The following is a 101,967-nucleotide window of genomic DNA, read 5'->3' as shown; positions in this document are numbered from 1 at the left end:
ATCTGCTTTTTATTTCTTTAATGCAGTGCCTAGGAAATTTTTATTTTATTTTATTTTTTGGAAAATTGTCAATTACATGTGTGGGTTTCTCTTGGCAGTGATGTTCTAGACCGAACACTCCATGAAGCCCCTCCTCAGCTTTGTTCAAGGTTTCTGTGCACATCTTAGAGCCAGACCCGCACACAGTGACTGTTGCATAAATACCTAGAAATAGAATTTAGAGCTGTATATGATCCCTGGGAGCGCAGACACTTTTTATATATATATATATAATTTTGTTTATTTTTGGGTGTACTGAGTCTTTGTTGCTTTGTGGGCTACTCTCTAGTTGTGGTATGTGGGCTTCTCATTGCAATAGCATCTCTTTTTGCAGAGCACAGGCTCCAGGGCACTCGTGCGCTTCAGCAGTTACAGCTCTTGGGCTCTAGAGCACAGGCTGAACAGTTGAGGCACTCAGGCTTAGTTGCTCCATGGCATATAGAGCCTTCCTAGATTAGGGATGGAACCCGCGTCTCCTGCATTGGCAGATGGATTCTTTACCACGGAGCCACCAGGGAAGCCTTGAGGGCAGAAACTTTCTTATTGATCCTTGTATTCTGATTCTCAGCTTTCTTACAGGGACAAATGAAGCTTCATTCTCCTAGCTCTCCATTCTCCCAGCTTGATTCTACTATGTATAACTCCCACCAGTGGCTTCACAAGGGCCTCTGGTCAGTTTAATTCAGTTCAGTTGCTCAGTTGTGTCCGACTCTTTGCACCCCACGCCTGCAGCATGCCAGGCCTCCCTGTCCATCACCAACTCCCGGAGTTTACTCAAACTCATGTCCATTGAGTCAGTGATGCTATCCAACCATCTCATCCTCTGTCGTCCCCTTCTCCTCCCGCCTTCAATCTTTCCCAGCATCAGGGTCTTTCCAAATTGAGTCAGTTCTTTGTATCAGGTGATCAAAGTATTGGAGTTTCAGCTTCAGCATCAGTCCTTCCAGTGAATATTCAGGACTGATTTCCTTTAGGATGGACTGGTTGGATCTCCTTGCAGTCCAAGGGACTCTCAAGAGTCTTCTCCAACACCACAGTTCAAAAGCATCTGTTCTGCGTCGCTAAGCTTTCTTTATAGTCCAACTCTCACATCCATACATGACTACTGGAAAAACCATAGCTTTGACTAGACAGACCTTTGTTGGCAAAGTCATGTCTCTGCTTCTTGCTGATAGGATCATGGCTCTTCTTTATTTTTTTAAAAATAACCTTTACTTTAGTTGTATTTTTAAAAACTGTTTATTTATTTGGCTGCACCGGGTCTTAGTTGCAGCATGCAGGATTTTAATTGCATCATGTGGGATCTGCATGGTGGTGCAGGGACTCTAGTCATCCAGAATGTACAGCCTCAGTGGTTGCAGCACTCAGAGCTTAGTTGCTCCGAGGTATGTGGGATCTTAGTCCCTGGACCAGGGATAGAGCCTGCTTCTCCTGTATTGTAGGGTGGGTTCTTAACCACTGGATCACCAGGGAAGGCCCTCATGGCTCTTCTTGACCCTAATCCTGGTTCTTGGGTCACTTCAATCATACCCTGCAAAGGTTTCCTCAAGCTTGGAAAACCCAGGACGAATCCTGCTTCAGACACAACCCTGATGAGATGCACACGGTATTTTGGCGTTGGCTGAAACATGCCCGTCGTCTCTGTATGTGTCAGGTTCACAAGTTCAGTCCTCAAGACTGGTGGTTTGAATGTGGAATATTTTAGGAAGACTGGATAATAGGCAATAATTTGAAACAGATGGAGGGAATAGTAAAATATCCTAATTTCCAGTTTTCCAGCACAAACAAGCATCTGACAACCTCGTATGCTTGTGCTATTTATGAAATCAGCCTGCAACATTTTTCACTATTTCATACACTAGGAGATGGAAACCAGCTGGGCTGCTCATTGGAAGGGAGACAGATCCCTTCATTTCTCTGAGCTTCGGTTTCCTCATTTATAAAATGGAGGATAATTAAGTCTACCTCACTGGGTGGTTGTGAAGATTAAGTGAAGTAATTATATACACAGGCTCACTTAGTACAGCACATGGAATTTAATAAAAGTTCATTCCATGGTAGGGATGATTAACACCAGCCCCACTGGGATGCCTGCAGATCTGCACAGAAGTAAGTATTCATGGTGTCATATAAACAGATGAGTCTATCATAATGACATTTTATATTTGTTATTCATTTTTAACTATCAGAAAGCTAGACATACTCATCAAAAACAGCTGATGTGTACAGAGCACTCAGTGTTAGGTAGGTACTGTGTTATGCCTTTAGCACGCATCATCTTATTTCATCGTTACTATTTGTGGTAGGTCCTTATAATGGTCAAACGACAGAGCCAGAAACTCAGATTCAAGGAGGCAAAATAATGTGCTCCAGGCCCCACGACAATTAAGGGACAACATCAGAGCTCAACAGGCTCTTGGGACTTCCCTGGCGATCCAGTGGTTACGACTGTGCTTCCACTGCAGGGATCACAGGTTTGATCCCTGGTCAGGGAACTAAGATCTCGAATGGTGCAGGGCACAGCCGAAAAAAAAAAAAGAATTCAACAGGCTCTTAATGGTTTCCTTAGGTTTCTTCCTCATGTGGGTGGAATTAGGTATCCTGGTGACATGGCAGTTGTAGTCACAGAAACAGAGGGGCCTCAGTGAACTATTCCTTGTACCCATGGTTCAGGCCACCACTGGCTTCATCCTTCATTAAATATACATTGAGCTCCTCACCTGTGTCAGCCACTATGCTTGTAACACACTATAGGCTGCTATCAGCAGAGACTCATTTAACGGCACAGTGATGGTGAATGTAAGGGCTCTTAGAAAGAAAAGGAAGATGGGAATTTTGGTCACATAACCAATCACACCTTGTTAAAATTCAGGGAAAGCTGAACCTCAGGCCTCCTATCGAGTCTGAGTGCTGCTCTGACTCCAGAGCCAGGCCCTTGTGGAACATGAACGTGGCTTGGAAATTGGAATCTCATCCTGTCCCTGTAAGAATTCCAGAAATGGCTCTCTTGCCTACAACAGGAGCTCAGCTCTCTGCACCTCTGGGCTCTATTTTATTCTTGGCTGCGCTGGGTCTTCATTGCTGCACACAGACTTTTTCTACTTCGCAGTGCAAGGGCTCTTCATGGCAGTGGTTTCTCTTGTTGCAGGGCATGGGCTCCAGGGCACGTGGGCTCAGTAGTTGGGACACGTGGGCCTAGCTGCTCTACAGCATGTGGACTCTTCCCAGCTCAGGGATTGAGCCCAAGTCCTATGCACTGCAAGGTGGGTTCTTACAACACTAGACCACCAGGGAAGTCTTAGACTCTGCTGTTAAAGGGACTTAAATCCTCCATCTCTTCCTGGTTTTGTTCCTGCAAGCAATTACTCAGGTTCTTGACCACTCAGGTGGCGCAGTGGTGAAGAATCTACCCACCAATGCAGGAGACACAAGAGATGCAGGTTCGATCTCTGGGTTGGGAAGATCCCCTGGAGTAAGAAACGGCTGCCTACTCCAGTATTCTTGCCTAGAAAAATCCCACGGACAGAGGAGCCTGGTGGGCTACAGTCCACAGGGTTGCAAAAGAGTGAGCACGCACGCATGACACACTCAGCTCAAAAGGAAAACATGCCTGGCTTGGTTAGCACTGCTCTTGGTCCTCAACCTAGGGCAGACCTAAGAGGCTGGGTTGGGGTGAGCATCAGTTTGAAAGAGAACAAGTGAATGGTCAAAAACGTGTCCCTTTTTTTTTTGCTGCACTGCATGGCACATGGGATCTTAGTTCTCTGACCAGGTCATAGGTTAGGCCTGTCCTTGAGTGATAGCACCGAGTCTGCTGAGCTGTGGATGGGGGGTGGGGCGAAGGGGCCACAGAGCTGACAGTGGAGAACCTGCCCTCAAGATGCACACAGCCTGGTCTGACTGCTGCTACTAAGTTGCTTCAGTTGTGTCTGACTCTGTGCGACCCCATAAACAGCAGCCCACTAGGCTCCTCTGTCCCTGGGATTCATTCTCCAGGCACGAATACTGGAGTGGGTTGCCATTTCCTTCTCCAATGCATGAAAGTGAAAAGTGAAAGTGAAGTTGCTCAGTCATGCCCGACTCTTAGGGACCCCATGGACTGCAGCCTACCAGGCTCCTCCATCCATGGGATTTTCCAGGCAAGAGTACTGGAGTGGGTTGGCATTGCCTGCTCCGACTAGCTAACCCCAACTTGATTCGGCCGCCACCCCTCAGCACATGGCAGATGTTGCTAATTAGCCTTAGTCTTGCAGTTCCCCGGGCCTGAATCCCAGAGGAAAGATGCCTCCCAGCCCCAGTCCATGCTGTGACAGCTGGTGCACAGGTTGCTATGAACACCCAGAGGTGAAAGCCACTCACTCTGCTCAAACCACACCTCCTAGGGGAGGCCTTCCCCATCTCCAGATTCAGAAGGCCACACCCCCTACTTGCCCTCAGGCTTCCTGTCTTAGTTCTCTGCTCAATTTGTAAAGCGTCTGCCTGGAATGCAGGAGACCCGGGTTCAATCTCTGGGTTGGGAAGATTCCCTGGAGAAGGAAATGGCAACCCACTCCAGTACTCTTGCCTGGAGAATCCCATGGAGGGAGGAGCCTGGTAGGCTACAGTCCGTGGGGTCGCAGAGTCGGGCACGATTGAGCGACTTCACGACGACACGACAGTCCTTTTTCTAGCACACTACACATTTCAATACTTTATGGTCTATCTCTGTTCTCTAAAATGGAAGCACCATAAAGTCAGGGGTTTTTTGCTCTTCTGCCTTCTTCCATTTACTGATTCCTAGAATTAGGCCTGCCCCAAATTGACCCTTTATGTGAATGAAAGCCATTTCCTTCTCCAGGGGATCTTCCTGACCCAGGGGTTGAAACTGAGAAGCCCACTGTGCACAAAACTGACACTTGATGTGAATGAAAGGAAGGGCAGGGAATCCAGGCTGGGTGGTGGTTTAGCCAGTGAAGGCTTCCTGCAGGAAGTGACACAAGCTGAGTCAGGCAAGCATCTGAAATGAAAGGGGGTTTCCAGGCGTGTACACAGGCTGGGAAAGTGGCGGCGTGGTCAGCAACATTATGTGGTAGCATGGCTGGGCCTGTGGTGCTTCTGGACTGTGATGTGTGAGATGAGGGTGGACACAGACCATGGGCCATGAGGGGGCCCCAGGTGTCTTCCCTGGACAGTGGGAGACCTCTCCTGGGGCTGAGGGTCAGGTGGGCAAGGGTGGCAGAAGGCAGGGGAGGGCAGACCTAAAAGGCTGGGTTGGGGTGAGCATCATTTATAATTTGAAAGTGAACAAGGTGAATGGTCAAAAACATGTCCGTTTTTTTTTTTTTGTTTTGGCTACACTGCATGACACATGGGATCCTAGCTCCCTGACCAGGGATCGAACCTGTGCAAGCATGGTCTTAACCACTGGACCGCCAGGAAGTCGCAATTTGGATTTTTGACTAACTCTGGATTTTTGACTAGCCGTGAACTCTTATATAAGCCCAACACCTGGCCTTTGCCCACCACGCCCCCAGAGTCCTCCCGAGGCAGCCATTCCTACTGTACCCCTCTTCTACCCCTGCTCAAAACCGTCTCCCTAAATTCACCACATGTACTTCCACCCCAGGGCTCTCCTGCCCTCCGGGAGGACTTCAGTGCCTGACTCTCTCTATGTCCAGCCCACCCTCATACTCTCTTCCAAAGCCCTGGTGCAAACGTTCCTCTGCCAACAATTCTAACAGCTCCCTTCTCTCCGAAACCTGAGCCCCCAGAGCACTTGGGACGGGTTAAACCCATGGCAATTTGCAATTCTACATCCCATCCTCAGGTCAGGCCTCAGGAGTGTGTGAAGCAGAAAGCCTCAGTGAGTGAAAACTGGAAGACCTGCCCCTGTGACCCACGGTCTCTCCACCCAGCTGTGCACACAGAGGCAGGGATTAAAGGAAACAAAAGAAACAAGCGGCAGGGCTGTTTCAAGATTTATTGAAGTGGGTGAGAGGACAAGATGCCCAGCAGAGACGCCTCCAACAGGAACTCCTGGCTCTAAAAGTTACACCAGGAGCAGAGAGGGGGACATGGAGGCCACTGGAGGACCTGGTCCAGATGGAAGGAAACCAGTCTTCTGGGTCTGCTGTGCCCTGTGGCACCTGCTAGGGGGCAGGGGCAGAGCCAGCTGAAGGTCTCCAGCTGTGAATCCCAAGGTCCCAAGGTCTCAGGCCTTAGCCAGGCCCCTGACCTGGTCACATGGGGCCAAGCCCTTCCATACTGTGCTGAGGCAACAGGAGAAGAAGGTCTGGCGGTGGTCATGCAGCAACACCCCTCTTCAGTCTGCTACGCCAGTGGCTGTGATCAGACCCAGAACAACCTAAAGGAGGAAATCAGATGAGGCTGGCAGCTTGCAACGTCTGTCTCAGAAACAGAGGCCGACTTAGCCCCTTGGCAGTAACTCACCATGAGGAGGCTCCTCCAGGGAAGCTGGAACCCGGGTCACCATCCTGAGAGGCCAGCGTTCCCATCCCCGAGGTGTCCTCCAAGGCAGCACCCCCAGCATGATGGGGAGGTCAACAGGGCAGGAGGTCACGACAAGGGTTTGCTCTCCGATGTTACCTTGCCTTTCTTCAAGCCAACATCTGTGAGAATGCCCCCAAATAGTCAGGGATGCGCTGCAGCTTTTTTCACACCAAACTCAGCTCAAAAAGGAAATCCCAAAGCTCCCAGAGAAGAATCAAAAGGAACACTGTCTTTTAAAAAATGCACCTTCTGAGGGCAACCGAGCAAATGTAGGAACTGGCAGAGAGATGGCTGGAGAGCCTGCTCTCAGGAGCTCCTCCGACTCGGTCCACCCACACTGTATGTCAGAGGGGGACCGCCAAGGCCCAGCAGCCCTCCCCCCACACCTTCATTACCTGCCTGCACACCTGACTCCCAGGTGCGCACACTCACCCTGGCCTCAGATCATCCTCATGTTCCTCCCCTCCCCCCGAAGTCCCTCCTGGGGTCTATCACGTCTCAGTCCTTCCAAGGCCGGTCCACCACCTCCTCCAAACAGCTGCTCCCCTTGACAATCTTACAGCAGTCCCCGAACACCCCCCGACATCACTCATGTTCATTATGCGTAATGCAGCCTGGCTCCTTACACCCCCTAACATCTTGAAGCCTGACACGGACATGGCCTGGCTCTGGTAACAGGGGGCCATGCTGAGACATCAGTGCCCATCACAAAGGAGCCCCCAGCGCCTGAGGGGGAAGCTCGGGCTGGAAAGGAGCAGAGGTGTGGGAAAGCGCCAGCATTTGAAAGGGACAGGTGCGGACCCTCCAAACTCGGGAAATTGCTTTCCACAACTTCTCTCCCTGCATTGTCAACGACCAGAGCACGGACAGCCCATGGTCTCTTTTGAATGCAGGTGCATACGGGGCAGAGAGCACTCTGGGAAGAGAAGGCCAACACAGGGCAGAAGCACTGGGAAAATACTACAACTGGAGGTTACAGGACTCACGTGGTCTTAGGCACCACAGAGTCACCTCCAACGTAGCTGTGGTTTTTCAAATGATGGAAACAAGGTTCTGAATAGGATGCTGACTGAGACGGCGGTCAAAGGAGACTCAAGCCCAGGGGCGGAATCTCTAGCGCCCAGGTTCACGTGCTTCTGCCCACACTCCGGGGAGGAGGGCAGATACCCCATAACTCTCAGTGCCCTAATGGGACTCGAGAGGTGCCATCCTGCAGCAGCCGCTGAAGACAGTGATGCGCCAGATGTGACCCAGGCTGCCTGGGGCTGGGGTGGTGAGTGGACCTGGGGACTCGTGGATGCTGCCTTCATTCCACCTCTCAGCTCCCCTACATCTTCACCCAAAGCCCCTGGGGACACACATACGACCACTGTGTGGGAGGACCCAACACTCTATAGAGAATGGACCAGAGATCTTACCTCAAGGACAGCACGGTCTAGAATGCTCCTGACATGACAGCTTCCATGACGCCTCTGCATGCAGTGGACTTGTCTGGAACAGACCAGAAGCAAAGGGTGAGCACTCGACTTGCCCCTGCTCACAGGAGGGCAAAGGCACCAGGAAAGGGCTTAGCACTAGAGTTACCAGACAGTAAACATCCCCCAAGTGTCGGCTGTTGTTATTTCCTGAAAAGACATGCTATTTCTTCACACAAAAAACAATAGTTAACTCTGAAGAAGGAGACAGTGGATGCTCTGTGGCAGGGTGCCAATGCCGATGGATGTGTAATTGATCAGGGACAGGCAGAAAAGGATGTCATCGCCAGATTTATGGGAATGTGCCATGGCCGACTGACAGCAACTGAAGCAACACATCAAAGGAGCCTGTTTCCCAACAGCAGGAGCCAGAAGGACACACCCCAGCAATGACACTAACACACCCCAACAGACCTGAGGCCCTGGAGGCCCAAGGGGTGGGCAGAAGAGACACAGAAGTGTAGAAATCTCCCAGAACTAGGGAGCGAGGGTGCGAGACAGCCCTACTGCGTTTCCTCTGTCTGCACTACCAATAAGCAAGCCACGGGCAGCCCAGCATCACTTCCAAGTGCAGCAGCAGCAAAGGACAGAGGGCTTACTGAAAAAGGAGGCCAGTGGCAGAGGCTCAGAGCAGTCAGCCGAGTTGAGCATGAGAACCCAGTATCTGCTTCTAGTCCTGCTAAAAAGCCTTCCACATGGCCCAGAAGGGACAGACAAAGGGAGGACACCTCTGAAAGAAAAGTGACGGAGGTCTTAGGTTGTAACAGCCAGGGATGACGTGAGCCGGAGACAAATAGCCTCACTGCAGTCCTGCTTTCTGGAGGATGAAACCAGAGACAGGAGAAGGTCCCAGAGTCAGGAGGAGACAGAGAAGTGACACACGAGTACAGGTGGACATGTCAGAATCCTTTCCCTGCTCTACACATTCTGCTGCCAAAGTGACAATCTGAGGAAGGGCTCCCCAAGGCTCTCAGGACCAAGCACACAAAGAGGAACTGGGTGGTTCCTCAAAGACCCCGAGAGGGTGAAGCTGAGTGCGAGGACCAAGTCACCCTTGTCTCTCTTCTATCTCTTCCCAGACCACACGGGGACCTCATGCACCTTGTGGGGGGCAAAGCTCCAGATCTCCAGGGAACAGGACTCACCTGGGCCAGCTGTCTCTTGACAGGATGGGGACACCACTCAGGGACCCCTGTGCACTGTGCTGCTTCCTCTGCAACGATCAAGAAGCCCTGGATGAGCAACCTAGATGCCACCCGGTCACCACGTGTCCTGGAACCCAGATGGATGCCACCCGGTCACCACGTGTCCTGGAACCCAGGCAGAGCACCTGGGTTCTCGGAGACACTGGCTGCTTCACAAATGTGAGCTGTGTTCCCAACCCACGAGCCACACCTTTTATTCCCAGGACAGAAGTTCATTACTCCACATAGGACAACAGCTCATCTGCATCTGACACAGAAACGGTTTTTCAGATCATCTTTTGTGCAAACTCAGATGACTCTGTACAGAGTCTGGAAGCTGGATCCTGAATAGAAAGAGAAGGTCCAGGACAGGTTTGCGAGTGTGTGGCACCTGACAGGCCATGCCTGGCCTGGGCAGGGGGTGGGGGTTAGGGGGTGGGGGTGTGTGTGAGGAGGTAGAGGCGCCCCAGGCCTCCTGCAGGGGTGGGGTCTGGTGTCTGGTTAAGCCCGTCCAACTGCATTACTTCTGTGAGTCCTGTTATGTAAGCCCTGTCCAAGGGCATTACTGTTCTAGCTCCTGCCACCATAACCACAGGTCACGGGGAAACTCTCCCTTAGTAGACTGGGCTCCGTCTCACGCCAAGGAACCTCCAGTGGGTAAATACTGGTCAACAGGAAGAACAACTCCAAGAAAAGAAAACACAGGAAGTACCTCCACCTCTCCCCGGGCTGGCTGGCCACAAGCAGTCTTTCTCTGATTCTCCATGACATGATGGGCCACGCCACCTCACTGGGATGTGTCTGTCCTGTCCTCTCCTGCTGGGCAATTGTTCCACAGCTGCTGAGCACCAGACACCTGCCAGGCACTGAGCAGATGACACTCAGATACTGACCTTGAGATCGGAGCAGAGAGAGGCAGAAAAGACAAGAAAACCCATGATTCCCATGAAGTATGATTAGTGTCCTCACCACTCTCTAGACCACAAGCTGGACTAAGGACCTGGAAACGGGGAAGAGGGGAGGTAGACCTGGCTTTCTAGAGGGAAGCTCCTGGTGAAAATTACCCAGTGGCTCCACAACCAGCCCCAGCTTCTAAGAAACAGCCCCTGCTTTATCTTCCCTTTTTTTTTTTAAAACACATTACTGACCAGAGACTTATTATTAATACATTTTTTTTACCCAAACATTTTTGACCACCAATGTATCAATATCACTTCCATAACAAATCACTGGCACCAGACATTAGTTTCCTGAAAACATCCCCTGGTCAACAATGAGTTAAAAGCTTCTCAGCAACTAGCACTGAGCCTGGCATAGGGAGCGCTTAGTAAGCTTCACACCAGGTGCCAGGAGGCAGATCTAAAAAGGCAGTAGGAGGGAGACAGTGTGTGACAGCTCCAGAGTTCAGAAGGGACAGGAGTGAACCCTCCAAACACAGGGAAAACGCTTTCAGCAATTCCTCTCCCTGCGCTATAAATGACTAAGGCACCGGCAGCCCACGATCACTTTCGAATGCAGGGGCAGAGAAGGGCAGATGGGGAATCAGGCAGAGGAGCCCGGGTTAGCAGCCGGCTCTCCACCCAGGCAGGGGAAAGCTGCCCAGCCAGGCCCAGGACCCCAGGCACTAGCCTCACTTCCTGAAAAGGTTCCACCGCCCCCCATCAAAAGAAGCCAGGGGAGACCAACTTCTGGTTAAAAAAAAAAAAAAAAGCCTCAATTACTCATCCACCCCACAAATACCAACTGAGCACCCACTACATGCCAAGTACTGTGAGTTCAAATAAAAAGAACACAGACCAGGCCTCTGCCCTTCCGGAGTGATTGCCATTTTCCCCCTTGAAGGAAAGGAAAGCTCAGGAGAATAAAGGAACTCACCCCAGGTTCCCCGGCTAATGACGGGCTGACTCAGGATCCGAACTCAGGCCTTTCTGGCCCCCAAACCCACCCCCATCCCCCTGCACAAGAGCTTTGCAAGGCAGGTCCCAGAACCCTCAAGCCCAGGAACCACCCCCTCTGCAGTAGGGCAGGAAGGCCACAGCTCCAGCACTGCCCCAGGGGACAGCTCAGTCCCTGGACCCGGGGTGGGGGTGGTGGGGGGGGCGCGGCAGGCAGTGCGGGTCAGGGCCCTGCAGGAGGGGAGGAGGCTGCGCAGGGCCTGGCCCGGCAAAGAGAGGGGAAGGCCTTCAGTGCGAAGCAGGGGCCCAGGAAGCCAGACTCTGCTCTTCTAGAGCCCTGGGGGCGTCCTCAGTTAAAGTGGAAGTTTGAACACTTTTACCTTAGAAGTTAACCGAGGAGAAATGGGCTAATGGTCACGAAGATATTTGCCCGGCAACCGACAAGCGGCTTCAGGGGATGAAACGTTGGAGTCGGAGGTGATGGGATGTGATCGGGGGGCCTCTGGCGCAGCGCGGGTGCGGTTCACACCGGCTCCGCACGAACCTCCCTCCGAGACCTTGGGCCCACGCATCCCCGGACCCGCTTCTCGCCGTCGGTGGGCCCAAGTCTCCCCACCGGGCGAGTCCCGGGACCCGACGCTCCAAAACGGCGCTGGCCGGTGGTGCGGTGACCCGAGGCCCCTTTGTCAAGAACACGAGTGCAGAGAGGTCCACATGCAGCGGAGGGAACCGCCTCAGAACCAAGAGTGGGCCTGGGCTTGGAGCTGACCTGCACTCCCCGACCCCACGGGCCTCAGTTTACCCTCCTGTCGGGGGCAGGGGGGACGGAGAACCTTAGAGGCCTGCGGGGGTTCCGGGGCAGCAAGGTCCTGCAGTGACTCACCCGGGGCGCCAGGAATGTCGGCTGCAGGTCAAACTGGACGACGTGAGAAGATGCTGGACGGTTCCCGGCGACTCGGAGACAGGACCCACCCTCCATCTGTCGAGCGCTGGCGGAACTGCAGTTGAGAGACGAGCTAGGGCCTAGAGCGGCGAATCCCCGGATGGACCCCGCGCTAGCAGTCTCTTCGCGCCCCCTAGTGGATCGGAGTTGAAACTGACCCGCCAAATATTCAAGCATTCTTTGATCTCCCCAACCATCCATCCGACTGTTAAATGGTTAGGACGTCTGTAGTTTTGAGCTGTCTATTCTTTCTCTCTGATTTTCTGTGGCATTCACTCTTCCTATTGAATTCAGTCTTGCTGGGAACGTCAATTATGGTGTCGTGCCTTCTGACAAAGTGTGTGTGGGGCTGAAGCTGGGGAAACTATACTTTCTTCCTTAATTTTGCATCTCGAGTGTGAGAGACTGTGGATCCTAAAGAGCTTGGAGGCTAGTTGTGGGGCTATGAGTAGAATCATACTTCAACCAATTTCCAAATTAAGATGGCTTCACGGTGGAGGTGTGCCTTACTGGGTTCTGAAGGACTCAAACAGAAGAGGGAAATGGGAAGATGTTCAGAAAAGGGAGGAAGAGAAAGACTAAAAAGCTGATGTTGGGGTAAGGATAGGGAATGGATGCATGTGCTGGGACGTGAAGAAGTTAGAAACTGGATGAGGCATCTCATTGCATGATCTTTAAATATTGATGCAAGAGAAGAAACAGAAATTTTCAGTGTTGCAATGCGAGAGGGGCTCACTAGATTCCAAAGTGTAAGAAAAATTCCATGTATCTCAGTCAGCTCCTGGCTCCTGAGGGCTTAAAAAATGAGAAAAAGGACAATTGAAAGGATCTAAACAAAGTGAAAATCAATAAAACAACAAGAGCAGAAACTAAAATAGCAGAAAATGAGCATAATCATATGTAGAGCAACAGAGCCAATTTTAGCAATGAGTAAGTTGGTACAGTCAGAGCAGAAAGTAAAAAATGAGAGAACAATTTGATTTTTTGCTTGTAAAATTTTAAACTTAGGTAAAATGAGCACTTTTCTGGAAAATATTTAACAGAATTGTCTTAAGGAAAAAATAGAAAACCCAAATAATTTCATAACACTGTAAGCAATTGAATCAGTAGTTAAGTCTTCCCACAAAGAAAACATCATAACCAAGTGTCTTAATAAGTAAGTTCTACAAAGCTTTACAATATTTTACAGCCTCCTGGATAAGAGAAAAAGAGAAAACCGTTCTAAGTTCACATAATTCCCAAATTAGAAAAGGTCAATAAAAGAAAAAATAAAGTATAGGTTAATTTATTTAGGAATGTAAACATCCTAAAAATATATTGGTAAATCTCAGGTAGAACCAGGCTTGGTCAGTGATAACAGGCAGACAAAAGACCCAGCTCAGATTCGACTACCTTTCGACTCCTCTTCCTTTCACTGTTGTTACCCACCCTCCACCCACTGTATCCCTTGTTATGGCCTGCCTGCCCAGTGAGTTCACCCAGACAGGAGCAGGGTCTTGGCCAAGCATGCCAAGCAAGGTATGCATGCTCAACACCTGGGCATCTCTGCACGGTCAGTACCTCCCAACCCACCGATGAGACACCTCCCAGATGCGTGACTCTTCCCCCAGCTACAGAAAGGTGGAAGTGCCTGTCCTTTGGTCTAGAAAGTAACTGAGAATTGAGAGTTTCAAGATTGTGGAGTTAAGGATTGCATTTGTCAGAAGGTCCCTCTACTTGCAAACCTTTCTCTTATTCTAGTGGACATTCATGGGTTACACTGTCACAGGTTTAGTTATTAATATCTTCCGCTTGTCGTCATGAAGCTTGTGGGAAAATTCCCCCCAAGTGTTTCTCTTTAAAGATATTTCCAGGGACTACTCTGGTGGTCCAGTGGTTAAGACTCCAAGTTTCCTAATGCAGGGACCAAGGTTCAATCCCTGGTTGGGGAGCTAAGATCCCACATGCTGTGCAGCATGGGAGGGGCAAAAAAAGATATTCCCAAGAGTCTTCATTAGAAGGGCCCACCATTTAGGGATTAGAATGGAGATTTTTTAAATTCCCCCCTCCTTCAGGATGGTAGAAAATAGGGTGACTCTGCTGGGCCAGAGAAGGATGTGCTAGGAAAACATCAAGTGTTTTCTATGTTCAACCAAGCATCCCTAACATCTCTGCTTCTCAGCCAGAGACTATAATATGAATGGCATGTCCATGAGTTGGGCAGTGCATGACCATATGTGGCAATCCTGCCTCCCTTCGGTGGAAGGTGGATGGATGTGCACTTCAGGGCACACCCAGCATGTGTCCACCTGCTACCTCACGTGCAAGAAATGGAGTAAATGTAAAGTCGGAAGTCCACACACAGGGAGAGGGGGAGATACAGGACCGAGTGTCCTGGTAGCACTTAAGTCCCTGGTGTTTGTCACCTTGGAAGCTCAGTTCCACCTCTGCCCTTCCTCTTGTTCGATTATATAAGCTTCCCAATAATGTAATTCTTTGTTAGCATAAGTTAGGTTTCTGTCTCCAACACTCCTGGCTAAAAGCCCGTAAATGGCCAATTATTAGGGTATTCCACCAGTGGCCTGGAGCATGGGAGGTTGGCAGTTGCCTGATGCACTGTGTGTGCTTATCTCAGATGACTTTCTCATCTATGGCACTGGCCTACCTAACTGGAGACTGCAGCAAACGGCAGCATGTTGAAGTCTCGAAATAAAAGTATTGTGACAACCTTTGCTTGGGGCATTCAGATAACAGTCCATGCTCAGTGGCTTGGCCTTTTTTGTCAGTCAGTGATGTGTCTGCAGATGTTAAAAACAAAACAAAATTGCAGTGCATGCTCTGCAAGCTCCTGAAGGGATGGATGTTTCAAGTGAGTCTACTGCTGGCGGGGATGTATTGAGGACCTATCCAGAAGAGGAGTAGGCTGATGATTAGGTCTGCCTGGAACAAGACTCTTTCAGGAGTGGACACAGTGGGCTTAAGGAGGCTCTAAGGGGAGGAGAAGCCACCAGCCACTTGCTACTGGTCATCAAAACAGAACAGTCGCAGCAAAAAGGGGGCAAGGGCACTGCTCTGCCAGTGAACCTTCTATCCATTCATTCATTCGATACACATAAGTGAGTGCTTCCACTCTGTGCAGCACTGTGCTGGTGGGTGTGGCCAGCAGATGACAATTGCAGCCTGACTGGCAGGAAATTTAAAAAGGAACAACGAAGACTACCACCTAAACAATTCCCCAAACAACTGTTAAGTTAATGATTTTTTCCCATAAAAGCACTGGAAAAGCCATGCCCCTTTTCAAATGCTGCTTTTTGTTTTTCTATTTGTATAATGACTGGGACTTCCCTGGTGGCTCAGACAATAAAGCGTCTGCCTGCAATGCAGGAGACCCAGGTTCAATCCCTGGGTCGGGAAGATCCCCTGGAGAAGGAAATGGCACCCCACTCCAGTCCTCTTGCCTGGAAAATCTCATGGACAGAGGAGCCTGGTAGGCTATACAGTCCATGGGGTCACAAAGAGTCGGACACAACTGAGCGACTTCACTTTCACTTCTTTCGCTTAATGACCGGGAGGTATAGGGATGAATGAAAGAAACGCTTTGTGTCTGCCTCGTTCCAAGCTTATGGTCTAATAATCCACCAGTATCAAATTAGCTCTGTCCCACAGATGCAAGCGTGGTTTTCTTTTGGGAAGTCTAGTAATTCATCACAGTGACGTCAAAGTGTGGTCGATATCACAGAATCAGGAAGAAGGTAAGATATGATGGGTTGAGTTATGACCCCTCAAAAGGTGTTATGTTGAAGTTGTTTAACACCTGGTACCTGGCAGTGTGACCTGCCGTGGAAACAGTCTTTACAGATGTAATTAAGAGGTAAGTTAAAATGAGGTCATGTTGCAAGAGGGAGGACCATTAATCCAATACGACCGGTGTCCTTACAAGTAAGGAGAAAGGTACTCCAGGAGAATGCAGTGTGACTCCCAAGGTTGATGGGCACCACCAGAAGCTAGGGAGAAGCAAGCAAGAGTCTTGCCCAAAGTTCCAGAGGGAACATGGCCCTGCCTTCACGTTGATTCTGGACTTCTAACCTCCAGAATAGTGAGAGAGCACATTTCTGTTTTAAGCCACCCAGTTTGTGGCACTCTCTTATGGCAGCCCTGGGGAATAAATTTAATACACATAAAAAATTTTTTCTCTTCTACATCTTACCTGTGTTAGCAAGCTACTTAATCTTTCTGAGTCTCAGTTTCTCAACTCTAAAATAGATCGAATATGCAAAATGGAGCAGCTACTGTGTGAAAAAAGTTTTTTTTTTGGCTGCACCATGCAGCCTGCAGATTGTTAGTTCCTTGACCAGGGATTGAACTCAGACCACAGCAGTGAAAGCGCTGAATCGTAATCACTAGGCTACCAGGGAACTCTCTGGTGCAGCCGCTAGGGCAAAGAGTATGGTGGTTGCTCAAAATATTAAAAATGGAATTGCTGTAGGATCCAACGATTTCACTTACGGATATATCCTCGAAACAACTGAAAGCAGGCTGTTTAAGGGATGTTTGTCCACCCACGTGCATGGCAATATATTCACTCTAGCCAGAAAGTAGAAGCCACTCAGATGTCCATTGATGGATGAATGGATAAATATGATGTGGTCTATCACACAATGGAATATTATTCAGCCCTCAAAAGGAAGGAAATTCTAACAAATGCTACAACATATATGAACCTTAATGATATTATGCTAAGTGAAATAAACCAGTTATAAAAGGACAAATACTGAATGATCCCAGGCTTCCCTGGTGGCTCAGTGGTAAAGAATCCATCTGCCAATGGCAGAGACGCAAGAGATGTGGGTTTGATACCTGGTCCGGGAAGATCCCCTGCAGAAGGAAATGGCAACCCACTCCAGTATTCTTGCCTCAGAAATCCCATGGACAGAGGAACCTGACGGGCTGCAGTCCATGGGGTCCCAAAGAGTTGGCCATGACTTAGCAACTAAAGAACAACAACTGGATGATTCTACTTATGCAAGTTTCCTTGATTAGTCAAATTCGGAATCAGAAAGCAGGATGATGGTTGCCAGGGGCTGGGGAAAGTGGAGTTACTATTGGATGGCTGTAAGTTTCAGTTTGAAAGATGAGAAGAGTTCTGGGGATTGACTGCATAATGATGTGAATGTACTGGACACTACTGAGCTGAATACTTAAAAATGGCTAAGATAAATTTTGTGTTATGCTTATTTTACAATTCAAAAATTTAAGAGACTTCCCTGGTGGTCCAGAGGTTAAGAATCTGCTTTACAAGGCAGGGGACACAGGTTCAATTCCTGGTCAGGGAACTAAGATCCCACATGCCTTGGAGCAACTAAGCCATCGACCCACAGCTGGAGTCAGTGCCCCGCAAAGAAAGATCCCACATGATGCAATGAGGATCCCGTGTGCCGCAGCTGAGACTCGACGCAGCCAGATAAATATATAAATATTTTTTAAAAATTAAAATAGGTAAAATAATGCATTGAAATATGTTAGTACCATAAGTGCTTTTTTCAGTAGTTGATATCTTACATTAAATAGTAAACTAGTAATACATTTTAGCTATTACCATGGTTATCATAATTTGATTAAAAATTAATATTCATTCATAACTATAAACATTCTTAGAATTCTAAAAATAGACTATACATCATAAAACATTGTGCTTAGTCACTTCAGTCATATCTGACTCTTTCTGACACAGTGGAGTGTAACCCGCCAGGCTCCTCTGTCCGTGGGATTCTCCAGGCAAGAAAACTGGAATGGGTAGCCATACCCTCCTCCAGAGGATTTTCCTGACCCACAGATCGAACTCTCATCTCTTATGTCTCCTGCATTGGTAGGCGGATTCTTTACCACAGAGCCACCAGGGAAACCGTCAGTCAATATCATACATAATGGTGAAATCATAGAAGAATTATTCTATTTTTATCCTAGAAGTTCCAGAAAAATAGTCAGGGATGTCTGCTGCCCTTGGCCAGGATGACCCAAGGTCATAAAAGTAAAGAACTGGGGACTTCCTTTGTGATCCAGAGGCTAAGATTCTGCGCTCCCAGTGCAGGGGGCCCAGGTTCCATCCCTGGTCAGGAAACTAGATGCCCCACACCACAACTAAGAGTTCACACAACATAGCGAAGACAGAAGGTCCTGTATGCTGCAACTAAGACTCAGCACAGCCAAATAAGCACAGGCATAAATAAATAAATATTTTAAAAGAGTAAAGAATTGATATCGTCAACTAGCATGGTGAGAGAGAATGAGCCAAAGTCAAATATTGTTATCCTGGTTGCTCAAGTATTCAGGCAAGATAGTTGATGATTCTCAAGTCAGGAAAGTTTAAGTTAGTAAGCCACAAACATCTCAGTTATTTAGTTAGCAAAGGAGGCCCAAAACTGTTGTTCAGGGAAACAAGTTAAATAGCTAAGACCATCCAGAGTCATTAGTCAAGAAGGTTGTATTCAAGGACTGTCCACCGTCAAATGAAGGAAAGTCCAATGTCACCAGCCAAAGTTATCAGTCTTTCTCTTGGACTCTGGTCCCCCAGGGCCCAGCCTGCCAGTTTCTGAAGGGAGAAAGCCATCTCTTCTCCTGTTTGCTCCCATGGCAGAGGCCTGAGCTATATAAACCCTCAGTGAGCTCACACTGACCCCCTCTCCAGCATCAGTGGCCTTCAGCCCAGGACAAAAATGAACCAGAAGCAAGTCTAGTAACAGAGAGGTTTGGGAGTCAGAGAACCCACCTAGGGGACCCAGGGAAGTGGGGGTGCTGAGACCTCGGTGGGAACTGACCCTGGTGGAGAGACCCTCTGTCTCATCTCAGTCTGTCCGAGCATCCAGTGAGGGTTTGGGGCTGCTGGAGACCCCCAAACAGGCCCAGCCCTGGGCCACAGGACAGCAGAGGCCCTGGGCGGCTGGACTGGCCAAGGCTACCACTGGGCCTCAGTCCCAGCCTGCAGAAGCCCAAGCCTATTCCTCCTGAAAGACGTAGTAACAGAGCATCAGTAAGATGATGATGAGGAAGAGGAACAGAAAAATAAAAACTTCCAGTATGTTGTTCATTCTTAGTGTGGGGTTGGAGCCTGGAGCTCCTGCAGGGCTCACCAGGCCAGCTGCTGACTTCCGGCCTAGACCCTGGGCATCACTTCCTTGGTACAATCTGTTTAGTCAGCTGAGACCTCATCTCCCCACCCCAGCGCCCCCCCCAAGTCCAGGCAGCAGGAATCTCTCAGCCACTGTGAGGTCACAAACTCCAAGATGGCAGAATGTTGGCCTCCCAGTCACAGCTCTATCCTTTATAAATGCGATCAGTATTTTGAAAGTGAGACTTTTCGTATGTCATCGTAAAACATATATATTATATATATATTTTGCCTCTCTCTTTAAACTTCCTAAATGGAAATATCTTTTCCCTATCCTTGGAAAAATATCAGGCAGTCCTCATAACTTCTCTGATCCTTCTTAGGTAATAAGTATTGTGTTACTAAAAATAGCAAACATGATTTCTATTCCATTAATTTAAATGTTCATCTCATATATTCATCATGCCTTCAGTGACTGTTGATAGTTAAGACTTCTCTGCTCTCCACCGTCTGGGACCAAGCATAGGGTGGGCTGCTGTCTGCTAGGAGGGAATGGGAACCTTCTCCCTTTACTTGCCCAGATGTGTTTCTAGTCACCAGTTTCTGCTCAGTCCCCCTACCCCCCCACTCCCAGTACCTCCAGGATCAGGTGAAATGAAGAGTGAGATGGGGGAACATCTCTCCCCAGGCTGGACCTGAAATTGAGGCTGTGCATTCTCCCTCAGCCCCTGTTTCAGGGGTTCTTCAACGAGCCCCCTCCTGGTGCCCGTTGAGTGAACCCCACGTGATGTGAACAGGCCCTCTTCTTGGGGGCCCCCTCCCCCTAGCAGGCTCTGTCTAAAGTAGAACGTCTTGGGCAGCAGGTAGCCAGTCCTAGTCCAGATCCTACACCTGCTAAAGGAGACAATGTACCCTTGACTGAGGAAGGGGTTGGGCACGGGTCACCTGGGCTTTCCAACGCTAGGTGACATTAATCAAACTCCGGGGTGTTCTTGCTGGAGCTCCCAGGTATGAAGTTCACCAGAGCAAAAGGAACTTCCTCCTACTCTTCCTCTTGGGGGCAAAGGAGGAGGGAGTGTTTTAAGACATAGAGCCCATAATTCCCTCTTTTTCATGCCTAACATTGTACTTTAAAACATACATATATATATTTGTTTATGGCTGTGCTGGGCCTTCACTGCTTTGCACAGGCTTTCTCTCGTTGCAGAGAGCGGGGGCTACTCCCCAGTTGCGGTGCGTGGGCCTCTCCTTGTGCTGGTTTCCCTTGTCGCAGAGCACGGCTCTAGGGCATGTGGCTTCAGTAGTTGCTGTGCGCAGGATCAGTAGTTCTGATGCATGGGCTTAGTGGCTCGGCAGCACGTGGGATCTTCCCAGACCAGGGATTGAACCGGTCGCCCCTGCATTGCAAGGCAGATTCTTAACCACTGGACCACAAGGGAAGCCCCACTATACTGTTAATACCCTCGGATTAGAAGAGAGGCATGAGTCACAAGCAACCATTTTCCAGTTATTTCTTCCTAAATTCGACATCTAATCCAATACCCTCTTTGGAAGGCAGCTGTCATTTTATCAGGTGGAACCTTCAAAAATTACAACTGTGACTTGTTGTTATTCAGCTATTCTTTCCTGTATTTTGGTGCCTCCTTGGTACCTCGGCTGAAATATCTATTTTAATATCTTGTTACACTAACAACAAGCATCAACCACACCTTTTAGATGGCCAGCCTCCTCTAGAGACTGGGGATGCAGAAATGAACCCGCCCAGATTCCCTCCCTGGCATCACGGGCACAAAGATGCAGATTATCTAGGCTGGAATCATGGCTCTGACCTTTCCCAGCCTTCTGAAAGCAGCTTTCCTTTACTCTCCAGTTTAGAACTATGAGGCTCCTCATCTGAGTGGTGCAGGAGACCCAGCCCCTCTCAGGCGGTCCCAGGCTCGTGGGTGGGGCCTGCAGAAGGGACTTGCTGTCAGTCTCCCACTTGCTGTTTCTCTCCTCTGGCTCCAAAGGGCTGATCCAAGCCAGATGGCCTGAGACCTGGGCTGATGGACACAGCAGCCACCAGGCACATGTGGCCACAGACCACTGAAAATATCGCCAGTCCCAGTTGCAATGTGCTGTCAGCATAAAACATGCACTGATTCCGAAGACTATGTACAAAGGAAAAGAAATAGTAAATATCCTATTAATAATTTAAAAATATTGATTACATATTGAAATAATATTTTGATTATCTTGTATTAACTAAAATATATTATTAAAATTAATTTCACCTTTTAGGTACTTTAAACTTTTTATTTATTTTTTATTGAAGTATAGTTGAGTTACAATGTTGTGTTAGTTTTTGGTGTACAGCAAAGTGACTCTCTCTGTATATATATTCTTTTTAAATTATTTATTTATTTATTTATTCGGGCTTTCTCTAGTTTTGGTGAGCGGGGGCTACTCTCTAGCGGTGGTGCGCCGGCTTCTCATTGCGGTGACCTCTCTTCTTGTGAAGCATGACTCTTAGAGCACTTGGGCTTCAGCAGTTCCAGCACATGGGCTCAGTAGTTGTGGCACACGGGCTTAGTTGCCCCACCGTATGTGGTATCTTCCTGGACCAGGAATCAAACCTGTGTCCTCTGCATTGGCAAGTGGATTCTTAACCACTGGGCCACCAGAGAAGGGCCCTATATTCTTTTTCATACTCTTTTCCATGATGGTTTATCACTGGACATTGAATATAGTTCCCTGTGCTGTACAGCAGGACCTTGTAGTTTGTCCATTCTACACGTTTGGTACCTTTTTTTTTTTTAACCTTGGTGCTGGTTTAATCGCTAAGTCGTGTCCAACTCTTGCAACCCCATGGACTGTAGCCTGCCAGGCTCCTCTGTCCATGGGATTCTCCAGGCAAGGATACTGGAGTGGGTTGCCATTTCCTTCTCCAGGGGATCCTCCTGACCCAGGAATCGAACCCAGGTTTCCTGCATTGTAGTCGGATTCTTTACCAACTGAGCTATGAGAGAAGCACCTCCCCCTTTTTAATCTTTTCTTTTTTTTATTAAGTTTTATTGGAGTATATAGTTGCTTAACCTTTTTAATGTGGCTCCTGGAAAATTTAAAATTACACATTCAGCCAGCATTGTATTTCTACTGGATAGCGCTGCCTTTAGACCCTTCAAATATGGCGCACTCTCTCTGCCTCATAAATAATCCCATGGTGTCCTAAATAATCCATGGTGTCCTCACAGTGACAGAAACTCTGGACTTTTTAAAAAATACTTACATAGAGCAACTACCACGCTTGGCCATCTGCTCTGCGCTGTGTCCTCGACGTGCACTGTTTCATTTAATCCTCACAGCAACGCTATGAGAAGGGGAGCTCTGATTCTGCACATTTTCCAGAAAGGAAAACGAAGGCTGGACAAAGTTAGGTCATGGCCACACGGAGAGTAAGGGCAGGAGCAGGAGGCAGGAGGACACCAGCGCTGTGTTCTCACCCGGCTCCTTTGACTCATGTCCTACCAGCCACAGCATCCCCCTCCCCCTACCCCTCAGGAGACCCCCAGGGTTCTCATGTCTTAGAACTGCACCAGCTCCTCCCAGCTACAGAAGATGGAGTGTTTTCACCCTCAGAGACCACCCCCAGCCATCTCCCTCTTTGTTGTATCAGTCAATGCAAACATGATTAAGTCCTTCTTGATCAAAAGCAGCTTCAAGGCTAGTTTTACTTTTAGGATGACCTTTTAGCAAAGCACCTGCCTACCATGCTAGGCTTATCTCCTTGTCATTCTCACGTTCCAGTTGTAGGTCATCGAACAGTATTTTAGTCTGGCGAGGTCCAAATGAATACACAGTCAGAATTCATTCATTTGTTCAACTGAGCCAGCCACAAAACTAGGCACTCTGAATACAATGGTAAATCAGATTAAGACCCCTATTGTCCAAACTCAACACAATCCACACAAGCTCTTGCTAATAACAACAGTTCCTGTCTTAGGCTCCCTGGTAAAGAATCTGCCTGCCAAGCAGGAGACGGAAGAGATGCAGGTTAAATCCCTGGGTCGGGAAGATCCCCTGGAGGAGGAAATGGCAACCCAGTCCAGGATTCCAGCCGGGATAATCCCAGGAACAGAGGAGCCTGGCAGACTACCAGTCCATAGGCTTGCAAGAGTTGGACACGATTTAGCGACTAAACAACAACTGGTAGAAGAGTAACCATTCCTACAGATTAATGACAAATCAGTGACAACAAACAGAACACAAAGAAAAGCAGAGCAGGTGAGGAAACGTTACTGCCAAAATTCCGGGCTGCTTCTGGAAATTACCCAGTCATGCAGACGCAGAACTTGGACTCCGCTCCACAAGAGGGCGCTGCAAAACCGGTTGCGCGGGATCCAGTCCGGGCAACGCCGCTCTAGGCCGCAAGCCCCGCTTCAACTGCATTTCCGCCGTCGCTGTGCGTGTGGAGGTGGTTCTTGCCTCTTTGTCCACGGTTCGTCGTGGATCCCGCGCCATCTGCACGTATCCGGGGACATCCGCGGACACCGGTATCTTCCCGCACTGTCGGCTTTGTCTCCGCCGCTCTCCCGCGCCGTCTGGTCGTGGGGCACCCCGGGTAAGTCCTCTGCGGGGAGCGCCGGGCACGTGGTCCGCTCCCTTCCCAGCCCAAGGGGAAACAGACCCAAGCGGGGAGCACAGGCCGCAGGTCGCCTCGGAGCCCAGGGCCACTCCCCGTTCCGAGCCCGTCCCCTGAGCCTGTGGGTCTCTCGGGACTCGTCTTCTCGACAGAGGGGCCTCTGGTCGTCTGGCCTCCGGCCGGCGCCGCTTCGGAATATGGGGGTTTCCTGGCCTCACCCATCTGTGGGGAGACTTGGGCTGGCCGACGGTGAGAAGCGGGTCCGGGGATGCGTTGGCCCGAGGTCTTGCAGGGAGGTTCGTGCGGAGCCGGTGTGAACCGCACACGTGCTGCGCCAGAGCCCCCGGATCACATCCCATCACCTCCGACTCCAGCGTTTCATCCCTTGCAGCCGCTCGTCGGTGCCGGGCAGATAACCTTCGTGACCATTAGCCCATTTCCCTCGGTAACCTCTAAGGGAAAAGTGTTCAAACCTCCACTTTGAGAGCCTCCCCAGGGCCCCAGAAGGGCAGTGTCTGGCTTCCTGGGCCCCTGTTTCGCGTTGAAGGCCTTTCCTTCTCTTTGCCGGGCCAGGCCCTGCGCAGCTGAAGACGCTGCCTCGGGCGGCGCCCCCTCCCCTCCTGCAGGACCCTGACCCGCACTGCCTGCCGCGCTCCCGCCGTGTCCAGGAACTGAGCTGTCCCCTGGGGCAGTGCTGGAGCTGTGGCCTTCCTGCCCTACTGCAGAGGCGGTGGTTCCTGGGCTTGGGGGTTCTGGGACCTGCCTTGCAAAGCCCTTGTGCAAGAGGATGGGGGTGGGTTTGGGGGCCAGAAAGGCCTGAGTTCGGATCCTGAGTCAGCCCCTCATTAGCCGGGGAACCTGGGGTGAGTTCCTTTATTCTCCTGAGCTTTCCTTTCCTTCAAGGGGGAAAATGGCAATCACTCCGGAAGGGCAGAGGCCTGGTCTGTGTTCTTTTTATTTGAACTCACAGTTCTTGGTATGGAGTAGGTCCTCAGTTGATGTTTGTGGGGTGGATGAGTAATTGAGGCTTTTTTTTTTTTAACCAGAAGTTGGTCTTCCCCTGGCTTCTTCCCCTCCCTGAGGGGAGGTGGAACCTTTTCAGGAAGTGAGGCTAGTGCCTGGGGTCCTGGGCCTGGCTGTGCAGCTTTCCCCTGCCTGGGTGGAGAGCCAGCTGCTAACCCAGGCTCCTTTGCCTGATTCCCCATCTGCCCTTCTCTGCCCCTGCATTCGAAAGTGATCGTGGGCTGCTGGTGCCTTAGTCATTGATAGTGCAGGGAGAGGAATTGCTGAAGGCGTTTTCCCCGTGTTTGGAGGGTCCATCCTGTCCCTTCTGAACTCTGGAGCTGTCACACACCGTCTCCCTCCTACTGCCTTTTAGACACTTCCTGGCGGTTGATGTCAGTTGACTGCCCTCTGCCTGGCTCAGTGCTGGTTTCTGTGAGGCTTTGGGAAAGAATGTGGGTGAGTTCTGCCCCTGCAGTGGTCTTGTGACTCTGATCTCCGGTCTCAGCAGCCCTGAGACCTTGTTTGCCACTGGATTTGAAGTGATTACAGGCTGCCTGTGTCCTAGTTGTTGGAAATATGGGCCGAGGAAAAGTTGCAAGAATTTTCCTCATAATTCAGGCGATCCTTGCTTGTCCCTTCCAAACCGGACAGCCCTTTAGTTGCTGTGACAGTGGCCAAGCCTGAGGTGCACTGAGGGTGGGGGGAGTCAGGCTGTAGTGGGTTCATTGCCTCAGACCCAGATTCCCCAGCATTCACACCCCGGGTTTTCCTGCTGCTGAGCATGATGGTTTCCTGTCTGGTGGGCTGATCACCTGCTGGCCTCTTGTCTCCTGCAGGAGTGTCACGTGGCTGCGTTGGGTGAGAGGTGTCCTCGGGGAGAGCCGAGACTGAGACCCAGGTAAGTGGTGTCCTGCTCATTCTGTCCTGCTCATCCTCCCAGTTCTATGCAGACTGGGAGGGCAGAGGTGTGGGGAGTGAGCGTGCAGTTGGAGGCCCGGCCCCCCTTCTGCTGCTGAGAGCCCCCTGTGGAGGCTGCAGTAATGTTGAGAGGATGGAGGTTCACACCCAGTGACCAGCTGAGGGCTCTTCTGTGAGCCTGAGCGAGAATTCTGTATGGTGTTCAATCCTGGTGGTGTCGGAACCCAGGGGTTCTCCGCATTTCTGCCATCAGTCTTCCCTTCGGCTCTTGGCAGGGACTGGGAAATGATCCAGGGTAGATCTGCCATCTTAGACTGTGAGTCTGGTCAGTGCTCCATCTGCTGGTCTGCTCCTCATCCAGGCCACTTCTCAGGGTGCTGGCAGTAGCCTCTCTGCTTGGCTTCCTCGTTGCCCTTCTCTGCCCAGCTCCCTCACTGCCCTTCTCTGCCCCTGCATTCGAAAGTGACCGTGGGCTGCCTGTGCCCTGGTCATTGATAGTGCAGGGAGAGGAATCGCCGAAAGCCTTTCCCCGTGTTTGGAGGGTCCATCCTGTCCCTTGCAAACCCTGGCGCTTTCGCACATGCCTGTCTTTCCCCTGATTTGTGTTGCTTCCTGGCACCCAGTGCATGTGTGCACTGAGCGCCCCTCTTCCGGAGCAGCCCCTGCCTCGGGTCTATGGGCTGGCAGGGGAGGGCTCCCCTCCTAGAAGCTTTCTCTGCTTCCTCCCCACACCCCTTCCCACATCCTCAGCCCCACCCCCAGCACTAACCCCGCCTGGGAAACTTGATTTGCTGGTTGTGCCTGTTATGCTGTGATCTTGAGGGCAGTGCCTCTTTGCATTGTGTCTGATGCCCGACTATAGCAGCTGGTCATAAAGGTTGGGGCGGGGAGCGGACAAAGAGGTAGAGATGCCCTATCTGTTGCGAGGAGATCAGACTCCTCCCATTGCGGAGGGTCAGGGCACCATGCCCTCCGGCAAGCCAGTCTGCTAGGTCAGCCTCCTTTTCTTCTCCCCTGGGTGTGTTGTTTCTCTAATGAAAGGTAGACTTACTGTTACCTGTCTTTAATCCTGCTGGGGGTGATTTTCTAGTAATTGACTGGACAGAGCACAGTGTCGTTGAGGATACATATGTACTTATCCCATATACCAGATGGTGGCTCCACGGCCCTCCCTCTACAGCTATTGGCCCTCCCAGTCCATTCTAGTCGCTGCCAGTTGGCCACAGGCTGCTCTGCAAACCCTGACCTCAGCATGTTGTTTTTAACAAGACGGATGCGCAGCAGATCGATCACAGTTGCCCCGTAGGATGACGTGGGGGTTAGTCCTGTCCCAGATGACCTGCCCACCCCTTCCAGAGTCACCTTGTCCTTGTTCCTGTGACAGTGTGGCCGTTCGGGGACTACAGTGACAGCCCCCCTGTGAGGGTGCTGGAGTCCGCCAGCTGCTGTGCCAGGTGGTTCGCTGTGAGCCCCAGGCCCTGCTCTGCGTGCCCGCTCACGGCTTTTCTCTTGCAGATGGGTCTGTGTGCACAGAGGTTCCATGGGAGGCATCTTCATGCCAGCCAGCCGCTAGGCCCTGGGGCCCCAGGTAAGGTGTTTGGACCTTTCTGTGGAATTCTGTGTTTTGTAAAGTCTTCTTCATGTTTTCTGGGGCTTGGGTGATCATGTAAGGGGAAGCGGGGTGACAGTGGCCTCCTGGTGTGAGGCAGTCTCTCCCATGTACACAGGGGAGGGCCCTGAAGAAACCTGCTCGCCGGGCGCCTCCCTTCCAAGTCTTGTGATGGAGAGCATGTGGGTTTACGCACCAGAGACTCTGGTTCCACCTCTGAACCCGTTTAGCCCTATGACCTCCATCTCAGACTCTGCTTACCTGAAAAGGGAAGCTAGGATAGCAGTGATGGTTTTAAAACAGGTTTCATGGCTGTGTCCTGACCAACATCCTGATCGTTTTCAGCCAGAAAGCTGTTTTTTATGCTGGAAGTGTGTTGACTCCCCTGGCAGGGAGGTCTTGTGGGGGCTTGGCAGGGTGCTACAAAGCTGCCGGGACTCGCTGCGGCTGGGCTGGGCTGCTCCCCCGACTTGGGCATCCCCCAGGCCCCTGGCGCCAGTCTCCTGTCCTCTCTGGCTCCCCTTCTGCCCTTTTCTGCTCCTGCATCGAAAGTGATGGTGGGCTGCCCGTGCCCTGGTCATCGATACTGCAGGGAGAGGAGTCTCTGAAAGACCTTTCCCCGTGTTTGAAGGGCCCAGCCGTCCCTTCCAAACCCTGGAGCTTTCACACACTAGTTTTTTTCTCCTGCCATTCCCTTCAGAGCTTAGACCTCGGCTGGTCCCTGGACTTGCAGGGGTTCACTTTGTCTTTGAAGTTCAGGGACCTCTTGGCAAAAACCAGTCAACACATTTATACCTGGTCTTCACACTGCAATAAGTTCACGCAGTGCGAAAGAGCATGGGGTGGGGAGGAAGGGCTGTAAACCGTGGCTTCTGCTCTGTGGACTTAACAGGAGTGGAGGACAACCTGCGATGTGTTATTCAAGACAGCCCGTGACTGACGCGCTTGTTGTTGACAGAATCCCCAGCCCTGCCGTCAGCAGAGGGCTGACATCTACCTTTTGTCCTGTGCTGCAGATGTGTTCGGTGGAGGCAGAAACCCTCTACCAGTGCCCTCGCTTAATACACTCCGAAGATGCAACATGGCACCCCAGGAGGTGTGTCTAGCTCCCAGATCAAGGTGAGGTGGGGTTCCATTCACCGTTGCCCCCCGCCTTTCCCCACATTTGGTCTGAGGGCTCATGTCTAGTTCTCTCCTGTCTACATTTGTGTTTGATTCTGTTTTGCTAGAAGTTTCTATTCGCATCTCATAATGTGAAGGTAGTGAGACTATTAGATGTGAGCCACAGGGTACTCGGTAGGCATCCAACAGCCTGAGTGTTCCCTTGGCTTTCAAACCTGCCCTCTGCCCCTGACGTGCATCAGAGGCTTGTCCTGTCCAGTCCCTGGTCCTGGGGCCCCTCAGCCAGCCTTTCCATTTTTCTTGGCTGGCCAAATTAAGTGGGTCTTTGCAGAATAGGGGCTTCCCTGGTGGCTCAGGCGCTAAAAGCATCTGCCTACAATGTGGGAGACCCGGATTCGATCCCTGGGTGGGGAAGATCCCTGGAGCAGGAAATGGCAACCCATTCCAGTACTCTTGCCTGGAAAATCGCATGGACAGAGGAGCCTGATAGGCTACAGTCCATGGGGTCGCAAAGAGTCGGACACGACTGAGCCACTTAACGAATTTTAACTTTTGCAGAATAGGATGACGGTGGGAGAGCTCCTGAGGGTGGTGGTCCATCCTTTGATGTGAAGATACAGTGGGAGTTTGGTTCACAGCCCCTGATAGCACTAAAGTCTAGTCTGTCTGCCCAGATCTGGAAATGCTTGAAAGAAAATCCTTTGTTCTAAAAACCAAACCTTTGATGTGTTTTTCTTTGTTACTGCATCTATTCTGGTGATTTCTAGTTGAGCTTGGATAAATTGGAAGCTTGGGCCTAGTCGATTGGAACCCTCTCAGTGATGCTGCCTCGGGAGAAGATGGTGCTGGAGACTAAATGCTTGTATGGTTCTTCCCTCCTAGGTCAGCCTTAGATCTGGAGGTGGCTGAGGAGGTCCCAAGTTCCTGAGTCAGTGACCTTGGGGTCACCTGGGATCTGGAATGGCTGGTATTTCTCCCTGAGGTGGGAACCGAGCCAGCTGGGAACCCACCAACCCCCTGAGGGTTGGCTGGTGAGTTAATGCCTCTGGCTGGGAACCGCCCCCTGGAGGGTTGGCTGGTTTAAGTCTACGCAGATGGGAACTCCCAACCATTGGTCTTGCCTGTCCTTTCCTGAAGGTCCCTATTGTTTGTGGGCACCAATGGAGCAGAGCGTGGAGAGTGCCGTTCCCACGTGAAGAGCTGCCCGCCATCTGCCCACAGTGTCACGGGAGCCGTGTTCACTCAGCACTAGAGATCCGGGGCAAAGCTGTGGGACTGGCGGCCTGGATCCCCTTCAGCCGCTCTGACTCCTGACAGCGGTGCCCTCGGAGGGCGTAGACCGAGAAGGCTGGCCCAGTCCCTCGGTGACTTCAGTGAACAAGAGTTTTTCTGTTGAGTTGGCAGCTGTTTATGATTTTTCTCTCCACCTGCCCATTCAATAAACTGTATTCACCCACCTCACCTGTGTTTTAAATCCGCAACAAGCCACATGCCAGCGAGGCGGGGCAGCGTGAATGTGGGTCATGGGCCAGATCCTGTTTTCACCCTTTAAGTCCTTCCATCCTGCTTCTGAGGCTAGGCATGCGGGCTGTTGTTTCAGGTGTTGTGTTAGAACAGAGGTGAACCACCTCTTGCTGGTGGTTGGCTCAGGTTAGGACCCGTAAGAGTAGAGGGCTGTGACAGGAAGCAGAGTGTCAGAGGGAGACAGGCGCTGATATCACTGGAAAAGCTGCGGGGGTAGGCTCAGCATGCACCTGCTTGTGTGGCCAGCTGGCCTAGCTTGCATGGAATTGAGGGGTTTCCCAGGACATGGGACTTCGGTTGCCAAAACTAGGAAAGTCCTGGGCAAGCTGGAACAAGTTGGTCAGCTTGTCTGGGGTGTAAAGTACACAGTATTGGGACTTCCTTGTAGTCCAGCAGTTAAGAATCTGCCATCCAACAGGGGACTAGTTGGACCCCTGGCGGGGAACTAAGATCCCACATGCCTTGAGGCAATAAGTCCATATGCCAGTCAGACTGGGTGTCTGTCACTACAAACCAAAGTATTGCTGACTTTTCCTAAACTTGTGAGGTATGATGCTTCTTATTAGGGTATCCTGTGATGGGCCTGCCCCTGGCATGAAGCCCAGCAGGTGGTGTACTTCATTAGGAAGACGCCCACTTGTGCTGGCCTAGATAACCCAGGAGGCCAGAAGCAAGGGGACCCACTGAACTCCAGTCAGTGTGTCTCATCCTTCACTCAGCTTCCAGACAGTGGTCCCTTCTTAGAGGTATTTGTCAGTCTGCGTGTCTGCTGACATTAAAAATAAAGCAGCAGCCCCTGCGCACTGCAGCCAAGAAAGCCTGCATGTCGCAACAAAGACCTAGAGCAGCCAAAACTAAAAATTTAAAGCAATAGGCATGCCTCCTGCCAGCAGGAGAGGTTGTGTGTGTGAAGTGGGCCTTTTTGGTGGGATTTTCCCTGAAAATATGGGAAAGTAGGTTTGTCCAATGACCTTGGCCAGGAAAACCCATGAACGGGAATCCTTTGCTGCCAAAAGATGCAGAAGCAGAGAATGAGGTTTTCGTAATCAAAAACAGCCTATGATTAGAACAATAAACAGTAACCTGCAGGAAAAATGCTAACTTTCTTTGCTAACTAACCAAGCATTTCAGGATAACACTTGGCTTTGGTTCATTACCACTTTCTGGGGAAGTCTTCTCGTGCTATTTTAAAATTGAGGAATCTGGGGTTTGGAGAGATTTAATAGATTTTTGCTAAGAGACCAAAGAGGTGATGGAACCACACTCATAAAGCAGGTCACACTTGCCCCAAGTCTATGCTCTTTATTGTAACTGAGTATATGTTAGTAAATTTCCTAATTGTATTATAGATCAGGGTTGCATTCATAGTGTAAATCCCTTTTATTCTTGGTGGATTATTTTAGACCGGGGGTTTGTACATTATGGCCCATTGCTCAGATCTGGCCTGCTGCCTGTTTTATGTGTTGTTTTTTTTTTTTAATAAAGTTTTACTGGAACACAGCCACACGCACTCTAGCAGGCTGTTCTCTATTAACAACAGAAGTGTTGAGTAGTTACAACAGAGACAATATATTCAGCCAAGACTAAAAGATGTGCTTTCTGGCCCTTTACAGAAAAAAATATGTTGGTTCCTGTTTTTGGCTCTAAGCTTGATGTAGGCAGAGACTGCTGTGTTTTTCTTATTCTGATCCCACCTCTTCTAGCACTCAGCCCAGGGACAGAAGCCAGTGCAGGCAACTCAAAATTGAAATCATTTATTGGATAGATTTGTAGTCCATGTAGGAGCTGGGTGGTCTGTGGTCTCAGTGAGTCTTCTCCACCAATAAAGTAGTAGCTGCTACCGTTAGAACAAGGCTTTAAGCCCATTTCTGTCTGACTTGCTCCTTTAACCATGACATCAAATAACATCTACAAAGTTGCACATGTATGTTTAGTGTTGAGCAGGATGCTTTGGGCTACATGGTGGTTGAACACTGCTCATATTTTTTTGCGTCATTGAAGTTTTCTCTAGGGGACCACAGGCAAGGAGTTGGAGTTGGCTCCCCAGAGAGTCTGAGGACAGCTGAAAGAACGTGTAGGGATACGGGAAGGGGTGGAGGAAGTCAGGTGTGTCTTCAGGCGGCAGACTGAAGACATGAGGACAGGACACCCACGGGAGAAGAGGCAGCTTCGACCCCGCAAGGTCAAGGGCAGTCCGCTTGTGTCATCCACTCCTCCAGCCACAGTTACTTTTCCGTCATCAGGCTAATCAACATCAACATTGGCCCCTAAGAACACGAAGTTCTGGAGAGAAGGCAAAAAAGACGAGAAAGATCATTTTCTGAGCCGCACGGCGTCAGCTTCCTGAAAGGGAAGCCTTTACGGGAAAATACAAGTTGTCACTTGAATCAAAAACCATCAGTCTACAAGCCAAGCCCTTGGAGGCCTTAAACACTGTGCCCCACAGCTGCCTGCCCCTAGGAATTTGTTTGCAATTTCCTGATCTGACTTCTGGAAGACATCCATGAATGCCCCTTTCCTGCTTCATTATTTTACCCCCCTGGGAGAACCATGTACACACGAGTGCTGGTCGAGTTTACTCCCCTCACATAATTAATTTCTAAGGCTGCAGCCCTTAACTTGGAGGGCATATTACACAGTGATGACACAGGTAAACTAGTACTTCTGGATTCACGTCAGGAAGTGTCCTAGGCTTGTCCCTGGCTCTGCCCCGGTGTGTTTCTTCCACCAGAAGGCATAGTCAGGTTTTCTCCAGGCCCACCTGTCCAGGGTGGGAGGCCTGGTCAGGGGCCTAGTGGGGGCTCACAGCCATGGACATTCTGGGCTTTTCAGGTGGCCCCTTATCAGCTCAAGTGGTCCATCTAATCTGACCCCTTTACACCCTCATCCTGCCTTCAATGGCTAACAGGCCTTGTACATTGAAGATGCTCCATTATCATGTTTGAACTGAGTTATTGGGAACTGAGCTATTTGACTGAAGCCAAGATTCCAGATCATCAAAACGTGTCATTTATACTCCAAAATTTAAAACAAAAATTCTTTTCCTATGAGGATTCGGTTCAGGATCTACGTGAGGGTCAGGGACTCCCCCAAGTATCCATCAGCCTTAAAGAAAATATCCTGGAAGGTCTAGAGCTCCCAATTCAGACACCACTTCTCACTGACCTTGTGGATTTGGAACTCCAAGCTGTTGAGGTAGGTGTCCCTTGGCAGAGGGAGTGGGATGCCCTCCTCAAGCTTTGCTGAAAGATAAAGAGCAGAGAGCAGTGGGCTGGTCAGAGGAGACGAGGGAGATGTGAAGATGCAGAACATTGCATTTGCAGCTGGCTAAGGAGAGCGGGCTGCTTTGACATGTGGCAGGCTACTGGATGCAGGGCACATCTGTCCACTCTTCAGCCTCTGGAGCTTCTACTGGCCCCTTCAAGAGCCCCCTTTCATGCGCTATCTAAAGTGGCCTGGGCTGGGACATGCAGTGAGAGGTGTTTACATGCAAGGACTCAACCCTGAGGACCAGCATCTCCTCCACTTTATCTTCTCCAGGCCAGTTTTGCTGCTCTTATCTCTTGGTCATAAAAGCCAGATGGTGAGGCCAGTTGGAGAAGGCTCTGGCATCAGAGGAGGTGCGCTGGGTTCACAGGCTGCCACTATCCCAAGAACTACTTCCATCAGTCATCCAGCAAGTCAGCGACCTCGCCTCACCCTAGGACCCAAATATGCTAACTCCAGGACTTGCCTGGTGGTCCAGTTGTTAAGAATCTGCCTGCCAATGTAGGGGGCAAGGGTTCAATCCCTGGTCCAGGAAGATCCCCCATGCCATGAGGCAACTAATCCTATGCACCGTTGCAACTGAGCCCATGCTCTGGAGCCCACGAGCCACAACTACTGAGCCCATGCACTACAATTACTGAAGCCCATGTGCCTACAGCCTGTGCTCTGCAGCAAGAGAAGCCACTGCAATGAGAAGCCTGAGCACCATAACTGGAGAGTAGCCCCTGATCGCCACAACTAGAGGAAGCCCGTTCGCAACAATGAAGATCCAGCACAGCCAAAAATAAAAATGAAAATGTGCTAACTCCAGGTGCTCTCCACAGCGCTACCTGGAATGTTCAGCCTCCCTTGGGCTAACTCCTTGTGCTTTGGGACTCAACCCAGCCCTCTAGACTGACCTCCAAGTCATGTTCAGCGCCTCCTCATAGCTCCCGCAGTCCTCTAGTTGCCACAGCTTTCTTCTGTGGTGTCATTTATCTAACCATTGTCATTTACATGTCTGCCTTCCCAACAACGTGTGAACTCCATGAGGGCAAAGATCGTGCATCGCTAACCCCCCAGCCACCACAGAAGAGAGGCTCACCTTGTTGAATGAAAGAATGAACCATGAATCCCACAGAAAGGGTAGAATTCAGCTTTTGCATGGGCAGGCTGTAGCAGCTATTCTTACCATTGAGAGAGGGGTACACAATGTGGAGTGCATAGTAATTGAAGATGGATTCCATCAAATTCACCTGGAGCAGAGAAGGGGCCAGAGCAAAGGAATCAAGTAAGACAAGAATAAAAACAGAAATCCATGGGAAGAACATCTGACTCCCCACTCTGAAAACATCAGCCTGTTATCCCATTTACAAAATAGAGGTTGACAATGACCATCACCATGACACACAAACAGTTCCTCGCTCACAACTCCCAAATCCCAAATCTCTGAACTTCATTCTCCACAGGTGTACACAGGCACATTTTGTGACAAAACATGACTTGAACTGTCCTGGTGCTATTTAGTGGATGGTTGTTTGTTTTTATTCTACCTTATTTTAATGTTTTAAAATTTTATTGCAAAACTATGAGTGTGTTTGATTATAGAATGCTGCCCCAGATCCAGGGGGGGCATGCTCCACAGTACCTCCTAAAAATTCCCAGTTCTGAAACTCATCAGTCTCAAGGGCTTTTGAGAAGAGATTGTGTCCCTGGCATTTGTTATAGTGACATATCCTGAGTGTAATATCTGTGAGACATTTGGTCAAGGTGTCTTACTGAATTCATTGCCCCATTTCAAATTGCAGTCCCCATTAGAGCTAGATGCTATTATCATTCCCATTTTATAGTCAAAGAAACAGGCTCAGAAAGGTTAAGTGATTTGCCCAAGGTCACACAGGTAGCAAGTGGCAGAGCTGATGGGCGAGCCCAGACCCACCGTCCTCCAAAGCTCACACTCTGAACGTTCATGTCCTGCCACTCCTTTTGCCCTTCTTGGATGATTAACTTTCGGATGTGATATCCTGATTCCTGCAAGACTACAGTGCATCTTTTCTGGGATCTCGTTGCTTCTCCTGGAGCCCTCCCATGAAGCTTCTTCCCATGAAGCCCTGGTTGGAGAGGACATTCAAGAAATGCTGAAGGACAACAACTCACATTGAAGAAACCGATGTTGGAGTGCTTCAGTTCCAATTTCAGCTCACTGTGCAGAAAGAGAAGCACAGGTCACCCCACGCTGTGGCTGGTACTTTCTCCCAGGTTCCCCCACCAGTGGGGCATGTGGTACTTGTGGGCAAGGGCATTTCTGGGGGCTGGACACCCAAGGGTTCCTCTGCAATGGGCTTGTGGACTTAAGCCTTTAAGCATGCACTGTGTGGGACTTCCTGGTGATCCCGTGGTTGAGAGTCCACTTTGCAATCCAGGATTGATCCCTGGTCAGGGAACTAAGATCCCAGATGCCACAGGACGAGTAAGTCCTTGCACCACAACTACCGAGTGATGAAGATCCCACGGGCTCCACCTAAGACCTGACGCAGTCAGAGAAATAAATATGAAGCATCCATTGTGACTTAAGAAGTGACATCGTTAAAATAATGTTCGCTGAGGCTCTTTGATAACTTTAAGAAATTACGATAATGTAAATATTAACCGGAAAAAGTGGAATACAAAAAAAAAAGTAATGTATGCCTCCAATGATATAAAAATGTATAAAAAAATCTGGAAGGAACCATGAAACTATTAATGGTGATGATCTCTGTGTGGCAAAATGATGGGGGATTTTGTCTGTTTTCTTTTAATACTTTGGTAATTTCCAATTTTTCCTTGCCATGAGCATGTGTTACTTTTACAGCATGGCAATAGACAATAAAAATGGGAAAGAGAGGCATCATAAATGATGCTGGCACGTTGACTCCGTCACTATAAAAGCCAAATCTCAACCCCCCCACCTGCCATATTGAACTCCCTCCTCACAGGCTTTCCCTTGGCTGCTGACCTGGTCCCCTTGTTCAGAAATTCTAATTACCCTGGATCAATCTCTGTTTTCTGCTCACAGGGCAGGGGAGTTTTGATAATTCCTCAGTAAAATTGTGTGAGGTCCTCATGAATCCTCCTTACTTTGCTGTCTCATACTCTAAGCCCTTGGCTGTCTTCTCTGACACTGCAGAGACCCCCAAGCCATATGCACAAACTTGAATTCCAGGACCTCCAAAAGCCCCAAATACTCATTGTTAACTTTTTATTTCTGTAGTTATTTATTTTAATTTGGCCACTTGGCATATGGGATCTTAGTTCCCCAACCAGGGATCAAACCAGTGCCCCCTGCATTGGAAGCACAGCCTTAACCACTGGACTGCCAGGGAAGCCCAGCTTCTCTTTTTAAAGATCTCTTAAGGAGATGTTCATTTTAACAGGGTCAGGGCGTTCTATGAGCCAACAGCATCTAACCCTGAGACCAGGAATTCCTTCTAGGGAACCCATTGCACGTATACCTCAGCAGGGAGCAGAGCATAGAGTGGATGAAATGTGGGGCACAGGTGAAGGCTCTGAACAGAGGACACTGCTAGGACAAGTGCCTATTCATCCCCTTCTCTTCCCCAACCCATGGCCTCTTACCTCCCTGTGGTCAATGAACCAGTGATCCTGCTGGAGTTCACATTGATGGTGATGGAGATGTTGGTACTCTAGAGAAGCGAAAGAGGATGATCCAGATTCTCGGCCCATGAAGACATGCTACTGGGTCCAAGAGCGAGAGACAAATCTCCAGAAATAGATACCACAACTAGATGTGGGACATATGAGTGAAAAGCAGCTGCCTAAGGATTATGAGGAGGCAGGAGGCTGGTGGCTCCACAGATGACTTTAAAGAGAGGTGAGCTGAGGTTTCAGACATCTCCATCTTCATGGAAGCATCAGGAAGGGGGAAATAAGCCCAGACTAAAGACACAGAGCATGTGAATGGGGAGACTGTCCATCTGTAAGCAGGCCACCAAAAGTTCAGAGTCCCCAAGCCCTAGGGACATTTAAAGACACCAGTAATTAACATCTATGTTTAGTGATTAAGGTTGACCTGTTACAGATGTGGGGTTGAACCAGGTGACCGTATCTGGAGGCTCCATCAAGCCTGTCCTATCTATGATGGTTAGCTGTTCTACCTGAGTCCATTTCCTCTTTCCAGGAGGTAAGATCTTACCTGCAACACCTGAATGAATGTTTGTGGCAACATCACTGAACATCTCCACTTTGAAACCTGATTGATATCCCAGAGGCTTGTGGTAGGAAAAACGGAACACTGTTTGTGTCCCTACCAAAGGACAGAAGGCTGGCTGCTGCTTAGGCATGCTACTGCTACTGCTAAGTCACTTCAGTTGTGTCCGACTCTGTGCGACCCCGTAGACGGCAGCCCACCAGGCTCCGCCGTCCCTGGGATTCTCCAGGCAAGAATAGTGGAGTGGGTTGCCATTTCCTTCTCCAATGCATGAAAGTGAAAAGTGAAGGTGAAGTCGCTCAGTCGTGTCCGACTCTTCGTGACCCCATGGACTGCAGCCTACCAGGCTCCTCTGTCCATGGGATTTACCAGGCAAGAGTACTGGAGTGGGGTGCCAATGCTGCTTAGGCATAGACAAGGTAATTATCAGTTTGAACAGTGGCCAAGAACTATTGAAGATGAACAGGGAAGGGTCTGTGGCAGAGTCGGCTTCAAGTTTCATAAGACAACCCACTGGACTACATTTCCTAGCTTCCTTTGCAGTTAGGAATGGCCCTGTGACTGAGTTCTGGCCAAAGCAATGTGTGTCACTTCCCGACCTTATCTTGGATTTCCCAGTCTCCAGAACTATGAGAAATAAATTTCTATTGTTTAAGTCAGCTAGTCTATGATACTTTGTCGTGGGAGCCCCAGCTAAGACAGCACTTGACATATATCATATCTGGAACTCCCCTGGCAGTCCAGTGGTTAGGATTCTGCACCTCCACTGCAGGTGTGATCCCTGGTTGGTAACTAACATCCTGCATGCTGAGTGACTCGGCCGAGAAAATGAAGGAAAAAAAAAAGGCGTCATTTTCTTTTGACCCCCATGTTTTCTGGTGAAAAACATGCTGCCATTGGAAAAGTTTTTCCCTTAGGGATAAGGTGTTTTTTTTCTCTTGCTGCTTTCAAGACTTTTTCTTTACCTCTAATTTTTGGAAATTTAATTATTACATGTCTTGGCATAGATTTCTTTGGGTTTATCTAGTTTGGAATGTGCTCAGCATCTTGAATCTGCAGCTTTATCTGTCTCTTGCTGAATCTGGGAAGTTTTCAGCCATTATTTCTTTGAGTACTTTTCAGCCCCTCCCACTTTCTCCTCTCCTGAGACTGATGGCCTGAATGTTAGATCTTTTGTTCCTGAGGCACTTTTCATTTTTTTTCTTCGGTCTGTTTTTTCTCTGTAGTTCAGATTGGGTGATTTCTACTGTTCTATTCTCTAGTTCCCTTATTCTTTTCTCTCTGGAGCTTAGCAATAAGTTAAATGTTAGTCACTCAGCCATGTCTGACTCTGGGACCCCATGGACTGTAGCCCGCCAGGCTTCTCTGTCCATGGAATTCTACAGGCAAGGATTCTGGGTGGGTAGCCATTCCCTTCTCCAGGAGATCTTCCTGACCCAGGGATTGAACCCAGGTCTCCCTCTGTGCAGGCAGATTCTTCATCATCTGAGCCACCAGGAAGCTATGGTAAAACAATTATTGTCTGAAAGTTTTCTATTTTACTAGACTTCGTTTTTCTGGTTCTTTGGGTGAAGAAAGGAGGGTTTTATTTTTTGTTTATTTGTTTTTTTGGGCCCCACATACTGCCACACAGTTCTCAGATCTCAGTTCCCTGATCAGGGATTGAAACTGCAATCCCTTCATTGGAAGCAAAAAAACTAGAGGGGATTTTGATAGGGATCGTGTTGAGTCTGTGAATGAATTTGGACAATATTGCTATTTTAAAAGTTCTTTAAATGTTATGCTTTCTTTAAAAAGGTAATTTGATAATTTTTATTTATAACATTTTAAATAGGTTTATGCAGGAGACACAAGAGACGAATATTTGATCCCTGGGTTGGGCAGATCCTCTGGAGTAGGAAATGGCAACCTACTCCAGTACTCTTGCCTAGAAAATTCCATGGACAAGGGAACCTGGAGGGCTATAGTCCATGCGGTTGCAGAGGGTCTGACATGACTTAGCAACTAAACAACAACAACAACGCTTTAAATTAAATAAATTTTTAATTTAAGTAAATGTAACAATGAGGAAGCTAAAAATTTCCACCTCAGCTGGAGTGAATGACTTTTAAGGTTTCTTGCAACTCTGACAATGTTATGATTTGATTAGCTATATCAGGAAGCTTGGCTATTCAGACCAAGTGTGCAAGACCCACTCACAACACACCAGAAATAAATAGCCTTCAGCTACTTTAGCTGTGTAGTCTCCCAGTCCTTTAGCCAAGGGAGGGGCTTCTACCCATAGCAAACATGACCTTTTATTGCCCTGGACAGATTCAGACTTACCGCCCTGATTTGGAAGAGGGGCTTGCGGCCAGCAGACTTGGGCCACAAGTCTTCATCCAGAACGAAGGCCTGGATGTCCATCACTGGCATGAACGTCACATTTCCGGGAGTAAATGTCAGGAATGGAGCTGATTCAGGTGATGTCTCAAGCTCTAGTTCCATATTAGGATACAACCTGGCCAGCTGGAAAAATAGGGCAGATACTAGGGGAGGGTACGAGACAAACAGAGGGACCCTGAGCTGTATTAGGGAAGGCCAGATGGGCAGAACCCCCAAGACTCAAGTCTTCAAAGGCCCTAAACTGGCAGTGGAAAATCATAGGATGGTGGGAATTTTATATAATTTTACATGTATATATATAAATATATTAAGTTAAAAATATATATAGTATATCAAATGGTTAATGTAGCAATTTAGTTGATAAGAAATACAAATGGCTATAAATAAATGCATACATGTTAAAATTCAATAGTAATGGGGATATGCACACAAAATGTAGTTTCACATTATTCCATGAAAATGGCCAAAAATTTCATACATGTGACAATATCCAATTTAGGAGAAAAGACACTCAAAATAATGAGAGAAAAAATTAGCGAATATTCTCAAAATATTTGTTAGTAGGGAATTATATTTTCAGAACTCTTTTTCAGTGGATGGCTTTATGGTTGGAAAGAGCACTTTGATAATGTATCAGAATGGGTAGAAATACACAATGGGCAAGCTCCAGTAACAGTGGATGGTCACTGTACTGCCTCCTACACTGTGTTGACTAGCATGCAAGTTTGGGGCCAGAGCTGAATTGCCTGGCTCAAGAGAGGGGAGGCTGAGAACTCTTCTCCACTCTGCTCCTGCTACTTTTCAGCTCTGCTCTACATAAACAGCAAACAAATAGTGGTTGTTGGTCTAGACCCCAGTTATTAGCCTGCCCAATATGTCCCATTTGCACCCTGGAAGGATCCTGAATATTTGTCCTGGCTGAGTGTTATCTCCCATTTGATGACGACCAACCCAGCAGCAACTTAGTGGGGGCAGGTACTAGAGTTGTTCCATTTGATAGATGAAGAAACTGAGGCCCAACAAGATTGAGTTCCCAAGACAGGAAGCAGCAGATCCCAGATTCAAACACAGGCAATCTGAATCTGGATCCTGTGTCTTTATGCCTCCAGAAGTCAGAGAATGATGGAAATTTTGAAGCAAAAAAAATCTTAATAACTTACTTAATAGCTTACTTTTATCCACTATGTTAATAAGCTGTTTGTTTGGAGAAAGTTTATGCACAGCTCGTAGATGTCCACACACAATCTCAACATTTGGCCCATGTCAATGGGCTTGTCCTAAGGTCTTACCTGAGGAATAATGGCCCAGAATGAGCTGGTATGCAGCTGGATTGGGAAGTCCAAGGGAATCTGCAGCACACCAAGCAGGAAGCCACTTGAGAAGCAGGACGCCAGAGTAGTTAGAGGCGTGGACTTGGAGGTCAGGCATCGGGGCCTCAGATGCTGCTTCCGCCAGTTTTTGGCTGACTTATGGTTGATAAACTTCGTTAGGTTCTGTATCTGGAAAAGCAGGATGATCATAATAGCACTTGTACAGGGTGTGCGAGGACTGAACGAGATATTCTAAAGGTAAAGAGCTAAGTGCAGGGCCTGGAACATAGGAAGGGCTTAATAAATGTCTGTGATTGTTATTCATCACTTCTCAGGATTCTCCCCTAAAGGGCCAACAAGAGCTGGTAACCACCACAGTCTGGATTTAACGTGCTTTCAGATATGGCTTTCTCCTACCCCAAACTCTTTTTCTGGCCAGAAGTCTCTCATGGTGCTATTCTCTACCCATGCCTTGGACTTATTCGTCTTTCCCCTTGGCGAGCCCTGCCTATACCTGTCGACAGCACACCTTCCTCCATCTCTTCCCCCTTCAAGATCCTCACCCTTGGGACTCCCATGGTGGTCCAGAGGCTAAGACTCTATGCTCCCAATACAGGAGGCTCAAGTATGATTCCTGATCAGGGAACTAGACCCCAAATGCCACAACTAAAAATCCCGCATGCTGCAACTGATATCTGGGGCAGCTAAGTAATCAAATATTAAAAAGAAAGATTCCCACTGTTCATTTGGGCTGCTGGGAGTTGGTGATGGGCAGGGAGGCCTGGCGTGCTGTGGTTCATGGGGTCACAAAGAATCAGACATGACTGAGCGGCTGAACTGATACTGATTGTTGTTGTTCAGTCACTAAATTGTCCGATTCTTTGGGACTCCATGGACTACAGCACTTCAGGCTTCCTTGTCCTTCACTATCTCCTGCAGTTTGCTCAAACTCATGTCCATTAAGCTGGTGATGCTATCCAACCATCTCATCCTCTGTTGCCCTCTTCTCCTGCCCTCAATCTTTCCCAGCATCAGGGTCTTTTCCAGTGAGTCAGCTCTTTGCATCAGGTGGCCAAACTATTGGAGCTTCAGCTTCAGCATCAGTCCTTCCAGTGAATATTCAGGGTTGATTTCCTTTAGGGTTGACTGGTTTGATCTCCTTGCTGTCCAAGGGACTCTCGAGAGTCTTCGCTAGCATCAGTTCTTTGGCGCTCAGCCTTCTTTACAGTCCAACTCCATTTAGCACTTATCACACTGGTGATAAGTGCACTGCTCGACTGGGAGCTATGAGGGTGCCCTGCTCAGACCTCCCTTCACAGGCATAAGCTGTGAGCAAAGTAGCTGGTTGACAGGCCCCCACATTCCCTGCCTCACACTCAGGCCTCACACCATTCATGCTGGGACCACCCTCTCCCAGACAGCTCCCAGCCCCTGACTGGGCACAGCCCACGTGGTAGAACTGGAGAATTTTCTCAGATTTCAGGATTCGAGGGGATTGCTTAAGACGTGTCAAACTGAAAGTCACAATCAAGGCTTCATTTGCTTACTGCGAGAGAGGAAGCAAGAGAGTAAACAGGAAAGGGCACTGGCCCCGCTGTGTCCCCCTTTTCCCTGTGGCAGGACATAGGATACCATCATGGACCCAGTGGGAGCTGGTGGAGGAGACAGGGAAGGACCAGGAGGCCAAAAAGAAAAAGTACTGACTATTGAGTCAAACTGGAGAAAGCTGTCTTCAAGGCCCCCAGGAAGGGATCTCAGCTGAAGTTACCCACCCCCCACCCCCCATCCACAAATAGGCCTCTGAACGGGACGTATCAAGGCTAGGAATGCAGATTGACAGGCGAGGCACGGGCTTGAGTCCTTAAGGGTACCTCCCTCTGGAAACTAGCAAACACTGGCCATGAACCAAGTCTGGACTGGGTGAGACCTGCCAGGTAAAGCTTAATGTAATTGCCACAGGCAGACCTGAAAGATCACACATAGGATTTCACCTTGGAGCCAGACTCCTCTGACGCCCGCCTGATACACACGCCTCTAATAAGCAAGCTTGGTGCTGTGGCTCCCCTTCGGCTTAGCTGAGACTTAGAGACACAGCAGCGCTTCTGCTGCATCTGCCTGCCTTCCCTTTGCTTCACAGCTATCTCAGGTGGCTCAGATGGTAAAGTGTCTGCCTACAATGTGGGAGACCCAGGTTCGATCCCCGGATTGGGAAGATCCTCTGGAGAAGGAAATGGCAACCCACTCCAGTACTCTTGCCTGGAAAATCCCATGGACGGAGGAGCCTGGTAGGCTACAATCCATGGGGTCGCAAAGAGTCGGACACGACTGAATGACTTCACTTCAAGGGCTCGTCCCACCTGCTCCATCCTCCAATGCCCATTATCTCCCCAGGTGTTTTCCTAATACATCTCTTATAAGTCTGAGGTTGTCTTGGCATCTGCTGCTTGGAGTACCTGATACAACACACAAGAGCCTGTGTTATTTTTTGAAAATACTATCGAGACTTCACTGGCGGTCCAGTGGTTAAAACTTCGAAATCCAGGGGGTGCCGGTTCGATTCCTGGTCGGGGAACTAAGATCCTGCATGTCGCACGGTGCAGCCAAAAATAAAAATTGAAAAAAAATCATATCGCTACTATAGCTAACATACATACATGCATCAGACTCCAAGTTCTTACAGGCTGTCTCATATAATCCCTGGGGAATAGGCACACTTGGGATTCACACACACAAAGAGGGAAACTGAGGCACAGCCTGGATTCAGACCCCTATTTGGGAGGCTCCAAATGCCACATTCTTCTCCTGGCTCCCCAGAGCACTCACAGTGGATCTACTGTCCCATCTGATTTTCTCTCCGGGGACCCCCAGCCTCTTCCCTCCCCTACTCACATGCTTATTTTGGATGGTGAATTTCATCTGCCCGGCCTGATGGTAAACCCTGCTGGCCGTGTTGAAGACATATTCGGAGACGGCAAAGTAGATCATGTGGTCGTTTTTCTGGGGCAGCGTGATGGGTGGAGCATCGAAGGGGACTGAGGAGTTCCAGTTTCTGCCGAAGAATTCACCCTGCAGACAGAAGGACACATTGGCCACCAGGGTTCCTACCAGAGAAAATGTCAGGCCCGGGAGGCGGCTGGGCTGGCGATTCCTCTCTAGACTGTAGGGCTGGTGTCTTGGAAGATTCATCTGGCCCCACAGTATGAAGGCCCTAGCAGCTACCTGAAATTCACCTGTTGTAGACTGTTTTCTTTGGGTGGGAGCTGTGTCCTGTGTTCTTCCAGGCCCAGGATGCAGGAGAGGGAGCACTGCCCAGGGAAAAGTATGGACTCTGGAGCTTAACTGTTTGGTTTTGGATCCTGGCCTGCCACTTACTTGCTCTGGGATCTTGGGTAAGTCTCCGACTTCTTTGTGCCTCAACTCCCTCACCTGAAAAATGGAGATGATGTGGGACTTCCCTGGTGGTCCAGTGGTGAGGAATCCGCCTTGCAATGCAAGGGATGAGGGTTCGATCCCTGGTTGGAGAACGAACACCCCACATGCCATGGGGGCAACTAAGCCCATTCGCCATAACTACGGAGCCTGCGCTCTGGAGTGCTCATGCTCTGACTAGAGAGCCTGTGTGCCGCAGGGATAGACCCTACACGCTGCAGCAAAGATCCCATGTCCTGAAACGAAGACCAACACCGCCAAAAACATTAATTAAAAAAATTTAAAAAGTGGGGGTGCTAATGGTTTCTACTTCATAGAGGCGGTATGAAATTTACGTGCATTAACATTTGTACGGGCTGCCCTGGTGGCTCAGAGGTTAAAGTGTCTGCCTGGAATGCGGGAGACCTGGGTTCAATCCTTGGGTCAGTAAGATCCCCTGGAGAAGGAAATGGCAACCCACTCCAGTACTCTTGCCTGGAGAATCCCATGGAGGGAGGAGCCTGGTGGGCTACAGTCCATGAGGTCGCAAAGAGTCAGACATGACTGAGCAACTTCACTTTCACTTTTCACTTTCACTTTCACTAACATTTGTACAAATACTTAAAATAGCACTTGGCTCATAGTGAGAGGAGCTTCCCGAGGTGGCGCTAGTGGTAAAGAATCTGCCTGCCGAGGCAGGAGACATAGGTTTGCTCCGGAAGATCCTCCAGAGGTGGGCATGGGAACTCATTCCAGTATTCTTGCCTGGAAAATCCCATGGACAGAGGAACCTGGCGGACTACAGTCCATAGCGTTGTGAAGAGTCGGACATGACTGAAGCGACTTAGCATGCACACTCAGAGTAAAAAGCATGTAAAGAAAGTGTGAAGTTGCTCAGTCGTGTCCGACTCTTTGCCCCATGGACTGTAGCCTACCAGGCTCCTCTGTCTGTGGGATTCTCCAGGCAAAAATACTGGAGTGGGTTGCCATTTCCTTCTCCAGGGGATCTTCCCAACCTAGGGATCGAATCCAGGTCTCCCAAATTGCAGGCAGACACTTTACCGTCTGAGCCACCAGGGAAGCCCTGTAAGTGTTAGGTGTTAGTTAAATAAATAAAACTGGAGAGGGGTGACACTCCAGGACCTGTCTCAACAAGGGTTGTGGGAAAGACCAGAATGAAGACAGAGTGTATTCTTTTCCTACTGCTGCTGTAACAAATGACCATAATCTTAGTGGTTTAAAACAGCAGAGACTGTAGTCCTTCACGTTTCTGGAGGTTAGAAGTTAAAACTCAAGATGTTGGCAAGTCTGCCTTCTTGAGGCTTCTGGGGTGTATCTGCTTCCTTTTCTACCCTGTAGAGGCCACCTGCATTCCTTAGCTTCTGGACCCTCCCTTTCATCACTCTGACCTTTAGTTCCAAGCTCTTGTTTCTGTTGTCACATTGCCTCCTGTCCTTTATCACCTACCCCCTTATAAGGGGCTTCCCTGGTGGCTCGGATGGTAAAGCATCTGCCTGCAATGCAGGAGACGCAGGTTCGATCCCTGGGTCGGGAAGATCCCCTGGAGAAGGAAATGGCAACCCACTCCGGCACTCTTGCCTGGAAATCCCCACAGTCAGAGGAGCCTGGGGGCACAAAGAGTCGAACTCGACTGAGTGACTAAGCACAGCACATGATGACAGCAACGTGAAAGTGAAGTGAAGTCACTCAGTCGTGTCCGACTCTTTGTGACCCGGTGGACTGTAGCTCACCAGGATCCTCCGTCCATGGGATTCTCCAGGCAAGAATACTGGAGTGGGGTGCCATTTCCTTCTCCAGGGGATCTTCCTGACCCACAGATCAAACCCAGGTCTCCTGTATTGCAGGCAGACGCTTTAACCTCTGAGCCACAGCTAGCCTACTAATCCAGGATAATCTTGTCATTTCAAGATCCTTCATTTAATTAAACATTTTACCGTATATTTCAAAATCCCATTTGCCATACACAGTAAAATGTTCAGATTCTGAGGACTGGGACACGGACGTCTAAGGGAGACATTTTTCAGTCTACTAAGGGAGTAAGGCAGGTAGTGATAATACTGTACCCTTACACATACTACATGCCAGGCACTTGGCTATGCACATTATACACATCTCACGTAATTCCTGTAGTCACTTTATGATATAGGCTATTATTATTCAAATTCCATGGAGGCTCAGAAAAGTTAAGTAATTCTCCCAAGATTCTTCAGCACATAAGTGCTAGGGTCTTCTGGATTCCAGACAGATTTACTATGCTGGTTCAGAGACCTCATCTTGGGTTTTGTTCTGCCGTGTGTGCTGTGTATCACATCTTCCCACTGTGGGCACTGGTCAGGGACATGGACTGACAAGCAGATGGTCTGGAGGAGAGGAGAAGCCAACTCTGAGAGGGAGAACTGGATTTCTGCCAGTCCCCGGCTCCAAGGCCCTTTCTCTACAGCCCCTTACCTTGAAGGGTGTATCCAGGCCTTGGAAGGTCACCTGGGGAGCTCCTACTAAACGGTAGTCAATGCCGGCAATCTGGTCAATCATTGAGGTGACTATGAGCAGGAAAGAGACAGTATTATGAACAAGGGAGCCAAACACAGTTGTTCAAGTTGTGCATTGTGCAAATCTACGGAGCTCTTTTCCCATATAGTCTTTGGAGAGTGAAAATGGGGTTGGTGCTGATCAATGGTAACTTCAGTCACAAAGAGAGTGAGTGCTTCATAACCTCATTCATTCAATATTTATTGAGTACTTGCTATATACCAGGCACAATGAATGCAAGAGGCTGATGAAACAGGTTAGTAGGAGAGTCAAAGTCTCTGTTCTTCTGGAGCTGGCAATCCAGAAGGGAAAAAAAGAGAAGTATTTGAGCAAATAGATATAAAGTCACAACTCTTCTAGGTAGCATAAAGTCACAGGATGATGCTAGCCATATAAAGGGGGTGAAACGGGGGATATAGAGTCAGAGGAGGTTTTGCTTGGGCCGAGATCTGAAGGAGGAATAGGTGTCAATTGGTTGGCAGGGCAGGCAGAAGGGGGGACTCAGGGAAGGATGTTCCTGGCAAAGGGAACGACACATGCAAAGATCTTGTAGAAGTATGGGACATGGTGTATTAGTGGAATCACAGGGACCCATGTGGCAGCCAAGTTGCCCAGAGCAAGATGAAGCTGGCAGTCAGGCCTGCCCATGGGATGCTGTATCACCCACTGCAGGGTTGATGTTCTGATAGTCAGGGGAGTCTTTGATGGCTTTAAGAAGAAGGGAGGATCTGACCTGATGTATGATTGTACAAGGTCCTTTGGATGCCGGATGGGCAAGGCTCAGGGGTGCATGGGAATCTCAGAGCACCCCTGTTTTGTTCAAGCAGCCAGTACAGAGTCAGCATGTGATTCTCCCATGTATTTGTAATCCTTTGCTCACTGGTGCACCCAGCAGGTTGCTGAGTCCCCACCCTCAATCACCTTATGCCCCCGTCTCCAGACAGCAGACCCTCATATGTCCAACCATGTAGGATGGAGAAATACTCGATGGGGAAAATTCTCCCAGGGTTCTTGGGAGATGATGGTGATGGTTCCAGGGGTAATGTGTGCCACGGCACCTGACAGCACCCAGAGAAGAGAAGAAGGCTGCAAACCTGGCAGAGTGCGGAGATAGGGCTCCAGGCGGGAGGCTGCTGACTCCTTGACCATTTTGCAGATCTGCCAAAGTGGACGAGACAGCCACGTGAGTCCTTCCACATCTCTCTCCCAGACCATGTCCCTGCCCACTTCCTCACTGCCACTTCAGGAACCATGGGTCATATGCCCGCCCTGTAGGCAGGTGAGTGGAGGGGAGGGAGAATATGGTGAAAATGGAGACAAGACCTCCATCAACCACAACACTTGGTCACTGCCCATTTGTGTTTGCCCAGCTTAAGTTCCTAGACTTTTCTGGAACCCTCATTAAAAGCAGATGGTGGTCAAGTCAGCACTTCCCTGAAGTCTGCTCTTGCCATGGTCTTCAATTCAATGTCTTGGTTGCTAAGTGCCCAGAAGTGCAGTATGCATTTATTAGACAGCAGAGGTTGGTGGGGGGAACTTCCTGGCGGTCTAGTGGTTAAGACTTCGCCTTCCAATGTATAGGGTGTGGTTGGGGAGCTAGGATCCCACATGCCTCCTGGTCAAAAAGCCAAAGTATAAAACAAAAAGCAATATTGTAACACATTCAATAAAGATTTTAAAAGTGGTCCACATCAAAAAATATTTTAGAAAAGAGAAAAGAGACAGAGGGATCAGAGGGACAAAACAGAAAAGCTTCTAGGTGCAGGAGGCAGCTCTTATATCAGAGGCTCCACCGCCCCATCTTCCTGCTCCTTTGCCATCTCTTCCTACTGGGATTCCTTGCCATCTGGGATTAGCGGATCTGTGAAGGGGCTCCGTGCCTGGTCTGCAGGCAGTACTCAGTAGGGCCACCAGAGGGCGCCCCAAAGCACAGCCAGGAGAACTCCGTTCCTCAGCCAGCCACCCAGCTTCCTCCTCCGTGTCAAGAATGGGAGAGACCAGAAGTTGGAAGCTTGTCACTTCCTAACGTTAGCCATATCTATACTATTTCTATGAATTTTCCCTTCTTACCTGTTAAAGTAATTAATATTTCTTTTATACTGAAAGTGAAAGTGAAGTCGCTCAGTCGTGTCCGACTCTTTGCGACCCGCTGGACTGTAGCCCAATAAGCGTCTCCATCCATGGGATTCTCCAGGCAAGAATACTGGAGTGGATTGCCATTTCCTTCTCCAAGTGGCATTTTAAAAACTATATAGTCACTTAGTCATGTTAGACTCGTGACCCCATGGACTGTAGCCCGCCAGGCTCCTCTGTCCATGGAATTCTCCAGGCAAGAATACTGGAGTGGGTTGCCATTTCCTTTTCTGGGGGATCTTTCTGATCTAGGGATCAAACCCCGGTCTCCTGCACTGCAGACAGATTCTTTACTGTCTGAACCACCAGGGAAGCCCCTAAAAACTATAGACGTTTAATAAAAAATACAGAAAACTACCACTGTTTTCAAAGGGAAACTGTTACCCTTGGCATAAACAGGATATACCTGGGGAAAAAAGTGGGAAAAGCCACTCTGCAAGGTGGGCTAGATATAGCTGCCCACAAGATAATGCCCCTTCTTTGTTAAAGGAAAGTGTTCAGCACATATTAGCCCTAAATGGAGACTTCCCCTTTGACATGAAAGAGAAAAGGGACCGCATAGGGAATCCCTTGTTCATTTTATCATTCTGCATAATTTAAATGATTATGGGGGAGCTGTCCCCACTTTGGGAACCACTGTTTGATGCAAACTCCAAGTCAGCCTGTGTCCGGTGCACCTGGCCTGGCTTCTCCTGAAGCAGAGGGTACGGGCAGCGCTCCCGGGCAGCCAGCCCTTCCAGGCCTGCATCCATCCACCCCCAGCCCCTCTCTCTGCAGAGCCACCTGGGGCTTTGCACTCACAGCCCCATGGAGGCCGGTCAGTGACCGCATCCTTGGAAACTGTTCTTGTGCTTAGCCTTTCTGACACCTGCCCCGCTTCCCACTGGACACATGGCTCCCGGATTTTTCTGGCCCATGTTTCCTGTGTTGGTAGGGCAGAGACCACCCTTGCCTCTGGCCTCAACATGCTGCACAGGGCTACAGGAGCATACATGTCTATGAAAATAAGCTTGCCCTCCCCCTTTTTTAAGCTTGCCCCCTTTACCTAGCTGCTCTTCTGTACTAGGCACTGGTCAGTGCCTGTAGCTATGATGTCGTATGGTCCTCACAATAGCCCTCCAAGGTAGGTGCTACGATTCTTTCTATTATTTTTTTGGCTGCACCTCACGGCATGCAGAACTTCCCCAATTAGGGAAGGAACCTGCAGCCCCGCCCCCTGCAGTGGAAGTGGGGAATCTTAATCACCGGCCCACCAGGGAAGCCCTATTTCTATTTTATAGATAAAAATCCTAAGGTCCAGAGAAGTTAGGCCAGTTAACCAAGGCATCACAGCCAGCAAAGTGGCAGAGCTGGGATTTAAACCCAAAGTATCTGCTTACAGAGTTCATGCGCTCAACAGTCCTCACTGTTGAAGGAGGTGAAACCCAGTTGGGAAATGACTCTGGAACAGTAATAACGTGAGTCCTCTGAACACACCCAGTGTACCTCTATCTAATCAAATCCTCAGAGCTCCCTTCAAAATAGGGGTTATTGTCTCCATTTAACCAATGAGGAAACTGAGACTCCAGGGGGGGTCCCTCAATTTGCCCGAAGATACACAGAGGGGAAATGGAAGAGGTACCTCTTTGCCTCTAAGACCAAGCCTTTTTGTAGAGGTGAGAGATACCAAGGGCTGACCTCACTGCTGTTTTCAATGTGGTGCATTTTATCGGATCAGGATAGGGAACATTATTTGAGAAATATTTTCCTCTATTTGAGATAAGAAAGATATCCTAGGTTTTCTCCCTGAAACTCTTAGATTTATTTTGGCATTTAAATCCTTAGACCACAATAAATAAATAAATAAATCCTTAGACCAAAAAATAAAAATAAAAATAAAAAAATAAATCCTTAGACCACCTGGAGTTGATTTTTGTATATGGTGTGAGGAAAGGATTTAAAGTCACTTCTCCATATCTAACATTATTTATAACAAAGATATCACTCTATCAGTTCCAAATGCCAATTTAGCATGTGTGGTTATACAAATCTGGGAAAGCCTTGACATTTTCCTTTACATCATGAATGAAGAAGCTTTTGCTAAGCAAATTCCAATGACAACATATTTAAGAGCCAAGACTGTGTCTACACACCAAACGTGTACATGCCGATGATCTGCGTGTTAACTACAAATCTGCTCATCCTTTTGTTTACCTTTTGTTCCAAGATGTTTTTGACATTGTTTTCAATTCTTTCATGGAAGAGGTTCAGGATCCAGCTGGAGAAAAGAGGAAATCAGGTCAGAGCCCACTTTATGATTAGCTGAGACTCCTAAGAGAGGGCTAGTGCTGGCACTAGTGGTAAAGAAACTGCCTGCCAAGGCGGGAGACACAGATGTGGGTTGGATTCTTGGGTCGGGAAGATCCCCTGGAGGAGGGCACCGGCAATCCACTCCAGTATTGTTGCCTGGCGAATTCCATGGACAGAGGAGCCTGACCAACGACAAGTCCAGGGAGCCCTAAGGAGCTGGACACAACTGAGTGACTAACACTTTCACTTTCACTTCCCGAGAGAAGGGTTACCCATGGATCTGAGCTTTCCCATGTGCTATTCCAAGAAGGGACCTAGCCAGATGAATTTGATCCAAGGGATGGTGACCATAGTATGCTGCTAAATCAGAAATATAGGTGAGAGTAGGCTAGTTAGGGGTGTGGTATTAACTATGCACATCAACATCGCCAATATTCTTTTCCTTCCACAAAATCCACTCATTTCCTATTTCCAGTCCTGGTGGTTCAGTGGGACTAACCCTACTCCTAACCCCTAGGTCTAGAGGTGGGCCCTAGACCCTGGCTCAGCCAGTAAGAGTCCAAAATGATTGATCCAAGGAATGGTCTTGTCACCCCACATTGACCAACAAGAACTTGGTCAAAGTTCTTATTGGCCAATGCTTTACCTGGAGCCCTATGGAAAAGGTTGCTCCTGCTTGCTGAGATGGTGGGCTCTAACTGACAAGGAAACCTGGCTTCCTGAGACTATCTCTGCCACTCTAAGAGTGGAGGACCCTGTCTGAGACTGAGCAGACCTAGACCCAGGAGACAGAGAGATTCCTGGCAATATCAAACACCTGAAGCCAATCGCAGCTTTGGCTTCCTCCATGGACTTTTGGGGCTTCCCTGGTGGTTCAGTGGTAAAGAACTTGCCTGCCAATACGGGAGATGTGCGTTCAGTTCCTGGGTGGGGAAGATCCCCTGCAGGAGGAAATGGCAACCTGCTCCAGTATTCTTGCCTGGGAAATCCCATGGCCAAAGGAGCTCGGTGGGCTACAGTCTAGGGGGTTGCAAAATCCTCTAACATGACTTAGTGACTGAGCATGCACAGACTTTTTAGGTATATGTGAGCCAGTCAAGTCCATTCTCAATGCTTAAACACCTGAGTTGAATTTCTGTAACTTGCAACTTAAAGGAGGCTGGCGAATTTGTATGTCAAAAATTTTAAAGATTTCTTGGGGAGAAGAAACGGTGGACCGAGAAGAATAAGAATGGATATGAATAATCTGCTTAGAAAACATGAAATATGTGGCTCTTAAGGATGCACAACATTATTCACAATATAGCACTCACTAAAACTGAGACACTGTTACCTTTCAGATTGGCAAAAAGCTTAATCTCTGATGATCTGCCCGTGATGGCGATTGTACTTTCTTACCTTGCTAATGGATGTGAAAACTAGCAAGTCCCTTGGAGGGCAGTTTGTTGGTAAATATTAAAATTACAAAATGCACATACCAATTTAAGAATAAATCCTAGAGTTTATTTGACCAGGTATAAAATGATATTATTCCCCAAGGTTATTCTTCTAGCATTATTTATAGTAACAAATGACAGGAAGAAACCCTCACTCCCAAACTAAAAATGTATTTATAGAGGACTAACTATATATGTTTTGAAAAGTTAAAGTGTTAGTTGCTCAGTCGTGTCTGACTCTTTGCAACCTCATGGGCTGTAGCCTACTAGGCTCCTCTGTCCATGGAATTCTCCAGGCAAGAAGCTCCCCTGCCAACTCCATTCTGCTCTTCTCTGTGTCCTGGAGGGCTGATGTCTAGAGATTCATCTCCCAAACTCTCTTGCTCTCTGGCTGCTGGTTGTTTTGGCTAATCGGAGGCACAGGCAGGAAGGAGAGAGGAGATGGGGTGCTTATACCAGGTGCCTCCCTGTTGGACACTACAGTCCGGTCCCCTGTCCCCTCCTCTGAGATTTCAGTTCTTTCCGGCTCTGGTAACTCCCTTGCCCCCTTGCCTCCCTTGCTGAACACTCCTTCATCCTGCCCACACTCGAGTTAATATTCCCTCTTGTTTGCCACTGACTCTTGTCAGTTAAGCCTTTCGAGTTGCCCTCTGTGTCCTGTTGGGATCAGTGATGAAGTGCCAACCCAAACACAGTGAGAGGCTGTCACCCCACAGACCACCACCGTTCATTCCATATTCACTGAGCAGACCCTCCAGGGAAATCACTTTGAAATGCGGGCTTACCTTGAAAGACAGTCTTGCCCAGGCATTGGCAAACTGTTTCTTAAAGGGCCAGACTGTCAATACTTTTGGCACTGCATGCCAAATGGTCTCTGCCAACTACTCAACACTGCTGTTGTCAGACTAAAGCAGTCCTGGACGAATGGGCATGGCTGTGTTCCAGTGAAACTTTGCTTACTGGTGGCTGTGACTTCCCTAGTAGTCTAGGGGCTAAGACCCCATGTTCCCAATGCAGGGGGCCCAGGTTCAATCCCTGGTCAGGGAACTAGATCCCATGAATCGCAACTAAGAAGTTGCTTGCCACAACTAAAGATCCCACGTGCAACAAAGATCAGTGATCCCACATGCAGAACTAAGACCTGGTGCAGCTAAATATACAAATGAATATTTAAAAATAGATAAATTTAAGCAATGGTTGGCAGGTGGATTTGGCCCCTAGGCCTTACTTAGTTCATTGACCTCTGATCTTGATGGATCCTCAGTATTGCTCTTATGTCCCATCAGAGGCATCCCTTGGGTGAGCTGGATGCTGAGGCAGCTCTGACAATCTCCAGCAGGTGTGTTTGGGGGTCACTTACCTTATGTGTCCAGAAATTTCAATGCTGACATGGCCGATGGAGTTGTGGCAGTGGGTCACGGAGACAGTGGGTCGCCCAGACTGGTCCTTGTCCAAGTTCAGAGAAACCAAGATGGACATGCCATCCACACTCAGATCAAATGTGCCATGTAAGGTGCTGGGTGGGAGAAATGAGAAGCAAAGGGTATAGAGTCAGTCACCTCCCAGAAGATGAGCCAAGCTTATGCAGAACCAGGTTTGTCTCTCAATCCCCACCAACTAGTTGTGGGTCCTGAGTCTCAATTTTTAAACTTCCCAGGTGGGGTAGTAGTAAAGAATCTGCTTGTCAATGCAGGAGACATAAGAGTCTTGGGTTCCATCTCTGGGTCAGGAAGATCCTCTGTAGAAAGAAATGGCAACCCATTCCAATATTCTTGCCTGGAGAATCCCCATGGACAGAGGAGCCTGGTGGGCTGCAGTCCATAGGGTTGCAGAGTTCGGACACGAGCGGTTTAGCATACACACATAGCTGGTGTCGAGTATTTGCTGTGTGCCGGGCACACTGCTAAATGCCTTATAACTGTTATTTTATATAAGCTGCAACTGCACCTATGAGGTGGATTATTATTGACCCCATTTTACAGATAATGAAACTAAGGCTTAGGGATGATCAGATCTGTGTCATTTATTGACTGGAGAGGTTTCAGCCCAGAAAGGGAATTCCACTGGGGGAGGACATTTTGTTTTGTGTTATGCAGTCTCTAAGTCGTGTCCACCTCTTTTGCAACCGCATGGAGCCCGGCAAGGCTCTTCTGTCCCTGGGGCAAGAATACTGGAGTGGGTTGCCGTTTGTTTCTCCAGGGGATCTTCCCAACCCAGGGATCAAACCTATGTCTCCTACTTGGCAAGCGGATTCTTTCCCACTGAGCCACCAGGGAAGCCCAGGAGAGGATATGACCTTGCCCAAAGTTGAGACACAGTCTAACGCCAGTACTACTCACATGAAAGACTTTTTCACCTTCCAGTTCCCACTGACAGATACATGGTTATTGGACAAGGAGGCTTTGATACCCTGTCTTGGGTGTAGACTCAGCTGGGAGTTCCGGAGTAAGAAGTGATGGATCCTCATTCTAGGGAAGGAAGACAGATCATGAGACTCAGAAAAACCAGGGGCACTTCAGTCCTCTAAATGAATCTTGAGAGTCCCCTTCAGCCTCTCACACTCTTTCAAGTTTACCAACTTAAACCAAAAAGGACAAATCATTTCATTCACATCCTTCATGGTCTGCTCAGGTTTTACCTCCTCCAGGAAGCCTTTCTTCCCCAAGCTTCCAAGACCAAAGACCTTCCTCTTGCCTCTGACACCCACCCTCACGAGCTGCCCTTGTCTATCTTACTGGATTCTCACCACCTTGAGGACCTTGTGGATGGTCTGCCCCTGCCCCCGTGCCGTCTGCCTGCCTTTCTGTAGAAAAACTTTAGTCAAAGAATACATTTAATTGGAGAAGTGAGAAAACACAGAAACAAAGGAAAATAGTCAAACCAGAACAAACAAGAATACTTTAGTCATTAAAGAAAAAACCTTTAGTTCCTGCTCAAGGGCTTTAGATAATATTCTGAGCCATGTCCTTTGAGCCATTTTGTATATAGTGAAACCCCCACTATGTGGAAGAAGTTAACCACATGATGGCCAGAAGGTAGCTATGACGTAATTCCAAGAATCAGCATCCAAGAAATGGGAACAAACCAACTCTGTAACTATAGACTAATTTTACTTAAAAAGAGTCAAAATGATGCTGATCAGACCACTGAATGGCCAATTCCAGGATGACTGGCGGAGCTGACTGTGCCGCTTCTGCATGCAGCCCGGTCCCTCCACCTACACACCCCTGAAACTCTTGCCCACTGATTGGCAGCGGGGAGTTGGCCTTTGGAACTGACTCCACCCTCTCCTTTGTTTGTGGCCTCTGAAATAGCACAAACTTTCCTTTCCACCAAACTTTCCCCTTTCAAATGGCAAGCATCTGGATCTCACTTGTGTAACACTGCGAGCTGGCTTTGCATCGTGTATCCTTCAGCTTCCCTTTTGTATTCCCACCCTAACCCACTTGGAATACAAATAAGAGCTCACTATTTAGATCCTGGGACCTGTGGGGCATACATATGAGAAATATGCTGTAGACACACTTTTCTTTTCCTATAGAGTTTAAAAAAAAAAAAACATTGTTCACTTTCCCTTACAGCCTCAATCAACTGCAGGTGAGTAGCAGTGACCCCTCTGCTCTGGTCATTTGTTGTTTTTTTTTGTTCACAGATCCATTGCTTCTTCGTCCCTTCTTCTAAACATATGTTAGCTGGGAATGATGTGTGCAAACTACATTTCCCAGAATTCTTTGCACCTGGTGTCTGGTTAGGACTGGCCAATGGGATGCTTTGGGAAGAGATGAGTGGATAGGCAAAGAGGAGAAGCCAGGATATTTTTTCTCCTCTCTGCCTCAGATTGTGTCTTGGTAGTGTTGGTTATATTTCCACATTGGGGCAGCTCCTGCAGACAGCCCGTTCCTTCATGATCTTAGCTCCTTTCTAGAGACCCTGGATCTTGTACTCTGTTGATTTTGTCTTTTGTCTTGTCTTTTTCTCTCTAGCTTTTAGGGATGTTAGTAGCTTTTCATTGCTGCTAATTTTAGGTTGTGTCATCATTCTCAAAGTGGCTTTTCAACTCTTCCAACACCTTTGTAGCAAATTCCTTATATGCAGTTCCCTCCACTGAAGTTCCTGGCGTGGGTTTTCTACTTTCCCAGCTAGTGCCTGATGGATACATTCACCCTGCCTGGGACACTCATCTTCATTACTCACTGTGGTCATTTAAGTTGGTGGTTTTTGTCAGATCAACACTTATTTGTCCACTCAACAAAAATTCATTGAGATTCTCCTGCTCTGTCAGACCTGGCTCCAGACACAAAAGCCATAGAGATTCAAAACTCAGTCCTTGCCCTTGGAGAGCTTACAGTTGGTGGTAAATCCGGATGTTAACAGACCACAGTAACTCACTGTGAACATCAACTGCAAGGGGGTGCTCTAGGGCTGTGGTAAGGAGCATCGCTCTGTAAGTGGCATGTCCTGGATATTTTCTGTCTGTGCATAAATTTAAAATGACTTCTTTTTGCCGACTGTCTCAGGGAAATTGTCTTGAGAGACTTGAGAAGGATTCCAAGAAGCAGCCTTTTCTGTCAGTGATGGACAAACGATCCCCAAGAACCTATTCTGGACACTGAGGAAGCTGGGGAAGGAGAATTCATATAATCAAAGAATGAATGAAAAAAGAGTAAGGGGTGAGGACTCTAGGGCTGAATATGAGAAAGCTGGAGGGAGTGTAAGATTAGTTACATCTCACAGGGAGGGAGAAGGGGAACCAGGGCTGTTAACCAGAGACCAGGAGGCTCCTGCTTCATTTCTTACTGGGGATATGTGTGGATGCTATCTTCAAGGGGTAGTATGCAAATAAAATGTGGACAGGGTCCAGAAAGGCTTAAAGTCCTTGATTGCAACCCCTAACAGGCTCTGAAGGGTTGATGGTACATCTCAAACAAGTCCTTGATCTGGAGAGTAGCCAGGGTTCCCTGTGTATTAGTCCCTCAGTTGTGTCCAACTCTTTGTGATCCCAGGGACTGTAGCCTCTCCCCACGGAATTCTCCAGGCAAGAATACTGGAGTGGGTTGCCATTCCCTTCTCCAGGGGATATTTCTGACCCAGGGATCAAACCCAGGTCTATCGCATTGCAGGCAGATTCTTTACCATCTGAGCCACCAGGGAAGCACCCAGGGTTCCCTGGCAGAGGAAGAATCCAGAGCTGATCTTTGTAGGGCTGACATAGGAACTGATGAATGGTTTCTAATTCAGATGATTCAAAAAACACATAGCACCTTCCAAAAGTCCCACAAGAGCTGGCCACAATCCCTTTACCTTTAGTCCAAGTGATGGCTCAATGTTTATCCCCCTTCCCCATGACCCTAGGTCCCCATTCTTCCCTTTCTGCTGCCCCCGTGGAGGAGAACAGAGACCTCACCCACTAAACACATAGTTCACACTTCCAAGCCAACCAATTCCGTAGCTTCCTGACAAATCAGGCAACTTGATGGTGGACAGGTCATTCTTCAGGGTGGCTACTCCATATTGACGGGCTGGAGGGACATAGAGTTAACACATTCAGTGGGAGGTAGCTAAGTATAACAGTTGAATGGCTGGGCTTTGGAGTCATGTGGACTGGGATGAAATGCAGGATTTATCACATACTATTGTAATCCCAAGCAATTTCCTTATACTCCCTGAGCCTCAGTTCCCCCATCTGTAAAATGGTAACAACAACAACGATGATGATGATACTAACCTGAGTCTGAGAATTAAATTAGATCATGAATGCAAAGTGCCAGGTTAGTGGCAATCATTGTTATTTATTCATCCAGATCAAGGTCGTGGAAGCAGTAGTGGGATACAGTGGGGCTTTTGAGGAATACCTAACTGCAGTTTGGTCAAACCTTAGAGTTTTTGACTATTGCCTGGGTCATGTGAACAATGCAGATGTCCGTATCCAACTTCATCCAGTCTCAGGTGGGTCTCTGGGGTCTGTATTTTAATATGTATCCCAGCAACTCTAATATGGGTGGTCCATGGACCACCCTGGGAAGAAATACTGATCTAGTCCTATCCTTGGCTTCTGTCATTCAAGATGAGGAATCTGAAGCCCCAAGGTTTCTAAGGCTGATATCCAAGGTTTCTAAGCCAGGCAGTGGCAGAACCTCAGCCTGTGACTCCTCAACCTGATGACCACACCACTTTGGTGGGCAGAAATGAGCCCCAGAGGAATCACACCCCCTCTTACCATATTCCAGGCCTTTTCCGGTGATTCTGACCATGAACCCGGGATTAGGTGTTCCTTCTCCAAACCTGGTGAACTCTGCCAGCAACAGTAGGGCGACTACCATATAGTATGGTCTGGCCATCATCCTGTCCTCAGCTCCTTCCTGGGCAGGGATGGGTCACAGTCTCTTTGTAGGAGCCTCCCTTAGTGAAGGTGATAGCAGAATCTTAGGTGCTTATAAAGCCAGCGGCGGGATGAGGAACTGAGCCAGCTAGGAGGGGCTGAGAAAGTTCAAGGCTTTGGGGCAGCCCAAGTTTCACCAGCTTGAGATGCAGGGCAAAGGTTGCTTATGAAACTTTTTGAGGTTTCTTTCTGGCTTGAGAGCAGAAGTAGTAGAACAAACTCAAGCCGCTTCCTCTTCCAATAGCTGCTGCCCAGGGCTGCCAGTGGAGCCAGCCTCCCCACACCTCTCTCCCTAGCTGAACACCCTCCATTCATTCCCTGTTATCTACAGACTGAAATCTAAACACCCAGCCTGGCAGCGAAGGCCCCCACTACTTGGCTGCGATCCGTTTTTCCAACTGGTCCTTCTACCAGCCCAGCTTGCTAAGACCACACTCTGGCTCTGCTGGAATCCACTGTTCTCCACTTGCATCGTATAATACCATCTCAAGTCAGGTCATGAAAACAACGAATGGCTTCCACAAATCTAGACCCCAGACACTTTTGGATTTTTCTTGCCCATGTTGTTTTTATTATTTTTAAAGACTATTTTTTATGTGAATTTGTTACAATATTGTTTCTGTTTTATGGTTTGGTTTCTTGGCTGCGAGGCACGTGGGATCTTAGCTCTGACCAGGGATCGAACCTGCACCCTCTGCACTGGAAGTGAAAGGCGCTCATCCGTGTCCGACTCTTTGCGGCCCATGGACTATACAGTCCATGGAATTCTCCACGCCAGAACACTGGAGTGGGTAGTCTTTCCCTTCTCCAGGGGATCCTCCCAACCCAGGGATCGAACCAGGGTCTCCCGCATTGCAAACGGATTCTTTACCAGCTGAGCCGCAAGGGAAGGCAATGTCTTAACCACTGGACCACCAGGGAGGTTGCACCTATGTTGTTTTCAAAACAACCTTCTTAAGGTATAATTCATATGCAATAAAACACACATATTTGAAGCGGACATTTCAGTGAGCTTTGACACACGTGTATATCCATGTGATCATGTCGTAATCTAGTTAAAAAATTCCCATCACTCCAAGAAGTTCTCTTGGCTCTTCTCAATCTTGTCCCACCTTCTCTGATTCCAGAGAACCACTGATCTGCTTCCTGTTGCCACTGATTCCTTCTGCCTCTTCTAAAGCTTCATAGAAATCGATTCATACAATATGTGTTCCTTTTTGACTGACTTCTTCCATATAGCATTATGTTTTTGAGATTAAGCCATATTATTTTGTGTATCAATATTTCATTCCTTTTTCTTTATTGTGGAGGAGTCCTCTGCATAGCAGCTAGAATAATCCTTTTATTGTATTTTTAATTTCTTGTAAATAAGAAATACATTCGCATGGTTCAAACATCAATCAATATAAAAAGATGTACAGGGGAAAATCTTACTCTCATGCCTCTTTTGTGTCTTTCCAGTTCCTGTCTCCTCCCCATCAAATCAACAGATGTTTCTACGGTGATAAGTGCTAGGAAATATGGAGGATGCTTTGACATCTTACCCTCTAGGGCCCAGGGGAGCACAGAAAGGAAATGAGAGATTATGTGCTCAAGCTTGATTTTAAAGTACGTGTAGGAGTTTGGTAAACAGGCACAGAGAGGGAAGTTACCCCAGGCAGGGGGCACAGCACAAGCCAAAGCATTGAAGCCTGAAAAAGCACTGCACATTCTGGAAGGCACAAAGAATTTTTGGAGAGTAAAGCGTGGGGGTGGGGATGGAGGAGAGTGCCAGACGAGGAGGCATGAGCATTGGTGGGGAATATCCTCTTAAAGGGCCATGTTATCCAGTCCTTGTATGAACATGGAATAGTTTTATTTTCCAGTAATTGATAATCCCTATGCTGTGTTAAGAGCTTCCCAGATGGCGCAAGTGGTAAAAAAAAAAAAAAAACAAAAACCGCTTGCCAATGCAGGAGACATTAGAGTTGCGGTTCAATCCCTGGGTCAGAAAGATCCCCTGGAGGAGGGTATGGCAACCCATTCCAGTATTCTTGCCTGTAGAATCCCATGGATAGAGAAGCCTGGCAGACTACCATCCATAGGGTCAAAAAGAGTCAGACATGATGGAAGCAACTTAGCATGTACAAATGCATGCTTTGTTAAATTCTCTATTTTCCCTGGAGAGGCAGCTGACTTCATGACATCTCAGTCCTGATTCTATCACTTTTAAATCATGTTTGGTTTAATAAGGCTTGGTCTGGGACTTTGCTGGCAGTCCAGTGGTTGAGACTTACCTTCCAGTGCAGGGAGTGTGGGTTCGATCCCTGGAGGGGGATCTAAGATCCCACACGCCTCACAGCCAAAACTGTGAGGCATAAAACAGAAGCAAAACATAAAACAGAAGCAATACTGTAACAAATTCATTAAGACTTTAAAAATGGTCCACATCAAAAAAATCTTAAAAAAAAAAATAGATGTGGTCCTGTCCTTGTAAAATCTCAATCTCATTGTCCACTTAATGTTTTCCCTCTACTTCTGTGCAGGCTTCCGTGGCTCTCATGGCTTGGAGCAAGCAAGTATGTATATGTGTGTGTATACATGTTTGTACACAAGCGTGTGCCTGCATATATGTCTAAGTGAGGGGTGGTCTTCTCTTTCACATACCCCTCCCTCTTCTCTGCTCTGTTTCTGTAAGGAAGAGGGAGGGGAGGCTAACTGGAGGCGTTGGGGCTCCTCTTTGCTTCTCTCAGTGGTGATGAAGGTGACCCTTCCTGAGGGTCACCACCACTGACCAAGCTCAATATCTGTCAGCTCCAGTGGAGGAACAGAGGCTCCGTAAGCTCAATCCATGTGGAACTCAATTCCAAAGAGCTGTCTAGGTAAGAACCAGTCTGTGAGAGACTCATTCTCTACCTGCAGCCCCCAAATTCATGCCTTCAACCCTATGCTTGTGGCCAGTGTTGCAAGAATTTTGCATCCCTTTGGAAGACGGGATCATCTCAGAGAGGTGGTCCATGCCTCTTCTTTGTCTGCCCAGAGCATCTTTGCCTCCCTCACCAATGTTCTAGGTCACTAAATAGGGTCCCTCAGCAAGCCCTGGACTCAGCAGATAACCAATTAGGGAAGGAGATGTCAGTCTCTGCTAGTTTCCCTCTGCTTGGACTTTAATGGACCAGTCGAGAATCCTTTCTCCTCTTTCACAGGAAGAGGTGTGGGGAGGGCATAGCTGAGAGTGGACAGGTCGTGTTTGGCTTCCGGATGGAGGTCCAGCAGCCCTTCGAGGATGGAGAAGATCTGCGTGAAGGATGCACAATGGGGTTGGACTCCAGAGTGATTTAGGGGACAGAACCTGCTGCCTGTACTAGTTTGCTAGGGCTGGCATAGCAGGGTACCAAAAGCTAATAGCTTAAACAGAGATTTATTTTCTCAGAGTCATGGAGGTCAGACATCTGAGATTGAGGTCTTGGCGGCATTACCTGCCAGAGCTGGGAGGGGTAATCAGGTACAGCCAGCCATTTCCCCCTCTTTCAGTGGTTTGCAGACAAGCTTTGGTATTTCTCGGCTTTGCAAACATATCACCCCAAATTCTGCCTTCATCTTCACATGGCATTCTCCTTGTGTGTATGTCTGTTTCCAAATATCCTTTTTTTTTAAAAAGTAAGGACACCAACATATTGCATAAGAGGTCCACCCTAATGACACGTCTTAACTAATTATCTCTGAAATGACCCTATTTCCAAATAAGGTCACATTCTGAGGTCCTGGGGGCTCGGACTTCAATATATGCATTTGCAGGCGATACTGTTCAATCCATAACAATGTCCCAACTGCTATAAGGAGTAAGGATGGCAAAGTCGTGGCGATGCTAAAAGTTGAGTCCGGGTCCTGTATGAATTGTGCCTGTGCCCATCCCCCACACAGGCACAATCCTACAAACCTTTCAGGATCCTTGTGCGGATCAAATAAGACAACATTTGGGAATGTGCAGAGTGCCCAGACCTGTTGAGTCTGGGCAGTGAGGTCATCTGCCTTGAGGCCCATCCTCTGAGATACCTTGTCTTGCTGGAAATGTGGAACCAGCAATAGAGGAAATCTTCTAATCATAGTTTTCACTTTTCCTTTGACTTGAAACTTGGGGCAGAGCCAGGAAATTGGAAGTTCACGTTTCTGAACTCAAGAGTTAAAGCTCCTCAAAAGCTGCGGGCTGAACACATGCCTTCGAGACATTTTTAAGGCGCTTTTTCCTCCAGCCCTTCCGGGCACCTGGATATGTTTCCTTTGCCATCTCATCCTGGAATTGATCTGCCCACTGCTCTCCACACAAGTTCTTCTTCTCCCCAGAACTGGGAGCTCACTATAATCCATGAGTACCCATGGGTGGCCTGGTCTTGGCATTTTTTCCTTCCCCTCAACAATGCGACAACTTGTCCTCTATTTGGGTTCATTCCTGGCCCAAATAGACCTCAATCTGCAGCAAGGACATTGTGTCTGTCTTTGGTCCTTTATCTAGGCTAAATTGCATTCACCTGTTTCTTCTAGGATGGGGGTAAATCTCTAGCTAACTTGATTAAAAACTATCTTCATAGGCAGTATCTGTACATGATAAAAAGTGGTACAAAAGGTTGAAAATAACCCTTCCTTCCCTGTTCCCAGTCCTCCATCTCCTTTCTCTAGGGGAGGGTCTTTCTTACCCTTCCAGAAGCCCTTCGTGACCACAGAAGTATACACGATAACACAAATTCTCTACACCTTGTTTTTAGCACTGACCAATAAAGTTTAGAAGATGGTTTCATATCAGCAGATACTAATCCGGCTCTTCCATTTTAATAACTGTAGAATATTCTGTTATATCAAAATTCTACAATCTGTTTAACCAGCCTCATTTTGATGGACATCTGAATTAGTTCCATTCTTGCTATGCCAAACGGTGTTGTAAATAATATCATTGTGCAAATGTATTCGTGCGCAAGTGTGAAATGTCTGTGGGAATTAATCTTAGAAGCAACAGTTTCCCTATTTTGCTTAGGTTTAATTGAGCTTCTTGAAACTGCAATGTTATATCTTGCACCAAATTTGAGAAAAATTTGGGCTTTTCTTCTTTTTTGACTGTGCCTTGCGGCTGCCAGGATCTTAATTCCCAGCCCAGGGACTGAACCTGTGTCCCCTGAAGTGGAAGCATGGAGTCCTAACTGCTGAACTGCCAGGGATTTGCAAAATTGGAGCATTTCTTAAAAAAGTGTTTTTTTTCTGGCTTATTCCTTCTTTTTTTTCCTCTTTCTGGGACTACAATTACACGTAGGTTGAGTCTTTTGATGTTGCATAAGTTCCTGAGGTTCAGTTCACTGTTTTTTCAATCACCCCCTCTACCCCCCATTCTTCAGATCAGATGCTTCCTATTGAATTTGCTGACTCTTTTATTTTTTCTACCATATTTAATTTGCTGTTAGGTCCATTCCGTTTATTTATTTTTTTAATTTTAGATATTGTTTTCAGGTCTCGAATTTCCATTTGGTTCTTTTTCAAAGTTTCTATATTTCTGCTGAGGTGTCCTATTTGTTCATGCTTCTTCAGCAGTTTTTCCTTATGTCTTGGAACATAGTTACAACAAAAACTTTAAAATCCTTGTTGGCTAATTCCAGTGGTTGGATCCTGTGGGTGTTGATTTCTTTGGATTGTCTTTGCTTTTGAGCATAGGTTGTGTATTTCTGTTTTTCACACGTTGACTGTTTTAGCATGTATCCTAGACATTGTGAGAGGTGTGAGAGCAATTGATTCTGTTAGGTTCCTCTGAAGAGTATTATTTTTTTTTTAAAGAAGGCAGTCACTTTGATTGATCTAACTGAAAACTTGGCCTCCTCTTTGTTAGACAGCAAAGAAAATCTCAGTTCAGTTATTTTAGCCATAATCGGGCTATTTAGGGGCTTCCCTGATAGCTCAGTTGGTAAAGAATCCACCTGTAATGCAGGAGACCCCGGTTCAATTCCTGGGTCGGGAAGATCCTCTGGAGAAGGGATAGGTTACCCACTCCAGTATTCTTGGGCTTCCTTTGTGGCTCAACTGGTAAAGAATCCACCCACAATACAGGAGACCTGGGTTTGATCTCTGGGTTGGGAAGATCCACCTGCAATGCAGGAGACCTGGGTTTGATCCCTGGGTTGGGAAGATCCTCTGGAGAAGAGACTGGCTACCCACTCCAGTACTCTGGCCTGGAGAATCCCATGGATTGTATAGTCCATGGGGTCGCAGAGTCAGACACAACTGAGTGACTTTCATTTTGAGCTGTTTAGAGTCTGTGTTGTTCATGCACAATTGAGGAGTTGGCTAGAGATTTAGACAGTTTATACACAGAATTTGAGGATCCTTTTGCTTTGAGAGGTTTCTTTCCTCACTTTCAACCACTATGGTTTCCCTAAACTCTTTCTTTGGGTTCTTCACACAAGCTAGAGCATGGCCTTCCCTCATATTAAAAGCCATAAAAATGGGAAGCATCAAGTGCTGAGCCCTTATTTCAAGTTTTAACTTCCCTCTAGTATCTCCCCACTGTGGTTTTCTTTCCAGGGCCTTTAGAGGGTTGTTTTTCAGATTGATCCGATGTTTAGAGTTGTTATGTAAGGGAGAGTGGTCTAGGGGACTTCCACGGTGGTCTAGTGGTTAAGAACCCACCTTCCAATCAGGAGATACAGGTTTGATCTCTGGTCAGGGAACTAAGATCCCACATGCTATGGGGCAACCAAGCCCATGAGCTGCAGCTACTGAGCCTGTGTGCTTTGGAGCCAGAACACCACAATGAAGACCCAGCACAGCCAAACATAAGTAAATAAATAAAATTTAAAAAATAAAGAAAGAGAAAGTGGTCTGGTAGGAGATACTTGACCAGTTTTAGTGATGAAGAATCTCCATTCCCTTCCTTGCACTTAATATTTAAAACTTGTTCTTGATGTTTTATTTATTTAGGCCACATGGCATGCAGGATCTTAGTTCCCTGACCAGGAATTGAACCTGTGCCCCTTGCAGTGGAAGAGCAGGGAATTCCCATATTTTTAAAAATTATTTGTAATTGTCTGCCTTCCCATCCCTCTGTAAATGTTTTGCAGGGAGGTGGGGATGGAGGCCAATTTTGTTCATCATTGTATCCACAACTCATCGTACAGAGCACATGATATAGACTCAATATATGTTTGTTGAATGTATTAATGAAAGTAGACACAGTCCTTATCCTCATGGGACAGTCTGTTGGAGAAGATAGATAATAAACAAAATAAATACGAGGTTAGAAAAGGGAAGCACAGAGTCAAATAATGTAAATAAGGATGACCAACGTTACTGTGCCCAAGCATTATGCCAAGTGTTTGACAAGCATCATTTCATTTAATCCTCACCATTGCTTATAAGGTAGGTGCATTAGTTTTCTAGAGATGCTGCAAAAATTACTGCAAACCGGATGTCACACAACAGCAGAAATTTATTCTCTTACAGTTCTGAAGACCAGAAGTCCAAAATCAAGGCGTCAATAGGAACACGTTCCCTGAAGACTCTAGGGAAGGAATCCTTCCTTGCCTTTCGTAGCTTCTGGTAGTTTCTGGCAATCCTCAATGCTCTTTGGTTGCAGCTGCATCATGATAACTTTCTGTTTATAAGATATATTTATTTTTGCTTATTTCATTCTCTATATATTCTATCTATATATGGTTGTATATATAGAGATTATATATAGAGATAAAATATAGACGGACTTCTCCTTGGATTTCCTTTTATTCCTTTCAAACTTAAAACAAGATGGGACAGTGCCCACTGAAATGCTCTTTCACCCAGCCCTGACTGTCTCCATCTTGGTCACAAGACAGATGACCACGTGCTTAGCTAAAATCATCTCTGGATTTGTCAGTCCAAGAGGAAAGTGAAGGTGGTCTTAAACCTGTGTCAACTCCATCAATCCCACAAAGACAGAGAGGGGAGCAGGGGAGAGGAGCTGCTTAGCAGTGAAGAGGGTCATATGATGTGCAGGGGACACCGGCTCTGCCACAACTCAGTGTGGGATCTGGGGAAACTATATCCCTTTAAGTGTTTGTAGTCCTTTTATAAAACCTGGATGATCGTGGTGACCTCCCAGGCTTGTGAAAGATGAAGGAGGTGGAAGTTTTAAACCCCAAAGAAAGAAACACTGGAAATCACACATTCTTATGAATATGAAGAAGAGGGATGGCATGGGATCTTAAGGGCTGCCGGACTGTGCTTTCTTGGGTTGGTTTCCCCTGAGGACTGTCATGGTTGCCAGAAAGTTATTGCTTGTATGTGTCAGCAAGGTTTGTTGTAATTCCTCCTCAAGAGGAGGGATGGAACTTTGTCCTCTCACTGACCTGCAGAACAAGGCGGTGTGGAGGTTTCGGGGACAAGTACTTCCTCTTCCTCTCAGGAGATCTGGAAGTCATCCAGGGCAGATGTGGGAACCACTGGGCCTGAGGCAGCTGCAGGACGGGAGGGCTGGAGCAGGAGTTCCCGGATGTGATTGGGCACCTGCTTTTCCAGAGAACTTCTTAGGAATTTCTGGGTCCCCTCATGGGATAGTTCACTGGGGGTGATCTTGTTTTTTTTAATTTATTAATTCATTTTTGGCTGCACTGGGTCTTCATGGTTACACAAGGGCTTTCTCTAGTTGCAGTGAGTAGGGGCTACTCTTCACTGTGGTGTGTGGGCATCTCACTGTGATGGCTTCTCTAGTTGGGCAGCACGGGCTCTTGGCATGTGAACTCAGTAGTCATGGCACACAGGCTTAGTTGCTTCATGGTGCGTGGGATCCTCCCGGACCAGGGATTGAATCCGTGTCCCCTGCATTGGAAGGCGGATTCTTAAACACTGGACCATCAGGGAAGCCACTGAGGCTGATCTTAAACAACAACAATTTTTTTTAAGCTTAGCAATGTGGGGCCAAACGCACAGACGTTCCTGGGGTAATTTTGTTGCTGTTTAGTCGCTAATTGTGTCTGACTCTTTGTGACCCCATGGACTGCAGCATGCCAGGTTTCCCTGTCTTTCACTATCTCCCGGAGTTTGCTCAAACTCATGTCCCTTGAGTTAGTGATACCACCCAACCACCTCATCCCTTCTCCTCCCACCTTCAATCTTTCCCAGCATCAGAGTCTTTTCCAGTGAGTCGATTCTTTGCATCAGGTGGCCAAAGTATTGGAGCATCAGCTTCAGCATGAGTCCTTCCCATGAATATTCAGGATTAATTTCCTTCAGGATTGACTGGTTTGATCTCCTTGTTGTCTAAGGGACTCCCAAGAGTCTTCTTCAGTACCATATTTCAAAAGTGTAAATTCACATAGTTCAGAGGGGTATAGTGGATTAAATAGTATGGACCCCAAATTCCTACTGAAACCTCAGTGTGTGACGTTATTTGGAAATGAGGTCTTTGCAGATATGATTAAGATAAGGATTGAGATGGGGCCATACTGGACTTGGTGGGCCCTAAATCCAATGAGAATGTCCTTATAAGAAGACAGGATACACAGAAAGACACATAGGGAAGAGGGCCTTGAGAAGATGGAGGCAGAGATCTAAATGATGCTGTCAGAAGCTAAGGAACACCAGGAGTACTTCTGGTGAGTGTTTCTCACCAGAAGCTGAGAAAGGTAAAGAAAGATCCTCCCTGGAGTCTTTGGAGGGATTGTAGCCCTGTTTTCAACTTGATTTTGGACTCTGGCTTCCAGAACTGTGAGAGAATAAATTTCTGTTGTTGTAAGCCACCGTATTTGTAGTAATTTGTTATAGCAGCTCTAGGAAGCTATTATAAAGGGCAACTGGATAATATTTGAGTTGAGGGCACTTAACCCATTAATTCCACTGCCAAAAAATTATTGTAAGGATATGCTTTCATATCTATGCCAACATACATGTATAAGGAGATGGTTGGGAAATGAGGGTGGAAATTTGCATACTGTAATTCAACTATGCAAGACTTTGTTTTGGTAGTTAAATATAGTGAAACAGCAATTGGGGAATTTTGGTGAAATGTATATAGAAGATCTTTGTTCTGTTTTTGTAACGTTCTATAAATTTTAAATTATTTCATAATAAATCCCTACCAAATATGAAGTTGCATATTAATTGACATTGTACTTTGAAGGAAAAGCATTTCCTTCTTATTTACTATATAGTTATGTTTATATTAGTGCAGACTCATGGATCTTTATTTTATTCCTTGGGTTATAATTCTTTAATATCATCATTTATTTTGATATTGAGTTATACCAGATTTGTCCACTGGGAGTCCATTTAAGCTGGATTGCATGTCCTTCTGACATGTCTCCATCTTTCTTAGAGCACTTCCTTACCTTCTGGGGGAAGAAGGTATTTCACACTCACCTTATACTTTGTCTGCCTCAGCCTCGAGATCCATCATTTCTCTAAGGATCTTGGTTTATTTTTATGGAAGAATAGTATTTAGAAATCAAGATCTGGACAATAAGTGTGCTTATTGCACTCAAACGATATTATATAACTCCTGATTTGATGCTAACAGAAGCACACAGACACCTATAAGTATTTTTGACACAAACTCAGATCTGAATCTGGCCAGCCTCTAAATTTTATTTTTTTAAGATTTTTTGATGATGTGAACCATTTTTAAAGTCTTTATTGAATTTGTTACAATATTGCTGCTGTTTTATGTTTTGTTCTTTTTTCTTTGGCCGTGAGGCATGTGAGATCTTAGCTGATGGACCAGGGATGGAACCTGCACCCACTTCATTGGAAGGTGAAGTCTTAACCATTGGACCACCAGGGAAGTCCCTGGGCTAAAGATATAAATATGAGAGGCTTCTGTATTTGGATGCATTGAAAACCTGCCAGGGTAAAGTGGCTAGATAGCCTCCACTGGCCTCTATAAATCTACCCTTCATCCTTCTCCACTCTGTTTGTGCCCTGGGATGTTGACCTCTGTGGATACAGAACCCATTGTTGAGGACTTTGCTTACAGGTTTCTTCTTTCTAAAGAAATGTGAGATGAAATAAAAGACCATTGGTCTTCCCAGGTGGTGCCAGTGGTAATAAATCTGCCTCCCAATGCAGGAGATGCAAGAGATGTGGCTTTAGTCCCTGGGTGGGATGATCCCCTGGAGCAGGGCATGGCAACCCACTGCAGTATTCTTGTCTGGAGAATCCCATGGACAGAGGAGTCTAGAGGGCTATGGTCCATAGGGTCACAAAGAGCTGGCCACAACTGAAGCAAGTTAGCATGCACGCAATGAACCATTGGGCTGGTAGGAGTTGAGGAAAACTTATTTTTGTTTTTTAGTTTATCGGACATTTGAACTCCAATGCTTGAACCCAACATTCTCTTGACACATAGAGCCACTGGGAGGACAGAATTGAGAAGGGTGATTATCAATAAAACAGAATCTCGAAGAGAGTAAGCATTCCAGTGGAGGGGTTTGCCTTGGAAAGGCAGAATAATCTATGTGGTTCTTGTAGGCTGTTTGATTTGGAGCAGGTCTTTATGTTAATAGGTTGACCATCCCCTTACCTGTACTATTCAGGTGGTGAAGTGAGTTAACCTTTTGTTTAGCCACTTATATCCTTGAACACTTCCTTTCAAGTTCAACCTGACCTGGTCCCCAGAAATAACGGTACATACAATCACATCAGCCTTCCAAAGGAGGCGGCTTCCATTCAGTGGAAGGCACTGAATGCAAGTTTGTATATTGCAGACAAGTGAACTTACTTACATCGTAAATGAGGGGGAAATGGAAATTTCAGAACAGACTGAGTTGAAATGCAGAGGAGGGGAGGGACCAGAGAGGAACCAAAATGAAGAGGGAGTTGAGTATGGTGAAAATGTAAAAGAAAACTCAGGCTTCAAAGTGGCCACAAGGGACCTTTCAGAGTGGCAATGCTGAATGTAGGTTGGAGAATATTTCTCTGGGTGGTGCATTATATAATCTCCTCTAAACATCCCTTAACTCTTTGGTAAGGTCTGAGATGTTTAGGAATCTTTGTTTTAGTGGATTCCCTTTGGTTAAAACTGGCAGAGGAGCGGCACTAAACATTAAAAAAATTTTTTATTGGAGAACAGTTGGTTTACAATATTGTGTTAGTTTCAGGCATACAGCAAAGTGAATCAGGTGTACATATGTTGTAGTCACATGTTCCAGGAAGCAAACTCACTCAGAAGGACAATGCAGATAGTGGAGTGCAGTTTAGGCCCAAAGCAGAGTCTCCTCTTAGCCAAGGACTCCGACCAGTTTTTGTGAAAACCTTATGTACCTTAAGTGTAGGTGCCCAAACCCACCTCCCCAAATTCCCTGAAACTAGTCTGAACAAAGGAAAAAGAAAGATAAAATCAAAGTTAACCTAAGCCTCACAGTGGACAATTGTCAATAGGTCTGTGGTCACTCCCCAATAAGCATAATAGAATGTATGATTCTATTCGGTTACACAGATAATTAGGGTATTCTTTTAGGGATGGAGAGCCCTGGGGCTCTTCCTTCCTGGGGCCTGGTTTTCCAGTTGGTATGTCGTTTCCATAGATCCTGGGCATATAGCCAAAGTCCACAGTCCGGCCCAAGATGGAGTCCTGCTTTCAAGACAGAGCCTGTTCTGTTTCCTCCTTCACATATACATACATCCCCTCTTTTTAAAGATTCTTTTCCATTCTAGGTCATTACAGAGCGCTGAGTAGAGCTCCCTGTGCTACACAGCAGGTACTTACTAGTTACCTGTTATATGCATATGTTGGTGTGCTATGTGTCAAGCCAATCTCCCAATTTATCCCTCCTCTCATTGCCCCCTGGTAACCATGAGATTGTTTCCTACATCTGTGACTCTATTTCTGTTTTATAGACAAGTTCATTTTTACCATTTTTTAGATTCCACATGTAAGTGATATCATAAAATGTTTGTCTTACTTTAAACATTATAAAGGATTGTGGGAAAATATGTTTTGTATAACATGAAAATTACCACGTTAACCATTTTCAAGTGTACAGGTCTGTGGCAGTTCTGTGCGCATTCCGTTGTAGTGCAACCGTCACTGCCATCCATCTCCAGACGTTTTCATCTTCCCAAACTGAAATTCACTACCCATCAAACACCTCCTTCCCATCCTCTGCTCCTCCCAGCCCCAGTAACCACTATTCTACTCTCTGTCTTATGAGTGTGACTTACTCTAAGTACTTCATGCAGGTGGAATTATGCAATATTTATCCTTTTGAGAATGGTTTCTTTCACTTGTCATTACTGTATTCAAGTTTCATCCTTTTATAGCATATGTCAGTGGTAATCTTTTTAAAAAAAAATATTTTTGGATGAGGACCGTTTTTAATGGTCTTTATTGAATTTGTCACAGTATTGCTGCTGTTTATGTTTTAGATTTTAGGCTGCAAGGCATGTGGGATCTTAGCTCCTCAACTAGGGATGGAACCCACATCCCTTGCTTTGGAAGGTAAAGTCTTAACCACCAGGGAATTCCCTTTTAGGGTATTCCTTTTTAGAGCTGATTAATATTCCATTGTTTGTATATACCATATTGTGTTTATGTGGCATTCATCTGTTGATGGACATTTGATGGATTCTACCTTTTGGCTATTTTGAATAATGCTGCTACAAGCATCGGTGTACAAATATCTGTGTTCCCACTTCAATTCTTTTGGTTGTATACCCATAAGTGGAATGGCTGAATGACATGGCACTTTTAATAAACCAAGAACTTATTTTATTTTTGGTTGTGCTGGGTCTTCATTGCTGAGCGAGGGTTTCCTCTAGCTGCAGCAAGTGGGGTCTTCTCCTCGCTGCATTGCGTGGGCTTCTCATTGCCGTGGGGCTTCTCTTCTTGTGGAGCACAGGGTTCAGGTGGGCGGGCTCAGTAGTTGTGGCACACGAGCTTTTTGCCCCAAGGCATTTGGAATCTTCCTGGACTAGGAAGCAAACCCATGTCCCATGCATTGGCAGGTGAATTCTTATCCACAAGACGTGACAATTCTACGTTTAAAAATCATTTCTGTTTTTTTAGGAACCAAGGAGCTGCACTTTACGTTTTGGGTTGAGGTGTGGCACCCCCAGACCCAGAGGGAGCAGGTTACACACTCAATGAAATGCAAGTTGGTTGAGTAAGTGAAAATTATCCAAAATCTTACGGAGGAAATTTTGCTTTCAAAGACATTGGCCTTTGGGCTCAGATGTATTCAAGCTAATTTTTCCAGGTGCTCAAGATGAACTCTGGTCAGTAATGCACACCAGGCTCAAAGTGCTTTTATGTGTATAACCAATTCACTTAAATAGGTTTTAAAGCAACTTACAAAAGGGATAAAATGATAGTAAGCTGAAAATAAAGAAATCAAGGATGATAGAAAATATGGTGAGAAGAGTGAGGTGAAGTTGGAAGAAAAGTCTGTGTGTAGGAGGCAGTTTCAAATCCTGAAAAATGATGCTGTGAAAGTGCTGCACTCAATATGCCAGCAAATTTGGAAAACTCAGCAGTGGCCACAGGACTGGAAAAGGTCAGTTTTCATTCCAATCCCAAAGAAAGGCAATGCCAAAGAATGCTCAAACCACCGCACAATTGCACTCATCTCACACACTAGTAAAGTAATGCTTAAAATTCTCCAAGCCAGGCTTCAGCAATACATGAACCGTGAACTTCCAGATGTTCAACCTGGTTTTAAAAAGGCAAAGGAACCAGAGATCAAATTGCCAACATCCGATGGATCATTGAAAAAGCAAGGGAGTTCCAAAAAACGTCTATTTCTGCTTTATCGACTATGCCTTTGACTGTGTGGATCACAACAAACTGTGGAAAATTTTGAAAGAGATGTGAATACCAGACCACCTGACCTGCCTCCTGAGAAATCTGTATGCAGGTCAGGAAGCAACAGTTAGAACTGGATATGGAACAATAGACTGGTTCCAAATAGGAAAAGGAGTACATCAAGGCTGTATACTGTCACCCTATTTATGTAATTTATATGCAGAGTACATCATGAGAAACGCTGGGCTGGAAGAAGCACAAGCTGGAATCAAGATTGCTGGGAGAAATATCAATAACCTCAGATATGCAGATGACACCACCCTTATGGCAAAAAGTGAAGAAGAACTAAAGAGCCTCTTGGTGAAAGTGAAAGAGGAGAGTGAAAATTTGGCTTAAAGCTCAACATTCAGAAAACTAAGATCATGGCATCCGGTCCCATCACTTCATGGGAAATAGATGGGGAAACAGTGGAAACAGTGGCTGACTTTATTTTTCTGGGCTCCAAAATCACTGCAGATGGTGATTGCAGCCATGAAATTAAAAGATGCTTACTCCTTGGAAGGAAAGTTATGACCAACTTAGACAGCATATTGAAAAGCAGAGACATTACTTTGCCAACAAATGTCCGTCTAGTCAAGGCTATGGTTTTTCCAGTAGTCATGTATGGGTGTGAGAGTTGGTCTATAAAGAAAGCTGAGTGCCAAAGAATTGATGCTTTTGAACTGTGGTGTTGGAGAAGACTCTTGAGAGTCCCTTGGATTTTGAGGAGATCCAACCAGTCCATCCTAAACGAGATCAGTCCTGAGTGTTCATTGGAGGGACTGTAAGCTGAAACTCCAATACTTTGGCCACCTGATGCAAAGAGCTGATTCACTGGAAAAGACCCTGATGCAGGGAAAGATTGAGGGCAGGAGGAGAAGGGGACAACAGAGGATGAGATGGTTGGATGGCATCACCGACTCAATGGGCATGAGTTTGAGTAAACTCTGGGAGTTGGTGATGGACAGGGAGGCCTGGTGTGCTGCAATTCATGGGGTTGCAGAGTCGGACACAACTGAGTGAACTGAACTGAGGAGGTTATTAGAGGTAGACTCTGAGTTTCCCTGCAGCCAAAGCAAAGTGGCAAAACAAGACTTACATATGGCATAGAAAAAGTACCAATTGCTCATAAGAAGCAAAGCATTTATTCCTGGCTGCAGACTTGAGGGACTTTTCCCCCTGGCACTTACACAGGGGACATAGTTGGCACAGAGCTAGTGTCTTTCATTGCATCACTACTAGACTGAAGATTTTTCCATATGTTTCTTTTAAAAAAATTATTTATTTTTAATTGAAGGATAATTGCTTTACAGTATTGTGTTGGTTTCTGCCAAACGTCAACATGAATCAGCCACACATAGTATCAGTTCAGTTCAGTTCAGTCGCTCAGTCGTGTCTGACTCTTTGCGATGCCATGAATCGCAGCACGCCAGGCCTCCCTGTCCATCACCAACTCCCGGAGTTCACCCACACTCACGTCCACTGAGTCAGTGATGCCATCCAGCCATCTCATCCTCTGTCGTCCTCTTTTCCTCCTGCCCCCAATCCCTCCCAGCATCAGTCTTTTCCAATGAGTCAACTCTTCGCATGAGGTGGCCAAAGTACTGGAGTTTCAGCTTTAGCATCATTCCTTCCAAAGAAATCCCAGGGCTGATCTCCTTCAGAATGGACTGGTTGGATCTCCTTGCAGCCCAAGGGACTCTCAAGAGTCTTCTCCAACACCACAGTTCAAAAGCATCAATTCTTCGGCGCTCAGCCTTCTTCACAGTCCAACTCTCACATCCATACATGACCGCTGGAAAAACCATAGCCTTGACTAGACGGACCTTTGTTGGCAAAGTAATGTCTCTGCTTTTGAATATGCTGTCTAGGTTGGTTGGTCATAACTTTCCTTCCAAGGAGTAAGCGTCTTTTAATTTTATGGCTTCCAGAGAGCTTCTTTGTATTAATTATTGTGTCCAATTCTGGCAACCATCTTCATTTCACAGATGGATCCACTTAGTCTTAGAAAATATGTATCTGCCTGTGATCACACAGCTAGTAAATGGCAGAGATTTGAAATCAAATTCCCTGATCCCTGAATTGACCTTTTTTCCAACTCTATTCTTGCTATCCAAATCTGACTTGCAATCTTGGTGGTACTGAAGATGGCTTTAGACCTGGGGTTGCCAGTTCATAGGGTCACAAAGAGTTGGACATGACTGAAGTGACTTAGCATGCATGCATGCTTTCGCATGACAGCAGTAGAATTGAATAGTTGTGAAGATATGGTCCACAGTACTGAAAATATACATTATCCGCCACGGTACTGAAAATATACATTAACTGCCCTTTCCAAAAAAAAGGTTGTCAACCTCCACTTCAGATGATTCTTAAATGCATATTTTAAGTTTTGACAGGCAGAGAATTATTTTAATCCTGTTTAGAAAAAATATAACCAGCGTGCAAAAACTGTGGATTCATGAATATTATTGTTTAGGAGGAAACTGAGTTTAGAGAGCATACTAATGTAAAGGACTTCCCTTGTGCTACAGTGGATAGGAATCTGCCTGCCAATGCAGGAGACGTGGGTTCAATTCCTGGTCTGGGGTTCAATTCCTGGTCTGGGAAGATTCTGCAGAGCAACTAAACCCATGTACCTCAAACTATTGAAGCCCATGCGTCTAGAGCCAGTGCTCCACAATAAGAGAAACCACCCCAATGAGAAGTCTTCACACTGCAGTGAAGAGTGGCCCCTCTCGCTGCCACTAGAGAAAGCCTTGCAGCAATGAAGACCTAGAGCCACCAAAAGTAAAATAATAATAATAGTAAAGTGGACCTAATGAACTAGTACATAATGGTATAAATGATCTTTGGCTCAGTAAAAAGTGTGAAGGTGGGGAAGGAGGGGCTGATATTTGAGGACCACCAGGCTATGCAGGTGCTGAGCAATAACGGTGGATGCTGAGCACTAGCAGAAAGCTTCGGGCCAACCCCTCTGCCTGGAATGGTGGCTGCTGCTCTTCTCAGACAACTGTGATAGTTAATAATGGGCTGTTATGCCTGGTGCTTTCCATTTCTCAAAGGATTTTCACATCAATTATCTCAAATGGATATCATTATTTCCACTTAGTGAATTCATCCATTAATTCCTTAACAAGGATTTATTGAGCATCTATCATGTACCAGGTGGTATTTTAGAGGCTGGGGATATAGTCAGGAACAAAATGGGCAGAGCTGCTACCCTATGGGCCTTAAATTTTAGTAGGGGTGAGTATCAGGATTTTGGCAGCAAGGAATCAAAATCCATCATGCCCTCTGGCTTGGGTAATAAGAAAATTTATCACCCGTTATAACAAGAGGGGCAGTGTTCAGTTGGGCTGCAGGTGCAGTGTGTTCATGGTTCTGCTCTGCTTCCCTGTGATTCTCTTGAACTTGCTCATCTCCGTGTGTTAACCATCTTCTGGTTGGTCTCAAGTTTGCTTTGGTGTATCCAGACAGGACAGCACCCACAGGAAAAACAGAAACACCGTTTCTTTCTCTTATCTTTTTCTTAGGAATGAAAAACTACCAGAAGGCCCCTCAAGAGACTTCCTCATGTGTCTCACTGTCATCATATTATTTAAATTTAGATTGGACTGCATATTACAAACACTGATTTAAAGAAATGTTAAAATTAAAATGGAGACTGGACTTAAGAATTCCCTGAGTAGGCAAAACCATTTAAGCATGCAAGCAAAAAAATAAATCTAGCTTATTTCGTGAACGCAAGTGAAACTTAAGTTAGATTATTTCTTGCAAATGCCTCTGACAATCATCATAACAGAAACTTAAGTCATCTTCCTGAAAATGGTATGAGATAATTGCTTTCTAAAAGTTCAGATCAGGAGACTTCCCTGGTGGTTCAGTGGTTAAGAATCCATCTTCCAAAAAAAAAAAAAAGAATCCATCTTCCAATGCAGGGGATGCAGGTTTGATCTCTGGTCGAGGAATATAAGATCCCACATGCCACAGGGCAACGAAGCCCGCGTGTTGCAACTACTGAGCTTGCAGACTCTATAACCTGTGCTCCACAACAAGAGAGACCCACACACCGCAACAGAGACCCAATGCAGCGAAAATACATTCTAAAAAGGTAAATAAATGAAAATGCAGAAAAAGAATGCAATGCAGTATTATTAATTATAGTTATTGTGCTGTACATCATATCCCCCTGACTTACCTACTTTATAACTGGAATTTTGTACATTCAACTCTCCTCACCTGTTTTGCCCACTCCTCACCCCCCTCTCTGGCAATCACCAAATCGGTTCTCTGTATCTGTAAGCTTATTTTGTTTCTTCTTTCTTTAGATTCCACAAATAAGCAAGATCATACAGTATTTGTCTTTCTCTGTCTTACTTACTTCACTTACCAGAATGCCCTCAAGGTCCATCCGTGTTGTCACAGCTGGCAAGGTGTCCTTTTTTATAGCTGAATGTCACGCCACACTTCCTTTATCCATACATCCACTGACGGACATTCAGATTGTTTTCATACCTTGTAAATAACGTTGCAGCGAACATGGGGATGCATATATCTTTTCAAATGAGTGGTTTTGTTTTCTTTGAGTAAATACTCAAAAATGAAATTGCTGAATCGTATGGTAGCCCTATTTTTAATTGTTTTGAGGAACTTCCATGCGGTTTTCCATAGTGGCTGCACCAATTTACGTTCCCACCAACGGTGCACAAGGGTTCCCTTTTCTCCACATCAACTGAAACTTATTATTTCCTGTCTTTTTGAGAATAACTACTGTAACAGGTGTGAGGTGATATCTCATTGTAGCTTTCATTTGCATTTCCTTGATGATTAGTGACGTTGAACATCTTTTCATGCACCTGTTGGCCGTAGATCCTGCTTTGCAGATAGCTACCTTCTCACCATGTCCTCACATGACAGAGAGGAGAGAGAGAGAAAGGCTTTCCTTGTGCCTTTTGTTGGTGTTATACCTATTTTATTTATTTATTTTTAAAGGTTTTTTGGATGTGGACCACTTTTAAAGTCTCTATTGAATTTGTTACAATATTGCTTCTGTCTTATGTTTTGATTTTTTGGCCAAGAGACACGTGGACTTTAAGAGATGAGGGTAAGACCATTGCAATTAGCTCTCCCACCAGGGCTTGAATCTCTACCCCTGCATTGAAAGGTGAAGTCTTAACCACTGGACCACCAGAAAAGTCCCTCACTTATTTTATATCTTAGGGTTCACATAGAAGTGATAACACACAGTATTTGACCTTCTCTGTCTGACCTCTTTCACTTAGCATTGTATCCTCCAGGTGCATCCATAATCTTGCAAATGACAATAGCTCATTTTTTATGGCTTAATAGTACTCCACTGTACATGCCAGTGTCTCTTGTAAGGACACTCATTTTACCAGATTAGAGCTCCACTCTTATGACCTCATTTAACCTTAATTAATTCCTTTCTCCCATTACCATCGATTGGGGATTAGGCTTTAATATCTGATTTTGGGAGCTACATAGCAGGAAGCTTTGGAATTTAGTTTCCATGAGCTGCCAGGGATCCTGAGTGGCCTAAGCAGACCCAGAGATGGCTGTGGAGCTGGCTGGGGAGCTTGCTAGAAGGGATCACAGTACCAGAGTGAGGTACCAGATCTGCCCTACGCCTAAAATCCAACATGTGCCCTGGAGATTTGCGAATATTTATTAAAACAATTAGTAGGGACTTCCCTGGTCATCCAGTGGTTAAGAATCTGCCTTCCAGTGTGGGAGATGTGGGTTCGATCCCTAGTCAGAGCACTAAGATCCCACGTGCCACTGGGCAACTAAACCTGTATGTTGCAACTACTGAGTCTACACTCTAGAGTCTGAGAGCTGCAACTAAGATCTGAGGCAGGCAAAATAAAATAAATAAATATATATAAAAAAAGAATCAGTGGACTGTGTCTTCTTTTTGTGGGTGTCTCATGGGTGTCCCAAGTTCATCAGTCTTCAAGAGCTACCCTTTCCTTGAACTTCTGACTAACAGCTCCCAGACCTTCAGAAAATCCACTCAAGAGCCCAGTACATGCTGATGTATTTCCATAGATCATGCCACAAAGGCTGTATTTTTCTCTGAATGGCTCCATTGTGCCAGGCCTCTTTGTGGTCACCTACAGCCATTTCTCCACCTCTTCTCCCACTTGCTGTTCTTCTCCTAAGCTATTTGCTCCAAACATCTTTGAGCAGCTAAGGCTGGCTCCAGGAGAGCACAGAATCCAAACTCTGACCTGATCTTGTTTTTGCCTCAGAAGTGTGTGGTACTGTGGCCTCAGACACCATCAAAGTGTCTTCTAGCTCATCCTGGTAGGCCTGCTCTCAAAGGGTCAGCTGAGAGAAGGTGACCATTTTCTGGAGTTTAATCATCTTGCATCTTTCTTGGTGATCCCCCAGTAGTCTCACAATCCAGCTGAGTACTTAGATTCAATCCCAGGGGATTCAGAGAAGGTGTTGTTTTGTAGGGGAGAATGGATGAGGATGATGGGAGGTGGGTAGGTAGAGAAGATGGAGGGGAAGAGAGAGAAGAAGAGACATATTACAACTTAACCTAACAATTCAAACTTGAACGTGCACCCAAATCACCTGGAATGCTTGTGTTTTTTTTAATATTTTATTTATTTAGTTTTGGTTGCTCTGTATCTCTGTTGCTGTGTGCAGGCTTTCTCCAGTTGCGATGAGCAAGGGCTATTCTTCATTGTGGTGCCTGAGTTTCTCATTGAGGTAGCTTCTTTTGTTGCAGAGCAAAGGCTCTAGAGCATGAGCTCAGTAGTTGTGGCCCATGGGCTTAGTTACCCCTTGACATGTGGAATCTTCCCAGCCCATAGATGAAACCCATATCCCCTGCATTGGCAGGCAGACGCTTAACAACCAGACCATCAGGGAAGTCTCTAGACGGTTTGTTAAAGCACAGAGTGCTGGCCTCCACCTCAGAACTTCTGATTCAGTAAGTTTGGGGTAGGGACCAAGACTTCTCATTTCTAACAAATCCCCAGGTGATGCTGATGCTGCTGGTCAGGGCACTACACTCTGAAGACCCCTGACTTCCTCCAAAACCAGCTGGGAGGCAGTGTACCCTCTTTAGATACAGTGTTTTGCTTCTCACAATGGGTAGGTAGATCTGCTCCTTCCTAAATATCCTCGCAGCCAACAGCCAAGTCCATCTGTTTGTTTGTACAGTGGCAAGATGTCCAACAAGTCCCTAAAGAAGCTAACAAGCAAGTTGGATCCAAATCTTTATTGTCTGTCAGAGGAAAGGCATCCATGCTTGGTAATGTGCCTTTGGTTGCTCTGCTGGACTCTGTGGCCAGAATTAAGCACCTTGTCATCTAGCTGATAAAGGTCTTAGTTGACAGTGTTGGACCAGAAAGTCTAACCAAGTCCTGTCCTCCCAAATAGCACCTACTTACATGCCATCATATTGGAGGTACAGTGGATGGTTTCTACTCTCAGAAACCCATTTGTTTCCATCTTGGTGGTGTGCAGGACAGGAGAGGGTATCCCACATTGTGCAAAAGCATGAGATGTGATGACTGCTGCTCCTGTTCACCCATTCCATCAGCATTTTGTAGCCTCCTGCATGGTCTGACCCTGAACGACGTGGGAGCAGGGGCCAATGACAAAATGCACCCAAATCTGGTTCAAGGCTAGGCCTGTGACACCACTCCAGGCTGGGCATATAGTGAATCCTCAAGTAATGTCAGCCTTGATTATTATGAATTTGATTAAGGGAAGAGTGTTCCCATCACGATCCAGTATAGAACTCTCTTGCTTGATGCAATTCACAAATGCCTTCTGGGAGGAAATTAGCATTCTTGATAAATGCTTAAGCAATTTTCTGATAAACTTTAACAAGATTAAAACTTCCTTGGGGAAATCAGCTACCCAAACACTCAGCTGATTATCAGACATTCTTTGTCTTGTACTCAGTTTAATAACGCTTATCCAACCATCCTCTTTTCCTGGGGAATGTCCTTAACAAAAGAGAGCTGTGACTGGGCTTTGTGGCACGATCAAAATAAAACTTAGGCACATGCTCATAACTGATTTATCTGAAGAAATTTAAAACAGTCCTTATGGAGATGGGACATCGGAATAGTAACTAACATTTTTTAAGTATTTGATGTTTGCCAGATGTTATAGGAAAGGTTGTGTAATAGCTCATCTCTCTCTTTTAAAAGTTTTATTTAGTTTTGGGGTGTGCTGGGTCTTCGCTGATGTGTTAGGGCTTTCTCTAGTTGCAGCGAACAGGGGCTACTCTCTAGTTGCGGTGCACGGGCTTCTCACTGCGGTGGTTTCTCTTGTTGCAGGGCATGGGTTCTAAGGCATGCAGGCTTCAGTAGGTGCAGTACTAGTAGGTGAGCTCTAGAGTGTGGGTTCAGTAGCTATGACGCACGGGCTTCTTTGCCCCATGGCATGTGGAATCTTCCTGGACCAGGGATCAAACCTGTGTTCCCTGCATTGGCAGGCAGATTCTTAACCACTGGACCACCAGAGAAGTCCTCTCTTTCTCTTTATAATGAGCTGAGTTATCATAGCTCTGTTTTATTTCTAAGATGCTCAGAGAGGTGAAGTGACTTGCCCAAGAACACGCAGCCAGTAAATGGCAGAGCCAGGTTTAGAAGCCAGGCCCATGTGGGTCCAGAGCTGGAGCCAGCAATAGCTACACTCTTCTGCCTCCACCAAAGAATTATAGTGGGAGGTGGAGAATGGGATAGTGTCTGAGAGACAAGTGTAGGGCTACAGCTGCAGAGTGGGGAGAGCGCCTGCCTAGGCACAGGGCTTAGGAAGGAACTATGGGGGAAGAGGTGTGTCAGCCCATCAGAATATGTAGGCAGGGACATTGAAGACAGTGAGAAGGGCATCCAGGCGCAATGGGCTGGACAGAGGCAGAGTCCAGGCCAGGTATGTTTGAAAAAACGGTAGAGTTCAATCTAGCAGCCACAGGAGCGGTCCCCAGCCCTTTCAATAATGTGAACCCTGTCCTCCATGTGCTGCTAGTTGAATTTTTATGACTCTGGATTGAGAGATCCCATTCCAGTTCAATCACCTGCTAGCTGTGTGACCTTGGGCAGATCACTTCACCCCTCTGAGGTGAAGCTTTTCTCATGTGAAAATTGGAAGGTAATAATAGCCTTGCTCTTATAGGATTGCTGTGATAAACCGTGACAATTAGCACAAGCCCAATGTCTACTAAGAGCTCTGTAAAAAGGTGAGGTTTTAATGTGTGACTAAGCTTATGGTGGCATTATGTCACCATTTTCTCAGTGGGGCTGTGAAAAAAATTTTTTCAAACTTATTTTAGTATAATTTCAGACTATTAAAAAGTTTCAAAAATAGTACAAAGAGTTCTTCAATACTCTTTATCAAAATTATATGTATAATCATTATATATACTAGATATATATAATAATTATATGTAATTATTATATATGTTTCCCTCCTGAACTATTTGCAAGTCAGATGCAGACCTGATGGCCTTTTATCCCTAAATACTTGTGGTTATTCCCTAAAAGCAAGGACATTCTCTTATATAGTTTTATTACAATGATCAAAACCATGAAATTGACATTGACACAATACTATTATCAGCAAACTTAGTCAATTGTCCCATAATCTCCTATATAGCAAAAGAAAATCTCAGTTCATATATTACAGTCAGTTGTCCTCTCTCTTTAGTCTTCTTGGGTTGGTAACTGTTCTCTAGTCTTCTTGTCTCTCACGACCTTGACATCTTTGAAGAGTACAGCCAGTCATTCCATTTAGGTTTTTCTGATGTTTCCTCGTAATTGGATTCAGGTTAGGTGTTTCGGGCAGGAGAGCATCTCAGTGCATCACATCACTGTAAACACCTGCTCAAGCCTTAAAATAGGATCCCTTCATGGGAAGAGGTAGGGAGCACTGGACCACTTGCATGAGATTCCCCCAAGGAACTCGATAAACATACCCAGGTCCCCCTGAGAATGTGGCTGGGGAAGCTGTGTGGTTAACCAGCACTCTAGGTGACCAGTCGTCTACTTGTCTGTTCCTTTCAGCCTTAACAACTTAAGACATGGCCAGTAGATGGCAGTGCAGTCTACCCTTTCAATGTTGCTTCTGGAAAGATCTAGTGAAGCTTCCTGTGAATTCAAGCTAACGAGCTTAAGCTGCCTGTCTTCTGCTATCCCTTCCTGTCCCTTCACAGTGACTTCCCTTGATGCCCCAGGACCTCAAAGTGGTCAGAACTCACTCAGAGTTTCCTAAGCTCCTCGAGGTAAAACCCCTCTTTCTGAAGAATTAGCCAGAAACTGTAAAATAATACCCCAATAATACTCCCACCAGCATTCACTGAGAATGTACTGGGTGACTAGCAGGACTTACTTTCTCTTTTAACACTCACAACTACCCCCAAGGAGGGGATTGTTAACCTGCTCACAGTTACACAGTAAGTCCCTGTCACCACCTCCTGCTACCATCTTGACTGGAACTTATACTTAAGTTAGAGGAGCAGATGGGGGGCAATAATGAATTCATCAAGGCACAGGCTCTGAGAGCTTGGAGAGCCTCCTGAGAAAAGAGGGGATGCTCTTTCCTGCTTTGGGGCCCGGGGAACTGAACAGGGAGCTGCAAGGGACAGACACAGGGCTTCAAATGTCCAGGAAAGCAGTCACGACTTGGGCCATAGCACATGGAGGGCCAATGGGACAGCTGTCTTTTAGACCTTGGGAGGCTGGAAGGACTGGGGAGATTTCAAAGACTGGAGATGAACCTGTACAATTTGGATTGGGACTTGAACTCGGCCAAAACCCAGACTGGGATTGAACCCACTGTCTTTTAATTAAAATCACATACCTGGTCTCAAGACCTACTGAAGTTTAGGTTCTTTTTCTTCTTCTTCTTTTCTTAATTGGCGTTTAGTTGTTTTAGTGTGGTGTTAGTTTCTGCTGTGCAGCAAAGTGAATCAGCAGTGTGTATACGTACGCTGCTTCTTTGTCACCGCAGGCATGGAGCAGAGCTCCCTGTGCTATACAGTAGGTTCTCATTAGTTATCCAGTTTGTACATAGACATGTATATATGTCAATCTCAATCTCCCAATTCATGCCACCCCTCCTTTCCCTCCTTGGTGTCCATAAGTTTGTTCTCTACTTCTGTGTCTCTATTTCTACTTTGCAGATAGGTTCATTTGTATCATTTTTCTAGATTCCACACATATGCATTAATATACAATATTTGTTTTTCCCTTTCTCACTTACTCAGTTCAGACTGTTTATGTCTCAGCACATAATAAATTCAGCAAGAAACAAAGCAATAGGTAAGAAGTGGTTTTATTCGGAGAGATACACATTCCTTAGAGTGCGGGCCATCTCAGAAGGTGAGAGGCACCGAAATATGAGGTGGTTAGTTTTTTATGGGCTGGGTAATTTCATAGGCTAATGAGTGGGAAGATTATTTCAACTATTTTTCTGAAGGGGTGGAGAGTTCCCGAAATTAGGCTATCACCCACTTTTTGGTCTTATATGATTATTCTTGGAACTGTCTGAGCAACTAACAGTTTCACATTTCACTTTTCTTTCGGAACTGTCAGGGCCCTGGTGTCATTTAGCATATGCTAATGTATTATAGTGAGCATAAAATGAAGTTCAAGGTCTACTGGAAGTCGAATCTTCCACCATCTTGGACCTAGATGGTTCTAACCAATTTATATTGTATCCAAAGACTATGTCATTCTTTTAAAGGTTGTGTCCAGGCCCCTTCCCTCTTGTTTCAAGGGGACACTGTGGAACATTCAGTCTGTGTAATGCTCATAATAGAACAAACCATACGTGTTGAATTTGTTTCTGCTTACTTAATCCTCTTCTAAGAGATTGCATCGAGGGGATTTTCAAGGGACGGGATCCATGGTATTGGGGAAGATGGTGTGAAATGAGCCTAGAGACATGGACAGGTAGGAATTTTCACCTGGAGATGTGGGCAGGTGGAGGTTTTCCCCAATGGGTGTGGTCAAGGGAAGTGTCCTAGAAAACAGAGACGTTTGACTGGAGATCCTGAAGTCGCCCTTATCAATACGTACTGCTGTTGAGGCAGACACTGCCTGTTGTTTATGAAAGATCTCAACTCCCCTTTTGCCATCTTACTAGAACCCTGGATTAGTTGAAGTGGCCACTCGCTTAGCTAAGGAGCTACATTTCCTGGTACTGGCAGCTGGTTCTGGCCAATGGGATGTGAGCTGGGCCAGGGTATTAGTCTGAATTCAATCAGGGGAGAAAAGCCACATGGTAATTTGAATAGGGAAAGTTTAATATAAAGAATTATTGACTAGTACAGAGGATTAAAGTAATGGAAAAAGGTAGGGGTGGGATGAATTGGGAGATGGAAAAGTTGGCTAGTAAAAAGTAAAGAGAACTCTGAAGAATACAGTGAAGTAGCAGATATAAGGAGCAGTCTCCACACTCAGGGCTGAGACAGAGCTTCCCCTCTACTACGTCCTCCTCTAGCCTGAGGTCCAGACTTTGTTGGATTGGACACAACTGTTCTTCACTGAGCTGCAGGGAAATACATGAGGTCTGTGCTGGTAGAACTTGCCAGAAAACTGCCCTCTCTCATACCAGAGAAAGTTTTCCTTATACCACTGACTTATCTCAATGAAGGCACTTGAACACAAATTTGCCAAAGGTAAGGATGCTGGGGGAAGCTACTGGCCTTTTATGTTGCAAATGGTGACTGCAGCCATGAAATTAAAAGACACTTACTCCTTGAAAGGAAAGTTATGACCAACCTAGATAGCATATTCAAAAGCAGAGACATTACTTTGCCAACAAAGGTCCGTCTAGTCAAGGCTATGGTTTTTCCAGCAGTCATGTATGGATGTGAGAGTTGGACTGTGAAGAAGGCTGAGCGCCGAAGAATTGATGCTTTTGAACTGTGGTGTTGGAGAAGACTCTTGAGAGTCCCTTGGGCTGCAAGGAGGTCCAACCAGTCCATTCTGAAGGAGATCAGCCCTGGGATTTCTTTGGAAGGAATGATGCTAAAGCTGAAACTCCAGTACTTTGGCCACCTCATGCGAACAGTTGACTCATTGGAAAAGACTCTGATGCTGGGAGGGATTGAGGGCAGGAGGAGAAGGGGACGACAGAGGATGAGATGGCTGGATGGCATCACTGACTCGATGGACGTGAGTCTGAGTGAACTCCGGGAGTTGGTGATGGACAGGGAGGCCTGGTGTGCTGCGATTCATGGGGTCGCAAAGAGTCAGACACAACTGAGCGACTGAACTGAACTGAACTGTAAATGGGAGTTTCCTCTGTTTTGTAAAATACTATGAGAAGATGAGAATTATGTTTAAAGAAAGAGCTAATAGGGGCTTCCTCGATGGCTCAGCAGGTGAAGAATCTGCCTGCAATGCAGGAGACACAAGAGACATGGCTTTGGTCCCTGGGTCGGGAAATGGCAACCCACTCTGGATAGAGGAGCCTGGCAGGCTACAGTCCAAAGGGTCACAATGAGTTGGACACAACTGAGCAAAGACAAGAAGAAAGAGCTAATAAAATCTTCAGCAAAGAAAAAGAGTCATAAAATACTTCCTGGATTTTGGAAACACTGGTGCTTTCGAATTTGTTACAGGAACAGGAGAAGAAAGAAAAAAAGAACAAAATGGGAAGGAGAAAGGTAAAACAGTAAAGAATAAGCAAAGGAGATTTGAGAATACTGTGTTTATAGACAGCTCAGTAGACTCCTTGGTATTGCTGGGGGAAATAAGAGGAATATTATTAAACCAGGGCAGCACGGTGGCAGCTTACTTGGAAGCCACACTGAACTGCCTGTGGGGGACACAATAGGGAGCATATCTTTGTCCCCGAGGGATATGATTGAAGCCACTGTATTCTGTCTCAATGGCGTCTTAACATGCCATGAAACTCTAGTTTCAGATTGACCTTTGAGGTGTCCCCAGGGATCCGCGGAGTTAATAGCTTTTATTTTGAGTCAGACACTTCAGCACATAGTCTCTCAGTTTAGTGAAGATCCAGATAGATATTGGCTTTCACAGAAAGTGGCAAGAGACAGAAGCAATTGGCTTTGAGGTGTATGAGGAGGAGAAGGTGGCAGAGTGACAGCCCTGATGACCCCTTGCAACACCTCTCAGGTGAACAATAGCAGCAGTGGAGATAAAATGATGGAACAAGTAACAGAAGAACGTGTCATCTGTAATGAACAGGGCAGAGTTGAGCAAATGGTCAAAAGCACCTTCTAGATACACAGAACTATCTGTAACATGTTTAAGGAAGACATGGGGAGCCTCTGTCTATCTTTCAGATATCATGTAGGTGCAGGTTTCCTAAAAGTAAGTGAGAAGGTTTGGAAGGGTCTGGCCAACATCTTTACTTGGAAAGATGAGAACTCAGAGCAGCGGAGGACTCAAGAGTGTTAGTGAAGGTCATACCTTGTGACTGTCCCCAAGACCTGGGATGATGGGAACCTGGGCTGGCAGGAGGACCCCATAATATTAACAGCCTTGTATTCTCTGAGCTGGCTCCTGTATCAAACCAACAAGCCAAGGGCAAGGTGAGAGAGAGGTGAGAAAGACACTCTGCCATTACCCTTATACAACGCCAGCTGAACAGAGACGAAGCCTCTGAACCACACTGGCTAAAAGGGCTTTACTAAGAGCCACAGGGGGATACAGAGGCTCTGAATCAAACAACGGATCAGGTTGATATTAGTGATAATATGGCATCATGTCAATAAATGAATACATAAACAGAGAATGTGTCTTTCACTGAAACACCCATGAGAATATTCAGAAAAATTGACCATGGCTATACAGAAAATGTCTTCCCTGGTAGCTCAGACAGTAAAGAATCTGCCTGCAATGTAGGAGACCTGGGTTTGATCTCTGGGTTGGGAAGATCTCCTGGAGGAGGGCATGGCAACCCACTCCAGTATTCTTGCCTGGAGAATCCTCATGGATAGAGGAGCCTGGTGGGCTGCAGTCCAGGGGTTGCAAAGAGTCAGACACAACTGAGTGACTAAGCGCAGCACAGCATGGAGAAAATATCAGCACCTTTCTCCCCAAAAAGAAATAGTAGAGACCTCTTTGACCATCAGGTAAAAAAAGCAGGAATTAAAAAGTAGATATGAGGCAAAAGCCCAAGCACATGGAAAAATTAAAACCTCCTCCTCAAAATTTATTTATTTTAAAATTGAAATATAACTGATTTACAGTGTTGTGTTAATTATTGCTATATAGCAAAGTGATATACATATATACAAGTTATTTTTAGAATGTTCTTTTCCATTGTGCTTTATCACAGGATATTCCATATAGTTTTCTGTACTATACGGTACGACTTTGTTGTTTATACATTCTAGATATAAAAGATCAGATCTGCTAACCCCAACCTCCCACTCCATCCCTCCCCCAGCCTCCTACCCTTGGCAACCACCAGCCTGTTCTCTATGTCCGTGATTTTACTTCTGTTTCATAGATAGGTTTATTTGTGTTATATTTTAGATTCCACATATTATGATATCTTATGCTATCTGTCTTTCTCTTTCTGACTTATTTCACTTAATATGATAATCTCTAGTTGCAAACCACCCCCCAACCTCAAAATGTAAAACTCCATTTGAGAACAAAAGAAAGTCAAAATTGCAAGTTCAAACCAGTTTGGAAAGAAAAGATGCAAACACTCTGTGTCTAAAGCAATAAGATACAGCTAAAACTATTATGAAAGGGAAATTTCATCTTAAACACTTATTTTTCTGAAAAAGAAAGGCAAATATAAATGAATAAGCATTCCAACCAGGAAGATACAAAATGAGCAGCAAAATGCATCTAAGGAAAGAAGGGCAGAATGAAGACAAGCAGAAATTAATCAATCGAAATATAAAACAAAGGTAGAATTGGTAAATGGAAGAGCTGATTCATTGCAGGAAAAAAACCCACACAGTAAAACAGAGAAGCCACTAGCTAGCCTAATCAAAGAGGAAAAGACCACATACAGAGAAGACATAATTAGGATGAGAAATGAAAGATAAGCATGATAAAGGAACATTTTAATATGTATCTTTTAATTACATAAATAATGCACAGATACACAGGCATTAGAAATAAAAGTCAAGAAGAAAAAATAGAGTAAAAAGTTAAAGTCAGTTCAGGCTGCCAGAAGAAAATACTACAGGCTGGGTGGCTTAAGCAACAGAAATTTACCTTCTTGTGGTTCTGGAGGGTGAAAGTTCAAGTTCAAGGGGCCCGCAAGATGGGTTTCCTTTGAGGTCTCTCTTGTTGGGATGCAGACATCTGCCCTCTTGCTGCCCCTTCACCCCTCTGTCCATGAGCCTCTGGTGTCCTTTTGTGTGTCCAAGGTTCCTCTTCTTACAGGAACACCACTCACTTTGGATTAGGGTCCAGCCAATATTTTAACTTAATCACCCCCATTAAAAGGCCCCATCTCTAAAATACAGTCACAGTCTAAGATACAGGGGGTGGGGGTGGGGTTTAGGGTTTTAATGTATGAATTCTGGTGGGGACAGAGTTCAGCCCATAACACCCTTTCTCCCCTTTCCTCCTTCAAATTCCACCTCTCTCCCGGGAGTAACATGATTTTTCAAAAATTAATTAATTAATCATTGACTAATTAATCATTAATCAATCATTAATTAATTATTAATTAATCATTAATCAAAGCTTTACACAGGCTTTCTCTAGCTGCGGCGCACACATTTCTCATCGTGGTGGGTTCTCTTGTTGTAGGCCACGGGCTCTGGGGCTTGTGGGCTTCAGTAATTGTGGGCTCTAGAGCCCAGGCTCAGTAGCTGTGGCACAGGGGCTTGTGGCATGTGGAATCTTCCTGGGCCAGAGATGGAACCCATGTACCCCGCACTGGCAGTGGCTTCTTAACCACTGGACCACCAGGGAAGTCCAGAAGTAGCAGGGATGAACCAGACCCTCCGTGACATGGGTGGTGTCCTGGACAAGAGTCAAACCAAGGCCCACCTGCCATAGATCTCTATATTTTTTGTAAATCCAGCCACCAAACAGTTAAATAAAATGGTCTATCCTCCTACCTGGACAAATATACTTTCATTTTGATCTGGGAAACCAGGTTTGGATTTAAAATTTCTGGACTCTCCAGAGTTCCTTCCTAGAACATAGTTGTAGGGCCTCCCTTCCCTTCCTGTGGCCGGCTCTGTCTACACCACCAGAGCTTCTTGCATACATACATGGAGACTCCAATTTGCACATCCCACACCCCTCAACAGTGCCTTTTGGTGACTGATTGGGCTTAGCAGTGGTCACAGCAAGGCTGCACTCCATCCTCAGGAGGATGTACCTGGGGCGAAGTACCCCCACCCCCCCAACCCCCGCAGACTCTGGAAGGAATTTCTGGGTCCCAGGAATAGGAAGACTGGACTAGAAGGAAGTCTCAGGCCCTAGACGGGTGTGTTCTCTGTGGGTGGGGTGCACCTGGAGGGAATATGAGCAGCCCCTCTAAAAAGAAGCCCACAGGAAAAGTCCCTCTTGCTCACAACTAGATGTTAGTGGGTATCTTTTCAGACCATTTTATATCCGTTTTATATATAAAAAGGAGATCCTAATTCCAAAACAAAGGCTTGTTTTTATTTTTAAATTACCTTTAAAAATATTTATTTATTTGGGTCTTAATTGCAGTGTGCGGGATCTTCTCAAGTTTGTTGCAGCGTGCAGACTCTTTACTTGTGGCATTCGAACTCTTAGCTGTGGCTTGTGGGATCTCGTTCCCTGACCAGGGGTTGAACCTAGGCCCTCTGTATTGGGTGTGCTGAGTCTTAGCTACCAGACCACTAGGGAAGTCCCTAAAGGTTTATTTTTAAAAACAGATTCTCTCTTTTTCTGAGATTTGCTTTTTTTCCCTCCCATTTTGTCTTGTAGATCTTTCCATGTCAGCACAGATAGATTTACCTTATCCTTTTCCATTGTTGCATGATATTATGCAGTATAAAGGTAAGGGGGGAAATTATGAAAGCCTATTTAATATGATGCAGTGTTAGTCCTCTTGAAAATCAAGATGATTTAAAACCAAAATAAATTAAAAAAAATAAAAATTACCAGGATTGGCTTAAGAAGATATTGAAAACCAAAAGACTAATAACTATAGAAGTAGCTGAGCCCTCGTGAAGGGATTGTTGTTGTTCACTAGGTAAATCCAGTCCGAATCTTTGCAACCTCCACGGACTGCAGCACGCCAGACTTGCCTGTCCTTCACTGTCTCCCAGCGTTTACTCAAACTCATATCCACTGAGTTGGTGATGCTATCTAACCATCTCATCCTCTGTCATCCCCTTCTCCTCTTGCCTTCAATCTTTCACAGCATCAGGGTCTTTCCCAATGAGTCAGCTCTTCACATCAGGTGTCCAAAGTATTGGAGTGTCAGCTTCAGCATCAGTCCTTCCAATGAATATTCAGGCTTGATTTCCTTTAGTAACTTTATTAAGAGTCATAAGACATCGCCCTTTCTCCTTGCTGTGTTAAGACACAGCCAGAAGATGATCATCTGCAAGCCAAGAATTGGACCCTAACCAGGAACCAAATTGACTGGCGCCTTGATCTTAGACTTCTCAGCCTCCAGAATGGTGGTACACAAGTTTCTGTTGTTAAAGCCACACCATGTGTGGTGTTTTGTTACATATAGCAGCCTGAGCAAAGACAAGTATCAAAACCTGACAAAGCAGCAAAAGGAAATTCACGGACTAATTTAATCTATGAATATTGAAGCAGAACTTCTTCATGAGAGATTAAGAGGTGGAATCGAGTAATGCTGTTACGGAATAAAAAAACCTATAGTCAAATGATGGGAGGCTGACACACAGAAATCAGTCACATCAGTCTTATTTCTCTATATTACCAATGAACAATTGGAAATGGAAATTAAAAACACAATACCATCTACTATAGCTCTATAAATGCAATACTTAGATATAAATCTAATAAAATATGTACAGGATCTGTATGATAAAAACAATGAAAAGTTATGAAATCAAAGGCTTCAATAGATGGAGAGATAGACTGTGTTCACAGATTGGATGATTCAATATAACAGAGATGACATTTCTCCCAAATTTACTTATAGGTTTAACATAATTCCTATCAAAGTTCCAGCAGGGGTTTTTGTAAATACAGACAAGCCGATTTCAAAACGTATACCTAAAGGCAAAGGAGATAGAATAGTTAAAACATTTGAAAATGAAGAATAAATTTAGATGAATCACAGTCCCTGATTTTACTACTTATCTATATAGCTGCAGTAATCAAAACAGTGGCATTGGGACAGACGCAAATCAAGGGAACAAAATAGAGTCCAGAAATAAACCCACACAAGTTAATCAACAGATTTTTTTTTTTTGGCATGTCTTGCGGGGCCAGGGATTGAACCCAGGCCCTTGGCAGTAAGAGTGCAAAGTCCTAACCATTGGACCACGAGGGAATTCCTGATCAATGGATTCTTCTTAAAATTTTATTTATTTATTTATTATGTTTATTTATTTATTTGGCTACACTGGGTCTTCACTGCTGCTCGTGGTCTTTCCCTAGTTGTGGCATGTGGGCTTTTCATTGCAGTGACTTCTTGGGACAGAGCCTGGGCTCTAGGGTGAGTGGGCTTCAGTAGCTGCCGTGTGTGGGCTCAGTGGCTGCCGTGTGTGGGCTCAGTAGCTGCCGTGTGTGGGCTCAGTAGCTGCCGTGTGTGGGCTCAGTGGCTGCCGTGTGTGGGCTCAGTAGCTGCCGTGTGTGGGCTCAGTGGCTGCCGTGTGTGGGCTCAGTAGCTGCCGTGTGTGGGCTTCAGTAGCTGCCGTGTGTGGGCTCAGTGGCTGCCGTGTGTGGGCTCAGTAGCTGCCGTGTGTGGGCTCAGTAGCTGCCGTGAGTGGGCTCAGTAGCTGCCACGAGTGGGCTCAGTAGCTGCTGTGTGTGGGCTCAGTAGCTGCTGTGAGTGGGCTCAGTAGCTGCCGTGTGTGGGCTCAGTAGCTGCCGTTGAGTGGGCTCAGTAGCTGCCGTGAGTGGGCTCAGTAGCTGCTGTGTGTGGGCTCAGTGGCTGCCGTGTGTGGGCTTCAGTAGCTGCCGTGAGTGGGCTCAGTAGCTGCCATGTGTGGGCTTCTGTAGCTGCTGTGTGTGGGCTCAGTCGCTGTGGCGCACAGGCTGAGTTGTCCCTCGGCATATGGGATCTTCCCAGGCCAGGGATCAAACCCGTGGCCCCTGTACTGGCAGTCAGATTCTTCACCACTGAGCCACCAGGGAAGCCCAATTTCTGTTTTCATATATTTATAGATTGCTAAACATAGAAATAAATACAAATACATGTATGAATGTTAGCCTACCCATGTGTATTTCCTAGTTCTGTCTTCTCAGAAGGCACTGACAAGCCAGTAGCAATAAGCATGTTTAGAGATGTCGTGCCCAGATCATGGTTTCTAAATACCATTCTCATATATATATATATATATATACACACACACACACACGTGTGTGTGTTTCTGTATGTGTTAGTCGCTCAGTCATTTCCAACTCTTTGCGACCCCATGGACTGTAGCCTGCCAGGCTCCTCTGTTTATGGAATTCTCCAGGCAAGAATACTGGAGTGGGTAACCATTCCCTTCTCCAGGGGATCTTCCCGACCCAGGGATCAAACCTGAGTCTCCTGCATTGCAGGAAGATTGTTTACTGTCTGAGCCATGAGGGAAGCCCACACACACACACACACACACACATATATACTAAGGTTTCTTGGAGAAATATTTAATTCTAGAGCTTGGGCAGAAAAAGTAAACCATGAGCTTGGAACATATTATGATGTTAGCAAGTAAGGAAGTGCTCAGAAGATGATGGGGCTGTAGTGAAAGGACCCAGGAACCAATCTGAAGTCATTCCTGATGGTTTAAAGCTGGGACTATTCGAGCAACAAAATGAAGACTGGATTATAACCTTGTTCAGTTTTCTCCCCCAGAGAAGGCAATGGCAACCCACTCCAGTACTCTTGCCTGGGAAATCCCATGGACGGAGGAGCCTGGTACGCTGCAGTCCATGGGGTCGCGAAGAGTCAGACACGACTGAGCGACTTCACTTTCACTTTTCACTTTCGTGCATTGGAGAAGGAAATGGCAACCCACTCCAGTGTTCTTGCCTGGAGAATCCCAGGGACGGGGGAGCCTGGTGGGCTGCCATCTATGGGGTTGCACAGAGTCCGACACGACTGAAGCGACTTAGCAGCAGCAGCAGCAGTTTTCCCCCCAAACCATTATCATGTCTTAACCTACTGTATAATTAACTTATTGTGTGTTTTTTTATTACCTCGTCTCCCCACTTGAATATAAGCTTTAGAGTGAGATTTGGGAGGGGGCTCTGGTTGTTTATGGATATTGTAGATGTTGGCACACAGACTAGGGAAACTGAATCTTCTAAGAAGCAAAGAGAGTTTTTCCAAAGAATTGAACACTAAGCATCAGCAGCGACCACCAGCAGATTGTCTTCCTCAGCACCTCTGAGACTCACAGGGGCCGGCAGGCCTGGTCCTGAGGGAGCTGAGTTGTCTGGGGTCTTCTGAGAAAAGAACGTGGCAAACTGGGAGGCTATCTCCCAAGGAACACTTTAGAAGATTTTCCTCTCAAAAGCACCCTTGGAACAGCTGTGCTTACTTTGCAAACTCAGTGAGAAGCTGACTTATGCATGATATTAAAAACCCATTGGTGTCTTTATCTCAGTGAAAACCCTCCCACTCCTGTGAGGCTGACGTTGTTGTTTAGCGCCAAGTCGTGTCTGATTTTTGTGACCCTGTGGACCGTAGCCTGCCAGGCTCCTCTGTCCGTGGGGATTTCCTAGGCAAGAGCACTGGAGTGGGTTGCCATTTTCTTCTCCAGGGGATCTTCCTGACCCAGGGATCGAACTTGCATCTCCTGCCTTGGCAGGTGGATTTTTTACTGCTGAGCCATCAGGGAAGCCCGAAGTTGACATCAAATTCGGGTGTTTATGGGTTTTACCCTGTTTTATGGGTAAAGGGAAGGCAGCATGGAGAAGGTAAGTGTGCTAGTTTCCTAGGACTGCTGTGACCTAGAATAGTCAGATTCCTAGAGTCAGAAAGTACATTAGGAGATGCCAGGGGCTGGAGGTGGGGTGAGGTCGGGACGGGGAATGGGGAATTAGTGTTTAACGGGGACAGAGTTTCAGTTTAGGAAGGTGAAAAATTCAGGAGACGGATGATGGTGAGAGTTGCACAATGATGCGAAAATTCTTAGTGCCACTGAACTGACAGTTAAATGTGGTTAAAATAATATATTTTACATTATGTGACTTTTACCAGAATAAAAAAACATTTAAAAAAAAGGACCACAAAATGGGTGGCTTAAAACTATAGAAATTTATTGTCTCACAGTTCTGGAGGCCAGAAGTCTGAAATTAAGGTATCCACCGCACCGAGCTTCCTCTGAGACTCTGGGTAGAATTCTTCTTTGTCTCTTCTTAGCTTCTGGGAGCCCCAAACACTTTTTGGCTTGAAACTACATGTCTGCTCTCTGCCTTTGTCATCATCTTTTCTCTCTGTGGGTGTCTGTTTCTGTGTCCAAATTTATAAGGACCCCAGTTGTATTGGGGCTTCCTTTGGGCTCAGGCAGTAAAAAGTCTGCCTACAATGCAGGAGATCTGGGTTCGATCCCTAGGTCAGGAAGATCCCCTGGAGGAGGAAATGGCTACCCACTCCAGTATTCTTGCCTGGAGAATTTCCTGGACAGAAGAGCCTGGAGGGCTACAGTCCATGGGGTGGCAAAGAGTCATATACAACTGAGCAGCTAACACTTTCACTTTTCACTTTCAGTTATATTGGATTAGGGACCACCTTAAATGATCTCATTTTAACTTGATTATCTCCATCAAGACCCTATTTCCAAATAAAATTACATTTTGAGTTGCTGGAGGTTAGGACTTCATCATATCTGTTTTGGAGGATACAATTCAATACATAATGGTAAGTTTGAATCAAAGAACATTAGAGCTTGTTGTTTAGTTCTTAAGTCATGTCCGACTCTTTGTGACCCCATGGACTGAAGCTCACCAGGTTTCTCTATCCTTCACTATCTCCCGGAGTTGGCTCAAATTCATGTCTATTGAGTTGATAATGCCATCCAACCGTCTCATGCTCTGTTGCCCGCTTCTCCTCCTGCCCTCAATCTTTCCCAGCATCAGGGTCTTTTCCAGTCAGCTTTTCACATCAGGTGGCCAAAGTATTGGAGCTTCAGCTTCAGCATTAGTTCTTCCAATGAATATTCAGAGTTGATTTCCTTTAGGATTGACTGGTTTCCTCTCCTTGTTAGAGCTAAAAGAGACTTTTTCTGTTGAAAAGTTTCCACCCTACTGGATACTCCCTCTCTGCATGACTTAACCATGCCTAGACTCTCCTGAAATGGAAAGTTATCAGGAAATTCCCAAAATATTAACTATGCTAATCCCTGCAATCTTGATTACCCTCTAAAGTGTCAACCTTTTAGGTCCTCTCTTTTTTTTCCTGCTGACCGGGGTTTCCACCCTCCTGAGTTAACATTTCATGGTTCACCTGCCTCCTGAGTACTCTCTGGAGCATTAACAGAGAGCTTAGAGCCATTGCAAAGAGTGAGAATCAGGTGAGACATCCTTTGGAGAGTTCTATGATCTGAACAGGAGTGATATAAAAGGGAAATACAGGGCCACTGAGCATGTGTGGTATAGCAAAGAGAAAGGCACAAAGACAATTAAGAACAGACTAAAATTGGAAAAGCTATGTGGAAAGGGCCTGGGGCGGCCCATAGCTGGGGAAAAGATCGGAAAATTAGGCTAAGTGACAAGAGACTTCAAATCAAATCACCAGATACATATTAAGTGCCCGACTCAGTATTTCAATGAGCCATGGGTGATACAAAGGCATATAATATCTGTTTCCTGCCCTCAAGGAAAGTATAATCTACTTACAGAGGTCAGACATAAAACTCAGGAGAAATAGGACAACAAAATATTTAAATAGGAATTCACAGTGCCTCACAATTGATTGCTAAATGAGCTGTAAAGCCGATGACAAGCTTTTAAAACTCTGTACCAGGAGAGATTATTTGGTTGTTTGTGGTCTAATTAGGTGCATATTTTCTTGCTGGGGGAAAAAAAGGGTTAACTAAGCAGGGCAAATCAATGAACCTAAGAGATGTCTTTTTACAGAGATCAATGGAATTCATAGAGCTTTCACTAGACTAAAAAGAAAAAAGAGAGAGAGAGAGAGATGTAAATGAAATCAGAAATGAAAGAGATGACATTACAACTGATGACACAGAAATAAAGAAAAGATGATAAGAGACCACTGTGAACAATTATATGCCAGCAAATTGGGTAAGCTAGAAGGAATGGAAACATTCCTAGAAACATATACCCAACCAAGACTGAATCATGAAAAAATGGAAAATCTGAGCAGACTTGCAACCAATAAGGAGATTGAATCAATCATCAAAAATGTCCCCCAAAAGAAAAGCCCAGGACCAGATGGATTCACTGAGAATTCTACCAAACATTTAAAGAAGAATCAGTGCCAATACTTCTCAAACTTTTCCAAAATATTGAAGAAGAGGGAACACTCCCAAACTCATTTTGTGAGGCTAGTGTTACCCAGATATCAAAGCCAAACGAAGACAGTACAAGAAAAGAAAACTACAGGCCAATATCTTCGATGACTATAGATGCAAAAATCCTCAACAAAATACTAGCAAACCAAATTCAACAGCTCATTAAAATGATCATACAACATGACCAAGTGGGATTTACCTGTGTGGGGCAAGGATGGTTCTACAGATGCCAATGATACACCATACTGACAGAATGAAGGATAAAAATCACACAGTCATCTCAGTAGATGCAGGAAAAGCATGTGACAAAATTCAACTGCCTTTCATGATAAAACACTCGACAAACTAGGAAAACAAGGAAACTACTTCAACCTAATAAAGGCCATATATGAAAAGCTCACCACAGATATCATACTCAGCGGTGAAACACTGAAAGCTTTTCCTCTAGGAATAAGGCAAGGATGTCCACTTATTGCCACTTCTATTCAACATAGCACTGGAAGTTCATGACACAGCAATCAATCGGGGACCCAGGTTGCTGCAGGCTCTGTCATCTTCAAGACATTTATCTCAAGTTACCTTGGGTGTGAACATTTGGCTGGGGGCGGGGGGCGGGGAGAGAGAGAGTCAGACTCATATGGGGGTGTTTATGGGCTACACCTGGAGTGGCATAGATTACTTCTGCTCACATTCCATTTGCCAAAGCTCGGTTACAAGGTCACATCTAACTGCAAGGGAGGCTGGGAAACAGTTATGTGCCCAGGAAGAAGGAGAAATGGATTCATGACTAGCTATCAAGTCAGACTGTTTCTCATCTGCTCTCGTTCAGCTTGAAGGAACTTGGGCTCAGAGAGGTCCTAGGTCACCGTGAGTAAAGAGAAACTAAGAGATGCAATCTATGTGTAGTTGACGAAGCAGGAAACAAAAGTGCAGATGTAGTATCTGAAATTATAAATTGACCAACAGAGAAGCCAAAAATATGAAGCTACTGGGAATTCCCTGGGGTCCATTGGTTAGGACTTGGTGCTTTTGCTGCTGTGGCCCCATTCAATCCCTGGTTGGGGAACCAAAATATGCAAGCTGTGCAGTGAGACACCCCCACCCCCACCCCCAGAAAATGAAGTTACATAGCTTTCTTGAGAGAGGGACTGTAAATGGGATGGCTAAATGAGTTGTTGGCATATAAATGTTCAGTTGAAGTTCCTTTGTGTTCATTGCTGCTTAATATTCCATTGTGTGAATATTTCACCATGTGTCCATCCACTGCTGATGGACATTTGGGTTATTTTCAATTGGAGGCTGTGATGACGAGCATACATGAACACACCAGTAAGTGTCTTTGGTGAACGTATGAGGGCATTTCAGTTGGGTGTATGATCACTGGGGCATAGCCATGTTCAACTGTAGCGGGTCATTCCAATGGTTGCACCAACTTTCACTCCCGCCAACAGCAGACGAGTGTTCCGGTTACTCCACGTTCTTGCCAACACTTGGATTTTGTCAGGAGGAGTTCTTAGAGAGCCACCTTTTTCTTTCTTTATTTGGCTGTCTCAGGTCTTAGTTGTGGCACCTGGAGGCTTCTCTAGCTGTGGTGTAGGCTTGGGTGCCTCATGGCATGAGGGATCTAGTCCCCAGAAGAACAAAGCCCAGACCTCTCTGAGCCAAGCTGAATTCTTTACTACGCAACCTTCTTCAAGCCAACGCTGTGATTCTGAGGGAGCCCCTTCTTGTGTATACTCAGGAGGAGCGGGGAGGGTGACAGAGGAGACTGAGAGCAAATACCCAGCTGCTAAATTGATGGAAAAGTCTCTTTAAATGACTGAATTCCATTTCTGGACATTTATTTCATGGATGAGCTGGCTCCTGTACATGTGCGGATGCATGAATAAGAAATGATGTATGGATAAGGTTATTCCCTGAAACATTATTTATTGTCACGAGTTCAGCTGAGTTGGAGAGAGAGCTGGGCTGCCACCTGGGCTGTGGGTGTAGTTGATTAAAGCAACAACAAGCCCAAATGCAAGTCACAGCAAAGCCTTTAGTCACTCAACCCGAAATATAAGCAAGAGGCTCAAACCAGAGAAAGCACCGATGCCCCTGTTGCATTTCCTCCATTGGACAGCGTGCAGGCGGGTCAGGGGGATTGGTGTAGACATTGGGGTCATCTCATTGATAGAGATTCCCAAACAGAAGCCTCTGGCAGATTCCTGGACCCTGAGCCAAGGGGGTGGGGATGGGGAGGGTGCTGGGAGTGGACGAGGACTGAGCCTGAGTCATTATGGGTTTCCCTGGTGGCTCAGTGGTAAAGAATCCAACTGCCAATGCAGGAGATGTGGGTTCAGTCCCTGGGTTGGGAAGATCCCCTGGAGAAGGAAGGGGCAACCCACTCCAGTATTCTTGCCTGGGAAGTCCCATGGACAGGGGAGCCTGTCGGGCTACAGTCCATGGGGTTGCAAAAGAGTCAGAGGAGACTTAGCAACTGAGCAACAACAACAACGAATCATTGTGGGGAAAAAGTCTTCAAGGTTCCCCGCTTCGCTCTCTGATAGGGTCTTTGGCAGAGGCATCTAAAGACCTTGGCCTGAGGTTTCAGGTAAAGAGACTTAGGAATGAAGGCTTCTGGGTTAGGAATGCACATATGCAAGGAGCATGCCCAGCCAGGGTGTCTGAGTCTCTGACTGCAGCTCCCCTTGGGGACCACAGTGAATTTACTGGGTGCCAAGACTGGTGTGGGGAGGGTAGTTTTCCTCCACATGGCCCGTCAGGTCAAGCCTTTGTCATTGCCTACAGTAAGGCCTCAGAAATCTCACGTAAGTTTTTGGGTAAGTGCTCAGTCCAGTTCAGTCGCTCAGTCATGTCCGACTCTTTTGGATCCCATGGACTGCAGCATGCCAAGCTTCCCTGTCCATCACCAACTCCTGGAGCTTACTCAAACTCATGTCCATTGAGTCAGTGATGCCATCCAACCATCTCATTCTCTGTTGTCTGGACTTCAGTTAAAATGAGGAGCTGGGCTTCTTACTTATAAAATCTAAGTATTGGAAACAACCTGAGGACCAGTTAATAGTGGGTTGGTTAAAAAAATTGAGCTTCACCCTCACCAGAAAATCCAATGCATCTTTAAGAAAGGGGAAGTTGTCTGTGTGGGTACACAAATATGGAACAGTGTGAGGCTGTAGGAGGGCTCTTGGGAAGTTAGTGAAGAGGGGGAGAGGCACTTCGTAGCTAGGAAGAGCATCTCCAGGGTGGCATCTTAGTTTGTGTGGGGTGAAGTCTATGGCACAATGGCTATCAGTGGTTCTTGTACAGTCTCTTGATGGTTCTTTGATAGCCCTGAGTTCTGACTGTTAATAT

General features: G+C 46.5%; 1 protein-coding gene, 1 long non-coding RNA gene and 5 other non-coding genes across 9 annotated transcripts; 4 read left to right on the top strand and 3 right to left on the bottom strand.

The window, feature by feature from the left end:
* Positions 1 to 7,289: 7,289 nt before the first annotated feature.
* On the bottom strand, positions 7,290 to 7,423 carry LOC138990607 (small nucleolar RNA SNORA71). Its single transcript, XR_011466730.1, has one exon. It is a non-coding gene; the product is annotated as a small nucleolar RNA SNORA71 (small nucleolar RNA).
* Positions 7,424 to 10,572: 3,149 nt separating this feature from the next.
* Positions 10,573 to 10,707, bottom strand: LOC138990608 (small nucleolar RNA SNORA71). The gene has a single exon (XR_011466731.1). It is a non-coding gene; the product is annotated as a small nucleolar RNA SNORA71 (small nucleolar RNA).
* A 12,791-nt stretch (positions 10,708 to 23,498) lies between these two features.
* On the top strand, positions 23,499 to 31,408 carry LOC138990460 (uncharacterized). Of its 3 annotated transcripts, XR_011466595.1 has the most exons (7): positions 23,499 to 23,709; positions 25,109 to 25,191; positions 25,572 to 25,633; positions 27,169 to 27,241; positions 28,279 to 28,381; positions 29,267 to 29,415; positions 29,522 to 31,408. It is a non-coding gene; the product is annotated as an uncharacterized lncRNA (long non-coding RNA). The 3 variants fall into 3 exon arrangements; XR_011466594.1 differs by lacking the exon at positions 25,109 to 25,191 and having other exon boundaries at positions 23,500 to 23,709; positions 28,221 to 28,381; XR_011466593.1 differs by lacking the exon at positions 25,109 to 25,191 and having other exon boundaries at positions 23,512 to 23,709.
* On the top strand, positions 24,950 to 25,083 carry LOC138990609 (small nucleolar RNA SNORA71). The gene has a single exon (XR_011466732.1). It is a non-coding gene; the product is annotated as a small nucleolar RNA SNORA71 (small nucleolar RNA).
* On the top strand, positions 26,102 to 26,234 carry LOC138990606 (small nucleolar RNA SNORA71). Its single transcript, XR_011466729.1, has one exon. It is a non-coding gene; the product is annotated as a small nucleolar RNA SNORA71 (small nucleolar RNA).
* Positions 27,801 to 27,932, top strand: LOC138990610 (small nucleolar RNA SNORA71). Its single transcript, XR_011466733.1, has one exon. It is a non-coding gene; the product is annotated as a small nucleolar RNA SNORA71 (small nucleolar RNA).
* A 744-nt stretch (positions 31,409 to 32,152) lies between the features above and the next one.
* On the bottom strand, positions 32,153 to 59,213 carry LOC102266371 (lipopolysaccharide-binding protein). The gene is made up of 15 exons (XM_005896022.3): positions 59,090 to 59,213; positions 58,277 to 58,391; positions 55,212 to 55,340; positions 54,233 to 54,388; positions 51,341 to 51,404; positions 48,109 to 48,172; positions 46,934 to 47,025; positions 43,946 to 44,122; positions 41,036 to 41,245; positions 39,687 to 39,869; positions 36,770 to 36,837; positions 35,312 to 35,357; positions 34,347 to 34,410; positions 33,074 to 33,150; positions 32,153 to 32,191 (listed from the first exon to the last, which is right to left on the bottom strand). Exons 1-15 carry the CDS (start codon positions 59,211 to 59,213, stop codon positions 32,153 to 32,155), a joined length of 1,608 nt encoding a protein of 535 aa, XP_005896084.3.
* Positions 59,214 to 101,967: the final 42,754 nt, after the last annotated feature.

This window comes from Bos mutus, chromosome 13 (assembly GCF_027580195.1).
Source record: "Bos mutus isolate GX-2022 chromosome 13, NWIPB_WYAK_1.1, whole genome shotgun sequence".
Taxonomy (NCBI): Eukaryota; Metazoa; Chordata; class Mammalia; order Artiodactyla; family Bovidae; genus Bos; species Bos mutus.
This window is presented reverse-complemented; position numbering and strand designations above follow the sequence as displayed.

What these genes read in the sequence shown, in the direction of transcription:
- LOC102266371 (XM_005896022.3), bottom strand. Translation starts at nt 59,213, where the DNA reads ATGATGGCCAGACCATACTATATGGTAGTCGCCCTACTGTTGCTGGCA. An exon ending in AAGGTGAAAAAGTCTTTCAT is followed by an intron (nt 54,389 to 55,211) that starts GTGAGTAGTACT and finishes TCTCCCACCCAG; the next exon opens with CACCTTACATGGCACATTTG. An exon ending in GAAATTTCTGGACACATAAG is followed by an intron (nt 51,405 to 54,232) that starts GTAAGTGACCCC and finishes TCTTTTCTCCAG; the next exon opens with CTGGATCCTGAACCTCTTCC.